The sequence below is a fragment of the Notamacropus eugenii genome, chromosome 3, assembly GCF_028372415.1.
Source record: "Notamacropus eugenii isolate mMacEug1 chromosome 3, mMacEug1.pri_v2, whole genome shotgun sequence".
Lineage (NCBI taxonomy): Eukaryota > Metazoa > Chordata > Mammalia > Diprotodontia > Macropodidae > Notamacropus > Notamacropus eugenii.
The window spans coordinates 105,149,817-105,293,995 of record NC_092874.1 but is presented as its reverse complement, the minus strand read 5'-3'; the positions used below and the strand labels follow the sequence as shown (position 1 = coordinate 105,293,995).

The following is a 144,179-nucleotide window of genomic DNA, read 5'->3' as shown; positions in this document are numbered from 1 at the left end:
TTGGGGGCAGAACATCGATCCCATGCATACAACAAAGTAGACTGAGAAAGAATGATCAAGCAAAGAGGGAAAAAATGAGACAGCAGTGTCAAAGAAGTCACGAGAAGACAGGGTCCAAAAGGAAGATGTGATTAACAGTGTCAAAACCTGCAGAGAAGTCAAGGTGAGTTAGTTTATTATCTATAAAAGGAAGAAGATCAGATGCTAGCTGGAGGGAATGGGAAGGTCAGCTGAAGGTTTTAATGATGAGAATGACCTGGGTGGCCCACGCAGTATGGAAGAAGTCTGTAGAAAAGGCGAGGTTAAAAATGAGAGTGGGGGAGAGACTGATCAAAGGGGCAAGATATCCTGGGGCAGACAAAAAGGGATGGGGTCAAGGGCACAGGTAGAAAGGTTGACCTTGGCAAAGTGAAAGGTCACTTCTTCCAGAAACTAACGCAGAGGAAGGAAATGGCAGATGACTGTGAATGAGGTATATAATGAAAAAAAAAGAAGAGCTCCCAGTAAATGGCTTCTCAGTAAAGTAGGAGGCAAGCACCTCTGCTGATGGGACATGAGAAGTATGGTTGGTGTCTAAAGCTCAAGCAGAAAATAGGATTGGAACTGCTAAGTCTGGGAGAATGAAAAATATTCAATTGGGAGAAGAGGATGGCTGTGCAGCAGTGAGCCCCCAGTTGAGATTAACTTATCTTTTAATGGACCCAATATGATTTCCAACTGTGGTAAGGGTGTAGGGGTAAAAAACTGAATAGAGAGCATAACCTGAGAGTTGGGATAAAGCATAAGCAGAAACAGCACAAAGGGACAAGGGAGTCACAGACTAGTCCATACATCCATTGCAGGAATCTCTAAAATCTGCTTTTATCTTTTCTAAGACAGAATCAGAGCTCATAACTATTTCAGGATCAGGAAATCCTCAAATTTCAAGAGATGAAAGTAGTTTAAAGCAATGTCAGGACTGGAAGAGATATTAGAATAATTTGATGGTAACAATAATAGCATTGACATAGAGCATTCAGGGTTTGAAGAGTACTTTACCTGTTATCTCATTTGGTCCTCACAACAAACTTTTGCTTTTATTGCCCCCATTTTATAAATGGGGAAACTGAGGGCTAGAAAGGTTAAATGCCTTAGCCAGAGTCAAACAGTAAGCGTCCAAGACAAGATTTTCACTCAGGTCTTCCAAGACTCCACTTCCAGCACTTCCCCAATCAATCAGTTGTGTCATAACTAGCATTTACATAACATTTTCATGTTTGCAAAGCACTTTAAATGTCATCTCTCATTTGATCCTTACAACAACCCTGTGAAGGAATTATTAAGGAAATTGGGGAAAAGGTTAACTTGTCCAGACTCACACATCTAATAAGTGTCTGATTTAGTATTTGGATTCAGGTTTTTCTAACTTCAAATCCAGCCAGTTGATAAGAGTATTGGACCTGGAGTCAGGAAGATTCCTCTTTCTGAGTTCAAATCTAGCCTCAGACACTAGCTATGTGAGCCTGGGTAAGTCACTTAAGCCTGTTTGCCTCAGTTTACTCATCTATAAAATGAACTGGAGAAGGAAATTGCAAATCACTCCAGTATCTTTGCTAAGAAAACTCCAAGTGGGTTTTGTGACCAAATGGTGTCACAAAGAGTTGGACAGGAATGAAAAACAACACAATATCCACTCTAGTACCTAGCTGCTTTAGAAAACATATCAAGCTAAGTGTGGTGGATCTCTTGAGCCTGGCAACCCTGAGATGCAGTAGGCTATGTCAATAAATTTGGCATCAATATAGTGAACTCCAGGGAGTGTGGGGGCCAACAGGATGCCTAAGAAGGAGTAAATTAGCCTAGATCAAAAATAGAACAGGTCAAAGATCCTGTGCAAATCCTTTGAGTGCCAATCCTGTGAGTAGCCCCAGTATTTCCAGCTTGAGAAAATCTTGACGATCTCAGAGGTGACAGAATCACCGAATCGTAGACTGAGAGTTGTAAGAGACCTTAGAATGCATCTAATCCAAACCGTCTTTCAAATGAGGTTTCTCCTTATCCTCATCCACCAGTTGCTAATGCCCTCTCAAACCACCTTGTCTTCAACTACCTTGCATTTATTCTCTTTATAGTTATTTTGTTTCTACTTCTTTATGTAACTTGTCTTCACAATTAGAATAGAAATTTCTTGCACAAAAAAAAAAATAAAATAAACAGGTACATCAATTCTTGAGGAAAGGCTTATGATCATAATGATGGAAGAAAAGAGCCAGAAGAAGGGAGAGAGGTACAGTGAATGATCAAAAGTCAGCCTTCCAAAGTCATCAACCTCAGAGAATTCAAAGACCTGCTTGCCCAGTTTCCTCATTACAACAAACTAGAACAGGAAGACAAAGTTTAAGGGTGAGCAGAGGATAATCTCCCTGCCTCTTACTGTGTAAGTCTTTTCCCCATATTTCTGGATGATAAGATACTAATAGAACATGTTCCTACAGAAGAAGAGCAGATTGTCCATCACTATCTTCCTGTTATTTCCCAAGGGATAACAGGTTTTCAGGTTCTCTACAATATCCTTTAGCTCAGCCCTTATTCTCACTCTGAATTCCCCCCTGAAATGACCAAGCAGTTTTGCCTTTACTTATGGTACATCACAGCGTAATGAAAATGAGAAAAGTTCACTTGGAATAGTATCAGGAAAATGTATCATCAGCAAATGCTTCTAAGTAAGCCATTCTCCAAGTTTCCAAACAAGATCTCCTACATCCTCCTAACTTCATCAGGAATGAAAGGTTATGAGTCCAGAACAGTCCTGAACTCATACTCTGATCTTGGCCCCAGGATAAATCTAGGAAAGCCATTGGGATTACATCTTGCCTATCACCATAGAACATTTTGTTTTCACAACTGGGAAATCACCACTGTTTAACACAGGAATGTGCTAACTTGCAAAAGGTGAAGTCATTCTAAGTGAAGATTGTATCAGATCTAAAAATCAAACCACAAAAAGACCGATGACACCACCTGGTTCTGTATCAGTATAGTTACCTCATTTCCCGGTATCATGCATTGAAAGGCCAGAGGAGACATTTCAAAGACACTAAACCCCCTGGCAAGACTAACCTGATCCTTCCTTTTCTCTCTCTGTTTCACAACATGCTTTTTAAAACTGTGATGTGTCCATTCCAAGACTTATGTTTGTGCTATCAGGAGTCGCATAAGTTCTATATCAACAATTTGTATTATCCTTATATTGAGGACTATAATTTTTATAAAACACAGTTCCTCTCTCTTCCTTGAAACCCTCTCTCATCTCTATGGAAAGACCTTGTTCTTACTGGCTGTGTAGTTGCCTTTGCTTTCCAAGTTACTTTCAGCCTAGCAGATACGTAGTTAATTTTCTATACAAAAGTTTTATGTCCTGACTTTTCCCCAAAACTACCAATTAGAATGAGGCTCTGTCATAAATAATTTGCTACAATTTTTCCCTGTCACCATCCCTTAGTCAGATGTTTTCTCTGTACCTGAGTCATCCTAGTCAATATTCTCAAATGTGACAGGGCAATGGACTAAACTCAGAAATGCATCCTGAGTATAAGGCTCTCATGTACTCTAAACAGAGGGACACACATGTTTATGAGTACTACTATGAGGAACATGCTCAGGCAATATGGCAAGGAGATACAGGATCGCAATAGGACAAGATGAATACATTAAAGGAATAAGCATAGACAAAGAAGAAACAAATTTATTGCTATTTTTAGATGATATGATTTAGAAAGCCTTAGAGGTTCAACTAAAGATGAAACAATAACTTTGTTAAAATAGTGAGATAGAGAATAAAGCCACAAAATTATCAGCCTTTCTGTATGTTGCTAACAAAACATGGCAGGAAAATACAGAAAAAGAAATTCCATTCAGAGAGACGCTAACATGGGAATAGCACAGCCACATAGATGTGTAGCATGTTAGGCCAATACAAACATACATGTATGCACAAATCTATCCCCCCTTATCTCTCCAACTCCCCCAGAACCTTGTTCTATATACCAATATTCATAAAAGGATGGATGTATAGATTCATGTACATATAACCTAAAAGACTTTGGAGCTCTATGAAGGAGAACTCGGGAATACAAGTATTATATCTATCCCCAAGCCTTACCCTTTGTACACTGAGTCAGGTAAGGAAATTTATTTCCATTATCTCATGTCATTTTCATCTCTGTTGTCTATCCCTATATGCGAAAGGTTCTGAGAGATATCACTCAAATCAATTTAATCATTTCATTTTTCTTTTAGCCACTAGTCCATAGCCTGGCAAAAGAGATACATTTTTTTACAATTTTTTTTTAATTCAACTTAAAGTTAAATACAAAATAAGAAAAGAAAAAAGCACATTTCCATGCTCACAACAGAACACAGAGGATTCAGTATAAAACAATAAGTTGCCATTTCAAATTATTTCCTTTTTTTAAAAAACCTATGTAATTGATTTCAAAGCTATACAACTTGTCTGTGTTTCCTTCTAAGTTTTCTTCTCTGCTGTGCACTTTTTATTTCATTTTTTTCTCCCTTCCTCTTCATTTCACCCTCACACACACACAACCATATATATAAACACATATACATATATATGTATATACATAGTGTGTGCTTTAGAAAGCAGTAGCAGGGCTCTTCTTCAATGGTCTTTCATTCTTCTTCATGCTCTGTGTGGAAGATCCTTTGGGAGGGTGGTCTCATGTAGCAGGCCAGTGTTGCATCTGATCACAGGTTAATGGGTACATCAATGACTTTTTGAAGCCTGGGCACAAAAGAGGTAAAAGAGATGATCAGAAAAAGTATGATGTGTCTCCCATTCAACCTAGAGTGGCCTATTTAATCCTTAGTGATCAAGTTTGAGAAGGTGCCTAAGAGTGCGTGGGAAAACATTATACCCATTTAACTTCAAGACTGGAGATTAAATTTATTCCATATGCTTAGAGAAGATTGAGATGGAAAGTGCTGTTGAGAGATTTATCAGCCAAGTTCCTTGAAAACCCAAGCAGAATCTCACCCACCAGAGATTTCATAATACTAGAGGTCAAATAATGTCAGTAGACATACTGAAAGGAAAAGAAATTTATTAGAGCACTAAGAAAGACTGTGCTGGTACCAGCTTCATTTTCCTAGGATACATGTTTGGCTTACATAGCTTTCTCCCATCTGGGCAGTGTATCAACCAATCAACATCCTTCTGTAGGTTTTGAATAGAGAAATGAGAGAGAGAGAGAGAGAGAGACAGGGAGGGAGGGAGAGGGAGGGAGGGAGGGGCAGGGGGAGGGAGAGTCTCTTCTTATAGGAAAGTCAGCCTGGAAAGTTCCTAGTGCCCTACTGGGTGTAACTTTTTTTAGGGGGGGGCCTCAAGTGCAGCTAAAGAATGATATGTGCAGTAGGAATTGTGTCTTCAGTATAAGCAGGACTCAGCTATCTTTGTTCAGTTTGCAGAAGAATTGTTGGGGAGTGGGGGTAGTAGAGTGTCATTCAGTCAAACAGAACATTTTGATAAAAAAGATTGCTTTTCTTCTATAGTACCCCCATTCCATTCCCACAGAAGACGTAACTCATGGAAAAGGGCTACAAAAAGACTTCAAAATCACCTGTTAGCTGGTGGGTTCATTCTGTTCCCAGCATGCCAATTCTGTCAATTCAATTTCAAGCAATTCTTTTTTTTTTTTTTTAACATGAAGCCTTAAGCTTTCATTTTTACCATTGCTTTTCCAAGACTTTTCAAACTCCTTTCAAATGAGTTCCACCCCAGGGCATAGCCTCTTATCCTGGTGGCAGGTGGCTGGAGCAGCCTTCATGAGATAGTGGGTCACACTTAAGGCCAAACAATAAATGCTTGTTGAAATGATGAACAGAGCTGGGTAGTGTCAGCTTCCTATTTCTTTGCTTAATCTTCTACCTCCATAACAAGACTTAGAGCACATGATCCAAAAGGAGGAGGAAGACCTTTGGTCACAATTACCTTGGGGTTTGTCAGAGATAGTGTGGAACACTGTTTAACTGCTTACACCCCAAGCTAATGCCTCAGAAGTTTTGGGGGCCATCCGCATCAGTTGGGTGTGGAGCATAGGAACACACCTGGGGCCATGCACATGTCTGTACCACAGATAAGTTCTGACTAATCTACCTGCCCGGGGTTAGAAAGGAGAGTGATTTTATTTGCACTTAGCCGAGATAACATTGCTAGTATTCACATCTCAGACTGCCCAGTCTTCAGTGATATACACACAGTGAATTACATAGAAAAATATGAGAACAAAGTATCTGAATTGAGTTTGATCAGTGTAACAGTTCAGCTGCAAAGGTCTGAGGCTTCTGTATGCTCCTTTGTGTTTGTTCTGTGTGACTGAATATCTGTGACAGACAGTCAATAAGTCATATAGCATGTCTGCGTTCCCGGATGTCTGTAAATGAGTTCATGACTAGTTCCAAGACCAGACAAAGAATACAGCAAAAAAAGAAATCTGAACACAGATACCTACCCACCCCTCCAAAAAAAACGTGGTACAGACACATAAGATTAGTTCTTGTTTGGACAAAGGCCAGATAAGCAGAAAGTTGCAGCATATTAAAGAAATAAAAAATATTTTTTAAAGAAGCATTTGTAACATGAATATAAATAAGGAAAAAGGATAAAGTCAGTGGCTATGGCCACAGTAAATTGGCCATTAGAGCTGGAGTCAGAAACTCATGTTAAAAGTCACAGCTGATGCAATGACTAGCTACCTGGACAAGTCACTTAGGCTGTCTGTGCCTCAATTTTCTCACATGAAAAAATAAAGGAGCTAGATATGATGGTCTCTAGGTTCACTTCTAATTCTGAATCTAGGATCTTATGACATCATGCTACATGCTGAGCTTGGAGGCAAGAGGACTCATCTTTCTGAGTTCAAATGTGGCCTCAGACACTTGCTGGATATGTGACCCTGTGAAAATCACTTAACCCAGTTTATCTTAGTTTCCTCATCTCTAAAATGAGCTGCAGAAGGAAATAGCAAACCACTCCAACATCTTTGCCAAGAAGACCCCAAATGGGGTCAGGAAGAGTCAAACATGACTGAAAAGACTCATCAGCAACAAACAATTAATACTCAGTTTCAATATTTATTCTCTCATCTCTATCAAGGACAATCTCCAAATTGGGAAATGTAGAACTAGCAGAGTAGTTTAATCAATAAGCATGTATTAAGTCGGCCTCAAGGGAAACAAAGAAAGGGGAAAAAGCAACCCCTGCCCTCAAGGAGCTCATATTCTAATGTAGCAGAAAGAGTTATAAATTTGAAGGCAGTGAAGCCTGGATTTAGATCTTGGTTCTCTCCAGCCTGTAAGTTCCAGATTCTATTATCTTACTTTCCTTTTTGAGGCAACATTTGTCCTTCAACATTGGATGGTATCTCTTTTGTTCTCCACAGTCTTTCAAATATCGTAGAAATGACATGTCAGAATTCCTTCATTAATCTAAGAATGTAATTCTTCTGGATCACGTGATGAGTTCATTAGACAACTGGGTGCTTTCTTAATATCTAATTATTTATTAGCTGCCTCTTCACCAGTTTTGTATTATTCTATTTAGTCCAAAGATAATTTTCCTTGGTAGATTTATCATAATTCTCATGGTGACATCATAACTCCGTCCTTTTTTTTCCAAATAGAGTGTTGAAAACCTTCTCCCATCCCCAGTATCCCTTGCCAACCACAGCTCATTCTGAGCATGGTAAGAGTTATACTAGTTTTGTGTGGATTGTGAGTTGAGCATTCACGGACACCTTTCACTGAAGATGCCTGGTGGGACCATCTGCCTATGCACCACTGAGGGGGGGGAGTTGTGTTTGCTGCCCTGAATGGCAGAGGGCAGGAGTCCCTTCTCCCTCTGTCCCATCACTCTTTCTTTTTTTAATGTGTATCACCCTCCCTAAAATTCTGTATTCTGAACAGTACCTCCAGCAGCAGGTGAGCTGAAGCAAAAGAAGTCCAAGCTGGGGAGAAATTGTGTCAGAGACCACACAAACATCTACAGGGGTGCTTTCCTGACTTCCCAATCTGGTGATTATTAAGGGATTGGTTTTACATCCTTTTAACTTTAAAGTTAACTCTTTCAATCCCTTGTTAACAGCAATTGTTTTATTTGCATTTTATGATTCCCAAGTGCCTTATTATATTTTGACCCTGAATCCTGAATTATTAGACTTATTAAAATTATTGGACTAGATTAGACCTTACCCAGAATACTGAGCTTTCCCAAATCTTGCACTATTCTTATAATCCAAGTGTTTCTGGGTTAATAATACTCCATTCTCTGTTGAAGAATATAGAATTCTACACATTTCTTTTTTTGTATTTTTGTATTATTTTATTTATTTTCAGTGTTCTACAATCATTTCCATGTAACTTAGATTCACATTTCTTTTTAAAGTGTAAGCTGGTTGGCAACTTCTCAGTTCATCAACATCATAGGATCGTAGATTTGGAGATGGAAGGGACCTAAGAGATCAGCTAGTTCAAACCCTCATTTTACAAATGAGAAAACTGAGGCCCAGTAAGATTAAGTGACGTGCCCAGGGGCACACAGCCAATAAGTGCAGAGGTAGGATTTAAACTCAGACCTCCATGACTTCAAGTACAACTTTCTATCCATTGTGCCACACTACCTTTCTCTTTCTTTCCTTTCTTTCTTTTCTTTCCTTCCTTTCTTCTCTCCTTCCTTTCTTTTCTTTCTTCTTCCCTTCTTTCCTTCCTTACTTTTTATTTCTTTCCTTTTTTTCTCTCTTTCTCCCTGTCTTCTCTTTTTTCTTCCTTCCTTCATTCCTTCCTTCCTTCCTTTCTTTTTTCCTTCCTTCTTTACTTTCTCCCTTCTTCCCTTCCTCCTTCTCTTCCTTCTTCCCTCTCCTCCTTCCTTTCTTTTCATATGTCCAGTACTTAGTAAAATACTGCCATGTGGTAGGTGCTTAATCAGTACTTGGCTGACTACCATACTGTTACTTATCACTATTTTCAATCCTCATCACAACCTTCAGGAACCATATCCATCTGTGCTTTACCTGAAAATCAACCTTGCTTTGACTTCAACTTCCTCGCCTCAAAATCTTGATCCTTCAGTTAACCACTTCAACTTTACCATGGTCTCTGCACTTGAATCTCTCGTCACATTGTCCTTTCACTTCCCATCCCTTTCCATATCTCAGCTTCAGTCTATGGCCACCCTTTGCCTTTCAGAGGTAGTGTGGCACAGTATTTACGGTGCTGAGTCAGCAAGACTTTGGTTTGATTCCTACCCCAGACACTTGAATATCTGTGTTACCACAGCTTAAACCGACTTCATCTCTTTCAGCCTTGGTTCTCTCAGCTGTAAAATAGGAATATCAGCACTTTCCTTACTTACAGAGCTGGTATTTTGTAAATGTTAAAGCTATATAAATAGGAACTGTTACTATTTCATTCTTCTTATCTTTTTTAAGCAATGATGAAATAAGCTCAGTTATCCCCCAGTTCCCCCCAGCTATTTCCCAGTACCCACCTCCTCGGTTTCCAATTCTTTGACACCATGAAAAGAGATAATATGAGTATTTTGGTAACTGAGGGTCCTTACTCTCTTTCTTTGATCTCTTTGGGGTTTAGGCCTAGTAATAATTTAGCTGAGACAAAGGGCATGCAGCGTAGTGATGTTTGGGCATGATGCCAAATTGCTTTCCAGAATGGCTAGAACAATTCGTGGCTCCAATAGTGCATCAACATGCCTATTTTCCCTCCAACATTTGTCACTTTGTTTTTTTAATTAGTTTTGCCAATCTGATCAATGTGAAAGGGAAGATTCGAGCTGCTTTAATTAAAATTTCTCTAATTATTAGTGATTTGGAACATTTTTCCATGTGACTATAAATAATTTGAGATTCTTTCTTTGGGAACTACCTGTTCATATCCTTTGACCAATTAACAATTGGGGGATGGCGCACATTGTTATAAATTTTAACCAATTCCTTGCATATGGAATAGAAATAAAAAAAACAGAAATGAGATTTTATCAGTGAAAGTTACTACAAAGTTTTGTTTTACTAGCTAACAATTTCCTTTATAATTTTAGCTATATTGAGTAATTTTTTTTATTTTATATAATAAAAATCATCCATTTTATCTTTTACAATCTTGTTTATCCCTTGTTTGGTCACAAACTCCTCTCTTTTTCATGTTCCTTGTTTCTCTAATTTGTCAATGATATGACCTTTCACATTTGGGCCTCACATACATTTGAAGCTTAAATGTTACAAAGAATCTATATTTCTTTTACTTTCTTTCTTTTTTCCCAGTGGGCAAGGGGAAATGGAAGGAAAAATTTCTTGATAATTGGAAAAAACGTTTTTAAAAATTATCTTCTTAGAAAAATAATAAGATTACACTTATGATCCTTTAAAATAAAGGATCCCTGCCTTTTTAGTGGACTATGATAAAATAGTTTGGGACTGAGTAGTCAGTTTTCATAACAAGGTTAGAAATCGAAGTATCAAAGTAATGTAGAATCTACTCTTCCCCACTCTACCAATATGTCCTACCTAGGAAGGTGAGGAGGGAAGGGATAGTGGAGAGGATGGACGACAAGCAGGAAGACACTTGGTTGGGAATATGATTAGCTGTGATTTTGAGAAATGAAAAGTAATGAAAGAAGCTCTTCCATGATGTGGAGGTAACTCCCAGTCATAGCTGGAACTAAGGGAAAAAAGAACTTTTGTCTTGGTTTTAGCTCCTTATCTGGTGCAAAGGATCACTCAGTGCACGAAGGTTCAAAGAAGCAAGCCTTTTACTAAAAACATATTCCCACACTCTCATGGAAAAGTATTGGCCAAAGCAGTTCAGGAAGATGAAACAGGTAAAACAAGTACCGGGTTCCCTAGGGTCATGGAGCTCCCTGCTGAAGGCCTAAAAGCTTTCATATTCTTCTTGCTCAAAGGGCCCAAAGCAGATCAATCCACCTTGGGGCAAAGGTAATTCCTACTGCCTGAGGTTTGCACTACAATTACCTAGCTCACAAGAGTCCAGCCTGGTGTTATGAGAGAACGAAGGGTTAACTCGCATCTATCAAGTTGCACTAATATCCTGGCCCACAATGGCAGTAATCCTACATGGAGGCAAGGAGATAGGTAAATGGAATTTTCTTGGCTTTCATGGTCCCATCTAGCTCAAGAACTCCTTTATTCTGAGAAATAAGGAAGAACAATGTCTCTTCTCTCTGTGGTTTTGTCACATGCACTATTTTTGCTGCCTTATTGACTTTTCCTGCAGAAGCACAAAGCTAGTGGCAGGTCCCAAATTGTCAGATGAGCTTCAGGGAAACCTAACTTTGCCATCTTTTCTTGTACTTGTCAGAAGTCCTTACCTACTGCTAAAGAATATGCTATTACTGACTTCTTCAGTCTCCCTAAAACCAGACAAATAGGTAGAAGAGGTGCTGGGGACACTATTAACTATCCCCCCAGAGATCTAAATAAACTTCAAGATTTGGTTTAGCTTAGGGAATCTCTCCCCATTCATGTACATTTGTGCATTTGTGTTTGTGAACAGGTTTGTGTTGTGGTCAGGTATACTCCAAAGGACTCATTGAGCTGGGCCCTAAAGATGAGGGAAGAAAGTCACTTGGACATCCTTCCTACATACTTATGCCATGATCCAAACCACCCCCTCTTTATATTTACACTGATCTGGGGAAAACAAAAAGAGACAGAGGAAAAATTCATCTTCCACTCCAGCAAACATTCCTGAACTTGACTCCCATTTCTGATCTACAGAAGAATATGCACTTTCATAAGGAGAGAAGGAGGGAGCTCAATATAGGCTATTCTGAGCTCCTCTGTACAAGGTTCCTGAGTCCACAGCCTAAGAAGCAACAGCCAGTTGATTCACATTCCCTCCTGACCTAACTTTTTTGTCTTTGGATTCTTTTTACCCAAAAACTCCTCAACAAGGTCAATCCTCCTGGGATTCAAGACCCTCTGGAGAAAGTTAGTCCAAAGTTTAAACTTCCCTACTCTCTTCCTGCTTCTCTCCCATCTCCTCACTCTGTCCTATTCACAAATATCTCTTTATACTTACATGCCCCCTTAATGAGCAAGAAAGAGTCAGCCCAAGATCTAGTTACTGCCCAAGTTTATGAGTCCATAATAGAAAGGGGTAGGATGAAGGCATTCTTGGGATTGAGAGTGTAGTATTAGCACATGTGCCCCTTTGAAAAACTGCATCTGGAAGTATAAGTTATCATTATACCCATTATGATACCCATTACCATAAATCCTTCTCGTGGCACAAGAGAAGAAATCAAAGGACAAACTCTGAATTACCTGGACAAAAAAGTGAACCTTGGGACTGGAACTTCCACATTCTCTTGAAGTTGTGACTTCTTATTAGGAAGGATCATGAACTGAAAGTTAGGGTTAAAGTTGCTTCATGAGGCAGTAGTTCAAAGACCCAGATTTGCTTCTCTGATTTCTTAAGAAGAATGAAATCTTTACAGGGGGCTGGAGAATAGAGAGTCCATAGACATCTGTCAAAATTAGAAAATTGGGTCTCAAATAATATGCTGCTGCAGTGAATTGATAGAGAGGAAAGAGTTAAAAATCCTTTCTAATTCTATGCAATAACTTGGTCTGAAAGCCAAAAAACACTTCCCCCAGATAAATCACAGTTGATACTGGCACAAAAAAGATGTAAAGGGCATTTCAAAGTGACTCAGAGTAGTTTTATGTGAATGAGGAACACCATTTTATTTAAAACTTACCTTCATGAAGGGGTGGTCCTGAAAACCATAAGGAAGAAGGCAGAGAATATGTTGTTTGGGCAGCTATGGGTGGATATGTTAGTCTGTCAAAGGCCCTAAGCACTAAATACAGCACTTTGGGGATGTGGGACCAGAATGGCAGGGCACTAATGCATATCTGCCCCCAGAATTAAGGGGTCAACCATAAGCTATACAGTATCATAGATTTAGAGCCAGGACAGAATGTAGAAGTCATTTAATCTAACATCTTCATTTTACAGAGAAGGAAAGCTCTGTGACTGCGTCCTCTTTTTGCCAAAGTCCACGTAAGGTCATCATGACCATCTGAACCACACTTACTCATATCCCTCAAAGCCTGGAAAGACAGGGTTTAGAAACAAACAAAACAAAACAAAATGAAGAATGAAACAGATAGATATCCTATAATGATTCTGTCCTCAAGGAAAGACAGTGCTCTCTCTCTCTTGCTCTCTCTCTCTCCCTCTCTCTCTCTCTCTCTCACACACACACACACACACAAACACACACACACACACACACACACACACACACCCTACAGTATAAAACCTAACATGACAAGGACTTTAAAATAGCAGAGAATATATTTAAGTAAAGGGAGTTATCAACATCATTCAATTTTGTTCAGCGGTCAAGGAAAACAAAATCTAAGAAAAAGCTATGGGATCATGAAGTTAGAAAGTCATTGGTGGCCTTTGAAAAGGCAACTATGCTAGAACTGTAATGGCAATTTACAAGGGGTTGCAGAGTGGAGAAGTAAATATATTTTATTTCCTCCAGAACTCATTGATCAGAAAATGCCTAAACAGTGGGAAATTGCCTTGTGGAACTCTAAATATGAATTCAGAATAGCATGGCAAAATATATTAACTGATATACAGTGAAGTAGGCAAAACCTGAGATAACTATATGTGCAATGACTAAAACAATGTTAGCAGAAAGTACAAAAAAATGAAGCTAAATGCTTTGTAATTATAATTGCCCACCCCCCAGGAAAAGATGAGAACATTCATCCTATTCCTTCGCAAAGGTAGGGGAATAAAGATCCAGTGGCACTGGATTTGGAGCCAGAAAAGTTGACTTGGAATCCAATCTCTTACACTTACTAGCTAAGTAACCCTGGAAAAGTCATTTAATCTCTCTGTGACCCAGTTTGTTCAACTGTCATATTTGGTCTTTTTTCTTTAATTTCACAGAACTGCTTTGTTTCCCTCTTTTGTGGAGGGTAGAAAAGAAAGAAAATATTTTGGAAGTAAAGGTGATATAAAAAGAGAGAACAACAATAGTAATTAAACACAATAACAATTAAAACAAAGAATAAAGATTTTTTTAAAGAGGTAAGGGATGAATGGATGAATGTATTGAATCTCTTGACTCTTATGTAAAAAGGCTTACTTGAATAGATTTCAGTTTGGACTGTGGGTATAAACGAGAGGCACAAAGAAGAAAGCTAATTTCCCTTCCTATCTAAAGAATATGATAAATTTGAGTTCCAGAATACCAAGTGAAATATTGCCACCCCCCAGCCTAAAACCTGTCTTTTTTACCTAGCTCCCATGTTCTGAATCATTGCTTCATTCTATCCTTACAGCTGGTCCACTATCCAATCATTATTCAGTCTATTACAAGAGATGGAGGACATTCAGAACAGAAAACAGGGCAGGAAAACTGCTCAGGTTATCCAGCTGATGAATGAAAACAGGCTCTTCAATGAATCTGTGAGTTCATCAATGAAGATTACAACCCATTCATGCCTTCTCCTTTATGATTTTTGTCCATGTTCTTTAGCTCTTTCACAGAAGTTCCAACTTCATCTTGGCCTTTTTACATTTCCTGGGTACAAGTGCAGATGCTATCTATCTGTTTGTAAACATTCTTCTCATGTGACTGACCCACTTCCTTCTCCAATCACATAGTTTCCTATCACATAACTCACATCACCCCTTGCTCATTGCTTGTTGTTTGTCCTTCATCTTTGAAGAAGACCAATGGCATCACAGGCAATGTTTTGACTTGAGGCAGAGTTGCACAAGTTGTCAGTCCCATTCTCTCTCCCAGAGTCATTGAAGTCCAGTCACAAGACAAAAGTCAAGATGATCATGATGGCTCAAGATGCAGTGAATGCCCTTGGCATCTTCAGTGTCTGATCAAGCTCTAAGCATTCACAGTGCCTGTTTCAGACACTTTCACGGCCATCGGAAAAAAAATCATTCTTATCTGCCCATTCTACTGGGGAAGTTGTCTCATGCTTGACTTGCTTGTAGGTCACCATTGGATATATTTTGTAGCTTCTTGGGCTTGCCATATGTCCCTATATGGCTCTTTAGGTCCCCTGAAATTTTGATTCCTCAAATGTTGAAGTATTCCAAAATATTCATACAACATTGCTTGGAGAGCTTTTGTGTTCAAAAGATGTCAATAGCTAAACATAGTAATTTAAGAAGAAACTCTTCCTACATCCTTGCAGCATTGCAAACTTTGTGTTTCCATCATTTAGGGATAATGAGTAAGAGTGTACCAAGAAAAATTTGAGGCAGATGCAATGACATCTTTTAGCTTTCTGGCAGAGTAAGTAAACAATTAATCAAAATATTTCATATCTTTGCCAAAGGGCTGCATCCATGATTGATTGCTGCAGTTCCTTCTGACTTTACTATAAAACTTCAGTTAGGGAGACACTGTTGAGTAGTGAACAGGACACAGGACTTAGAGCCATGAAAATCTGGGTTCAAATAACTCTCATGCATTTATTAACTGTGTAACCCTGAGAAAGTCACAACTTCAGAGTGACTCAGTTTCTTCATCTACAAATTGAGAAGATTGAACTCAATAGCTTCTAAGATCTCTGCCATTCCTAAATCTATGATGTCCTAATGATTGATTTTTCTTCAGTAAAATCTTTTTTTTACTTTATATTGATGCTTTTTTGTTTTTATACCAATCATATCTCAATATTACCCCTCTTATTCCTGTACCGTATACATCAATTGAATACTCCCCTGTAACAAAGAAATACAGTTAAGCAAAATCAACTATGATGGCAGAGTATGCCACATTTGAATCCCATAATCCCCTATCTCTCTGCTAAGAGAAGAGAGTTATATCTTATCAGTATCCTGTTGCCTCCAAAGTCTGGGCATTCTCCCATATTCTTTATATCTCTCCTTTATAGGACTATAGAACTGGAATTGGAAAGGAATTTGGGAATCATCTTGTCGAACCCTATCATTGTATAACCGAGGAAACAAAAGCCCAGACAAGCAGCATCACATAGGTACTAAGTGTCGGAGGCAAGGTTTCAGTTCAGGTCCTCTGACTCCAAAGCCAGTTCTCTTTCCACTATACCACACTTCCTTTCTAGGACCACAATTGATAGTTACAATTAAGCAAATTTCAGCTACTTCTGGTTCCCGATGAGTCATCTTCTCCAGGCTACTCTTCCTGGCTGACCTTATCTCATCTCTCCCCACCTTCTTGCATACTCCATCTCTCCACATAGCTTCTTTTCTTCTTGCCTATGTGTTTTCTCTATTGAAGGAAGTTCTTCCCCCAGGACAAAAAACTTGAGGAACACTGGGTAAAATGTGTAAATAGACACTCCTACTGAACTATCTGGATGGCAACATTCATATGGGAAGAGTTACAGTAAGAATGATGTATATATTTTAATGGATAGCTAAATGTTGCAGTGAAAAGAGTGCTGGGGCTGAAGTCAAGAAGACTCATCTTCCTGAGTTCAGATCTGGCTTCAGATACTAGCTGTGTGACCCTGGGCAAGTCACTTAACCCTGTTTGCCTCAGTTTCCTCATCTATGAAATGAGCTAGAAAAGGAAATGGCAAACCACTCCAGTATCTTTGCCAAATGAGGTCACAAAGAATCAGACATGACTAAAATGGCTAAACAACAATACTTCACCTTATTTTGATTTTGTATGTCTTTAATTTTTAGACATACTTCTTATCTACCAAAAATTATTGTACTTTGTTTTCTTACTCATTCTAAATTCTTTTATTTATTGGAGACTTTCACATTTAAGGTTATCATTATTAGATTTTTGTTTTCCTCTATCCAATTCTTTTGTATTATTTCTCCCCATCCCTCCTCTTTAAAAAAAGAGAACATTTGATTCATTTGATTAGCTGTGTTTATACCAATTTAACGCCATTCTTCTCCCACAGGCACTTTCTGTGCTGGAAAGCAGGAAATCCCTGCCAGAGTCAGAGAGTAGGGAATCCCTACTGCTTTTTATAAGCCTAAGTATATATAGTGAATTTTGCTGAGGTGCATGGGATGGGTGATAGAAGGGGAATCTCCTCTCTAAAGCCCTAAACTGAGGAGCCTGAGAAACCATCCACTATTATGATAGGGTGCTAATTGACAGCAGTAGGAATTTTACTTGACTTTGTTCAGTGTCTAAAGTGGGTGTTGAGCTAAGTTGGGTGTTGCTTGGAGTACTGGTTACATCTGGGGCTGGGAAGATGACTCACTTCCTCTTAGATAAAAAATTTATGAGGTGCTCTCCAGGCTATAATCAGCATAGAATTGATTGAATGGCTCTGCAGGATCTGCACCATGAGTGGGATGTAACAGTAAATCTAGTTTTAGTCACTCTATGCCTGATAAGCCTAAGCCAATGTGAGAGATGGTAAAACAAGAATACAGTGAAAAGAGCCCTAACACTGGAGCCAAAGTACTTGTCTTCAGATCTCACCTCTGACACCTACTACCTGTGTGACCTTAAGCTGTAGTTTCCTCATCTAAAAATGGGGAGGAAGAGGGGAAAAGGGTTGGGTCTGAAACCCTTTGCAGCTCTAGATCAACGATCTACAAATGATCATGAGAGACAATGATCAAGAGAAAGCCTTGGCATGGACCCCCAACCCTAGATAGGCAGAAAGATAGGAAGTGAGAGAAGGTCTTAGCTGGGTTGCCAAAGTGGGGTAACACATTACGACAATTGGTGGGAGGGTCATAGAAACTCAAGGATGCTAGCATAGCATGAGTGTGTCTCTATTTGCAATGCTACAGACAGCATAACTTTCCTTTCTCAATTGAATTCTCCATTTATTTTCACTTTTCTGGTGAAAGAAGGGAGAATGGGAGGACAAAGAAGGGAACATTTATTTCGATTTTGTTGAGAGTATTTGAATGGAGTTAGCTCTCCTATCTTCTTTCTACTCTGCTGTCTTAAAGGTAATGCTCACTTTACAGGTGAAGAAACTGAGGCCAATAGAGTTGAAGCAACAGCTAGTATATGACAGAGCCAAGGCTAGTACTCAGACTTCCTAACTTGCAATCTAGAACCCACTCTCCTGTCCCACATTATTCTAGACTTTGATGTCAACAAGGAGAGATCCCTACTTATGTAGGCTAATTGAGGAAACATCCTGTTTTTTATCTTTATTGTATTTTATTTTATTCTTTAATTGCTATTGGCTTGAACACTCTCCAGTGTTGCAAAATAAGGAAGAATTACTCAACTTCTCCCCTCCAGAGCAGTGCCACTTCACCTGTGCTAAATGCTGGCATTTTTGTACACAAAAACAAATCTTGTGGAGACAAGTATAGATAAGCAGGAGGCACTGATTGGCTACTTGTCTGCCAACAGTTGTTCTATCATCCTTTTCTAGGTATAAATAGAGGGTACTAGGTGAGCAGTCTAATGTTCTTAGATATCATTTTCTGTGTCCTTCAGGATGTACTGTCTCCAGACCTTGGGTTCTAGCATCGCTGTCATCTTCCTGGGACTCTGCCTACAACTACTGACCACTGGTGAAGCTGCAGACATGTAAGCCACCCTTTCCCTAGTTATTGTCCTTTTAGTCTGCCAGAAAGGATTTATTGTGACACCCAGAGATCCCCATTCCCTCTCAAGATATTATTCTCCATCCATGTTCCCATCCTCCGATAACAAGATGCCATACATTCTACCTAGAAATCTCTCTTCCCTTCTGACAGGGGAAGACTTCCCCTTCCCTAACAACTCTCCTCCAATCCCTGGAGACCAGAATTGATCTTTAGAGAGAGAAATTAGAATCCAGAATTGGTCCCTGATCCTACCCTGAATCTCCATCTTTTTCTGTGCTGCAATTTTCCTCTTTGTAAATCTCTACTGGAGGGAGATAATAGCCAAACTATGGGCTGAAGAGATGACTCTGAAACTGTGGCCAGAAAGGTATTCAAGACACCAATTATTATACTGGGAGGTGTGACCTAATTTTTCCAATAACATACTGACATAAGTCCTAAAATTGGGAGAAAACTGTACTTTTGGCCAACCTGTATTGCTTTTATGTGCACTAAGCCAAGAGACCTCATGTAGATCTCTAATTCGGGCAAGTATTTGAGACAGGTAGAAACAAGGAAAAAAGAATCTTGTGCTGTACCTCGCTACCTTCATCCTAGATCCTAGCCTTCCTCCTGGGGAGATAGATAGATGATAGATAGATAGATAGATAGATAGATAGATAGATAGATAGATAGATAGATAGATAGATGGATAGATAGATATTTTTAGTGGGAGAATACTCCTTGGGTCTCTGCACTACATGAGCTTGAGCTGGGGAAGAGATTCAAATAAAGGCATAGAATCCATGAGCCCTGTTCCTCAATCAAATGATTAGACCTTATCCAGTCTCATTCTAGGGAAAAGGCAGTGGAAAACATTCAAGTTCAGGTTCTTGGGAAGAATAAAGCCTTTGTTCTTGAAATATCTCAGAAATGAGTTAAGCTCTGGTTTCCAAGAGGAAGACAAGTCATGTGAGTGGAAGAGTGGGAAGGTAATGTGTTGGAGATTAGAGGCAACACCTATGGAAGTGCAGGTGGGGCCTATTCAGAGAAATAGAGAAAGGAAGAACTTTAAAAAAATGTACTAATGTCCCAGGCCACAAGGTGGGAGTTAAGAATACAGGACTTCTGAGTTGTGTTTTTGTCTTGGTCTTATAAAAAAATGAAATATCTTATTTTCATGGGTATACTCTTGGTTTTATGAAGCTATAGTTAATGGACTGATGCCTTAGGAAATCCTAGATAGAGCAGACTCTATCCTTGCTTGCCTTGCAAAGTGACTAATTTTGCAGACAGCTATACCCATTACATTCAGCTTGAAATATACTGTGAACTCCTTCCCCTGAATACACACACACACACACACACTCACACTCACAAACCTCTTCTAGCACATTGTTTCCAAGTTGCTTTGTATCAGGAAAATGGGCATTTAAGGGAATTTCAGGTCCAAGAAGGTCGCTTGGACCCATAGGTCACTGAATTTCCTTGGGTCTTCATTTCCTACTACATAAAATAAAGAAGTTTGACTAGATAATACCTAAAGCCCCTTCCAGATCTAACATCTGGTGCTTTTCTTACTAGTCATGGTGCTTTGACTTAGGGCTATGAAAAATAAGGAGCTAATCCCTAACCTGGACCTTTGGTAGACAGTCAGAATTGTGACCACTTCAGACTGACAGCATCTCATACCTTGCCAACTCAGTCTCAGTTACCCTTTCATTTCTGGGGGTGGGGAAAGTGGGACTTAAATATAGAAAGTCTTTGGAAATGAAACACATGGAAGAAGTGGATATCTAGACCACATGATTACATTTCTCCTAAGTACCTCACTCCTGCTCCTCTTTATTTCACTCATATTCTCAACCCACAACCTACTTGTTTCTTGATCCATCCCTAATGAAGAATAGCGGAATTCTTTATTTCTCTATTTCCCTTACCAGACAAAAGCTGCTTGATGTGAATGTGACCCCAATGCTGCCTGCAAAACCAGGACAGAAAATCGAATTGGCATGTTCTGTTCAATCATACTGGACAAATTGCGCTCCGGTAAGTGAGAGATAGACATTGATAAAAGGCTAGGGACAAGGGAGTATAAGGGTTTATCAGGACAGTTAGGTCATTAATTTGATTGGGGACCTCCTTTAAACAACCCCTTATAGAAGAAAGAAAAGAAGGGAGGAGAATAATGAGAGGAAAGGAAACAGGGCAGTCACAAGAGACAAGAGGGAGGATGGGAATTCCCATTCCCATCCCTTACAGTCATTACTAAGAGTAGGGGAGGACAGGATATGAAGAAAAGGCTTATCCCCTTTTTCACAGAATCAGTAAGCAGAGATTGATGAGTGGAGAAAAGTATAAATTGGGAGGAAGAAAGTGTTCAGATTTTCATCATTCCTCATGGATAAACAATGTGACCAATTGGAGGAGTTTATCTCCCACTCCATATCATTAAGTCTCTTTCTTCCCAGGGTTAGGTAACCCACCAACAATCAGCAAACACAGTGGCACCCAGGATGAAGTCTAAGGGGAAAAAAGCTGAAGTTGACCAAGTTTGTAATTTCGAATCAACAATTTTTTGTGAATTTTCCTTTTCAACTATAATGCATTTCATCTATTATGAAAATTAACTCATCTCTGTAAGTTTGTCCTCACTGGTTTGGGGACTTTGTTTTGCTATTTTCACTACTCTTCAGGAATCCCAGTAGAATGATCAACCTAAAGTTGTCATGCCTGGGTGCCTCATGGCCAATCTCTCCTCTCCCAAAGTTTACTACTATCATGCACTCAGTACCCTTCACTTATAATTACCTGCCCCAGTATTCCATTCCCTCATGTATCTTTTTTCTGTGTTTTCATATTTAGCATCTGAAATAATGCCTTTTCCATGTGGGCACCATGAAAAACTATCCAAGATAGAGTAGATCAAAACCAAATCTCACAAGCCCAACAGAGGTGCTTATTTTTACCACTTGTTCAAGAAGAAACTTTTGTTTAACTAAAAAGCATTTAGTCAGGCAACATAGCAAAGAAAGTTACAAGACAGGATGTGTGTTCCCTGTACAGGAAGATTTCTTAGCAATACTCAGTCCCTTTATGGGAGAACTTCTAACGTCAAACAGACATGAAACACTTGTTTCAGCTAGTTGGAATAGTTGATAGAGTGTAAGACTTGGAGTCAAGAGGACACCAATTAGCTGTGTGACCCTGGGCAAGTTATTTCACCTCTCTTGCCTCAGTTTCCTCATCTATAAAATGGGGATAATAATAGCATCTACCTCCCAGGGTTGTTGTGAGATTAAAATGGATTAACATATGTAAAGTTGTTTGCAAACCTGAAAATGCTATATAAATACTAGTGATGATGATAACATCAACTTTTCTGAGATGAAGTCACAGTTCAACTGAAGGCCTCTTTCAGATGATCTATCAGAGAAGAGATACACTGGCTATTCATTTCTTTTCTTTTCCTTTTTTTGGTGTGTCTCTTCCATCTCTTTAGTCTCCAAAGAACAATGCCTCAAAAGAACAACTCCACTGAGACTTTTGCTCAGATTAGAACCACAGCATGATTAAGAGTTTGTGTCTGAAACAATCAAGTTGAGCGCAGTATTGTGATGGTGGTTTAGGGGCCTGGATTCCTGCCTAGGCCAGCACCTATTTAAGGAATTTTGCTGTCAAAGTCTCAACTCTGGTCAGAATAGATCCTGGTGGAAAAATCATATACAGAGAAAACCTTTGCCCACATCTTAGAAACAGTAAAAATTTTATTATTGACCAGATATGCCTATGCATGCCACATGGAATATTGCATCCCACAATTATGTTATTTATTCTTTTGTCATTTCATCCCAAAGATATTGTCTATATGCACCAACTTCAAACGCTTTCCAGTATTGATAGTCTCTAAATATGCACCTGATATAATAACACTTTTCTTTGAATACATCAAGCCCAGATCTCACTTAGGGAAGCATAAAAATATTTCTTACTAACTTAAGTGTTCTCTTCTGATGCAAGTATCTAAAGTTAATATCTACTGCTGTATGTTCCATAGAGGTAAAAGTCTTGGGTGGCACCAGATGTTTCTTAGTACCATGTGAGGGGCATCAGTTACTGTCTCTCATAGAATCTAGTGCTTAACTCCCATTTCTGCTTCTCCACAGTATGATGTTTTTGATGAGCAAAACTTCTGTCCCAAAGTGCCACTCTTTCACTTCTTGACTTCTATCACTTTTCATGGTTCTTCATCCCAACATTCTTCTCTACTCCAGTACTACAAGGACAAACAAGGCAAAAAGGATTGGTTCAAAGCAATAAACTGCTATAGATTTAGTGTCCATCACATGACCCACAGAAGTAACATCTAATCCTATATGTTTCCCACAGTTAATGACACACTCAACTTGTAGTTAATTAGTGACCCTACTCACCTCTTTCAAGTAGTATCCCACTTAATGATGGTAAAAAATGTCAGTGGATTGTGAATCTGAACTCCATACACGTACTCTCACAACTTTCCATTGACAGTCTCCTTCAGCACCAGGAGTTCCAGCCTTTACTGTCAATAAGAACTGTGCTAGAAAATACAATAACTTTCTGGTAACTCAATCTTTTGGCACAAGGCTGGTGCTAAGCCTCTAATGTTTTCCCAGCTCAAAGGGTTTGCTTGGTCTGCATAAATCAACACTAGTATTTATGTGAGACAAAAGGCCATATTTTTTAATATATTGTCACAATCGTCAATACATGACCTCCAAACAATGTTGAGCAAACAGTCACTCAAAAAAACATTTATTAAGTGTCTACTATGTGCCAAACACTGTGCTAAGTTCTAAGGATACATAGAAAGGTAAAAAAAAAATAGTTCCTGCTGTCTAAGAGATCAGAGTCTAATGGAATAAATGCCATGAAAGCAACTATGTACAAACAAGATATAGAGAAGTTAAATCAGAAATAATCAACAGAGGAAAAGCACTAGCATTAAGGGAGACCAGAAAAGATTTCTTGTAGAAGATGAGATTTCAGCTGGGTCTTGAAAGAAGTCAGGGAACCAAGGAGGGGAAGATAAAGAGGGCAGAGTATTCCAGACATAGGATAGTCAGACCAGGCTAAGCTTTATTGTCCTTCTGCTTCTATCTCTTCTCAATCACGTCATCATGAATGAGATCACTACTAACAATGTTAATATTAATTACTCACATGTTTTTAATAGTAGCCACCAAATCATAGAAAAATATTTCTCAAGAATCTTTTGGGTATTGCTGGCTTATAGGTACTTCTATCTTCTTTGAATCCATACTTAATCCTTGGTCAGGACCTAGTGACTAAAGTGTTAGGCTAGCTGGAAGATACCAATCTGAAGTTGTCCACTAATAGAGGCTTTGAAGAACTGGCACATGTCAGTGGACAGTTGCCGGCCCAGCACATTCCTGTCAACCTAACAGTTCAACCACTCTTTTCTGGTGTTTTTATAATTTCTGAAAGACAATGAGATTATCAAGATACACCACACCTCCATGGATGTTATATCTCCAGTGGCCTTCTCCATAAAACATTGTAATGTGGTAAGAACCCTGAAGATACCCTGGGACTTGAGTTCATATTCTTATAACATTTCTGGGAAGATGGAAGCTGTCTTCTTTTGTCTTCACCTACCACAATATATGAAGCACTGGCTACCTAGCAGGACATCTTAAAGTTATGACACTGTAAACTGTTCTGATTTAGACCTCCAATTTAAACTCTAGTTTATATATTCTTAGTCTTGATCTTGAGTTAAGGGGGTGTCTACCCCAAGCATGTGAGGACTTCCCCCAGTGAAATGGACAGATGACAACAGTTTGTTCCAAAGGCCATGAAGATAGCTGAAGCAGGTACCGTGGGGCACTTAAAACTTGGTCAAGTATCAAAGATGTCAAGGCCATCCACTTCATCGCGGGCCATCATCAGCGATCTCGACTTTTAACTTGCCACTGGACTTTGATCACTCTGGAAGAGAAAGTAAGACTTTATGCAACTCCACCTCACTGAAATCCAATTCCATACATCAAGACATCACTAAGACATCTAATGTCATTGGCTCTCTTTGAAAACGACAAAGAAGAAGAATCTCTAATATGGTCATTACATATGGACTGGTAGACAATTTGGTGATGAAAGAACTGACAGTTCTTTCAGAGAGTTTCTGAGATCTTCTCTGTCAGACAGGGGAAACATCGCTTGAAATGACCAGGAATCATTGAGACAGACTGAGTGCACAACCTCATAGGCATACTCCACTTTTCATCCATTTAATAGGGGAAAAAAATTGATTATTTGTATTGAATTTCTTCCTCATTTGATCCTTCCATGCTATAGAGACCATGAAGTCACAAAAAGTGGGACTTCTCTAACTCCATTCTCAAAGTAGAGGATTCAGTATTTCTTTGATGCCTTCTGTCACCACTGTTTTCTGTCTTCCTGTAATTTTCTTCAACTATGCATAGACTGTCAAAGTATTCAGGTAGAAAGCCTTAGTTCAGTGTCTGTGATATCCTGCCTAGACTTTGTACAGACTGGAGTTGGTGCCAAACAAGGGTGACTCAACAAAGCTGTTTCCCAGGTGTAGACACACCACAGTCACTGTTCACTTTCTCACACACATCTGCTACTCTTTAAGAGAACATAAAACTCACATTAATACATTTAAATATGTCTTTTCATTCTCACCCACCCTGCAAAGGGTGGATGATATTAGTACACCTTATGCCTATACCCCTTGTGGAGATCTAAGTACATCATTTCCCACCAGTGCTCTAGTGTGTAAATAGACATGCAATTTATAGCTTTAAAAGTAGACAGAGGACCTGGGCTTTGAGTCAGGAAGACTTACATTCAAATCTTGACTCAGATACTTAGTTGTTGAGTGGTGCTGAACAAGTCACTTAACCAATATGCATCTCAATCTCCTCATTCATAAAATGAAGACTTAATGGCATCTAAAGTCCCTTCTAACTTAAATTTATGATCCTATAAATGCACCATTGCCATAAACAGTTTACATAACACAAGAGTACCTTATTTGGCCCTTTCTATACTATGGAAAGTACCTCACATTGCCAAAGTTGTTTATAGCTGCATAGCTCACACTTTCAATATCCTTATTTCACCATGGCCTAAAAGGCTAAGGCCTCCCATTACATCCTGGGCCATCTCCAGTCATCCTGATGAATATCTCGTCACTAGATCCAGATGGCTCAGGAGAAGAAAGTGAGGTTGGTTACCTTGCACAGCCCTCCCTCACTCAAAACAAAGTCAAGTGCAAGTCATATCATCATTTCTCTGATGTCATGATCCTCTTCAAAAACGAAGGACGAACGCAACAACCTGTTTAAAGTATGAAAAAGCTACTTGGCCTCAGGAAATGGGTACTTTTTTAAAATTCGGGAACTCTCCTTAGCATAACCTGCTCTTGTTGTATAGCATACTAGTACTATCACCAACAGTAAACATTTACTAAGGGCCTATTATATGTATGGGGGGCAGCATGAAGCAGTGGATGGAGAGCTGACTTTGATGCCAGGAACACCTAAGTTCAAATCCTGTCTCTAATACCTACTGACTGTATGACCTTAAACAAGTCACTTCAATGCAAAAGGCAACTCTCTGAAACTATGAGTTACAAAGATGCTAACCTATCCTGGAGAAGGGGAGTTTCTTCCTCTCAAAGTTCCCTATACCATGAAATCACAGGACCAGTCCTTCTCCCTACAACAATCCTGGGAGGTAGGTACTATTATTATCCCCTTTTTAACGATGAGGAAACTGAGGGAGATAGAGGTTAAGTGACTTGGCCAGGGTCACAGAGCTAGAAAATATCTGAGGCCACAGCTGAACTTGTATCTTTCCAATACTAGGTCTAGGAACTGTGCTAGATGTTGGGGATACAAGGACAACCTCAAAGACTTTACTTTTTATTTTGAAGGATATATGTGCAGAAAACAAATGTACAATAAAAGATAAAAAGGTCCTAAGAACTGAGAGGATCAGGGAAGGCTTCGTGGAGGAGGCATAACTTGAGTTGAGCCTCAAAGGAAGATACTGTTTCTGACTGTTGGAGTTGGGAGGTAGGGGTGAGAAGTGCTTTTATAAGTATAGGAATGGCTTGTGGGAATATGTAGTTGTAGGAGAAGAGTGCAAGATCAGAGACAGAAGACATGGGTTCGAATCCTAAATCTGCTACTCACTATTTGATTTACCCTTCCTTCCTTAAGTTTCAATTTCCTCATCTAGAAAATGAGGGGATTGAATTAGATTTTGTCTAAAATCCCTTCCCACCTTCCCCAGCTCTAAATCCTATGAATTTTTCAAACAAGTAAATAGGGAAATCACTTTCATGCTCTGGTAAACCAGAATGGAAGCTTTGTTTGTTGTATGTTTTTTAATAGCTCCTCAAATTATGCCATTGTATATGTGTTCATCCTTTGTTGCCAAAGAAGACCATGCCATCAGAGAAATAATAACATGACTTGCACTTGACTTTTTTTTGAGTGAGGGAGGATTGTGCAGGTCACCAGCCTCACTTCTCCTCCAGAGCCAACTGAATCCAGTGACCAGATACTCATCAGGATGACTAGAGATGACCTAGGATGAGGCAGTTGGGGTAAGTGACTTGCCAAAGGTCACACAGCTAGTGAGTGTCAAGTGTCTGAGGTGAGATTTGAACACAGGTCCTCCTGACTCCTGCACTGGTGCTCTATCCATTGTACCACCTAGCTACCCCCATGCCATTATCCACTCAATACAACAATAAGGACTTAATAAATGCTTCTTGTACATGCATCTATCTCCTAACTCATATATTTGTGCTAGTCTAATTGCTCTGGCATATGGGACACTTTCTTGATGTCTTCCCTATTCTCTAACCTTACATCATTTCCTTCATTATTTACCAGTCTGTGATATTTCTTTATTGTTTCTCTACCTCCTCCTTTCTTCTCCCCTACCTCTCATATTTCTCCCACAAAATACTAAATGTTCACCCTAGTATATTATTCCTACCTCCTTCATCCTAGGTAAAAGTCTACACCCTGAGCAACCCACCCATTGTCTTCCCTTTTGGGAATTTGAATTATACTTATTGTGCATGTCCTGGGGAAACTAAGACCCTCTACTGGACCATCCAAAGCAGTAGTAAGTGAGGGGCCACCAGGGCTGGGTCAGGGTGGGATGGAGAGAGGGCATCTATGGCAACAGGGTTGAATGGAAATGGGGAGATCAAAGGCAACAGATGACCTAAATGAAAGGGAAATTGGGCATGGTGTGAGGTCATATGAGATGAAAGAAGGGGAAAGCAGGGGGCTGAGGCTGAGTCTGAAGGATAGAAGCAGTGTCATGGACTGAGTTGGAGGAGTCTCTCCACTAGGGCTGAGAGGTTACTGAAGGACATTGAACTACCCCTCTCTCTCCAGAGACTATGAATGTAGGATGTGGAGCTGCTTTCTATCCGGATGATGTTTGCCGTGAGGGCCAAAATTCAATTCCTCCCCAGAACAAAAGAAGATATGGTACTGATATGAAGACCTTGAAAATAATCAGCTGAGCTATAAGCCCTAGGCTCTCTTTGTTCCCCACCAGTTAGTCACCTTGTTATTTCTGGCCCCAAAATTAACTCTGAGCATCTGAGACTAGTTTCAAATGTAGAATAAACCTATTGCATTTCTCTACCTGCCTGCATCTGATTTATTTTTTAATTTCTCTAACACCTATACTTTCTAGACTCTTCTTTAAAAGCACTTTTACACAAGAGGTCTTGAGGAGGAATGTTAGTAGAGATCATTCGTACGTTTGGCAAATGGAGAAACGAAACACAAAAGAAATCAAATTATTTACCCCAAGTCATGTAACAAGCCAGTAGAACCAAGATGAGAATCTTATGTCTTCATTCTTCACTGAGATTCCCTTAAACTGAATCCCTCTCCACAAAAACAGACATAAGACAGAATGGCTCCACAATGAAACACAGGTTCCTCCAGAGAATTGATGACGATATATACATGCCATTCCTCTCTTCAGAGATCTGGGGAAGTATGGGTATGGAAAGGGGGATACATTGTGGGAGATGCTCAACGTGTCAGATTGTTTTTCTTGACTGTCCTTTTTGTTACAAAGAAGAGTTCTATTTGCAAGGAGGGAAGGCTATTGTAATGAAGCAATGATGAGGGGTTTTTTTTTAATTTCCCCAAAGTATTAACAACAATAATAGCTGACATTTACATAGCACTTTAAAGTTTATAAAACAATTTACAAATATTTCACTTGATCATCACAACAATCCTGGAAGGTAGGTATTATCCTGACTTTACAAAAGAGGAAACTGAGGGAGAAAGAAGTAAAATGACTTTCCCCGGGTCACACAGCTAGTGTCTGAGGTCAGATTTGAATTGATTTTCCCAAATCCATATCCAACTAGTGCTCTATAAATTTAGCCAATAAAATAAATAAATGACATGAGAGAAAAAATTAAAAGAATCTAGAACATTATTTTCCAGCATCATATAGTCTCAGTGGAAGGATTCTTCTCTGAATTGCTTCCAGAAAGACTGCTCTCACAAGATGTTTTCCTGAAGTCCATTCCACTGTAGTAGTCCTCCAAGGTCTACTGTAAAACTACTGCTTTCTGCTGACCTCTAGGAGATGCAGTGTATAGAGCACTGGACCTGAAGTCAATAAGATATGAGTTCAAATCTGATTCAGACATTGAGTAGTTGTTCAACCCTAGAAAAATCAGAACTGTTGTCTGCCTCAGATTCCTCATCTATAAAGTAGGGATAATAATAACATCTCCCTCCCAGGACTGTTGTGGTGATCAAATGAAATATTTGTAAAGCACCTTGCAAGTCTTTCAATGCCGTATAAAGTTATATGTGAAGTTAGCTGTTGTTTTTATTATTACTTTCTCCTTTTTCTCTTAACACTATCCTTAGTGGTCTTCTTTTCTCTACCCAAATGCACAAAGTGCTGAAATTAGAAAAAAAATCCTAAATATTCCTCTCCTAATTCAGCCAAAAGCTACAACTTTCTTCCTAGACTTTTATCTCTGGGGATAAGGTTGCAGAACAGGGACTTTCTTTTACAGAGGCCTCTCTCTTTTGACTTGGAATTTGACTGGTTTTGCGTAGCGACAAGAAGGCTTACCAAGGAGAAAGACTTTAGTAACAAACACTCCTTTCATTGACACTCAGTCCAAGTTGCTCCTCCCACCCTACTTCTTCTACATGAAAACCAAGTAGCACTAACTCTCTTTGCAGAGAGGGTGATTAAAGACCTCAACTCAATCCCAATAAGGATGTTCTTAGTTCTCAATGTTAATTTTCAAAATTCCTCCCAGAAAATACCCCAATTTGACCCCTAAATTGTTTTCTTTGGGTGTGGAATGGAATTATCCTATTTTAAATAAGCACTTATTAAACACCTACTAATGTAAACCATTGGGCTAGATTCTGGGGAGACACAAAGGCAAAAATGAAAGAATCCCTATCCTTAAGGATTGTTTGTTCTCTTCATGTTCACACTCCAAACCAGATTGGCATCATTATGCATAAAAGGAGCCCAGGAAAGAGGTATGACCTTTCCGAGAGCCATACAGAAATCATTTTTGTCCTAGAGTGCCTTCCATGACTGGGTGGAGAACATGACTTCTGAAGTCAACAAGTGACGGATAGCATTTGGCTCTTCTTATTTCAGTAGGGTCTTGGTCAATGATGACCTGGTGGTTAACAGAAAAATGCATTTTGATAGACTCCAACTTCTTTATTTCTCCTCCTTTCATCCTCACTGCTACTTTCTACCTTATCCTCCAACTTGAAACAAACTATTCCTCAGGTTCTCCTTTCTTCAGAAGAATCTTTTTTCTACCAAGTGCAAGAAACCTTTCTTTTGACATGAAAAGCCATTGACACCAAGATAAACTGTCAACTGATGCCCTCATATAGAAAAGACTTCTAGGGGATGTAAGAGTTGTCACAAAATGTTTGAAGTGTTATTATAGATGGGAGAGGTGAATAAGATATATTTTATGTGGTTCCATGTGGTAACACTCTGATCAATGAGTAAAAATTGAAATGACATAGATTTTGCCTCAATATAAGGAAGATCTACACTCAGAGTCGATCAAAAATGGAATGTGTTGTCTCTTTAGATAGTGTTACTGAAATTGTCCTAGCTATAGCTGGATTAGTATTGTTAGGGATATTTTGTTTATGTTTTTCTTTCTACTGTTCTTACATCATAGAATCATATCTTTTGTCAGCTGGTATTCCAGATGAAATACTGGGACAAAATTTAATAACAGCGAGGTTGGATTTTCTCTGTAACATTTTTGATTGCCACTAGAGGGTGATAAACGCACAGACATCTCTAGTCCTTTTTCCTCCACTATTACGATAGTCTGGATCAGTTAGGCAATACAGTGGATAAAGCTCTGGGTCTAGAGTCAGTTAGACTCATCTTCCTGAGTTCAAATCTGATCTCAGAGGAAGGCTAGCTGTGTGGTCCTGGGAAAGTCACTTTACCCTGTTTGCCTCTGTTTTCTCATCTGTAAAATGAACTGGAGAAGGAAATGGCAAATCACTCCAGAATCTTTGCCATGAAAACCTCAAATGGATTCATGAAAAGTTGGGCATGACTGAACAGTAACAAATAGCAGTAACCTTCTGATTAGATTCACTCACTTCTCAGATCTCTCCTAATGTCAATTTATCCTCCATTCTGATGCCAAAGGGATTTTCCTAAGGCTCGTATGTTCCCTCTGCAAGCTTAAATAACTCCCAGCTACCTCTTGGAACAATATAAATTCCTTTGTTTATCTTTTAAAGTTCTTCACTTTGAGGCACCTTCCTGTCTCTTTCCAGTCTTCTAACACAACACCCCCTTCCACACAGGAGTCAGTACGGTCACACTCACCAACCTACTGTTTCTCCCACAGGCCACTTCAGCTCATCTCCAAATCTTTGCATTAGTTCTCCTTTATCCTCCCAACAATCTCCCTCTTCATCTCCATATCTTTGAATTCCAGGTTTTCTTTATGATTCAGTTTAAGGGCCACTCTCCTGCAGGAGTCTTTTCCTAATCCCAGCAGCTGAGTGAATCTTTCCTTCTAAGGCCATGGTTCTTTCCTCTTTATTTAACTGTATGTATTTGTGTATCTGTGGTCCCCCCATTAGAATAAAAGTCCCTTGAAAACAGGGACTGTTTTTGCTTTTTCTTTATCTCCCTAGTGGTTAGCAAAGTACCTGTCATATAGTAGGTGCCTGTAAGTGATCTCTCAGCTGTTTACTTTTCTCCCTTTTTTTGTTAAAAAAAAAATTAAATATCCTCTTTTGAACTTTCTTCAATTATCTAGTGTTAACATGACCAACTCTTTGTAATGCCATTTGGGGTTTTACTGGCAAGGATACTGTAGTGCATTTTCTTTTCCAGTTCATTTTACAGAGGAGGAACCAAGGCAAACAGTGTTGTGACTTGCCCAGGGTCACACAGCTAATAAGTGTCTGAGGCTAGATTCAAACTTAAGAAGATGACTCTTCCTGACTCCAGGCCCAGCTCTCTTATCATCTATGCCACCTACCTGCCCCTTGGTGGGAGTTAGTTAGCAGCAAATTGGTGCTACAAGGTGAATAAGGTACCATAAGAGTTAATGTGGTCTTAGGTTACCTAGAGCAATAAAATCAGTAAATGTCAGATATGGAGGGTATCTAGTCCTGCACAAAAATAAGAATCCTCTCTACAACATACATGGTCATCAATCTTTACTTGAAGACCTTTGGTGATAGGAAATTCAACTTATATTTGAAAGCACCCAATTCCTCTTTTAGTATCTCTAATAATTTAGAAATCTCGCTTTTTGTTTAGCCAAAATGATGACTTCCACATACTGCTTCTAGTTTTGTTCTTTGGAGTCAAACAAAAACAAATATAATTTCTCTTCCATGTGACAACCCTTCAGTTAATATAAGACATCTCTCATGTCTAACAATCTCTTCCCTCCTTCTGCTCCTCCCCCAAAAAACCAAACAATTTTCCTTAATGACTTCAGCTGATCATTACACATCATGGCTGGGGCAGCTAGGTGGTGCAGTGGATAGAGAGCACCAGTGCAGGAGTCAGGAGGACCTGAGTTCAAATCTCACCTCAGACACTTGACACTCACTAGCTGTGTGATCTTGGTCAAGTCACTTAACCCCAACTGCCTCATTCTGGGTCACCTTCAGTCATCCTGATGAATATCTGGTCACTGGATTAAGATGGTACTGGAGGAGAAGTGAAGCTGGTGACCTGCACAGCCCTCCCTCACTCAAAACAAAGTCAAGTGCAAATCATGTCATTATTTCTCAGATGGCATGGTCTTCTTCGGCAACGAAGGACGAACACACACATACATATCATGGTATTAAATCACATCACCATCAGGGACGCCACCCTCTTCATACATTCCAACTTAGAATTGAAACTTTAAATTGTGATATGCAAAAGTGAACACAAACTCTGAATATAACCTATTCTGATCAAAGATATTGAAATGAAGAGATATTGTGTATTAAACAACACAGAATGGATATATCATATTCTATATTATCCACAAGCATCTGGGTTAATGGATTATTGAAACAACAGTTAAGGAAGTTAAGCTCTAATAATTCTTATCAACATTGGAAAGATAATTTGTTCATTGCTTTATGTAATTTGAATAAGAGACCATTGGAAGGCAATACACTTCTAGCCACAATGATGACCCCAAATCTGGAAATTAGAAAACCACAAACACATAAAATCCCAAATATTGAGTATTGGACTGTGGGGCCAGATGTTCCAGCACCATGTCCAGGGACACCTCATTTGACAAGATATGTTACATTGTTTAGAGGACTTTTGGTTGGATAGGAAAGAAATCAGAGCAATCTCTACTGGAATATGTATGATAATCCCAAAGCCTTATTTTGGACAGATATTACCTAATCAGGATTAGCAGCTCAAGGAATACATGTATTGGCTAGAGTGACAGATTCTAACTATCAAGGAGAAATAATTGTAACATTCCAAAATTTAGGTGATGGACCCATACAGTTTTGTAAAAATGATAGAATAGTTCAAGTGATTATTATTCCTTGTGAAACAAGACCAGTTGTGAAAACTTATCCTCCTTCTGAAATAACTGGTAGAGGAACTGAAGGATTGGGTTCTACTGACAGAATAAAATTGAGAGCTAAAGTATGGGTGAAATGGGAGCCAGACCACATTCCAAAGGCTGCACAAATTATAGCAAATGGGAAAGATGATACCATAAGTCTTGTTTGTTCAGGAGAGGATGATTATCAGATTGTGTTCTTAACTCATATATTCTACCATGAATGAGGCTGTGACAGTGGGTTTATGGACTCCAGAACCACAGCTGAGCCTATATCTACCCTGCTTCTGATTACAGTTTCCTTGTTTTGTTTGTCTGTTTTTTGTCTTTTCATCTGTTAAACTTGTTTGCTAGATTTGTTTCCTGTAGGCTTAGTACCCTCCACCTGCAGATGCCTGATCACTTAAGCCAGATGTCACCTATCCATGACAGTGATGTGTCATCTCTGGACCTGAAGTCAACCAAATTCCAGATGCCAGCTAAAGAACTGATCTCTCACATGGGACCTCTTGGGGCAGGGGCAGGGGCAGCTCTATGTCCAATCTTAGCAGGAAGTAGTTGTGGAAGAAGAGACCTTTGCCCCTTACCCAAAACTTTTGGGCCCTATTTTTTTGAGGGAGAATGGTGGGGTGCTTGCAATACCAGTTGACCCACTGACCTGTGTAATGAATATTAAAGATCTTGGGGCCGAATGTAATAGTAATTTAAATGGAAAAAAACTTTCTTATTAATTAATAGGCCCATATGATCTGCTTAAATTGCCTGGAAGCCTGGGTCACATGTGGTAGGAGGAGCTTGCTGAAGAAGTGGAGCAGGAAGGGTAGAGTGGCACGTGGAGGAAGTGAATGATAGGGATCAGGTCAGAGGGAAAAGAACACAGGCCAACCGATGCAGGTCAACTGGCACAGGACAACTGACATATTGTGACAGTTGATGGTGAGAAGGTCCTGGCAGGGGAGGGGAGGTTTGAGAATGGCTTTGCCCTCTGCTGCGATCATGGTTATTAACTTCTTTGATACAATGACAGATTTTGCTTTTTGGTTCTTGGATTTCGCCTTCTGGTGTTTAAATAAATGTTTTTCTTTTGCCTTCTATATGGAGAGTCTTTTATATTTTACTATTGAAAACTATGCTGGCATATTCATAGTCACCACCAGTGCTGTGAATATTACCTTGGTGATACACTTTGCCAGACAAATATACTGTTTTTGTCATCTGTTTGAGTAAAAGTTTTCCTCTGCTCCACTATCCCAGTCACACACATGCACCCTCTCTTCATTAATATCTTAGTTGGACATTACAAAAAAGATAATTTACATAAAAATGTTTTCATAGCAACCACTCCAGTTTCATCTATTCTCTTTCCAAGATGGCTGCCTTTTAAAAACACCTAGCCTCTTTCCAGCGACAATTTTAAAAGGCATTTTATTGTATTTAATGAGCTATCTAATTTATTTTCAAGAGTAATTTTGACAATTTATTTTGCTGGCTGACTTTAGAACCTAATCTCACCATAAAATGAAACTTCATTGGGCATCATTTCTCAATTATGCCTGCTCTCTACCTCCTATTCAACTCAGCACGCAGCTTATGGGTCATTTGCAGAGAAACATGAATAAATAATTATAATAAAATAAAACATGATAAGTATATAGTAGGTATGAAATGAAAGATTTTATAGTTTGTAAAGAGAGAAAGTAATCATGAACTTGATGAATGAGGAAGAAGAGGCATAGTTAGAAAGCTAGAAGGAGAACCAGGAAAAAGTTGGTATCAGGAAAGAGTTGGTATCTATAAAACTAAGCGAGAATAGTGTCTAATATGAAGATATGCTCAGTGGTGTCAAATGCTGCAAAGAGGTCCAGAAAGATGAGAATGGAAAAGGGCTATTAGATTTGGAAATTAAGATATCTTTGGTGACTTTTTGGATAGTTTGGGTAGAGTACTGAGGACAGAGGATAGATAGATTGTAAGAGGTTAAGAAGGGGGTAGATGAAGAGATGGCAGCAAGTATAGATAACTTGTCAAGAAGTCTAGCCATTAAGGTCAAGAAAGAGATGAGTCTATTCTAGCCAATTAACCCTCCAAGTCTTTTTCTATGACAGTTGTTAACAACTCTTGAGAAGTTACTAAAGTAATAAATTCTCTGAGATTGAGCCATTCAGGGAATCCCCCCCTAGTTAAAATCCTGGGGTTCCATTCTCATTTTCCCCCAGGAGGGATAGGGGTGGGTAGATAGTGAGTAGGAAAGATGGGTTTATTTAAAAAGTAATGTACACATATTCTGCTCCAGGCACAAGTGAAAAAGTATGGCCCAAAAATTTGAGGGCTAAAATGTATCCTGAGGCTTTTCCATTTAGCTTAATGGAAAGTGAAAGATGAGCCATCTTGTCCTATCTATGGTACACGTATATAAATACATATTATAGTTAAGTAGGTTTGTAGAAACGTATACTTATCCCCTGATCCATCAACCTCTGCTCAACATTACACATCTACCTAGTGGGGGTGGGGAAGGAGAAGGGAAAAAGCAGCTCCAGAGCTCTCTCTAGTAAGTCTGATTAAGAATAGAGCCCCAGTGGGGTCCTTCTCTAGCACTCCTAAAGAAGCAGGCAATGCTGAAACCTAGAGCTGGCTGCAGCCTTGATATTTTTTACACTAGATACTCCTCATTTCTTCCTAGCTCCCAAACTGATCTCTTAGACATTTGACCTTTCTGTTGGGATTTAGGTGGTAGGTGTCTTTCTCCAAGCCCCAAGGGAGCCCCTAGTTTCTAACTTCAGCCCCACAGAGAATTTATATAATTCTATCCAACTCTGTGCTAATGAGTGGTAAGTAATCAGGAATTTCCAAACACAAGTGGGAAGATAGAGAACTAGACACAAAACATCCAGGATAAAAAAGGGGTAGCTGTGGCCAGAAGTGGAAATAGAATCTGCACTCAACGAGAAGATGCATCTCTCTCAGGAGGAGTCATTCACATCTGGTCTTCTATAGGACTGTACTTTCTCTTCCAGTAGCCCATGAATGCTACCTGGAGATGGAAGGGAGAGGAAATGACCCTTTCTTCATGGCATCCACTGTTAGGATTTGAGATATTTTAACTGGGAATCAGGGTAGGAAGCCAGATCCTTAGCTGTATGGAGTTCTGGTCCCTCACATTTGCCCAGCTTTTGGAGAAGCAGATTCACTTTCTAATCTCTGCCCTGCTGAAGACTTCAGGCTTAGGGCAATGAACCTCTCAACTCAGAGATGGTAACCACAGTGAACCACCCCAGTAGCATCAAAGGTAAGTCTCCTGATAAAAGCATATCATAAAGAAGAGAGTAATCTGAGGGACAGAAAGAGATCTAGCCAATGAGGTGGATATTTGGGGTCTACACTTTGAGGGAATCAGTATACTTAAATGCCCTAATCTATTTCTCCATGAAGCCAAGACTATGTTCTGTAGGGTCTTCATGTAGGAATGAAGGGCAAGGTCAAGGGTCTACTTCTCTAGAATGTTAAATGAAAGTTCAATTCAATTTTCAATACATTTTTAATATTTTCAAAAAATATCTTAAATATTTCATTGAACCTTAGGACTTCAATTGTCTTCAAGTTGGTGTGTTTTCTCCCAGAACTTTGGAGTCTCTTTTCCCCATACCACAAATTCTCTCATCCATGATTTATAATTCTATTTGTATAGCACTTTATGTTATAGTTTACAAGGTGAAGCATCTTCATATACATTATCTAACCTGAACCTCACAATAATGCTATGAACCAGGAAAGACTGGTATTATCCCCATTTTACAGATGAGGAAATTGAGCTTCAGGTTCACAGAATTCTAAGACCAGAAGGAACTTTGGAGACCTTTCATCCAGATCTTGTGGCTGTGGTTCTAAAGTGCTATTCTCAAAATCAGAAAGATTGAGATTCAAGTCCTGCTTCTGCCCAGTGACAGCCAAGTTACTAACCCTTTCTAAACCTCTGTTTCCTTATCTCAAGAATGGAAAATGATACTGTTAGTATGTACTTAACTGGACTATTGTGAAGATCAGAGAGGTAGTACACAAGGCACTTAGCTATCATTAAGGCACTAGATTAACATTATTAATGAGTAGCTAGTATTTCTCTAACACTTTAAGGTTTGCAAAATGCTTTATATGTTATCATCTGATTCTAATAACAACCCTACAAGGTAGACATCACTATAATCTCAATTTTCAGATAAGAAAACAGCCTAGGAGAAGAAGGAAGGAAGGAAACAAGCATTTATTAAGTGTCTACTGTGTGTGAAGAACTGTGCTTAACCACTTTGCAAATATTACCTCATTTAATCCTCACAACAATCCTGGGAGCTAGATGCTATTATTATTTCCTTCATTTTATAGTCGAGGAAACTAAGGCATCCAGAAGCTAAATGATTTGTTCAGGATCATACATGTAGTAAGTGACTGGGGAAGGATTCAAGCTCAAGTTTTTCTGTCTCCAAGATCAGTGTGCTATGAATTGTGCCTCTAATTTTCATCACTCTTTCCACTATACACTGTTGTCTCTCTAAAGCATCTTTGCGTGTCTTTGAGTCTGGCATAGAGTCTTTCACTGGTAGTCTCTCATTAATCAAATGCATTCTTGCTGGCTCACTTGCTTCTCTGTTCAACTCCTACAGTCAGCAAGTAAAGCCTCTACGTTATCAAGAACGTAGATGATTTTCTAAGCAGAATCCACATTCTCTTGTCAATATCACAAGCACATACAAAATTGTTCTAAATACCAAGGAGGTCAGACTGAGGTTTTCCCAGATGATATTAGCACAATTCAATTGAGTTCCATTTAACAAGCAGCTTACTGTTACTCCTATTTTCATATGAGACAAAGCAAGAAATTACTGAGACCAGTAGGGACCTCAATCTCCCAGAATTCAATTCAAGTCAACACTATTAGCATGTCCCTTCTGTCAAGGCAGCCTAGTGTATTGACAGTAGGCGTACTGTTGATTAGAAGTACCTAAGTGTTGGGTAATAATATGCATCTCAGGAGGTCTTTGAAGCAAGGCCATCCACCATCTGGACTGTGCTGAAAAGTGTCCTCCCTACAGTTCAGGGAAAGGCTAGACTAAGTAACCATTGAATATTCTTTCTACCCTCAGCCTCTAAAAACAGATAGCAGAGGGTCCAGGTACCCCTAACTCAGAAATTGCAGTGAATTTAGGAGTTAACTGATAAGATGCAGGAATAAATTTCCCAACACAAAAACAAAGGCATATCAAGGACCACCGCAGGTTGACAATAATCCCTAAGCTTAATTCAAACACACAGGATACTTGAAAAACCTCTCTCTGTCCCCTGTGCTATCCTTTTTACTCTTCTCTTTACCTACATGTTTCTCTTTTTTCTTCTCATCACTCTATTTTGCTTTCTCTATTTCTGTGCTTATTTTTCTTTCTATATATCTCTGTCGCTCTTTTACTGTCTATAAGTTTCTCTGGCTCTATCTCTCTCTGTCTCTCTGCCTCTCTCCCCTCTCCCCATCTCTTCTCTCTCTCTCTGTCTCTCTGTCTCTGTCTCTCTGTCTCTGTCTGTCTCTCTCTCTCATTTCTCTCTTTCACTTTCTGTGTCTCTCTTTTTTAATGGATCTCTTTCACTTTCTGTTTCTGCCTCCTCATATATTTCTCTCATTTTCTCTCTCTCTCCTCTCTCTGTCTCTCACCCCTTCCTCTCTCCTTCCCTCCCACTCCCTCCCCCATTTCTCTGTGTCTCTGTCTCTGTCTCTTTCTCTGTGTGTGTCTCTGTCTCCGTCTATCTCTGTCTCTCTGTCCCTCTCTCTCTCTCTCTCTCTCATCTTTCATCTTTCTCTTTCCTTGCAGGTGACCCTGGCATAAGAATATGGCCAATCTGAGCCACCCATCTGAATTTATCCTTTTGGGTTTCTCAGCCTTTGGGGAGATGCAGCTAGCACTGTATTGGGCCCTTCCTGGTACTTTATCTTCTGGCTTTCATAGGAAATATAATCATCATTGCCATGGTCTTGGCCAGCACACAGTTACACACACCCATGTACTTCTTCATGGAAAACTATGTCCTGCTAGAGATTTTGGTCACCATGACTGTAGTGCCCAAGATACTTTCAGATCTCCATGCCTCCACCAAGACAATTTCCTTTGCTGGCTGCATGGTCTAATTCTATTTCTACTTTTCTTTTGGTTCTACCACCTTTCTGATCTTGGCAGACATGGCCCTGGACCGCTTCATGGCTATTTGCCACCCACTACGCTATGGCATCCTTATGAGGTCAGTAGTATGTACCCATCTGGCAGGGGCAGCCTGGGCAGCACCCTTTCTGGCTATGGTACCCACTGTCCTCTCCCGGATGCAGCTCTCCTATTGCCATAGTAACATCATTAATCATTTTTCATTGATAATGCCCCACTGCCGCAGCTAGCCTGCTCAAATACATCTCTGCTAGAGTTCTGGGACTTTATGCTGTCCTTGGCTTTTGTCCTCAGCTCCTTCCTGATAACTCTTGTCTCCTATGGTTACATCATGACCACTGTGTTGCAAATCCCCTCTGCCAGCGGCTGCCAAAAGGCCTTCTCCACATGTGGCTCCCATCTAACTCTGGTCTTTATCGGCTATAGCAGCACAATCTTTGTCTATGTTCAACTTGGTAAAGCATATTACATAGAACTCAACAAGTTTGTCATCTTATTCACTTCTATCTTGACCCCTCTCCTCAATCACTTTATTTTTATCCTTCACAATGAGACGGTAAAGACCATTATCCAAGGGCAGGTACAAAGACTAAAAGACCTAAAGAATTCAGCATGAGTTAGACGGAAGGAGACAAAGTGAATTGGATTGAGGCAAAAGATAAAGCATTATGAGGCATAAAACATTAGGAAGCCACTGTAAACGGATGAGACATTCTACAACATTTAATGGGAGAGCAAGGTACCTGCCTGGATGGCAGGACCACTAAGTGGTCCTCTTTTCCTCTTTCAGTGCTTTCCATGACCCCTCTACTACTGTAGTCCATACTTCTCACCTGTCATTGAGGCCACCTAGAGGACCAAAAGTCTGAGCATACACTATAAATGGATGGGATGGAGCAGGCAGCAAAAAGAAATACAATGTGGTAAAGTGGAAAGAGGATTTAATTTGGAAGTTGGATGACCTGAATACGTGTACAGGGCATGACTAAATATCTTTGTACACACAGTAGGCAAGCATTTGTAGCAGAGTTACTGTGTATACATGTATTGTGTATGTCTACATGTCTTATATGTGTTTGCATACCTAGGTGTGTTAATCAATAAGCATTTACTAAATGTTAGCTATGAGCTAGGCATTGTGCTAAGTGTTGGAGATATAAAAGCAGGCAAAAACCAGTCCCTGTCATTGAGAAGCTCACATTAAATGTGTGTTTGTGTTAGTTGACCAAGGGCTCCAAGAAAGGATTGGGGGAGATAATGAAAAATGATTTCTAGAAACACTCTCTTCTCAGCAATTGAGTTCTCTTTTCTATATTCATTTAATAGTCATATATTTAATATATATATATGAGCAGATATATCAGCATTTTCATACTAATCCATTAATCTACCATGAATGACAATGCAATCACATATAAACACCGATGTTCTATATGAGAACAAAGAAGAAAACATGGAGACTACCAGGCCAAGTATACATAGAAAAAAATCTGTGTTGGAAGGAACATAATTTTTAAAGCATTCAGATCATTTCTCAAAATATCTAAAAGAAGGAAAGATACCAAGAAATTGAACAAAAAATCAGAGGTCAAATTAAGGATGTTAAGAGACATTAAATAACAACCCAGATGCCTTCTTTCTGTTTTCTATAAAATCCTTGTGAGAAAAAAAATAGCATATTAAGGTCATATTTGATGGAAATTTGAGAAGAGAAGGGTTTTTACAGATTATTTTCTACAGCAAAAATCTTCACAATCAAGTTAATTAAAATGTGTAGAAAATACAAGATCTTACTTTCTATTATTTAGGTTAAGCACTTCATATGGAAGAAGAAAATGCAGCCCTAAATGCTTTCTTCCAAGATATTATCTTATATGCTTATGTCAAGATTGCACACGATTTTTGATAAATGCACTGGTTAAGATAACTGTTCAATGTTTCTCTGGTTATCAATGCAACCTGCAGCTCAAAGTCGATTTGCATGAGGCTCTCCTTACTCAATGGTGGAGATCCATTACTCAACGATGCTTACTTCTTTGAGGGATTGATTTGGTAAGAGCTTTCGAAACAGAGATCTTTTGAAGCTGGAAATAAAAGACCAGGATCTTGGACAAATGGATTTATTTGATAGTCATTACATGTGTGTTCATTGGAAAACTGGCATTTCATGGGAAGAGGGTCAAGCCACGTATATATACTCTAAGGCACTCATTGACTGCTAAGCTATAGGAATCAGGAAGGAGCTTAGCTTGAGACTGAAAAGTATCTCCCCAGACCAAAACATTTAGTTGTTAGATAACTAGATAATAATTATTATCTAGTTATCCAACTGCCCTTGTCATAACATGTTCTAGAATCTCAACAGATATAAAAACCAAGGTCACTGGTTTATATCTTCACTTTTTTTGAAAATCAGGGAAATATTGACTGCTTTCTACTCCTGTCCAACCTCACTTAAACTCTGTGAGTATAAAAAGACAACTGATAGCAATTTCACTGACCACACCTGCCCAGGCTTTCTGTAGTCTGCAATGCATCATGGTTCCCTTACGTCTGAGTGCAATAGTGCCCCATTCTATTTCCAGGCAAATCAAGGAGAATTGAAAAAGTCTCAGGAGGTGCCATCAAAGATGCAGCCTCTACTGAGGTGTGACATAGCACCATCACTACCTGACCCTATGGTTTATGCTGTGCCCACAATCACACATCTAATAGATGAAATGAAATTCAAATATAGATTTGATTCTGAATCAGCATTCTATCCATTATGAAATTACTATCTCAAATAAAACAAACAAAAAGATTACCATTATATGTAAAAAATTCATTCATTGTGATTCACTTAGATTTATAAGAGTAACATCAGAACACCAAAAAAATAGGTAATTCAATAAGATATAAAAAGTCTTTGATAAACTTTAGCATTATTATATATTAAAGACATCAAAAGTCATCAGCTTGAAAAGACATTTCTATAACGTTTTTTCAAAATCTATTGAAGACAAAGAATAAGTATCATTTCCAACAGAAAAGCACTAGAAGATTCTCCAATAATATCAAAGTAAAATAATGATGCCTATTTTCACCACTTTTATTTAACCTAATATCAGAAATAGTAGTTAAGACAATAAAATAAAGATAAGAAATTATGGGAATGCATGCTGCTAAAGAGGAAGCAAATATATACAATAATGATTTGTTTAGAAAACCATAGTGAATCAATGACAAGTAATTAATACTTCAGCAAAATAGTGAGAGAAAACAAATACTGAGTGCTAACTGATTCTCTATCCCAATTTTCACAGTAGTTACTACAAATATTCTCTTCTCTCCAAAAAATACTCATACAACCACTTCCCTTTCCCCTCACAGCTAAAGACTTTAATTCATACTTTAAGAGAAAGTATAGTTCACTTGCTTTGAACTCCCTCTACTTCCCTAATCTTTCTCTCACAATCTCTTAATATAATTTCCTATTTGCTTCTTTACTACAGTCTCTAATGTTGAGGTAGTCCTTCTTCTTGCCAAGGTCAACCCTCTGTATGTACCCTTGACATTCTCCCTTCTTCAACAAATTGTGCCAACTGCAATCCTCTTTCCCCATCACGTTTCTTCTCTCTGTCTACTGATTTCTTCCTTATTGCTGGCAAATACACCAAAATCTCCCCCAACTTTAAAAAAAAATCCTATAGGCTACCATTCCCTCAACCTAGCTTGTGATATCTCTCCTCTATTCCTCAAACAAACTCTGTGAAAAGACTACCTATATTTGTCGCTTTCAATTCTTTTCTTCTTATTTTCTTCTAATCCATCTACAATATGGCTTCCAACCTCATGACTCCACTGAAAGCATTCTTTCCAAAGTCAACAATAATCTCTTGACTGGTATATCTTATTTTTTTTTTCTTGATTCTTATTCTTCTTGATCTCTCTGAAACATTTGACACTTGTTTTGTTTTTTTTAATCTCTTTGGGATACAGACCTAGTAGTACTATCAGTGCTATCAAAGGGTTTACACAGATTTATAGCCCTCTGAGCACAGTTCCAAATTGCTCTCCAAAATGGTTAGATCACTTCACAATTCCACTAGTGCATTAGTGTCCCAATTTTTCCACAACCTCTCCAACATTTACCATTTTCTTTTTCTGTCACATTAGTCAATCTGATAGGTACGAGGTGGTATCTCAGAATTGTTTTAATTTGCTTTTCTCTAATCAATAGATTTAGAGTATTTTTATGACTATAGATAGTTTTAATTTCTTCATCAGAAAACTGCCTGTTTATATCCTTCGACCATTTATCAATTGGGAAATGACTCATAGTCTCATAAATTTGATTCAGTTCTCTATATATTTAAGAAATGAGGAATTTATCAGACATTTAATACAAAAACTTTCCCAGATTTCTGTTTTCCTTCTAATCTTGTCTGCATTGGTTTTGTTTGTGAAGAAATTTTTAATTTAATATAGTTAAAATAATTCATTTTATATCTCATAATGCTATCTCTTGTTTGGTCATAAATTCGTCCCTTTTATGGCCATTCTTCGAGTTACCAGTTGTGCAACCTCAAATCCCCAATCTTCCCTGTCTTTCAATGTAGTGGCCAGATTTTGTTATTCCTACTTCCACAATACCTCTTCAATCTGTCCCCTTCTGTTCCCTTACATGGTAATCACCAAATTTCAGTTCCTTATGACATCTTGCCTGGCCTTTTGCAATATCCTCCTGCCTCAAGTGTCTCACATCTCCAAATCTTCTTTCCCCATAGCTGCCAAAAGAATTTTCCTAAAGCACAAATCTAACTACTGTTTGTTAATCCTCTGGCAACTTTTACATAGCACACACCCTACCTATGGATGTACAAGGCTCTATCCTTATCTTTTCTGTCAACACACTCACTGGGATTTAATTCTCTTCTCTATGCAAAAGACCTCAAGCCTCAGTCAATAAATCCTTAGTCTACTTTCCTAGTCAACCAAATACAATGGCTTTCTATTACATCAAGTAGCTATATAAATTTCCTTTTGGCATCTAAAGCCCTTTACAATCTGCCTCCAATTTTTCTTTCCAGTCTACATACACTATGGTCCAGCAAAACTTGACTTCTTACTGTTCTTCCTACATGGCATTCCATTTTCCACCTCCATCCCTTCATGTATGTGGCTATCTCCCACATGCCTAGAATGCAACCACTGCTCACCTACATCTTTCAAAATATCATTTTTTCTTAAAAGCTCAGCTCAAAAACTACCATCTACATAAGGTATTTCCTTACTACTTAGACATGAGTTTCTTCCTTCCCAAATAATTTTATATACACTTTGTCTATTCTTACAATTGCCTGTGTTGTCTCCTTTAGCTATACTATAAGTTCCATGACAGCAGAGTTTTAGCTATTATCTTTCTATCCTCAGTTTTTACAGCAATATCTAGCACATAGTAGGGACTTAATAAATACTTGCTCAATGACTTATTGACTAAAAATCAAAACATTAGCATGTCTGTATATTTAAAAATAGAAAAAATGGATAAAAGAAAAAATACCTCACAAAATAACAACAAAATTCATTCTATATCTGGGGATCCCCCTATCAGAGACAAGTCAAGAGACGTGTCATTTGTTGTTAAGAAACCATAAAATGTTACATAAATAAAAGTACTAAATATTTTTTTATAAAAGTAAGAGATTGTAGAACTAAAAAAGGAATTTAGAGACCTACTAATCTAACCCTTTCATTTTAGCAAAGAAGAAAACAAAGGGTAGATAAGTTTGACTTACCTAAGAGCCAGGTTTTAAACTGATGCACTGATTTTGAATCTGTGCATCTGAATTGGTTCCATGCTGCCAATATCAATAGGATATGCCATGCTAATATAATAAAGATGAAACTATAAGCCAAATTAACCTAAGATTTAATGGGGTACTAAATCAAATTGTCAAGAGAAGACTTATAGAATAAAAGAAAAAAATTAAAATTTCTTACAGAAGAGCAAAGGGTCTAGAAAGTCAACAGAAACAATGGAGAAAATAACTCAACAAGGATTTATTAATGTGTGCTACATGCCACGAACTGTGTTAAATATTATTAAGGAGGACAGGTGAATAATATTGAAAGATCTTAATACACATCATATAACAGTAATCATCAAAACTCTCTGGAGTTGTATTAATAAAAGGTGGAAAAGTACATCACTGAAATAGATTAGTCAATCAATAATTAGACACAAACACACACAACAGTTTAGTGTTTGATAAATTCAAGATCACAAAATCCTCAGGAAAGAATTCATTCTTCAACAAAATTTTCTGGGGAAATAAGATTATAGTTTGCTAACCTGCCTCCAGAGGATTTACTTAACCATCTTAAGATATAATAAATTAATTGCAAATTAATAAATTGTCTGGATATAAATGCCTCATAATAAAAAAAAATTTGAGGACAATAGGTTACAGATTTCATGATGGTGGATGAGAGAAAATTCTCAATAAGGAATCTGTAAATTATAAAATGCATTTCAATTATCTACAAACAAATAAAAGTTACAGCATAAATAAAAGCAATGTAATCAAAATAAAAAGTATAGGAACAAATTGGGAAAAATTTCTCATTAAATATTTCTGATAACAATATCACATCCAAAACCTAAGGGAAATGGCATAAATCTATAAGTTCAAGGGGCATTTTCTAGTAAATAAATGCAAAAAATAGATGAACTGATAGTTTTTTTTCCAAGACAAAACACAAACTATCAACAGCTATTTGAAAAGAGTTCAAATTTAAAAGAGAAGTATAAACTAAAATAAATCTTAGGCATTATTTTGGCAATTTTGCAATTACATTGGCAAAGATGGCAGATGGAAAAATGTGACGTTTATGTGATCTGTGGAAAAACAGATGTACTTATTCACTGCTGATGGGTTGGGTTGTGATTAAGCCCAAGTATTTTAAAAAGTATTGTGTTTTATTATGCAATTAAAGTTCCAAGGTTGCTCATACTATGAATTCAGTGAAAGAAAAAAGTGTATATGTGTTGGGACTGGAAGCTCAATTCCGTGTGGACAGTCTCGGGCAGGTAAAAGTGGGACTTCTAAATCTTAGAGTCTTACGAGGTCCTCCATGAACAGCGGGGGTTCGAGAAGGTCAGACTGAGCTAGCTCGGCTAGCTCGGGTATTTCCGCCTCTCCCCCGGACATACCTGATGGGTGGAGTCTCCCTGCCCTCGAGGTCGTCCCGGATTGGAGCACACCTAGTTACCTAACAGCACGGTATTGAGATGCAAACTGTGTGGCTGAAGGTTAAGTAGGATTGAGGAAGCCTGAAAGCTCTCTCTTAGCACGTGTGGAGCCAAAGAGAAAAGTAGGGCTCCGCTTCTTTTCTTTCCTCTCTATTTTAGAGGATCGCCAAGGGACCGTATGGCCGTTGGTGATTCCAGGACTTAGTTTTAACATCTGGGGCAGGGACATTATGAGCCGCCTCGGGATGAGGTTATCAAATTTTTAGTAAGGGCCATTGCTGTTGCTCTGGAGTCCCCACCCTTGAATTGGAAGTCAGACACCCCGATTTGGGTGGAGCAATGGCCTCTGACTCCAGAAAAACTCCAGGCACTACAAATACTGACCAATGGAGCAGGTTATAAGGAGGCGCGGAGGGAAGGCACGGCGTATTCTCCCCTGCCTCGCCTTTTCCATCCGCTAGATGGAGCTCCGGGTCTATTTTTTCTTTACACTCCTTAACTTTCCGCTTAACTTTCTGCTTGCCTGGACTCTCCATCCCTCCCGTGTTCTCCCCTCCCCTCTCTCCGCTTCCACTCTCATTCCAATCCCGCCCTGGCCTCTCCGGCCCTTCCAGCAGGCTTTTAATTACACCGAATATCAGGAAATCTAAATCCTCCAGCTCCCCAGGGTATTGATGCTCGTAAGCAGTCATTTGCTCTCCGACCGCTCCCCATTTTTCTCTTGATATTCCTGCCTGCTTGAGCCAAGGAGAAACTTTCCAAATCCTTTTACAAAATTCTCGGAGGTCATCTAACTCTATTGTGACCCCCACCTCCCTGCATTCCCTGTAAAGTATCTCAGCCCAGACCTCCTGTTCCTCTGGCTTTATTACTGGCAATAGATTCCTCATCTCCGCCCTTTTCCCAGGGGTTTGGGAAGCTTCTCTCCCCTTTCTCTCCTTCCGAATCTAGGATTCGGGACTCGCTTCTTTCACAGCCCCTTCCGGGTGTACCCCAAAAGCACCCAGGATTATCTACGCTCCCAATCCCTGTTGGGGCGACAACTGCCAAGCCTAGAGGCCTGTATTGGGCTACCCGAGTCTTTCCTACCTGTCCCAGGTCTTCGGCTGGCCACGCCGGATGCACATATGAGAGAAAGGACGTTCCAGAGTCAAACAGGGGTTGAGCTTTATTCCAGGGAATCGGTTACAAGTGCAGGGGGGGTCTTCCTTAGGAGGAAGAGGGGGACATTTCCTAAGGAGGCTAAGCTTAAGGGATTGGAAGTAGAAGTACAAGCGGGGAGAGAGGGGGAGGGGAGAGAGGAAAGAAAAGAAGCGGAGCCTTACTGTCCTCTTGGCTCCACACGTGCTAAGAGAGAGCTTTCTGGCTTCCTCATTCCTACTTAATCTTCAGCCACACAGTTTGCATCTCAATACCATGCTGTTAGGTAACTAGGTGTGCTCCAATCCGGGACGACCTCGAGGGCAGGGAGACTCCACCCATCAGGTATGTCCGGGGGAGAGGCGGAAATACCCGAGCTAGCCGAGCTAGCTCAGTCTGACCTTCTCGAACCCCCGCTGTTCATGGAGGACCTCGTAAGACTCTAAGATTTAGAAGTCCCACTTTTACCTGCCCGAGACTGTCCACACGGAATTGAGCTTCCAGTCCCAACATATATGTACAAAAATATTCATAGTATTATTGTTTGTAATAGCAAAAAGTTACAAGCTATGTTTGTGACATTTGGGAAATGGCTAAATAATGTGGGTTTTTTGGTTGCTGTCTTTCAGTCTCAAAGAGGATCAAACTGATGTTACAATAATGAAGTCTAGGTACAGGGTTTGTCTAAATGTGATTGATCAGACCAGTAAGAGCTCAGAAGGCTCTACTACTGGTCAGGGACAAGTAGTCTACATGAATATTTGGAATGGAGACATTTCTAAATTTGTGTATCTCACATTTCCTTTGAGCTACTGCAGTTCTGCTTTGCTCATAGAACACAGCAACTCTTATCCTATGTAATAGCACATTATTCTGTTTAAGAAGTAACAAATATGAAAGAAATATGGAAAGACTCATGAACTTCATCAAAGTAAAGAAAGCACATTCAAAAGAACAGCAGCATACTATCCACATCGATATAAACAAAAATATTAAATAGAAACAAAACAAAAGCTAATTAGAATGGAAGATGTATAATTTTTGTTAAAAGGACAGCACACAGATTTCATTCTTTTGGAAATGATAAATTACAAAAATATATGGTTACATATTCTACAATTTTATATTGTTTTCCTTTAAGGGAGAAAGACATTTTGTTTTTGTTCTACTTGTTTACATTTATTACCCATGTTAAAATAAAATTTAACATTTTAAAAGGAAAAATTCCAACCTTATCTTGGCTGAATATCTGTCATTGCCTTGGATGAAGGAATTTATGCCTTGTTTGCCAAATTTTAACAGAGGATGAACCTTTAAGGGACAGGTAACATATTGGTTGACAGAGAGTGATAAGACCTGCAAAGATCTCAGCAACCTAGGGGCGGTTAAGTGGTGTACAATGGATACAGCATTGGGTCGGTACACACGGATTGGGTAGGGGGAAGGAAGAAGAGTAGATGAAGAGTTTAAGGAACAAGTTTGGGTGTTATTCCTTACTGTCTGGAGTAATTTCTATTATCATAGTAATAATCATACTAATGACATTGACACCCCCATCCCAACTCACCCCCAACACCAGAGGGCACTTATGAGTATCAGCCAGACTATTTATTCTTTGTAAGAATCAGAAGTCAGCTAGTTCTAAATCACCCCAAAGTTTTGCTCCCCAACTGGACTTGCCAAAGTCTGATTAGGCAAATGTCTGCATCCACCAATCAAATCACTTCATGTTCTAACCACTCCCATTCTGTCTCTGTGTGTCCTTAAATTGTCTTTACCAGTCTCATAACTTTAAGAAAATGATTTATCAATGAGGTAAAATAAACATAGATGTTCTAACATCAAAGATTAGATGCAAATATTACAAACAATCAGTATTTCATTCAAACTTCACTCTGACAGCTCCAGTGGGGAAAGTCTTTGTTTAGCATGGCATCCCTTTCCCTACTTCTAGCCATATCCCCCTATGGCAAGATCTAGGTCAAAGGACAGTAAGGAATCAGTATCTGGTCATAAAGACCTTGGCTTCCAGGAAATTAAGATAGATAGCTCATGCATGGTTATTATAGAATATCAAGTGCTTCTCATGTGTGTAAGAAACACATGTAAATAGCAGAGCAGAACGCCATTTCACAAACTCAGGAATATTGCTCCCATTGACCTAGAAACCTCAATGGACATTGGTTTGGCCTTGCAATGCTGCCATTGAAACAGAGTGCTGATAAAATGCTCCAGAGGCTGTACCCACACAGTGCAGCTGAATTGTCACCTCTGAAGTGTCAGGGTTCTGGCCTCCATTAAGTCCTCCTTAGTTCTCAAATCTCCTGACTCTCTGTCCCCACCTCGGCTTGGGTGTGCCCACTAGGGGGTGATGCACTCACTATATTGATACAGAAGATGAGAGATGAGAAAAAGATGGTAAATAGTAGAATGAGGGCTTGAGATTAAATATAAGGAAGATTAGTGAAAGTGGTGAAACATCTGCACATGCATTTTTGCCCTACAGGCAAGAGGATAAACTAAATAATCTTGGGGAGAAAAATCAATCACTTTCCCAAGGGGCATGATGACTTGGTATATGTTCATCCTGACTAGAATTAAGGAAGAAAATTAAATGCAATTGGATCCAAGGAATTTCTTTAACACGCTAATCATGTTGCAACCTCCATGGTAGATCAGGAAGCCTAGTAGAATGTTGCTGTTGTTGCTGTTGAGTCATTTTCAGTCGTGTTCAACTCTTCATGACCCCATTTTGGGGTTTTCTTGGCAAAAATACTAGAATGGTTTACCATTTCCTTCCCTAACTCATTTTACAAATGAAGAACTGAGGCAAACAGGGTTGAGTGACTTGCCCAGGGGCACACAGCTACTAAGTGTCTGAGACCAGATTTAAACTCAAGTCTTCCTGAGGAAGCTTCAAGACTTCCTCAAGTCTTCTTCAAGGCCTTGTGCTCTATCCACTGTATCATCTAGCTGCCTTGTAGGATGAGATTATGAATAAAGAAGAGATTTATCCTAGTTTTCTTTCTCTTAGAGGGTTCAGAGAAGAGCAAGACAAATGAAACTCAAGACGTTTTCCTAAACTCCTGAATCAAGAAGTTGAAACCCAAGATGAACTGAACAAGAGTAAAAGGCATATAGTCATCAGTCTTTTGGAAAAATATTAGAGGGCAGGTGAAGAAGAATGACAGGTGGGGAGCTGAGCTGGAGAATATCAGAACTTTACAGCAAGCTGCCCAACCAATACACAGGATGACACACATGCACATTGCTTGATGCGGCCAATACAGGAATTTGTATTGTTTGACTATGATTATTTGTCACAAGGATTTTGTTTTGTTTTATTTTGTTTTTCATAGTGGGGAGAAAGAAAGAAAGAGAAAATGAAGGTTTGATAATTTAAAAATATGAATTATTAAAATAAAAAAATTAAGAAGACTGAATGCCTACAACCAAACAAAGTAAGTCAAAAGATTCCTCTGAGATCAAATGAAATAATGTTTATAAAGTACTAAGCCCAGTGCTTGGCATATTGGAAGTGTTGAATAAATGAGTGTTCCCTTCTCCCCTTTCCTAAGGGACAGCTGCTGACATGGCAGATGATGTGGCTCTGAGGAGATTACTATTATCATAGTTATGATATCATATCATGTGACATAGCGTGGTGGAGAGGTCATAACTTTCTCAAAGTTGTGCAAGTAATAAGAAACAGCAAGAATTTGAACCCAGGTCTTTGGACTCCAAATCAAATGTTCTTTTCACTCTACTGCAGTTTCCAGACAAAAGTTTAAGGGGATATGCTTGGGTCCTGAATGAAAAAAGACTCATGGTCTCCAAAAATTGAGGAAGTTGAGAGCAAAACTGTCCAGATTGGACACGGATAGAAACAAAGTTGTTTAGCTGTTTTTCGGTCATGTCTGACTCCTCGTGACTCCAGTTGGGGTTTTCTTGACAAACATACTGGAGTGGTTTACTATTTCGTTTTCCAACTCATTTTACAGGTAAGAAAACTGAGGCAAACAGTGTTAAGCGCCTTACCCAGGATCACACAGCTAGTAAGTGTCTGAGGCCAAATTTAAACCCACAAAGGTGAGTCTTCCTGATTCTAGGTCTAGGGCTTTATCCACCACTCTACCAAGCTGGACAAGGAAATGGCAACCACTCCAGTATCTTTGCCAAAAAAAAACCCAAATGGGGTTTCAAAGAGTTGAACATGACTGAAATGACTGGACAACAACAACCAAGAGTACTGTAAACTAGGGAGAAAAACGCTCCAGTGTTAGAGCAAGAGGAGGGACCTGTTGTTTGAAAGAGAGTGACAAGAAGGAAGACTTGAAAAAGACTGTTTAAGCCCCTAACGTTTATTCAAACTCTATACTTGTGACTGTGTATTGGATAGCATTTAAATAATGCTTTAAAGTTTACAAAGTGTTTTACCAATATGATTTGACTTGATCCTCACTACAGCTCTGGGAGGAAGGTGTTATTATCATCTCCATTTTACAGATGAAGAAACTGAGACACAGAAGTTAAGTAACTTGCACTCAGCAAATTACATTCCTTTACTCTATAGAACAAATTAGCTTTTTATTGGTTTGTTTTGTTTATATGTGGACATATTTTGAGAATGTTATAAAACTGTGGGCATATTGACATAAGGAACTCACCAGATATCTTTTTTAATGAAAGGAAAGCCATGAACTTGGGGGAACAATCTTTGGAATTAAAAACACATCATTTTATATTCCACTAAGCAACAGCAACAGGAAGATGCCCAAAGTAAGGAGTCCAAGGAATTTAAGCATTAGGAGTTGTGCTGGGTCAGGATATCCTGCTAAGAGCCACACAACTGGGGAGTAGAATAATTCTGACCCATGAGAGATCAAGGATGCTAGTGATCATGGAAGTACAAGAGACAGACTCCACAGTTTCCTTAGACTATGCATAGTTTTTCTCCTGACCTCTGTGGGCTTAATTATTCTTCGTAATCCTTCTGAAATAGAAATAAGATAGTAAATACAACTTTACTTAGCTCTTCCTCCTAAAATAAACATTCTTTATTCCCCTCACGTATTCTTACCTACTTATCCCTCACCTCTATCCCTGGGTACCAGGATCTTTGCTTCATAGATTGGTCATAGACCAACACTGGTACCTTAGAATAGGGTTCCATCTCTCACCCCTAATATACCATCCATTATAAAACAACAACAAACTTAGAACTTTGTTAACTCACATGAAGTGTAAATTTTTACATTGAAGAACCTACAGCAATGATCCCTACCTCCCTTTCTACTTGCCATTCCCTTGATACTCTAACCTCATTTCATATTTTCCACCATGTTTCTCTTCAGCCATTTATTAAGCACTTACTGTAGCCAGGCACTATTCTAAATGCATGTCATGCTAATATAAATCAATAAACATTTATTAAGCACCCACCATATGTCAGACACTATGCTAAGTTCTGAGGATACAAAAATAGGTCAAAGACAGCCCCTACCCTCAAGGAGGATTACATATATTATGAACCCCAGAATGACATTCAGTCTGCCTCCATGCATTTGCTCATGACATTCCTCCCAAAGCTTTAGCTCTCCATTGCCTATCCTATCCCTCATCTTCAAAATCTGCCCCAAAACTTACTTTCTAACATTGTGTTTGTGATCATCCCCTCATTGCCTACAGACTCAATTTACACAACAGTTGATCTCTTTTACAGGAACTGTGGGAAAATATTGCAAAAAAACCCCCCGGGAAAACATCAATTATAGGAAAATCAATTGTAGGAAAAACATTAGTTAGGGTTTTTAATTCCTTAATAATAGTGATTTTAAAATCTTATTTTGATTATTGTATAAAATCACCATTATAGACTCTTTTTATTTCAGGAAACAAGAGAAGAAGAGGAAAACTATCACAGCTTCCTTATCAACTTAGCTAAAGTATCACTTAGCACTAACTTCTAAAGGGTTTAAACAAACATCATCACTATTAGTAAGCAGCTTTATAGTATTGCTATAGGGGAGCTATATAACTCCAAGTATACACACATATTTAACATTCAAGAACAGATTAGCTTGGAACCTTTAGCAATGTCTCTGTTTTGCAACCTAAATACCAGCATATAGATCAAAGCATATAAATGGTTTTCTAAAGAAAAAATGTCAACTATCCATGTGCTCATGAAAGAATATTCCAAATCACTAAAAATAAGAGAAATGAATATTCAAACAACTATGAGATATTTCAGCTTTAAATTAGCAAACATGAGTTTTTAAAAGGATGAGAATCGTCAATGCAAAAAGAGTTGTAGGCAGATTTGCATACTGACTTAACCATTGTGTAAAACAATTTTTAATACTTGATAATTATTTGAAGTCAACTTTTCATTCCTTTTGATTCAATGATCTCACTATTTGGCATATACACCAAAGAAGTCAATAATAGAGAGATTCCATATTTACCAAAATTTTCAGAACAGTATTTTTGTAATAGCAAAAAAAAGTAGAAATAAAGTAGATATTCATCAGTTAAGGAATGGCTAAACAATCTGTACTACATGAATATGATGGAATATTTCACTATAGGAAATGACAACTTGGAGAATTCAGAGCAAATGAGATGGCATGGGAACTTATGCAGAGTGAAGAAGGGAGAATGATACTTGCAATGACTACAAAAACATCCTTGCAAAGAATACTCAGATAACATAATTCAGTTAACTTCAATGACCAATATTGATTTCAGAAGATTCATATTGGAATGGATTTTCTTCTTGGTAGGGAGGTGGTAGACTATGGTAACAGGATGGTGCATGCTTTTGTCAGTTGTAAACATATTATCAGATGCTTTTTGAGGAAGCTAGGGGACAAGGTGAATAGAGTTCTGAGTCTAGAGTTAGAAGACCTGAGTTCAAATACGGCCTCAGACGCTTACTACAATTATCCCTTCCACATGGTGACTTTCTCCAATGAAGTTTCAACCTGTCTCCTATCACAAGGAGTGTGGCTCTGCACATTCACCTCCTCCTCCAGGGCACTTTTAATTTTCAAATTTATTTCATGCTTTTAAATTTCTTTTTCATTTGGTATTTTTCCTTAACATTGACCTACATATAACCTATGACCAAATACTCAACCTAAATTTTACAATAAGGTACTATAAACACCTCATAAAAGAAAAAGAAAAATTCAGACTTCTTCTCTGGCATGAAGGGAGGGCCAAAAAATTTTACACGGATTTTCCAGATTGTGGGGCACCATACCTTAACACTGTGATGTGGAAGGGATAACTTCTTGTGTGACTCTGGGCAATTTATTTAACCTTTGTCTGCCTTCAGTCATAAAATGGGGATGATAACAGCACCTACCTCTTAGGGCTGTTGTGAAAATCAAATGAGATAATAATTATAAAGCACTTAGCATAGCACCTGCCATATAGCAGGTGCTTAATAAATACATGTTCCTTTATTCCTTTTGTTTAACTATATGCTTCTCTGGTCCTTTACTCAATATAGGAATAAAAATTGCTCCTAAGCCCAGATTAGATAAAATTAAGCAAAGAAAACCAAGGAGTTAGCAAAATAAAAAGAGGGAAAAGTGAAAAGCCTGAAGTCATTGAAAAATCTTTACTTAACAAAAACTATAGAAATTTGTTGGAAAATAATTCTGTTGTAAAAACAAGATCCACCAATAAGACATTTTTAAACTATTTGGAAGGACCCCTCAAGTGAGTTCCAGTGGGCCACTGGAATCATCTCTGGTCTGCTGTTGTGGCGGATCACATGTGCTATTCAAATATAACCCTCTCACTGAGCCAATCAATAAAATTTCAGTAAGAAGATCTCCTAATATATTTTGCTTTTGTTATAATGACCCTGTCTCTCCCCACTCCTTTACTAGATTACTTCCCATTCACTCAGTGGTAGCCAGCAGCACTTGTAGGCTGCTTTGGACATACCCCTGGATTTGCCCCGATCCTTCCCCAGGCTCTAAATTCTCAGACTGGGATGCTGTACAGCCTCAGATTAAACAAAAATAGAAGAAATTGCTGCTCTTGTCATTGACAATGACTCTGGCATAAGCAAAGCTGGCTTTGCTGGGGGTGATGCTCCTCGGGCTGTATTCTGCTCCATTGTTGGACACCCAAGACACCAGGGTGTCATGGTGGTAATGGGGCAGAAGGACAGTTATGTTGGTAATGAGGCTGAGAGCAAGAGAGGTATCCTGACTCTGAAATACTCCATTGAACATGGCATTGTTATCAACTGGGATGATATGGAGTGAGCTTCATGTAGCTCCTGAGGAATACCCTGTTCTTCTTATAGAAACTCCCTTAAACCCTAAGGCCAAGAGAGAGAAGATAACACAGATCATATTTGAGACCTTCAACACCCTAGTCATGTATGTTGCTGTTCAGGCTGTGTTGTCTCTGTATGCCTCTGGTCATACCACTGGTATTGTTATGGACTCTGGTGATGGTGTCATCCACACTGTGCCCATCTACGAGGGTTATGCCCTTCCCCATGCCATCCTTCATCTGGATTTGACTGGCCATGACCTGCCAGACTACCTCATGAAGATACTGACAGAAAGAGGATACAGCTTCACTACCACAGCTGAAAGGGAAATTGTTCATGACATCAAAGAGAAGCTGTACTACGTTGCCCTGGATTTTGAGCAGGAGATGGCCACTGCTGCTTCCTCCTCTTCAATGAAGAAGAGCTATGAGCTTCCTGATGGCCAGGTGATCACCATTGGCAATGAGAGGTTCAGGTGTCCAGAGGCCCTCTTTCAGCCATCTTTCCTGGGTATGCAGTCCTGTGGCATTCATGAGACCACTTTCAATTCTATCATGAAGTGTGATGTTGATAACCAAAAGGATCTATATGCTAACACAGTATTGTCTGGTGGTACTACCATGTACCCTGGTACTGATGACAGAATACAGAAAGAAATCACAGCCCTGGCACCTAGCACAATGAAAATTAAGATCATTGCTCCCCTTGATTCTATTCTGGCATCTCTGTCCACCTTCCAGCAGATGTGGATCAGCAAGCAGGAATATGATGAATCTGGCCCATCCATTGTCCATCACAAATGCTTCTAAATGGCCTGCTAGCAGATGCATTTTTACTTTGTGAATACTAAGTAAAAATACACCTCATGTTAGCCTCATGAAACTGGAATGAGCCTTCTTTGAAAAGAAACTTGTCCTTGGGGAAGTTTGCATCTGATATTAGAAAAATATCAGCACTTTTTAGATTGTTGAACTGTTACTGATTTGACCTCGTATTCAAGTTAAGTTGTTCCATTGGTATACATTTTAGCATACCTTGTACATATCTTTGATCTAAACCCTAATACAGGTCACTTCATTTTGACAGGTAAGTCTAAGAGTTAAGTTCAATAGAGAATTGACCTGATAATATGGCAATATAGTAGCTGGCTGGTTGACACTTGTCAGCTGTACAGTTCAGTTTTATAAAGCATCAGATCTGTACATGGTATCTAAAGGTCAGATTTCCAGCATCTAAAACAGTTGATTTGCAGAATTTCTCTCCTAAGGCTGACAAGAGTTTATTAAATGTGTGTTGCATCTTGCCACCATTCTAGCAGGAATACATATTGAATCCAAGGCTTAGGAACCAGTTTTTTTTTCTTAACCCACTGCTTTCCCCCAATGTCATGGGGCTAAGTTACTCAACCTTGAGTTGCAAAAACGTTTGCATTTACAACCTGTAAATTTGTGCATCTAGTTAATTTATGTAAGATTTTTGTACGTTGCCCTAATGTTCTCACATTGCAGTAGAATACCAAATTTGTAAGACATCCTAAGAGCTGAGAATTGTAATGCCCAACACGTCATTGTGTAAGGAAAAATAAAAGTGCTGCAAGTAAACTGAAAAAAAAAATAGATTACTTTCCATTACAGTTGCACTAATGGACCCTACTCTATTTCATCTCCATGTGGGAACTGTGTATCCTTCTCTGGACTTGGAGCTTAGACCTCTAGTACTAGACAGAGTCGCCTTATCTGCCGAATGCTTCTGAGAAATGAAAGAAAAACAGTCATGTTGGGAACAGCATTTGCCTTGCACCACTGTCATTGTATTTACTTGCTTTTCTTGCAGTGGTCCTGCTGGAGTCCATGCTGCAGAAGCTTCTGCCCTCCAAAGTGAAGCCTCTCCCTCCTCCATTTCCATTTCAATTCTTTCTTCCTTTCTACTGTCCTTTCTCCCTTCTCCTTGGAGAAACCTCTAAGTGTGTTGCATGCTGGGCAACAACTCCAGTGTTTTGTGCTGGACTGGTACTTTAAAGGGTCAAGCACACGGTGTGGCAGTCTTTCTACCTAAAGTTTAAAAAAGACTATTAGTCAAATGATAATTGGCATCAGAAACTGAAGTGCATTAATTTCTCCTCCACCGCAACCCCTAATCTTTATAGAAATAAATAAATGGCAAAAACAATGCGAGTATCTCAGATTATTTTCAAAAAAAGGGAGACGTACTTGGATAAGAATTTTGAAAAGTACTTTTTTAGTTTTGTGGCATAAATTTGACTAGCAGACCAACTATACCAAAACAGAGTAATTTTTTAAGCTGATTTTTCAATAACAATCATAAACAACTTCATCTTGCCACAATATTTGACAGAAAGTATAAAAAGCATTTCAGGAGCTGAACAGAAGTTTGAAGGCTTCAAGCTTAAATATAGAGCTCAAATTGAAAAAAATGGAGACTAAAATACCTTTTTCTTATATAGGCTAGACAGATTGAGCATGAAACTGTCAAGAAGAAAGCTATAAATGAATATTTTATTTTATTTTTTTTATTTAACTTTTAACATTCATTTTAACAAAATTTTGGGTTCCAAATTTTCTCCCCTTTTGTCCCCTCCCCCCCCAAAACATTGAGCATTCTGATTGCCCCTATCACCAATCTGCTCTCTCTTCTATCATCCCTCTCTGCCCTTGTCTCCATCTTCTCTTTTGTCCTGTAGGGCCAGATAACTTTCTATATCCCTTTACCTGTATTTCTTATTTCCTAGTAGCAAGAACATTACTCGACAGTTGTTCCTAACACTTTGAGTTCCAACATCTTTACCTCCCTCCCTCCCCACCGCCTCCCTTTGGAAGGCAGGCAATTCAATATAGGCCAAATCTGTGTAGTTTTGCAAATGACTTCCATAATAGTAGTGTTGTATAAGACTAACTATATTTCCCTCCATCCTATCCTGTCCCCCATTACTTCTATTCTCTCTTTTGATCCTGTCCCTCCCCTTGAGTGTCGACCTCAAATTGCTCTGTCCTCCCCATGCCCTCCCTTCCATCATCCCCCCCACCCTGCTTATCCCCTTATCCCCCACTTTCCTGTATTGTAAGATAGGTTTTCATACCAAAATGAGTGTGCATTTTATTCCTTCCTTTAGTGGAATGTGATGAGAGTAAACTTCATGTTTTTCTCTCACCTCCCCTCTTTTTCCCTCCACTAATAAGTCTTTTGCTTGCCTCTTTTATGAGAGATAATTTGCCCCATTCCATTTCTCCCTTTCTCCTCCCAATATATTTCTCTCTCACTGCTTGATTTCATTTTTTTAAGATATGATCCCACCCTCTTCAATTTACTCTGTGCACTCTGTCTCTATGTGTGTGTGCGTGTGCATGTGTGTGTGTGTAATCCCACCCACTACCCAGATACTGAAAAGTTTCAAGAGTTACAAATATTGTCTTTCCATGTAGGAATGTAAACAGTTCAACTTTAGTAAGTCCCTTATGACTTCTCTTTGCTGTTTACCTTTTCCTGCTTCTCTTCATTCTTGTGTTTGAAAGTCAAATTTTCTTTTCAGCTCTGGTCTTTTCATCAAGAATGCTTGAAAGTTCTCTATTTCATTGAAAGACCAATTTTTCCCCTGAAGTATTATACTCAGTTTTGCTGGGTAGGTGATTCTTGGTTTTAGTCCTACTTCCTTTGACTTCTGGAATATCCTATTCCACGCCCTTCAATTCCTTAATGTAGAAGCTGTTAGATCTTGTGTTATCCTGATTGTATTTCCACAATACTTGAATTGTTTCTTTCTAGCTGCTTGAAATATTTTCTCCTTGACCAGGGAGCTCTGGAATTTGGCCACAATGTTCCTAGGAGTGTCTCTTTTTGGATCCCTTTCAGGAGATGATCAGTGGATTCTTTCAATATTTATTTTGCCCCCTGGTTCTAGAATCTCAGGGCAGTTTTCCTTGATAATTTCATGAAAGATGATGTCTAAGCTCTTTTTTTGATCAAGGCTTTCAGGAAGTCCCATAATTTTTAAATTGTCTCTCCTGGATCTATTTTCCAGGTCAGTTGTTTTTCCAATGAGATATTTCACATTATCTTCCATTTTTTCATTCTTTTGGTTTTGTTTTGTGATTTCTTGGTTTCTTATAAAGTCATTAGCCTCCATCTGTTCCATTCTAATTTTGAAAGAACTATTTTCTTCAGTGAGCTTTTGAACCTCCTTTTCCATTTGGCTAATTCTGCTTTTGAAAGCATTCTTCTCCTCATTGGCTTTTTGAACCTCTTTTGCCAATTGAGTTAGCCTATTTTTCAGGGTGTTATTTTCTTCAGCATTTTTTTGGGTCTCCTTTAGCAGGGTGCTGACCTGCTGTTCATGCTTTGACTGCATGTCTCTCATTTCTCTTCCCAGCTTTTCCTCCACCTTTCTAACTTGATTTTCAAAATCCTTTTTGAGCTCTTCCATGGCCTGAGCCCATTGAGTGGGCTGGGATACAGAAGCCTTGACTTCTGTGTCTTTCCCTGATGGTAAGCATTGTTCTTCCTCATAAGAAAGGAAGGGAGGAAATGCCTGTTCACCAAGAAAGTAACCTTCTATAGTCTTATTTCTTTTCCCTTTTCTGGGCATTTTCCCAGCCAGTGACTTGACTTCTGAATATTCTCTCCACACCCACCTCACCTCCTGATCTTCCCAGCCAGTGCTTGGGGTCTGAGATTCAAATGCTGCTCCCCAGCCTCAGGGCTTTGGGTGGGGGCAGGGCTGCTAGTCAGTGTGAGATTAAGTCCAGGTGCTCAGGTTGGGGCAGGGCTGCCTCACAGGCTCAGTTCCCTCAGGGGGTTTATGAAGAGACCTTCAAGAATGGATCTGGGCTCCTGCCTGCTTGGGGAGCCCTGGTCTGCTCCCCCCTCCGCTGTTGCCTCCTGAGGGGGCCTGAGTTATGGGGGCACCCCACTCCCCTCTCGACCCTCCAAAAAGACCCTCTCACCAACCCCCGTCACCTGTGGGTGGAGGGACCCGCGCGGCTGGAGATTCCATCCCCGAAGCCTGCTCGGATCCACTCCTCTCGGCGCCACTGGCCGAGGCAGGGCTGGGCTGGGCTCGACTCCGGGTCTGCAGAGCAATGGACCTTTTGTGAGATGTTTGCAGGCTCTCTGGAACAGAAATCTCCTCCGCTCCACCATTCTGTGGCCTCTGCTGCTCCAGAATTCGCCGGGAGTTCTTTTTTTACAGATGTTCTATGGGCTGTGGGTTCGGAGCTATGTGTATGTGCATCTTTCTACTCCCTGAACGAATATTTTAAAAAGCTATATTGCCAACCTGAAATCAAAAGCTTGTTAGAAAATATATATTCAAAACAACTAATACCTATATTATGAACATAATAGGATATATGGCAGAAGGTATTACAGAAGGACCCATGAAAGGATTACTCCTAGGGATAGGCATCAAATACCATCCAAGCAGAAGTGACTTAGGAGCCCTATTTAAGATTGTGGAAAGATTCCATAAGACTACATTAATATCTGGGTGGTATATGTGGTAGAAAATATGAATGACATCACTCAATCAGAAACAGATAAAAAAGAAACTTTTAGCATAATCCAGAAAATAAAAGTATATAAGAAGTCCTAGATTCCCTTAATTAGTAATTAAAAGCAAAAGTTAAAAGGCTAAAATCTAAGGAGTCAAAGCAGTCTGAAGAACAAAATATTTCAAACACTACAAAAAACTTTAGTATAAAAGTTTACAAAGCAAAGAAATAAGGAAAGAAGGATATAAGAAATTTCTGTACATCTATACAATTGAAGCCCAGCACAATGAAAATGCAAGTTAGACCAAAGAAGAGACAGAAAGCTTACACTTCATTCACATAATGAATGATAGGATAGGCGAGTCAAAGGAGGTGAATCAAACTTTACCTGTTTGCACAACTGAAAAGCAATGAAACCAGAATAGGATTTAGAATAATTGAATTAAATGCTTCACAGTAGCATATGAATTAAAAGCAAATCAATTTGCTACCTTCCCCTCAGAAATAAGTCTGATCTCAACTTTCTAAACAGTAGGTACATATAGCGCATACCAAAAGATGAAAACACCAGTGACCTCTGCAAATATAGTCTAATGATGATTTTATATACTCAACATAAAGCATTCGCAGAGTATTTTACTTTAAAATTCTATGCACATTTTTTAAATAGTGTCTGAGGAGTAAAAATGGTATGCCAAAAAGTCTCAGGGGTACAGACAGAAATTTATTATTGAATCAGTAACATTTCAACAAACTGTCCTAGAACAAACTAACCATCACAGTGGCTTTATTGATCATTTCTAAAACCTTTTACTTAGTTCTGCACGCATTAGCTTTCTTAAGTTCTTCTCCACTCCCACCTCTCTCTGTCTTTCTCTTTTCCCTTTATCTCTGTCTCTGTTCTCTCCTTCATTCCCTTCCTCCATCTCTCTCTGTTTCTTTCTCTCTCTCTTCTCTCTCTTTCCGTATTGTAATATGGTATAATGAATAATATATGATATACTTGTTATACTATGATATATATTATATGTACATATGTTAACATATTATAAGCATATATAATAGCCCCAAGTATCATGAGAATCTTTTTATGTCTATACTGAAAACTGTTCTTTAAAATATACTACTGACAATGACATCAAGAACAATTAATATAAAACAAGGCATGTTTAGAGAGACAGTTTGATCCCCATGGTCTTTCTTAGTTTTGAATATGTGATTAGGCTCTTAAAGAGAACTAAGTATGTCTCCCAAAGTAAGGAAGGAATTGAACCAGAATATCTTAATTGCTTGACATATATAAATGAAATCAAACAATATGACTCCACTTAAATCATGCTAATTAACTGTTATCTCAGAAGTTCTTCAAATGATATAAAATATAATTTAAATTCAAGAAATACAAAATTCTTAATGTATGCCAAGCACAGACAGAGGTTGAAGTCTTCAAGCATGAATCCAGACTTCAAATTAGAAAAAAAAAATGGAGGCAATATTTAAAATATCTTTTTCTTAACACAGGCTAGGCTCGTTAAATATAAAACAATCGAAGAAATTTATGAGAGAGACTTTATTGCTATCCTGAAATCAAAATCTCAATGGAAAACACATGTTTAAAACAACAAATATTTCTGCAATCCCAGTCTTCATGTACACTTTTGGAAGTATACAACAAAGTATAAAAGACTTGGAAAGTATTCTAACAAAAATCCACACAATTTTAACGAAAAACCTCAAGGGAGCAATAGAAAATTTAACTCTTCCTGATCAAAAAGGAGAAAGAGAATTTATAGATATTCTCAGCATGCATTATAGTCAAAAACCTGTACACACTTTTGAAATAAGCTACTGAAATACTGCTACTCCAAGCAGTAGCAAAGGCTAACAACAGGTAAACACCATTAGATATAACAAATGAAGTTAGCACATCTAGAAGAGCTTTCTGAATTGGGAAAGATTCAAGAGAAGAATCAAGAGTGGAATCAAAAGCTCCTCTGTGGTGATGTCCTCATGAACTTAGTGAATGGCTGTTGACAAATAAATATTGAACAAATGACCAAGTCACATGGATTTGTTTCTGGAAATGCGGCTTCATGATTAAATGCCATGGAAAGAGTATCCTTAGGGGAATCCATACTTGATTGAGGGTGATGATGTAAGGAAACAAATAGAAGCTGTGCAAGTCATCACTGCAGCCTATAAAAATTGAGTACATACCAAATACCTAGCATAACATAACGTAGCAGCTAGAATTATATATCAGAAGCTAGCTATTTTTCATGTACATACAGGTGAGAAATTCCCCTACAGGCATCAAAATATCCTTGAGAACTCAACCACTAAACTCTACTCAAGCTAGACCATTTTCATGGATTGAACTGTGGTTCACAATTTCCTAAATATCAAATTTTTCCATAAAAACCTAGAAATAGTATTTTGATAGATACTGACCTATCAAGGGCTCATAACCTCTCAGATGACAAAAATGAAAATTTTTCAACATTTGGAGTTCTAGTACAAGAAATCAAAATCATGTAGGAATGAGAGAGAGAGAGAGAGAGAGAAAATGAGAAAGAGGGAGAGAGAATGAAAAAGAGAGAATGAGAGAGTGAGAGAGAATGAGAGAGAGAGAATAAGTATAAGTTTGAGAGCACTTATTTTGTAATGCTACAGAAGAAATATCTTTTCTCCAAATAGACCATGCTTTTGTTTTACTATACTGTAATAATATCTGTATTGATAATGTCTCAGTATTACAGAATATATACTTGCTTTACTGTAGCCTTTTTATGAAGTTTATCAGAACTATCTAACCATTATGGTTGTTATTTTCATGCCTGCCTCTAGAGATCTACCTATCTGAACATCTATATCTATATATGTGGTCCAGACCTAGGACTTCATTAAGATGGGGAGCTCCCAAGGTGGAAACTCCCTCCACCAATACAGATCAGTAACTTTCCAAATATTATCTTATTTTATCCTCACAACAACCCTAGAAGGTAGGTCCCTTTATTATCACTTCATAGATGAGGAAACTGAGACCGACAGAAATTAAGTGACTTGACCAGGTCACACAGTTAATAAGTGTCTGAGGCCAGATTTAAGCAGATGAGTCTTCCTGACTCCAGGTCCAGCATTCCATGCACTGTGCCACCTAGCTGACTCACTAGTCTTAGAGAGTTACCAGGGGCACTGAGACATTATGTGACATGGTCACCCACCTAATAAATGTCAGAGGAAGAACTTGAACCCACTTCAGATCTGACTCGAAGGTCAGTCTTCTGTCCATTGTACCACACTGCCTGTCATAATTTTATTTTTTATTTTTATATCTACATATATATGTACACAAGCATATATATGTAGATATTTTCATATACACATATATACATATTTAGAGACTTGAATCAATCGGTTTTATCAATATTTAGCACCTGCTATGGGCCAAGCAGTGTGCTAGATTCTGGAGATACATGGCAAAAAAAAAAAAAATGAGCCATCCTTGCCCTTAAAAAGCTTACATTCCAGCAGATTTAAACATAAATTCATTTGTTTCTTCAAATCATAAACCTAAGTAAGTGCTAATGAACCAAAACACCAAACAAGATAAACAAACAAAATACCAAATCAGCTTTTTCAAAACCCTTTGTTTCAGGAATAATGAAGTAGACAGTCTGCTCACATTACTGGTTCCCAGGATCCCTCTCACACACAACCAGAACAAGAGGGACAAAATACAGGAAAATTCAGAGGAGAATTTTCCTCACCTTCTCTTTATGAGTCTTTGTCTGTGTTTTGCTGTTGGCAGAATATTAAGGATTGAAACTTTGACAGCATTTCCTTCCCTGGACCCTTGAGTCTAAGGGAATGATCCTTCTCTTAATAAAACTGTGACTATCTCTATCCTGTCAAGGCTACCCAGCCAAGAAGACACAAGGTTAATTTTTTTATCTAGATATCTCATACCTTTATTCTCTTCCAAAACCAACAGTCTTGAGGTTGAGACCTGTCACAGATTGTTTACTGGAAAGAATCTGTATCCTCCCCTAGCCGGATGTCACTTCTATGGGCAAGGCAGCCAAAGGCACCATCCTCAAATATGACAGGACAATGAATTAAATAGACAGGTGCATGCAAGTCACGGAATCCACTTGAACTGAGGACATGAAGAAACAGATGTATTAAAACATACAAAGAAGGAAGGAATAAGCATTTATTAAGCACCAACTATATGCCAGATACCATGTTGAGTGCTTTATTTCATTTGATAAAATGAAACAATGAGGAACACAGACATATAGATAATGACAGACACTGGCACATGGGAACAGTGCAACTACACAGACATATTCCCAGCTATGATCATGGGTATACTCTTAGTGTATTAGATTATGCCTAAATCAATCAGCAATCAATAGGTCTTTATTTTAAGGGCCTATGTGTCAGACATTCTGCCAGGTTTTAGGGGTACAAACAAAATTTCTCTGCCCTCAACATGGTACCTGAATTTAACAGGGTAAATAATATATATGCATATCAATAAATGCAAAATATATAAAATGCAAATGCAGAAAAGTATACAAACATATTCTCACCTTTTCTCTCCTTGCTTCCCTAATCTTATAGCACCTTGCTAAACACACATACATATATGTGTATATATAGATTTATATCTATATGTGGTATGCAGATATATTTCCCAGATTCACTTCACCCTCTGTAGGTAGTATAGTAGAATAAGCACTGGATTTGAAGTCAAAGACACCTGGATTCAAATTCCAGTCCTGATACTTACTACCTATGCTACTTGCTACCTATGCAAATCACTTAACCTCTCTGGGCCTCAGTTGCCTAATATAGAAAATGAAAGGCTTAGACTCAATGGCCTATAAATCCCTTTCCAGCTCTAAATTTAAGATCCAATTACTTCCTTAATTCATTCACACTCATACGGAAAGATTGAATAGATAGGAGGAAGGACTCAGGAATACGAATGGATATCAACCACCACTGTCCCTAGACTTGGCTCTTTGTTCATTGGACCAGGTTTGGAGGCTCATGTCCAGTGTTCCATGTCACCTTTATCTTTCCTATCTATCACTCCTGGGTCAAGACACTGAGTCTGTCCCTTCCTTCTTCTCTTTGCTTCTATGAAGTTTCTCTTAGGCACATGTCCAGAACCTGTCATGTCCAGGGGTCCCTGAGTACTTTTACCCACAAATAAGGTGTTCGAATCTCCTCTGGGATCCTAGCTGTCTCTGTATTTACTCTTTGAATAGTGGAGATTACCCTCATTCTCCACTGATGCAGTTAGAAATAATCTTTGGATACGCCTGTAGAGTTGAGGTATGAAATTCTGTGACAAAAAGTTACCTCTTTCCTCCAGCAGTGATTGTTGAGATCACAGGTGAATGAAAATAAGTCATTGACTCTTTTTTGCTTTTGGCTCCCCTCCTTGTGTTGCCTTGGTTTTCCAAAGTTCATTATATCGATTCCCTCAGCCTCATAATAAATGGTAGGACATATTCTCGATCTCCAAGTTTTAGTTCCTTTCCTGCAATATCTCTTCTAAGTTGCCTAGGAGCTAAGAAAATGAAACAATAATGAGAGAAACTCTCCTGGATTTGATACTGACGTTTGGCATGGCAATGCCAAGAACTAAAATCAGGTCCGAATCAAAATGACTCCACTGTGAGAGTTTTGATGCCAAAGGTTTAGGGCACTAATAATAGCTAAGAACAACAACAATAATAGCTAGCATTTATATAGCTCCTACTGTATGCCAGACACTGTATCCAGTGCTTTACATATATTATCTCATTTGATCCTTACAACAACCCTGGAAGGTAGGTGCTATTATTATCCCCATTAACAGATGAGGAAGATGAGGCAGATAGTAAGTTACTTGTCCAAGGCACTTAGTGTCTGAGGCTGAATTTGAACTCAGACCTACTGAATCCAGGCCCAGTGCCATCTAGCTGCATTGTAATAGACCAAGCCAATTGCTGTCCTTGGGCTGAGATGGATAGACATCTAGGACTGAGAGATTTTGTTTTGTTTTGTTTTGTTTTCTGTATTATCTTCAAGTTCACAATTCTACCTTCTCCTCACAAAGGCTACTATCTACATGCTCCTCTGGTACCTTCCCTGCTGCTGCCTATAAACAAGTCTTTAAAAACCCTGATTAGAACCAATCCCCAATTAATATGATCCTCTATATCTCTTTTTCTCAAACTCATTTTAAAAAAAGTCTCTACTTGATGCTTTCATTTATTCTCTTCTGTTTCTCCTTAACACCCTGCAATCTGCCTTCAGACCTTATCACTCAACTCTTCATCTCTATTTATTGGAATCTAAATGTCCTTCAAGACTCAGATGAAGACCCAACTTTCACATGAAGCTTCTTCTGACATCCCCAGCTACTGGTGACCTCCTTCCTAGGACCACTTTGTATGTACTTTTAAATGCTGCCTGAGGTTGAAATGATGAAGAACTGAATTCTATAAGCAAAGGTTAGGTACTCTCCTCTTTTCCATGGAGAATTTGGGACAAGAGAAGCTGGAAAGAAAAGGAAGCATAGGATCAGAAATATAGAACTGAATGAGATCTTAGGGGTTCACTGAGTAACAGAGGGGGAGGAAAACATTCAGAACTTTAGGTGATATAAAATCAAAGGGTATCAATAAAATAAGATACAATGTTTTGGGGGGCTAGGGTTAAATGACTTCCACATGGTCACACAGCTAGTAAGTATCCACCTAGCTGCCCCTAGACACATTTTTTACAAGTGTTCATGAGAGAGTCAGAGTCAGAGGGAGGAAGAGGCAGATCAGTGATGGATGAAAAAGAAACTTGAGGCTTGAGGGATGGGAAATATTTGCATAAGTCAAATGGAGATGAGAGGAAATGTCATTCAAGGTCAACACAAGCAAGGACATGGAGCTAGAAATGAGCATGTCGTGCTTATATGGCAATGAGTAGACTAGAGTGAGCATAGAAGAGGTTTCATGATATAGCAGAGTGGGAAATATTGTTACATAAGTAAGATGAGGCCTTGCAAACCTAGCAAAGGAAATAATTTTACAGTAGAAATAGGGATTCTTGAGAAATGGAATAATATTAAAAGTCACAGCTAAAGACACTAATCAAACAATAGTATGCAGTATAGTTTAGAAGGAGAGAGAATGGAGTCTGGGAAACAATCTAGGAAACTACTCTAATATTAAAATGGACCATTCTAAAGCTACAGATTAGACCAATGAAAGTGAGAATGGAAAGAAAGAGGTGGATGATAGAAATCTCTTGAAGGAAAAATTAACAGAATTTGACTTCCTGAATATGGAAGATTGAGAAGTGAGTCAAAAACGTCTCTAAAATTCAGAGCCTGCTGGAGGGAGGGAAAGAATTTGGAACTGTATTTTTTTAAATGAATAAAAAAATTAATAAGAAAATAAAATTATAATTCTGAGCTATTGAAAAATCCTACAGCCACTAATTCAGACAGGTAAATTAGAAAGGGAGCTGGTTTAAGGAGAATGATGATGAATATGCCTTTGGACCTACTGAGTTTAGGATAATAGAAAGATTGTCAGATGGTTATATTCAGTAGGCAGTTGAAGGTACAGGATTAGAGTCTGGGCGATCAAAGATAGATCTATATACAGAATTGTGAGTTAGACAAAACAGAGATGATGGCCAAAACTGAAAAGAAATAACCCCTCTAAGGTAAAGAGTATAGAGAGGAACTTTCTTATCAGTCCCAATTGTTTTAAGTGGCATTGGTAGGTACTATAAGACTCTTCTAGGTCTTCTTTTTTTCTCTACAGTCTCTTACTTGGTGACCTCATTAGCTCCCAAACCTTTAATTATCATCTCTATGAAGATCACTTCCAGAGTCCCAAAAAGCAGTTGTCTAAATTTTACATAGCTGCTCAGAACAACAGTTGGGGACCTTTCACAGCAAAATGTCCTGTGCCTTTTTCAGGAAGACCTGCATTCAAATCTGGCTTCAGACACTTATTAATTGTGTGACCTTGGATAAGTCATTTATCCTCTGGCTGTGTCAGTTTCTTTCTCTGTAAAAAATGGGCATTTTTAAATTTATCTACCACCCCATGATAACTGTGAGGATCAAATGAGATAATATTTGTAAACAGTACTTAAAACAGTGTTTGGTACATAATAGGTGCTATATAAATGCTTATTTCCTTGCCCTCCTTCCCCCTCTTTTAAAATAGCTAAAATCATTTTACCTCCAATTTTTGTTGCTTTGACTACTTAACAAAAATGGAGACAAAACACTGGCACTTAGAAGAAACCAGAGATTTTATATCAAGTATAATCAGACTATACTTTCTTCATCCTATATCTGTGCAGCTAATTTAAAAAAAAACCTCAAGTATAAGACTTCTATTTATCTCTATTAATTTTTTCTGATCAGATTCAACTCATCATTCTAGTGTGTCAAGATTTTGGGAGTCCCAATTCTGACAACTAATATATTAGCTATTCCTCCCAGTTCAAGATCATCTGTAAATTTGGTTAACATGCCATCTATGTCTTTATTTATGGCCAGATAAGAAGGTTGAACAGAAAAGGGAAAGGAATAGATGGCTATGGTATGTCTCTAGAGCTCTTCTTCCAGATGGGTATTGATCATCACTCTTTGGATCCTGTCATTAAGCCACTTCTCAATCCAGTGAGTTATGCTATCATCAACTTCATATCTCCTTATCCTTTTCAGGAGGACATCAATGCCTTGCTGAAATTCAAATGTGCTTTCCTCAATATATTCCATTCAATAAATATCTATTAATCACCTACTATGTACTGCGGATACTTTTATCCCCAGTTGAGGGGGACACAAGGGAATACAAATAAAAAAATGAGTATTCGTCCAATTGTTCCTTATAAGGAGTTATTTTCTCCTGTTAATTTTTGTACTTCCTTTTCCATTAGTCCAATTTTCCTTTCAAATTCTTTCATGATTTCTTTTTTCATATTTTAAAAATCATTGGCCAGTTTTTCTTCTACTTCCCTAATTTGGCTTTTAAAATCCTTCTTGATCTCTTCCAAGAATGCTCTCTGATCTTGAGACCAGTTCATACTTCCTTCTGAAGTTTCAGATGGAAGGAGAGTCTCAATGCTGCCCTCTTTGATATTCGTGTTTTGGTCCTTATCCTTGTAGAAAGATTCCATGGACTTATCTCTTCTGGTTTGCTTCTTGCTCATGATGATTGCCCTTTTTCCTGGCTTTTAAAGTGGATCTCTGTTTCTGGGGCACAGGGGGCTCTGTCCCACTCTTCTTGTGATTAGAACTTGAGGCTTTGTGTATTGAGGCCTCTGGTTCTTTCAGCTAGAAGCTAGAATGCTGTAGGTTATCTGGTGATGAGCTGGCTGATGTGCCAAAGGAGGGGCCAGATGAAGTCTTTCTGAGTTTCCCTGGAGTTACCCTGGAGCTTGCTGTATTAAGTGTGGGGGAGGGGAGGTCTGGCCACAGGAGGTCTATTCTCCTGAGCACAGGCAGACTCAATGTTTAGTGAACCCTGTTTGCACTAATATTTCCCTATTCCCCTGGCTCTTCTGAGGCCTGCCTGAAGTCCTGGTTTTAAGGACTGCTGGCTCCAACTCCCTGGAGCTCAGGATCTCCTCCCAGTTCACTGAGGTGGGGCTATCTGGGACAGTTCCAGTCCTGCCCTGGTCCCCTTAGCCTACAGAAAGAGGGACCACCTTTTGCGATGTTCCCAGCCTCACAGGCTAAGAGACTGTTTACCCCTTCAGTTGATCACACTCTTGCAGGATTTTTCCTGGAGAAATATTATATGGGTTTTTCAAGGTCAGGAAGGGGAGAAGTAGAGCATTTACCGATCACTCCACTACTTTGGCACCTGGAAGTTCAAATAGGTGACATGCAGAAATTGAATCTGCTGGCTGATAGTCTCAGGGGTGACTGCTACAGTTACCTGAGGTTCTACTCTTCTCTTTGGCTCAGTTCCACTGGATTCCTGGGGCTGATATGTTTGAGATTCCACAGTGGGCTTACTGCTTCAGATCACCCAGAGTTTCCTGCTCAGATTTGCTATGGTGGGGTCTGAGCTGATACAGTCTGTGAGCTATGTGCTATGTGCTCCTCCAGCCCCTGCAATAGGTCCTTCCCATCTACCTTCCAGTCTGTCCTGGGTTGGAAATTTGCCACAATCTGTCTCGTATTGGATTCTGTCTCTCTATTCTATTGTTAGAGGTATCTGAAAGAGTTTGTCTTTGAGCTTATGTTAGTAGCTGCTCTCACTCCGCCATCTTGGCTCCACTTCCAAAAAGACCTTCTAAAGAGAACACTCAGAGATACATCCATCAGAACACTAGAAAGGAGATATTCTCCCTCACATTAGTCCAAAGTACTTGTAGCTAAGGAAAAAGTAGTTAAAATTCTTTAGCAGAAAATGGTTGAAAAACAGTTGAAATTTATACAGTCCCTTAGATTCTTATTCATGTACCTCATGTGCATAATCTCATGAGTCTCACAATAACACTGTGAAATTCATGCTACATTTCTCATTATCCCTATTTTATAGATGCTGAACTGAGACTCAAAGAGTTAAAGTTACTTACCATAGTCACATAGCTAAGAAGTACTAGAAATGACAATTGAAATTGAAATTGAAGTCAGGTTTTCCTAACTGCAATTCCAACATTTTGCATGCCAATCTGTCTTGGTGAATTGTTTATTGTTGGAGGTAATAAAATAAGAGGCTTTGATCATATATTTGTGATATAAAAGTCTTACTGAGGGATAAAGAAAGAGGTTCTTGGGGAGGATTTCTTATAAAAGTTGTATTCAAAAACCAAAAGGTATCCATGAGTTAAGAGAATGGTTGTATGCTACACAATTCCAATGTTGGCAAAAATGAAAGGATCATAGGAATCAGTAACCAAAAGCTGGAAGGAACTCAGTGGCAGCAATAGAAGAATGGACTACCTCAGGAGATAATGGATTCCTCTTCAGTAATGTTTTTAAGCAGAGGATGGATGACCACTTTTCAGATGTGCTATGGAATGAATTTTACATTATGCACTCACTGAATGAATTAAGATAATATGAGGAGGGGGTAACACTAACATCGAGGAAAATCAGGGAAGGCTTCTTGTAACAGGAGGCACATGAGCTCACCCCTGACATATCAGTTAAGATCCCATCTTCACCAGGACGCCTTTCACAACTCTTCTTTAATTCTAGTGCTTCCCATCTCTTAATAATTTCCTATTTTTCCTGCATATTGCTTGTTTGGACACATGTTTATTTGTCATCTCTTCTTTCGGAGTGTGAGCTTCTTGAGAGAAGAGATGATCTATGGCTTTATTTTGTCCCCCCAATGCTTAGCACAGTGCCAGAAACATGGTAGACACTTAAGAAATGTTCATTGATTGACTGACTGAAAGAAGCTAAGTATTTTAGGAGAGAAAATGAAGGAGAGAAAACATTACAGGGAAGGGGGACAGCCTAAGCAAAGCCATAGAGATGAAAGATGGAATTTCACTTACTAGGAACAGCAAGAAAGCTAGTTTAGGTAGAACAGAGTGGAAAAGATGAATCATTTGAAATAGGTCTGGGAAGGTAAAAAAAGCATTCATTCTAAAGAATTTAAAATTTCATCTTATTTTCAATTTAGCATCAGTAGGAAACCATTGGAGATTCTTGCACAGGGGGAGTGACAGGGCTGCATCTGTGCATTTGGAACATTGTTTTGGCACATAGGTAGAATAAAAGAAGGAAAATAGAGACCAGAAACAGGGAAGCTCTTTATGTAGTTCTCTCACTAGGCTAGGCAAGAATGATGAGGGTCTAAACCATAGGAGTAAACTACAGAGGGAAAGGAATAGATGGAAGAGGTACTGTGGGGGTAAAATCAACAAGACATCAACTGACTGGATAGGGGAATATTGGAAGATAAAAAGAAAGATTAAGAAGGGGAAAGCATAAGTTTAGAAGAAGAAGGCCTGAGGAGGAAAATAAGATGTTCTGTTTTATATAGCTGGAGTATGAAATGCCTATGGGAAATCAAAATATAGTCCAAGAGAAATATGAGCACTGGACATATAGATTTGAGAGTAGATGATAATTTCACAAATGTGAGCTGACAAGATTACCAAGACAGGATGTAAACTGAAAGAACAAGAGGACAGATACTTTGGTATACCCATGATTAAGGATCAGAACATAGATAAAAAGACAGCAAAGGACATCAATAAGGAGCCAATAAACAGTCAGCAAGCAAGTATTTGAGGCCAGATTTCAAACTGGGCTTTCCTGACTCCAGCCTCAGCCCTCTTTCTACTGAGCCAGCCTTCCTTTAAGATGCGACTGTATGGTGACTGAGAAGAAAAGACAAAGAATGAAGAAGTCATAGAACTAGAAGACTGCTGTCCAATGAAAAGAGGATGCAGAGACAATATCCATAAGAGGCAAGTGGCAAGCAATGCCAAAACTAGCTTAAGGTCAAGAAGGATGTGTTCTTAGAAAAGTCATATGGATTTTGTTAAAAGAACTTTATTAAAAGTAAAGACAGGGGCAGAGCCAAGATGGAGGAGTGAGAGCAACTACTCACCTAAGCTCTTAGATAAACTCCTTCAGATACCTCTAAAAAGAGAATCTGACCAGATTTCAGAGGGGTAGAATCCAAAAGCAGACAGACTGTGTCAGATGCATCACCCAGGACAGACTGGAAGGTCGACAGGAAGAATCTGTTCTGCGGGGTGGGAGGAGGACACAGTGCATAGCCACAGCAGGGCTGAGCAGGAACCCCCGGGTGGCCTGAGGCAGCAACTGCACTGCGGAATCTTGGGCATATTAGGCCAGGATGGGAGTCCAGTGGAACCCAGCGAGTGAGAGCCACAGAACGCCAGATATCTGCAGCAGCTGCCCCTCAGACTATCAGCTCGCAGATTAAATGTCTGTAAGTCACCTACTTGAACTTTCAGGAGCAAAAATGGTGGTGAGATTCGTAAATGCTCTCTCCCTCTTCCCTTGTTGACCTTGAAAGAACCATAAAATATTTCCCCAGAAAAATCCTGAAACAGTGGGATCAGCAGAAGGGGCAAACACTTTCTTAGCACATGAGGCTAGGAAAATCACTAAGGAGGGCACCTTTTGTTGTGCCTGAGGGGGACCAGCACAGGATCAGAACTGTCCCAGATAGCCCCACTTCAGCAAACCAGGAGGAGTTCAGAGACACATGGGGGTGGAGCCCTGCAACCACCAACACCAGGGCCCCAGGCATGCCTCAGGGCCCCAGGCATGCCTCAGCACCCCAGAGGAAATGGGAAGACAATAGGGCAGCTAGGATCACCAATCATTGAGCTTGCCTATTCTCTAGCTCAGCAGAGGAGGCCTCCTATGGCCAGACTACCCTTCCTCCACACTTAACAAGCTAGCTCCAGGATGAATCTGGAGAAACAAAAAAAGAATTCACCTGGCTTCTGCTTTCTCACACTGGCCAATTCAGCACCAGGTAGGCTGCAGTACTTTACCTTCTGAATGACAGAACCAGAGGCCACAACACACAAAGTCTGAAGTTCAAGGCACAAGAACTGTGAGACAGAGCCACTCGTGCCCTGGAGGCAAGGATCTATTTTAAAAGTCAGGAAAAGAGTGATTATCATCATCATGAATAAGAAAGAAAGCAGGAAAAAAATAACATAGAATCTTTCTGTGGGGACAAGGATCAAAACATGAATACTAATGAGGTCAGCATTGAGACAGTACTCCCACTGGAAACTTCAGAAGGGACTATGACCTGATCACAAGCACAAAGAGCACTCTTGGAAGAGCTGAAGAAGAATTTTAAAAGGCAAATTAGAGAAATAGAAGAAAAACTGACCAATGACTTTAAAAGTATGAAAAAAGAATTCACTGAAGAAAACAGCTCCTTAAAAAGGAAAATAGAACAAATGGAAAAGGAAGCACAAAACCTAACTGGGAAAATTGGAAAATGGAAAAGGAAGTATAAAAACTAATTGGAGAAAATAACTCCTTAAAAGGAATAATTGGACAGATGAAAAAGGAGATTCAAAAGTTAACTGAAGAAAACAATTTGATAAAAATTAGAATTGGGCAAGTAGAAGCTAACGACTCTATGAGACATCAAGAATCAGTCAAATGAAAACTAAAGAATGAAAAGATAGAAGAAAATGCAATATTTCTAATTGGAAAACAATTGACTTGGAAATCCAGGAGAAGAAATCTAAGAATTATTGACCTACCAGAAAGCAATGATAAAAAAAAGAGCCTGGACAATATCTTCCAAGAAATCATCAAGGAAAACTGCCCAGAAGTCCAAGATCCAGAGGGCGAAATAGTCATCTAAAGAAGCCACTGTTCACCTCACGAAAGGTATCTCAAACTAAAAACACCAAGGAATATCCTTGCCAATTTCCAGAACTATCAAGTGAAGGAGAAAATACTACAGGCAACCAGAAAGAAACCATTCAAATAATGAGGAGCTACAGTCAGGATCACACAGGACCTTGCAGCTTCTACATTAAAAGATAGAAGGAATTGGAATATGATATTCTGCAAGGCAAAGAAGCTGGAACTACAACCAAGGACCAATTATCCACCAAAGTTGAACATAATATTTCAGGCAAGGAGATGGACATTCAGTGAAATAAGATATTTCCAGACCTTCCTGATGAAAAGGCCAGAACTCAACAGAAAAATTGATCTTCAAATGCAGATCTCAAAAGAGGCATAAAAAGGTAAACGAGGCGAAAAAACTTGTTACTCAATATAAGCAAACTGTTTACATCTCTATAAGGGAAGATGATACTGTTAATCTTGAGAATAGTACATTTACTATGAAATATAAAAGGGATATACATAGAGAGAGGGAGTGGGTATAAAGTAAATGATGTCATGATAAAAATGTGATTTAAGGGTGTCAAGAGATTGTAAGAGGAAAGGTGAAAAGGAGGAGAGAGAAAATGGTAATTGCATCACAGGAAGAGGCACAAAATTATATTACAGTAGAGGGAAAGAGGGGAAGGAGATGAGCATTGTTTGATACTCTCATCTCATTTGCTTCAAAGAGGGAACAAGAAACTTAATTAAGTATATAAATCTAAATAGCTCTATAGGCAGTAGGAGGGGCAGGGGGAAACAAAAGGGAGGGGAGGTTAAAAGTGAAGAAAGAAGTAGTAAAGGTAAAGGGGGTAAAAGAGAGGAGGGCTGGAAAAAGGAAGGGGAGACTGTAGGAGGAAGTGGTCAAAAATGAAATATCATTTGTGGAGGGGAGGGGAGAAGGGAGAACTAACAGCACAAAGGAGAGGAAAGAGGATGGAGGGAAAGACACAGAAGGTAATCAAAACTGTGAATATGAATGGGATGAACTCTCCCATAAAATGGAGATGGATAGCAGAATGGATTAAAAACCATAATCCAACAATATGTTGTTTATAAGAAACACATTTGAAATGGGGGCATACACACAGGGTAAAGGTAAAAGGTTGGAGCAGAATATATTGTGCTTCAGCTGATGTAAAAAAAAAAAAAGCAGGGGTAGAAATCCTAATGTCAGACAAAGTAAAAGCAGAAAGAGATCTAATCAAAAGAGATAAGGAAGGAACGTATATACCGCTAAAAGACACCATAGACAACAAGGCAATATCATTATTAAATATATATGCTCCAAGTTTGGCTCACTAATTCATATATAGAGAAAACAATAGGTGAATGAAAACACCTGCTGTACAGGCAAGGATAAAAAATTAGATGGAAAGCCAATTGAGTTGATCTACCAGTGCCTATAACTCAAACAGAAACCACAGATGAAAAATTAGCTAAAGCCAGAGATTGAATAGAAGGAAGGCAGCAAGATAGGTTCCATTGAACTATTTAATACTTTACATAGTCGCAAGCTACCCCTACAAAGAAACAAAAATGAGCCTTTTAACAATTATAGTCCTTCATTGAAGTCACAAGGCCATAAATCATGGGATACCACAAGCAATAAGCAATATATTATACAAAGAGCATGAGAGATATATTATGAATGTGAATGGTCTACAGTCTATTCTTAATGACATGTGCATAAAGTGGCATAAAAGACACGGTATTTGATCAGAAAAGGGGATGATCCACTCAGATACTGAGAATGAAGAATATCAAATGAATAGCATGAAGGTTACATTGTTGTACACAACAAAACCTTGGAAAAGGCATTAAGAGTGAGCATTCTTGGCAAGACAAGCACACGGTATTTACAGCAAGGTAAGCATTTGCACTGAACAAGAAAATATGGATGAATTTTGACATAATGAATTTAATATAAATGAGATTATACATCTGCCAAAGTAGAGAACTCAGTACAAGGGTGAGATACTGGTGCCCTTTCTTGTACCTCTGAACACATAATCTGGGACTACAATTCTGATATCCCAGTATTCCCTGAACTAGAAAAGAACACCCCTCTTGGGAGACTGAAGTGAGAGCTTGAGGGTGAGCCAAATAAACAGAAAAAAGATAGTAAAAGTCATTACATTTAGTAGGATTTAGAGTGACTCCATGAGGATAATGGTGAATGCCAGGATATCTTCCAAACTTGTCTCTGCCTAGGATTGGAAGTTCTTGGGAAAAAAGCAGAGATTGTATCTACACAGAGACTCACAATATGAATATATTACATATGGAAAAGAGAGTAGGCACTGGTCACTGTAAGCAGCTCCTCATAACTTAAGAACAGGATAGGAAAGGAATAGTATGCATTATGAGAGCACAGCTTCCTAAAGATTAACGCATTATGGGAATAAATAAAAAGAAAATGTTGTAACACAGAACATCTTCAGAGCTTCCCTGTGTGAAACTCAGGAATAGATGACTTAAAGAAGACAGAAAAATCTCTCCCTGGAAGAAAAATTGTAGTGTATAACAAATGAAAGAAATCTTAGAATTTATGTAGTCCAACTTCCTCATTTTACAGGTAAGGAAAATGAGGCTCAGAGAGTTCAAGACATACAATGAGTAAATGGCCAAGTATGAACAAAAACCCAGATCTTCGATTTCCCAGTCAACTGATTTTTCTACTATTCCATTTCTACTCTCCCATAATTGGCAAAAGGAGAAAAGCTCTCCTTATATGAAGTAGTAGTTGTCTTCTTTCTCAAGGTCTCTTATAGCCTGAGGACTCTCTGATACTGAGAAACAAGGAAGGACAGTGCTAATCCTTACCAGAATGGTACCATTCCAACTACAGTGTATGGTGACTTTTTTTCCTAAAGAAAAACAAACCTTATGGCAACAAGGGCAGAACAGGAGGAGTCAAGGTAGAAAGAAGGGTAAGCCTGATTTGCTCTTTATCCTTCCCAATTGCTCTTCTACCTTCCTACTCTGACTATAAGGAGTGGCCTCATCTGGCAACCCAGTTAAGTTGGACGTCACTCTTTTGATACTACAAGATGTCTCTTCTCCAGGCACTAGTGAGATGTAGCATTACTGCCTTTTTCCTGGGTCTCTGCCTACAACTAGTCATTGGGCAAGATGATGAATATGATAATTAAGTTACTCCTTACACTGATACCTTTTCCTTGTCTGTCAGGAAGAACCCACCTCCCAACTTGGGGAGTCCACATAATCTTCTCTGGGGAATCATTTCATCCACAGGATACCTATTTTCCAATGCCCAGATTCCATACATCCCCACTGGGAACCTTTTCTCCCCATAGATGGGTGAATCATTGCCCAAACCCCAGAAATTCTTTGCCTAGTCTCTGATGGCCTCAATAGTCTCACACAGAAACAGGATTCCCTGGATAAAATCTGAAGTTGGCTACAAGTCTGTTCTTCATTCTCAGACTTCTTATTTCTACCCTGTGCCTTAAATTCCATCCTACCTGGGACCCCTTCAGGTCTCCTTTCTTGTCTCCAGGACAGGAGAGGCAGAAGGGCTATGGAAAGAGAAATTCATTGCTTTCCTTACTCACTAAAGCTAACATCTGGGGTGAGTTTAAATGGACCCTGCAATTGAGAGAAAAGAAGGCACTCTCATTTCCTAAGTATCTATACAGTGTACCAGACCCTGGCATAGAAAGACAGAAATAATGGAGTCAGTGCTCTCAAGACATTTGCATTTTGTCAGAGGAAATAAGCATAGAGAAGTATGTATAAAATCAATATATGGAGAAAATATGAAACAAATAAACAAGAAGTTAAAGCTTCCAGACCTACGATCTTATGATGAACAGCCATGGAGCTAGCTAAGATTCCAGTGGACTCACAGTCCTTCCTGTCTCAACTCTGTCAGTTTTGGATTCTTTGTCAAAGAACATGAGTCATACCTTTATTAGAATCAGTCTTCCTCTGATGTAGGATATACAACTCATTAATAAATGGGGTCTAGATCTCTCTTCTTTACTCCCTGCTATCTCATTCCCTATCTTCTCCAGTCTCCAAATTCTCTCCATATTCACTACTCCCAACCCTGGAAACAAGAAAGTACAAGACCAAGGTCTAGTTGCTTTCTAAGCTTGTGGAACCATGACAGCAATTGGAAGGATCTCAGTAATATAAACAAATAATATTTGAAAGGGCCTCGCTGGAAAATTATATGTTTATATAACTGAGATGAAAATCTTCCCAATAGAACAGGAGAGGAAACTGAGACATAAGATGAAAAAATCTTAGTTGTTTTTGTGGTTGTTCAGTTGTTCCAGGCACATTCAACTCCTCGTGACCCCATCTGGGGCTTACTTGGCAAAGATACTAGAGTGATTGCACTCCTTCTCCAGTCCATTTTACAGATAAGGGAACTGAGGCAAAAAAGGTCAAACAAACCATCTAGGGAAACACATCTAGTAACCGTCTGAGGCGAGATTTGATTTGAGAAGATGAGTCTTTCTAACACCAGGCCTGGCACTCTATTCCCTATGCCACCTAGCTGCCCTGGACAAAAGGGGTATAAGGGTGTTCAGGGAAAACTAGTACGTCTGGGATGAGGGCTGCCTAGTCCTTTTTAGGACTACTTTCCACCTTCGGTGTCCATCTGCCACTCAACTCTCACCTGTGGCTGCAAGAAGCTACAGCATTCACAGTGGCCACTTCCTAGTAAACTGTTTCAGCAGATGGGTGAAACCAGTTTGAGGATGATCAAAAGTCTCAAACCCACTGGTGATTTAACATGTAAAGACTTCCCCTGAAAGAATGGGTGGATATGAACAATTTGTTCCAATGGCCACGAAGGTAGTAGAAGCTGGTGCTGTGGAGCACTTAGACCTTGGATAGACATCAAAGATGCCAAAGTCATCCACTGCATCCCGAAATATCAACATACAATTTGACTTCTGTCTTACCATGGGACTCTGATGGCCCTGGAAGAGAGAGTGAGGCCAACAACTTCACTCAACTGTGTCACTTAAATCCAATTTACATGTGAGCCAAAAGACATCATGGATACCTACCCCAAAGTCCTGTGGCAAGGGGCAAGTGACAAAGCAGCAGGTGCAGATACATTGGGAGTTGTAATCACAATCCTACTCACAGACAGCCCATGGCAAGAGTGGGGAACCTGAGGCCCTGAGGCCACATGTGACCCTCTAAGTCCTTAGGTGCAGCCCTTTGACTGAATCCAAACTTCACAGAATAAATCCTTTCATTAAGGGGAAAGATACCTTTATTAAAGGGATTTATTCTGTAAAGTATGGATTCAGTCAAAGGGGGGTACTTGAGGAACTAGAGAATCACCCACAGGTTCTCTCTCCTGCCATAGGGTTATGTTCTCACAGGACTGAAGAAGCAGTGGAACTAGGTAGCCCCCTGGATGTCTGAGTAGCTTTTTGTAGGTACTCTAAAAATTGTCTAAAAAGAAGCCTGACCTGCTTACCATTTCAGGCATGGATTATATCCTATGGTTGAAACAAAAACAAATGTACAAAAACTTTTGCAAAGATGATTCCACTGACCATCAGTCCATGGAATATGTGCATACTTATGGACAACATGAAATCCAGTAGTAGACCTGAAAGATGAACATCTCTTGGTAAAGGAGAACTCCGAAGGTCTTTATAACCAAAAAGCATCCCTGAGTGAATTAAGGCTGACCAATGCAGGTCAGCTTACTGAAGTCAGAGCTTGACACACATTTTTCTGGAGGGGCCACAGTGATATGGAGAGTCATGAAGCTCTCATCAAATCTAGTCAAAAAGCTTTTATGCCTCCTAAAAGCTGTGAATGACAGGAACATGACAAGTTGATGGGCCTTGCAGGAAAATGCCACACCACTATCAGCAGTACATACGCTCCCACCATGATGAACCCTGATAAAGTGAAAGAAAAATTTTATGAAGACCTGGAAACGCTCACCATCAATGTGATAGAAGGGGACAAGTTTGTAATAATAGGTGATTTTAATGCCAGAATAGGCACAGGCTACTGAATGTGACAGGGAATCATTGGGAAGAATAAAGTCAGAAACAGTAACGGTCCACTTACTACTGAAGACTTGTGTGTCTCATGATCCTCCCATCACCATCACTCTTCTTTTTGTCTAAAAACAGTACAACTTCATGGATGCACCCTTGCAGAAAATATTGACACTTAATAGACTACATCATTGAAATGAGAAGAGACAAGCAGTATGTGAGAGTGACAATGTATGATGCAGAGTACAGACTGATCATAGACTTATCTTTTCCAAGCTACACTTTCACTTTCAAGAAAAGCAATGGCCTCAAGAGAAAATGACTACTAGAAGACTTAATGTCTCAACATTTGTGGAGAAACATATTAGAATGCAGTAACAGTTTATTGATAACTTGGAGGGAAAGGAGAACCAAGATATGGTTGGCAACAGAAGAACAGAAAAGGAATGAGCAGCTTTCAGACATTTAATGTAAAGCATCACATTTACTCATCTGGGCCAGAACATTTGCAAACATCAACATTGGTTTGACAAAAATGATAGGGGAATTCAGAAGCAGCTAAATGAAAAACGAGAACTCCACAGTGTTTAGCAGCAGGATAGCTGATCTGTCTCTAAGAAGGTAGTATTTCACTCCATTGAAAGTAAAATACAAGCAAAGCTTAGAGAGATGTAAGATTCTTGGCTCAGTAAGAAGGCAGATGAAATTCAGTTTTACACTGATAGCAACAATCCAAAGTGCTTTTATAATGCCCTGAAGGCTATTTATAGGCCAAAGACCAATGGTTCATCTTAACTACTCAGTGCTGATGGAGCCACATTGAATAATGTGAATAATCAGGACATGATCTTGAAGACATGAGTTCAACATTTCCATAGTTTCCTCAGCAGACCATCAACCAAGGCTGAAGTCATTAACCATATCCTCCAGATTGAAATCAATCCCTCTCTAACTGAACTTCCAAATGAAGAAGAGGTTTTGAGTTATTTTCTTTTCATGTGGCAAAGCACCAGGTATTGATTCTATGCCAGCTGAGGTTCACAAGGTGGGGGAAAACTGCTCATTCAAAAGTGACTGAAATTTCCAGGTTATATGTCAAGAAAAAGTATGTTCCAGGAGTTAAACAATGCCTCCATTATCCATCTCTATAAAAGAAAAAGAAATAGGTTGTCCTGTGACAATGACAGGGCAGGTGGTGGGCTCCTGTCTCTTAGTTATTGTTGCCAAGATTCTTGCCAGAGTTCTCCTAAATAGGTTGATCCTTCATTTGGATAATGTTCATCTGCCTCAGAGCCAGTGGCTTCAGAAAGGACCAACTAGTTGTTGATATAGTGTTTGCTGCCTGACAATTACAAAAAAAATGCCAAGAGCAGAACTGAATCTGTACACAACATTGGTTGATCTGCCCAAGGCCTTTGATACTGTCAATTCTGACAGTTTGTGGAAGATCTTGGCAAAGTTGTCTGGAGAAGTTCATCAGTATTATCTATTAGTTTCATAATGGCATGCTGGCTAGAGATTTGGATGATGGACAAAGGTCTCATGCTTTCCTGCTTACCACTGGAGTGGACTAGGGCTGTGTGCTTCCTTCCATGCTTTTTAGCATGATGTATTCAGCAATGTTATCAGACATACTCAACAAGGAAAAAATGGCATCAAGGTCAGCTACTGCAGTGAGAGTCATTTAACTTGAAAAGGCCATAAGCCAAGGCTAAAGTGGAAGGAAATCTGTTGCATCACTTATTGACTGTAGATGATTATGCACTCACTACAACCTTTGAGACTGAGATGCAACAAACTATGGATCAATTCTCTGCTACTTCTGCTAATTTTGGCCCAACAACACCAAGAAAAGAGGAGTTCTTCCCCAACTATCACCACACCATCCATACATGGAACCATGGGTTATAGCAAATGGAGAAATTTTGAATGCTGTAGATAAGTTCACTTGCCTTGGCAGAATAATTTCTAGGGATGTACACATAGATATTGAGGTTGATACACACATTGCTAGAGTTTGCTCAGTGTCTGGGAGGCTCTAAGGGAAAGTGTGGGAAATGAGGTATTACTGCCTACCAAAATGACGGTCTACAGAGCCAACGTACTGACTTCATTGTTGTATGCCAGTGAAATCTGGACAGTATGCAAATGCCAGGCTAGGAAAGGGAATTGTTTCCATTTGAGTTGTCTTAGAAAGATTCTGAATATCACCTGGCAAGGTAAAATCATAGACACCGAGGTTGTTTCTCGAGCTGAACTGCCAAGCATTCAAACTCTACTGCAGAAAGTATAACACCAATAGGCTGGCCATGTTGTTTGATTGCCAAAAATTTGTTCGCCTAAAAGACTATTTCACAAAGAACTTGTAAAAGGCAAGTGCTCACACAGAGGTCAGAAGAATAAATACAACAGCATTCTCAAAACCTCTCTGAAGAACTCTGGAATTGATTTGAGACAAGGGAGACATTGGCATAATGTCTCACAAAAGATTGCTGAGCAGGAGAGTAATGATATCTAGTCTCTGCTTCAGGAGTATCAATCAAGCAGATGTGTAGAAGATGGACTGGAGAGGACAAGATTAATTAGAAGGCAGTTGTTCAGTGAGAGGTGCTGAGGACTTGAAATATGAGTTGAGAGAAATGGAGAGAAGAAAGGGGAAGAACTGAAGATGACTCTAAAACTACACGTTTGAATAAGGAAGACTGGATAGCATCCTCAAAGGAAATCAGCAAGAAAGGGAAAGGTATGGGCCAAGATATTACATTATTTTTGGACATGTTGAACTTGAGAAAAGAAGAAGACCTTCAGGTTAAAATGATTAGATGATGAGCTAATCCAGCATGGCAGACCCATATCAAAGGAGGCTCTGTTCTCTGTAGCAAAGCAGAATTGCAGAAGCTCAAAAGAAACACAAGGTATGCAAATCTGGAGAAACTTCCATCCAAAATTTTCATATGGACTATTTGTGCTCAACATGTGTTAAAGTTTTCCACACCTATATTGGTGTGGTCGGCCAAGTCATGCATGCTGTACTTGATCCCAACAGAGTGATGCATTTTGATCTTTTTTGAGAATGAAGGATAACAACAAACCAGCCCAGGAAAAAATCCTAGACTTACAAAATAATTAATTCAGGCATGGTAGTATATGCCTATAATGTCCTGCCTCTGGATAGGCTGAGACTAGTGAGCTTGAGTCTAAGCATCCTGAACTATAGTACGGATAAAGCCAATTGGGTGTGTCCACATACAGTTCAGCATAGTGAGGCCCCCTTCCCGAGAGAGGAAGGTCACAACAAGCTGCCAAAGAAGGGGTGAACATATACACATTGGAAAAAAAATTAAAGCTTCCATGACAATAACATTAGGATCAGTCCATAAGTACCTGCTGCACTTCCTGACCAAAAGAGATAGGGGGAAGGGGAAGCATAACTAATAATAATATTAATAACAATAACAATACATTTATTAAGACTTTAGAACTGGAACCTAACAGTTCCATCCTCAAACATCAATGTATGCAAACTTGGAAGGCATCTAAGTGGAGACAGTGGATGGAGAATCGGATTTGGAATCAGGAAACCCAGAGTTTGAATCTTGTCTCAGATCCTGACAAGTTGTGTGACTGTAGGCAAGTCACTTGGACTAGACTCAGTTTCTTCATCTGAAAAAAGAGGATGATAATAGGACTTACCTCACAACATTGTTTTGAAAATCAAATGAAATCACATCTGCAAAGCATTTTGTGAAAAAAAAAATTTGAACAAAAAGAAGAAGAGGAAAAACAAGGAGGAGGATGAGATTTTTTTACACCTTACTACTCAACATGTACTTTTTGATCCAGTGACACATATAAGACCCTCCACTTTTCAGGTCTGGGCATTCTCTCTGGCTGTTTCCCACTCCTAGAACAACCACCCTACTCATCTCTGCCTACAGAATTCCTTGGCTTCCTTTAAATCTCAACTACAATAACTCTTCTACAGAAAACCTTTCCCAACTTTTTAATTCTAAGACATCCCCTCTTTTAACTATTTCCTATTTGTCAAGACTGTAGATTATTTGCAGGTATTTGTTTGTTTAATGTCTCCCCAATTAGATTTTTGAGCTTCTTGACAGCAGGCATTATATTGACTTTTTTTAGCATCCTCAACACTTAGCATACTGCTTAGCATACAGCTGGTGCTGAAGGATGTTTCTTGATTGACTAATAAATGCTTCTTGACTAAATGACTGGTTCATGGGGTAGATATCAAGTATAAACCCCTGTGATGGTGGAAGATGTTGGAAAGAGATAACAAATGACTTCTCTGATTTCTTAAGAAGAATAAAGCTGTTCTCTGTTCGTAGGGAGGATTCTAGAGACATAGCAAGAGCCAGATTACAGCATGAAGTCAACTGGGGCATCTATCAAAGTTAAGCAGTTATTCTCCTAAAACAAAGAAAAGAAGGAAGGACAAGCCTGAGAATAAATCACTACTTTGGGTTGGGAGGGGCATTGGAAAAACAGCCTATCTAGACTGTCATGACTCTAACCTGTAACTTCTTCTCTCTCAGCTTTTCAATTTATTTTGGTCTGCCACTGTTCTTTCTCTACCCCTTTGTCACCACCACCCAGAGTACCACCAATACTTAGCAATTTAGTAACTAGGGAATAAACTTTCTTTTAATTATTTGAAGTTAGTGTCTCCAGTTTCTCCAAATCCCAACTCATGGTTCATCTTCCCTTGCTGTATTCCTCAACCACATTTCAACATGGGGTCTTGAATCTAAGGGTCAGATAGTAATGCCAAGGCATAGACATAGCATGTACTTCCTCTCCAGAGCTGGGAGATCAGCTCTCCAGGACTATCCTAGCTACCCAGAGGATGTGAGCATGCCAACTGACTAGCATGAAGCTCAGGAACCAGTATAATCCAATGACATCTGAGACCAATGGATCCTGAAGTCTAAGGCCATTGTTAGGGGAAAACTGAGGAAAAAAGGAAAATAGGTCTCATAAAGATGAAGGAAGGAAACATATTAATCAATCTTTCCTGTATATTGTGCTAAGTGCTGTACAAATATTACCTATCACATTTGATCCTGCCAACAACCGTAAAAACTAGTTGCCATTATTATGCCCTATTTTACCATTGAGGAAACTGAGGCAAAAGGTTAAGTGACTTGCTCAGTGTCACACAGCTAGCAAGTGCCTCAGGTCAGATTTGAAAATAGTTCTTTCTAACTCTACACCCACCACTGTCTCCACTGTACCTGTAAGATTCAATAGTATGGTAACAGAGCAGAAAAGAATAAGAACGTATGTATGTATTTCTGTCCAACAACCTGATCTCAGAACCAACATCTCCATCTCTTCAGATGTCACAGTTACAAGACAAAGTTTTGGGGTTTTTTTTAAGCAATCCTAGGAAGTCCTATAAGCATATCATCAAAACTAAAGACTACTCCCCATTAGATTCCTATTCTCCTGAAGGAAAGATTCTGGAAACCTTAGGCAACATATGAAGAATATGTTAAAGCATGAAGTTATGGCATTATGGGGCAGCAAATGCTTATTGCACTGTTATACTAGTCTACCTCAGGCCCTGGACACTGAAATGTTCAAAGGGTCACATGGATCAAAGTACAGCAAAATGAGAGAATGCACTTTCCTTCAGAGTTCATGTATAAGGAAAGACCTTCCAAAGAGAACACTTAGAGCCACATTCATCAGAACCCAAGAAATGAGATGTTCTCCCCCATATTAGTTCAAAATACTAGCAACTAAGGAAAATGTAGCTAAAAATCTTTAGCAGAAAATCATTAAAAAACAGCTGAAATCTATACAGTCTCTTGGATTCACAATTATGTACCTTATGTGCATAATCTCATGAGCCCCACAACAACCTTGAGAAATTCATGCGACATTTATCATTATCCCTATTTTACAGATGCTGAAGCTGAGAACCAACGGGTTAAAGTGATTTGCCACGGTCATATAGCTAGGAAGTAGCAGAAATGACAATTGATATTGAAGTCAGGATTTCTTAACTCCAAGACCAACATTTTTCTTGCCAAACCACTCTGTCTTAGTGAAATGTTTATTGATGGAAGTAATAAAATGAGATCTGTTCGTATATTTGGGGTATAAAAGTCCTATTGAGGGATACAGAAAGAGGTTCTCAAGGTATATTATTGGGGAGGGATCTTATAAAAGTTGCATTCAAAAACCAAAAGGAGACCTTGAGTGAGGAGAATGGCTACACAATTCCAATGTGTAAAAATGAAAGGATCTTAGGAATCAGCTACTCAAAGCTGGAAGACCTTAGTGGCAGGAATAGAAGAATGGACTACTTCAGGAGATAATGGATTCCTCCTCTTCAAGCAGAGAATGGATGACCACTTTTCAGATGTGTTATACAAAGAATTTTGTTTAGATATAACAAAGATCTTCAATGTCCCTTACAGCTCTTAGATTCTAAGATTCCATTCCTTTGAACGGTGAGGATTCCATAAAAATAACGTCTTACATGATCATAGGGAGGCATCTCCAGTTGTCCTGATCAATGTCTTGCCACTGCGCCCAGAGGGCTCTGGAAGAGAAAGTGAGGCTGGTGATTTTGCACAGACCCCCTCCCCCACTTAAAAGCAATTCATTCACTAATCATGGCATCATCTTCCTGATGCCATGGAACTCTTCAAGAAGGGACAAATAAAAACAACTAAACAACACAATCATAGGTTTTGAGCTGTAAGGGACTTTAGAGGTCATCATGTCCATCTTTACAGATAATACAACACAGGCATAGAGATGTTAAGTATCTTGGCCGTGGTTACATGATAAGTGTTTTTACATCCTCAAGTTTTCTTGACTTCAAATATAGTTCTCTATCAACAATTTCATCCTGTCTCCAAGGTAGTCTTGCATGTGTCCCTAATCCCAAAGACTTACCTCTGGTGACAGTGGTCTACAATCAACCTTAGCTTCAGGTACTTATTTATAAAGGTTATACTAAAAGTCAATTATCAGAAAAACAATTCATATAAGAACAACATTGTAAAGACAAATAATTTGGATAGATTTAAGAACTTTGACCAATCATGATTCTAGATTCCTGATGATAAACTGCTCTCCTCTCAACAGAGAAGTGAGGGACATAAGAACCAGAATCAAGGTACTATTTTAGATGCAGTCAATACAGTAATATGTTTTGCTTGATTATGCATATTTAATGATGACTTTTTTCTTAATGGGCTGAGAAGTGGGAGAGGAAGAAAATGCATGCTTGTTCATTGAAAAAATAAAAATTAGTTTTAAAAAAAGAAAGTCAATGGTTCCACATAGTTGGTGAAGCCCAGTCTTCAAGCACAGTGTCCAACACATAAAAAGTGCCTAATCGATGCTTGTGTTCTTCTTGTTGTTGATGAAATTTGAGGATAAAAATGACACTATCTCAAAGTCATATATCTAACCTACCATTTCATTGGACACCCTTTCAGAAATGTGGGAATAGAGTTATTATAAGTAAGGGTTAGGTCACCAATTCAAATGTGATTCAGTACACTCCCCCTGACATTTTCACAGATTAGATCAGGTTGCTAAATATTATCATTAAAGCTAGGGAAGAAAAAATTCCACAAGGGGCCACAAAACCCTAGGACTATTTGTACAAGGATTTACTTGGCTTTTTCATGATCACTTGAGAGAGTGATTTTTCTGCTCTGAAAATTGCCTCTCAAAGTCAATGTCTGGCCAAACAATCCCCTCTATAAAACAGGGATCTCAAAGTAGAAGGCATTGGAAGGCCAGTCTTGTAAGAAACTTCTTCTGGGCATTTGCCATTAAGATTGTGCAAAGGAGGCTAGCAACTGAAGTTAGCTTGAGGCTAAAGCTAAATTAAGATGTATGAGTCCAGTTTATCTTGGGTAACTGTCTTTTCCTTTGAGACTGAAATATTCCTGCCATCATTCTAAAAGATGATTCATAAGCTCATTTACTCTACAAATATTTATTGAGGACATACTAAGTAAAAAGCATTCTTCTAGGGTACACAGAAAGGAATAAAGCAAACTCTTTTCTCTCAAAAATCTGACAGTGCTAAGGGAAATGAGAACTACACAGAAATAGCTATAATAAAAAGGCTCAACATTCTCAGAACTATATGTGAGATATAGAAAAAAATACTATAGTGATTCAAGAGAGGGATAAATCACTACTGGCTGAAATAATCAGAGAAGAATCTGGAGGTTATTAAACAGATTACATAAAGATAATCCAGGTAAAAAGGTGATACAGACTAATAACTGGGTGAAAACATTGGGAATAGTAAGAAAGAGATATCTGCATGAGGCATTTCAAAGAAAGAATAGAAAGATATTGGGGTAGGAGGGAGGAAAAGGAATCACAATTGCCTAGGGTTTTAAACGTTGGTGACTGGGAGAAAAATGAAATACACACGAAAAACTCAGAAAGAGAAATGATTTTTAGTGAAGGTGATGAATTCAGTTTGAGACATTTTGAAATCTGAATTCTAGCAAAACCTTGAGGTAGAAGTACATGCAATAACTTGGATATTTCAGACAAATGACCACACTACAAAAAGAGGCAATATAAAGGGGAGATTGCTGTTCCTGGAGTCAGGAAGACCTGAGTTCAAATCCAGCCTCCAACACTTAGTTGATGGTTCTAGGCAAGTCACTTAACGCACTGTACCACAGTTTCCTCATCTGTATAATGGGGATCATGATAGTACTTTTTTCTCACAGAAGTTGTAAGGTTAAAATGAAATCATACGTGTAAAACACTTTACAAGCATTAAAGCATTATATAAAAAGGGGGGAAAACCCTCATAAGATATGCATAAATATCAATAAATACCACTACCAAATCATCAAATGGATTTTTTCTTATTTATTTAAAAAATGGAGGCATGTGCAAAAGGGAAATAGCAATATTATTGCCACATGCAAACAGAAAGAATGAAGGCAAAATTGTTGTATCATTTAAAAGAAAAGACACAAGATAGAACAGATGGAAATATAGACAAGCAGTACAAGTTTGAAAGTAACAGTGAATTTGTTATACACCTTATAAAAATGTAAACTACATAACATATTTACTGATTCAAATATAATCATCTTTTCTTTTTTACTGCATATCAAAAAATTTATTTTTTTCTTTTGATGTTTAAGTGCATCATAAAAATAAAATTATAAAAATTTAATCACTGTAAAACAAAAGCCTAAGCATGAAAAGATAGAAATAGAAATTCAAAATAACTGTAGAAAGTATAAAATATTTGAGAGTATACTCATATATGATACTACATTCATTTAGTACTCATAAGAACTATATGAATACAACTATAATGTACTCCTTATGAGAATGAAGAAAATATAAATAAATGGATAAATACAAATTATTCATGATTAGACTGTCAATACAAAAAATATAATAACATTATCTAAATTAATTAATTTGTTTATTGACATACTCACTGGACTACCAAGAGTATAGTTTTTAGAACTAGAAAAAAATAACAAAATTTATCTGGAGGAACCAAAGGCCAAGAATCTCAAGGAAATTAATAAAAATAAGAAGGAAAAAAGCTTATAGTTTTGTATTTAAGAATACACAACAATAAACATCAAAACTATTTAATACTTGGTATCAAATTGATATTTGATGCTGCTTTAAAAATAGAAAAGTCACTCATTAGAATAATCCAGGTACACAATATGCAAAAATTAACACACATAATAGAATAATATTTTATAAACTCCCCAAACAACCAATTCCTGACATAAGGACTCACTATTGAACAAAAATTTTGGAATAACTGAAAAGGATCTGGACCAATAGATAATTCATACCAAGTCCTAGGGTAAGCTCCAAACTGACATATTACTTAGATATAAAAAGTCATATCATAATCAAATTAGAGAAATAAAGAAGTAAATATCTTTTACAGATACCCACAAAAGAATTCACCATCAAACAAAGACTAGAGAGGATCACAAAAAGTAAAATGGACTATTTTGATTACATAAATTTAAAAAGTTGTTGAACAAAAAGAAATACAGTTAAAATGACAAGGGAAGCAGTAACCTAGGGAAATTGTCTTCCAACAACGTTCTCTGATGTGGAGTTTGGCATCCAAGCCTTATGAAGAACTGATTCAAATATGCAAGAATAAGTATGCTTCTTTAGAAGATAAATGTTCAAAGGATACAATAGGGGGTTCTCCAAGGAAGAAATCCAAGATATCAGCAACCATATAAAAATGATCCAAGTGGGTAATAATCAGAGAAATAAAAATTTTTAAAATGCTAAGTTTCTGCCTCACACTCATCAGACTGACAAAGATGACCAAAAAAAGAAAATGATAATTTTGGGAGTGAGAAGGTGATGTAGAGGGGGAAGAAGCTCACTGAAGGGAGCTTGCTCTGGGTTGTTGAAGAAACTTATTGTCATCATCACCTTCTCCCACTATGTCCTACCATGGACAAGGCACTTTTCACAACATCCTGCACCAAATAAGACTTCTACTACATACTCTAGTGAGAGGTGTTGGTTCAGAATTCTCATGTACTTCACAGCCTGCTAGTTTATAAAATTCTACTGTATGAGACATCAATGTAAATCATATAAGTATTAGAATACATATACATTTGCTCTATCATTTTAAATTTAACATCTCTCAAGATTCACTAGAAAATACTAATAGCAATGACACATCAACATATGATAATAGAAAGACCTATCAAGGAGATTCAAGTTCTACTGGGCATACTACACTTAGGTTCAAAATTTACTAGACAATATCTACTGGATTACTATAACAAATAGTCACCTTTTTCAACTAGTCCCTGTGATATGTGTGTGTATGTGTGTGTTCCATAGAGAGATCCTAGCCAAATACTACAAATTGATTACTTATCTAGAGTTCTTAGCCATTTTTTGTTTCATAAACTCCTTTAGAATTCCCATGAAATCTGTGGATCTCTTCTCTGACTTTAAAAGAATTTTTAAAAATTTTTAAATTTAAATTATTTACTATTTAATTAAAATTAAATTTAAATTTTAAATTTTAATATATATGTTTATGAAGAAAACCAATTACATTAAAATACAATTTAAAAAAAAAACAATTCATAAACCAAATCTCACCCCAGGATAAGAACTTCTGATTTAGATTAGAAACATCAGTTTCATTATGAGATTTTGTGAAATCTCCATTAACTGGGGAAACAGTCTCAAATTGCTATTGAAGAACCTTATTGGGTGAACTTCTGAAAGCTGCAGTCATCTATTTTCTATACACAAGTGCCATCTTTAAGGGAAAACTGCATGAATTCTTGATTTGCTATCTTGATGTGTATATTCTATGTAATCAGGGAGTGTCTAGACAAGACCATTTCCCCTAACATGGAGGAGCCTTTGAGGGGCCTTTGTAAACATGTCCAATTGCTCAGCTAAAATTGTTTACACATCAGTTTACTAAAACATGAGGGTCACAGAGGAAGAAAAGTACTTTCCCTCTCATCAGTTCAGTTCATGATATCCTTGATGTGAGAGAACTGAGATCTTCACCCTTTGGACACAGCAGGAAAGAGCAGATGATAGGCTCAGTTCCTCCATTTTTAAAGACAAAGTAGTCAAATGAGGCAACTCCCATCTGCATGATTAGCAATACATTATTCCATGATAGACAATCTGAACATGCCTATATTCAGATCCACATTAGGGAAAGGAAGTAACCAGAAGATGAAGTTAAGAACTCAATAAAAATGTGATACTTGCAATCAAAAAGCTCATGGGAAATGTTAAAAATAGTTCATGATTTTTTAAAGTAAATTTATAAGTAACTTCCCAAAATGACAATGCTATGGGAGTTCAGAGAAAAAAATACTTTGGGAAGGTCTTGAGTAAGAAAAAATGACTAAGCTGAGCCCTAAAAGTTCAGTAGGATATAGACAAATGGAGAAAAGAACATTATAAGCAGGAAGAATACATGGAGGTAGGAAGAGGTGTACATGCTCATGGGAGAGAGAGAACAGCTTAGCTAGAAAGAAGGGCTCAAAGGGAGCAGAAGTAGGAAATATTTGACTTGGAAGATTAAGCCCAAATATGTAACCAGTGTGCAAACATTATTCTGAAGGTAACAATGAACCATTGAAGATTATTTAACATAGCACACACAATGAAAACCACATTGTTGAAAGGATAATCTGAATCAGAGTAGGGAGAGACTCGAGTCAAGGATACTTCTTAGTAATATAGTGCATTAATCCATGTAAGTTCAAAATAGCTTAGTGACAATTAGTATTAAAAGCAGAAAAGGAGGTGCTATTCCAATTGTACCATTTGTCTGCTCAAATAGAATTCCTAGGTTATCTCAAGGCCAAAGGCAGATTCCTATGATACTTCTCTGGAATGATATAAGGAAGAGGAGATGACTTAAGAGTTGAATGTGGTAGTGGGCAAGGAATGTTTCTGATAGACTTAGCCCTTCACAGCAATGCAAGAACCTAAAACATTCCCAAACGACTCTTGAAGCAAAATGTCATCCACATCCAGAGAAAGAACTGGGAAAACAGAACACAGAATGAAACAGATCATTTTTCTCTTGTGATATGTTTTGTTTTGGTTTGGTTTTTCTTATGATTTCTCCCATATGTTTTAATTCTTTTACCCAGCATGGCTAATGTGAAAATGTGTTTAATAAGAATTTAAATGTAGAGTCCATATAAGATTGCAAGCCTTCTCATGGAGGGAGGAGAGAGGAAGGGGGAGAAAATATAAAACTTATGGACATGATTGTTGAAAACTGACAACAAATAAATTAATTACATTTTTAAAAACAGTTGAATGTGGACATGATGAGGGAGAATCAAGAAAGATTACTAGGGGAGAAAAGACTTTTGAGTTGAGTCTTGAAAAGGGGTTTCAACGAGTAAAGATTTAAGCTTCTTGATAACAGTACCTATAGTATATCTAACCTTATACCGTATCCCCATTACCATGTGGTTCACACAGTAATCTCACAACTGTGAGTGGAACAGCATAGAAACTAGAGGAAATCAAACATTTGAATGTGATAGAATGCCCTCTATCACAGCATCAAAGTCCATCTTCATAGCTTTCAGATTCTAGGCTTATGTGCCTACTCTATATCTATAGTTGAGGAGTAGGTACAACTATTTGGTCAATCCAAAGATGCGTATAAGACAGGCTGGCAGACATTCATAACATGAAGGGAATTTTAGGAATTCAATTCAATTTCAGCAAGCATTTATTATATTCCTTGTATGTGAAAGATGCTGGGATAGGAGTTGCACACAGTAAAACAAAAATCAAAAGAGTCCCTTTCCTCAGGAAGCTTACATAATCCAGGAGGTACCACATATGACTCACTAAATAAATCAGGACAATATGAGGAGGGGGTAGCACTAAAAGCGAGGGAGATCATGGAAGGCTTCTTCTAGAAGGCGACACACAAGCTCAGCAATAACATATCAACTAAAATTCCATCTTCCTTGTGAGGTCTTTCACTACTCTTCTTTAATTCTAGTGCTTCCTATCTCTTAATAATTGCCTATTTTTTCCTGCATATGGATTGTTTGGACACTCATGTTTACTTGTCACCTCCTCCTTTGGATTGTGAGCTTCTTGAGGGCAGAGACTATCTATGGCTTCTCTGCATAGCACAGTGCCAGATACATGGTAGACACTTAAGAAATGTTTATTGACTGACTAAAAGATGCTAATTATTCTTACACACCAAGTTCAGGCAAGAAAATATTCCAGGGAAGGGGGATAGCCTAAGCAAAGCCATAGAGATGGAAGATGGAATTTCACTTATGAGGAACAGCAAGAAAGCTAGAATGATAAAAGATGACTCATTTGAAATAAGTGGGAAGGCAAAAAGGCATACATTGTAAAGAATTTAAAATTACATCTTCTTTGCATTTTAGCGACAATAGGAAACCACTGAAGTTTCTTGCACAGGGGGAGTGACAGGGCTGAATCTGTGCATTAGGAACATTATTTTGGTAAAATAGGTAGAATAAAAGAAGGAAAAGAGATACCAGAAACAGGGCTAAGTTGGTAGCTCTCTCACTAGGCTAGGCAAGAGTGATGAGGGTCTAAACTATGGATGTAAACTACAGAGGAAAAGGAATAGATGGAAGAGGTACTGTGGGGATAAAATCAACAAGATATCAACTGATTACATAGGGGAACATTGGAAGGTAAAGAGAAAGATTGAGAAGGGGCAAGCATAAGTTTAGAAGAAGAAGAGGAAAGCCTGAGGAGGAAGATAAGATGTTCTGTTTTGTATAGTTGCAGTATGAAATACCTATGAGACACTTAAATGTAGTTCAAGAAGAATATGGGGGCTGGACATATAGATTTGAGAGTGGATGATAATTTCACAAATGTGAAGTGACAAGATCACCAAGACAGAAAAAAACAGAAAGAACAAGAAGACAGATACTTTGTTACACCATGAGTAAGGACCAGAACATAGATAATAAGTCAGCAAAGGACACCAACAATGAGCAGTTAAACAGTCACCAAGCAAGTATTTGAGGCCAGATTTCAAACTGGGCCTTCCTGACTCCAGTCTCAACCCTCTTTCCACTGGGCCATCTAGCTGTATTCATTTAAGATGAGACAGTATGGTGACAGAGAAGAAAAGATTAAGAGTAAAGAAGGAATACAACCAAAAGAATGCTGCCCAATGAAAGCAGGGGGAAAAGAAGATATCCATGAGAGGCAAGTGGTCAGCAATGACAAAACCTGCCTAAAGGTCAAGAAGGATGTGAGCTGAGAAAAGTCCTTTGGATTTTGTAATTGAAAGATCTTTATTAAAAGTAAAGACAGAAGATTCAATTAAGGTGTGAGGATTGGAAGTAAGATCACAAGGTTGAAACATTGCGCAGAAAATGAAGTCATTGAGGAAATATTAGAGATGACTTTTTTTTAATTGTCTGGAAGGAGATATATAGAGGTGATACTGTGAGGGAAACGGTAGGGTTCACTGACGATTGTTCATGGATATGAAACACACGAGGTGTTTGGAGGCAGAAAGGAGGCAGAAAATAAGAGATTTGGAAGATGAAATGGAAGGGCTGAGTGGGGTAGGAATAATCCAAGGAGGAAGCTCCCATAGTGAAGAAGATGATTAAAGACACAAGGGATTTCTACTCAAAAAAGTTTGGTAATGTAATTCATATAGAGAGAAAACAATAAGTGGATGAAAACTCCTGTTGTATAGGCAAGGATAAAAAGTTGGATGAATAACCAATTCAGCTGATCTATCAGTGACCCTAACTCAAACAAAAACCACAGATGAAAAATTAGATAAATCAGAGATTGAATAAGAGGAAGACAGCAGGATAGGTTCCATTTGGTAAACTATTTGGCACTTCCCAAAGTCCCATGCTGCCCCTTGAAACAAACAAAAATGATACTTTTAAAAATTATATTTTTTCGGAGAAGTCACATGGCCATAAGTCATAGGATACCACAAGTAGCAAACAATATATTGTAGATGACAGAAATGTCAACAGAGATGTATTATGAATGTAAATGGACTATAGTCTATTCTTAATGACATGCATGAAGTAGCATAAATGATATGGTATATGATTAGAAAATGACATAATCCACTCAAATAGTGAGAATGAGGAATATCAAATGAATAGCATGAAGGTTGCACTGTTATTCACACAAAACCTTGGTAAAGGCAATTAGAGTGAATATTCAACAAAGAACTCTTGGCAAGACAACCACATGGCATTTTTATGGCATGGCAAGCATTTTTATTGACCAAGAACATATGGATGAATTTTGACATAATGAATTTAACATAAATGAGATTATACATCTGTCAAAGTACAGAATTCAGTCCAAAGAGTAAGGTATTGGTGTATAACCTGGGGCTATAATTCTGAGCTGCCAGTGTCCCCTAAACTAGAAAAGAACATACCTCTTGGAAGACTGGAGTGACAGTTTGAGGGTGGGCAAAATAAATGGATATAATATATTAAAAGTCATAATGATCAGTAGGATTTAAAGTGATTCCATGAAAATAATGGTCAAGGTGAAGTTATCTTCCAAGCTTGGCACTGCCTAGGATAGGAAGATCTCAGGTAAAAAGCAGAGATTGTATCCACACAGAGGCTCACAACATGGAACCTACTACACATGGAAAAGAGAGTGGGCACTGGTCACTGGAAGCAGCCTTTCATAACTCAAGAGCAGGATAGGAAAGGGAAAGTATGTGTTATGATAACACAGCTCTCTAAAGATTAGCCCATTATGGGAACAAATAAAGAGAAAATGTTCTAACACACAGCATCTGGAGAGCTTTCTTGTGTGAAACTTAAGAATGAATGACTTAAAGAAGGCACAAAAGTCTCTCCCTGGATTAAAAATTGTAGGATATAAGAAATAAAAGAAATCTTAGAATTTATATAGTTCAACTTCCTCATTTTACTGGCAAGGAAATTGAGGTCCAGAGAGTTCAACATCACACAACAGGCAAATGGCAGAGTATAAACAAAAATCCAGATCTTCAAATTCCCAGTCCAGTGATTTTTCTACTACTCCATTTCTATTCTCCCATAATTGACAAAAGGAGAAAAGCTCTACTTATATGAAGTAGTTGAGTAGTTGTCCTCTTTCTCAAGGTCTCTTACAGCCTGAGGACTCTCTGATACTGAGAAACAAGGAAGGACAGTGCTAATCCTTACCAGGATGGTACCATTCCAATTGCAGTGTATGTTGACTTTTCTTTTTCCTATTGAAAACAAACCTGAGGGCAACAAGGGCAGAACAAAAGGAGTCAGGGTAGAAAGGCAAGCTTGACTGACTCTTTATCCTTTCCAACTGCTCTTCTGCCTTCCTCCTCTGACTATAAGTAGGGGCTCCATCTAGGACCCCAGCTGGTTTGGACATCAAATTTTTATACTACAAGATGCCTCTTCTCCAGGCACCAATGAGATACAGCATTACTGCTTTGTTCCTGGGTCTCTGCCTACAACCAGTCACTGGGCAAGGTGGTGCTTACAATGGTACCTTTTCCTTGTCTGTCAGGAAGAACCCACCTCCCAACCTGGGAACTTCACATCCTCTCCTGTCTAGACTCATTTCATTCACTGGATACCTATTTTCCAATGCCCGGATTCTATACATCCCCACTGGGAACATTTTCTCCCCATAGATGGGTGAATCTTTGCCCAAACTTCAGAAATTCTTTGCCTAGTCTTTGATGGCTTCAATAGTCCGTCATTGAAACAGGATTTCCTACATAAAGTTTGAAGTGGGTTACAGGCCTATTCTTCATTCTCATACTTCTTATTCCTATCCTGTGCCTTAAATCCTAGCTGAGACCTTTTCAAGTCTCCTTTCTTGTCTCCAGGAAAGGAGAGGCAGAAGGGATGTGGAAAGAAAAATTCATTGCTGTCTTTACCTGCAGCCTGAAATAGGGAGAAAAGAGGGCACTCTCATTCAGTATTTGGTTTGTTTGGTTTTGTTCATACATAATGACCTGGGCACCATCTCAGGCCCTTGGCCTGAGGACAGCTACTTACAACACTACTCTTTTATTGTGGGAATTCACCTCAGGATTCAGAGTTGCACTGAGTAGGGCTAAAGAAGAAGGTTAGATATCAGAAAAAGACTGAGGAGTCTTGAACTTTAGTCAGCAACTATCTTTTGGGTAGTATAGCCACAGAGAAGGGTTATAGAAAACATGAAAGTATAGTTCCTTCGAAGTAAGGAAATGATCAGATATGAAGTACCTACTATGAGACAGGCACTGTGAGAAGCATTTTAAAAATACTATCTCATTTAATCCTCACAACAATCTTGAGAGGTAAGTGCTATTATTATTCCCATTTTATAATTGAGGAACCTGAGGCAGACAGACATTAAGTGACTTGCTCAGGGTCACATGGCTAGTCAGTGTCTGAGGCTGGATTTGAACTCAAAATCTTTTTGACTTCATCCTCAGCACTCTATCCACTGTGACAATTACTGCCTCTGATGAGAATCAGGTCTTTGTTTCTGACAGATGGCCCTGGAATAGGGATGCCTTCGTGGGAGGCAAATGAAGAGAGAGGGGTGGAGTAAGTAAGTTTGGAATGGAATGAGAGTTAGAGATGATAACTACTAAGAAATAAGGTCCTATAGAATGGGAGAGACAATGATAGAATGTAAAGATTCAAGCTGTCCCACTGTCAAAACTGAACACTAAGAATTTTGAATTCTTAGGTTATATTTGGGAATTTCCTTCATGTAGGAGAAACAAATTCATTTCAGAGTCTTTGTGTGTGTTTTCTATTTGTTTTGTTTTCTTTTAAATAAGTTTCACCAACCATGTAGACTCAAGTGTCAGAAAAGCCTGGGCTTAGAAGGCTCTGTTAAAGATCACTGTGGAAAGTGAAGTGAGTAGTTTTGTGAATTTGCATATCAAAGCTCAGCTGAAGTTACCTGTCCACCTTAGAGTGATAAATGAAGACTGGCGGTTGGGAGATTGAATCCAATGAATATGACTTTATTTCTTTCTGTATGAAACACATGCCCCAAATCAGTTGCCCAGTGCAGTGTATAGGAAAGGAAGTAGGTGTGAGAACTGCCTTTTCTTCTCAATTTCTAACTCTTAAGGCCAAGTTAGTACAGTTGTCCATTGCCAGAAGCTCTCAAAGCCTTTCAGAAATTTTTAAGTTCCTCAAAAGGTTCAATTATTAGACCCTATTCCTAAACCTTTAAGCTGATACAGGGAAAAATAAAACCATCCTTCAGAGGCACAGTTTCTAACTTGATTTCTATTAGGAAAATGGATATTCAAGGAATATGGAAGGCTTAAGATGTACTTCTTCTGAGCTCCTGTTGCCTCATCTGTAAAAATGAGAGCATGGGAAGGTAATCTAATCTTCCATCCACCTCTCAAATTCTAAGGCGCCATTGTTATTTTGTATCTTTCCAAGGATACTATGGGCCCAGGTGGGGGGATATAGAGAAAAGAATTACTCCATGGCCAAGGTATTCGATATCTGTACAGCAACTGAACAATCATGTTGGTCCAACAGTGACCTTTCATTCTGATTCTAGTGCCTGGGTTTAAGGAGTGCTACAGTGACAGGCCAAAAGAGGAAAGGACTCATACCCTTGAGAACACTCTATTCTTTGAACTTTCACCCTCTCCCCACTTCATTCATCAGATTTATCTACCCCTTGACCATTTTCTGAGGCCATAAATTATCAGAGGTTATAAGGATTATTAGAGAGATGATCTGTTTCTCTATTTCTCCATTACTACCCAGGAACTGCTTATTGTGCAGATGTCTACACTACAGACAGCTAAAGAAAATTAAACGAATGGAGTCATGTGTAATGATCCAACTCAACTGAGAAAATGCATGGTGGTCAGTATGGAATAGACTTCATACAGCTTCAAGGAGGGGGATGAAAGAAGAATGAAGGAAAGGGAGAAAAAAGGAGAATGGGAAGGAAGAATGAAGATCTGTATGGAGAGAAAAAAGAGAAGGGAGAGGGAAATCTCAAAAGTCAAAGGAGTAAGAATGAAGAGTCCAGACATCCATGCCAGAGAGATGGTGTGAGCCTCACGGTCACTGATGAAGGGAGTACCCTAAGAAGAAAGTCATCACATTTTGTCACACCATGAAGATGGAAGCAGATGAAATAAAAGGTGGAGGGGTATGAATTGGAGGGGGAGGGAAAGACATAAAATGTATGTTTGAGTAGAAGAACTTTCTTTTCAGAGAAATGTTTCTCCCACCCAGTGACACTAGCACACAAGTCTTCCTCTTTCCTGCTTCCTAGGCATAGGGACAAAGGAACAATAACCAAACACACTGATGCCTAAAGTAGAAACAGAAAAACTAAATGGGGCCAAATTTTTCTGTGGAAACCTTGCCCTGTGTAAGACATTTCCCATGTCCTTGATGTCTTGACAGATACTTCATCACTGTGCGGCATTAGCATATACTGCCCATCTCTCAGTGATAATTACTTCTTTTCTGTATTCTTTCACCTCAGGGATTTTTCTCTCTGTTATTCAATTGTTTCAGTCATGTTTGACCCAATGTGGGGTTTTCTTGACAAAGATACTGGAGTGGTTTGACATTTCCTTCACCAGCTTGCTTTATAGAAGAGGAAAACGAGACAAATAGGGTTAAGTGACTTGCCCAGGATCACACACCTAGTGAGTGTCTGAGTCCAGATTTGAATTTAGAAGGATGAGTCTCTCAAACTCCAGGTCCAGCACTCAATCCACTGTGCCACCTAGCTATTCCAATAAAAGATAGTTTAGAGTACTCACCAGATATCATGGACAATTTAACAGTGGACTTCCAGAGATTGCTTCTAGTAACTTCAGGTCTATTGCAAATAAGTGAAGAGCACTGGATTTGGAATCAATGGACACAGACAAAGGTTCAAAGCTTGGTTTTGATACTTAGCACCTTAATGGATGTACGTATGTGCATGTACATATGTATGTGCATGTACATATGTATGTGCATGTTTGTGTGTGCATGTGTATGTGAGATGTATGTATGTGGATGTGTGGATGTGCATGTACATATGTATGTGCATGTTTGTGTGTGCGTGTGTGTGTGTGAGAGAGAGAGAGAGAAATAGAATGAGGGAGAGGGGGAAGGGAGGGACAGAGAGAAAAAGAGAAACAGAGACAAAGACAAAGACACAAACAACTTTAGGAAGTTATTTAACCTCTCCAGTACTCATTTTCCTTTCCTGTAAAATGAGAAATTTGGATTAAATGATCTTTAATTTCTCATCTAAACCAACTTTGAAAGAGTTAGTAACTCTGATCAACAAGATGATCCAACACAATTCCAAAGGACTCATAATATTAAATACCATTCACCTCCAGATTGAGAGCTGATAGACTCAAAATGCAGACTAACTCATACTTTCATACTTCCTTTTTTTTTCTGGTCATGGCTAACTCAGAAATTTGACTTTCAAGACTTCATATTTGTAATGAGTTTGTATTTATTGCCTTCTTAATGTATGGGGGAGGAGTAGGGGGGTATTTGCCCCTGAAAAGAAAACTATAATTGAATTATAAAAAATAAATTCTCACCTAGCTTTAGTCCCATCAAAGCTTCCATTTAGAGGTAAAGAGATGATACAAAAGTGGCTAGGTCAACCAGCAGACAGAGCATTGGACTAGAGTCAAGAAGTCCCAAATTCTAATCTGGCTTCAGATACTTGCTACCTGTGAGACCCTGGGAAAGTCAGTTAACCTCTGAGCTTGTCCAAATGAAAACAGGGACCATAATAGCACATACTTCTCAGGGTTGTTGTGAGGATCAAATGAGATAATCTTTGGAAAAGTGCTTAGTTCCATTATCGGCATATAATAGATACTGTCTAATAGTTTATTCCCTTTCCTTCTCTAAACTATAAGGGTGTGATTCTAGTGGGAATTTAGGGCCTGGTAGGGTGGAAAAGAGGTTTCATTGATGATAAGTCAATTTCTACCCAATACATACCAGCAGAGTTCCTCTACTTATATGACTCCTTCATGGATGCTTGTTCATCCCCTTCCCTCCCTTCATGGGCTGCCAGCCTGCCAAGTTTCAGATCTATTCATTCTTCTTCTCATCTCTTCTTTCCTACTTGCCATGACATTTATGCATTTTTCCCCACTTCTTTATTGGCAGATAAATTTCACTTTGTTGACCAACCTACAAATTGATTGTTCTCAGTCTTTCACCCTGGAAACCTGTATATGTCCAGGGGACCTTCCAAGAAATTTCTTCTGGAACATGTGCAGCCAATGCAGGAGAAATTCACAGAGGCTTGGTCAGAGAGAGAAAGAGAGAGGGACAATCAAAGGGAGTCTAGGGCAGAGGGCTACCCAAAAGGCAGAGGAAAAAGGCAGGAGATGTCACAAGAAAGGAGGATGAACATTCATTGGTAATGGGGAAGAACAGTTGTGGCAACAGAATCTAAAGAAGAGGATATAAGCTGGGGGCTCAGTTATCAGTTTGCATATGAGGTTTTCAAGGGGTTTAAGGGGCGGGATTTGACAGACAGGAATAGAGTGAACCATTTTGGGGGAAGTGAGTTGGGGAATGGTGAAATGGAAGTAAGCACAGACTAACAGATTGTTTAATAAATGGATTTTGCATGCATGAATAATGATACTCTAAAAGGCACACAGTAAATTGGGTTTTGGATGACAGATGTTTCTAAAAGTTTTCAAACACCATCTCTACCTCACTTCTCCCAGGTACTGTAACTACAGCCTGCATGGCTGAAATTATTAAAGAACATGAAAGGTGTGATCCTAACATAAGTGTTGTGCCTATAATTAACTGCCTAGTTTATGTAATTGAAAGGTTCAAAGTAATGAAATAAATTGGAATCCTGTTCTCCCACTCTCTGACTGGTCGCTCTATGAAGAGATGCCTTGGGGATGAGCATATAAGGTCAATGTGGTTGTGAAATAAATATCCTACCAACGTCTCTGCCAGTCTTGTTTTCATCCCACAGTACCTACACTCATACCTTACAATAAAGATAATTTATTGCAAGAATGTTTTTCCTTCTCATACCACTGTGGATTTCTAAAATTTTGTCCTTTAAAAGTACTTTCATAACTGGGTGCAGTGGCCTCTTTCTGTATTCCCTGCTGCTAGGAAGACTGAGGCTGGTGGATCTTTTTGAGTTCCTCAGTTCCAAGCTTCAGCGGGCTAAGCAAAAGAAATTGGCCTAGGTCAGAAAAAAGGAGCAAATTAAAATGCCCAAGCCGATTGGTATTAGAATCAGGTCAATGTTCTTTAAGCCTGGGCAATATAAGGACAGGGAAAGGAAGTGAAGGGAAAGGATGAAAGGGAAGGGGCAGGGAAGGGAGGGAAGGAGAAAGGCTGAGGGAAAGGAGAAGGAGACAGGGCAAGGGAGAGGGAGAGGAACAAGGAGAAGGCAAGGGAAAGGGAGAATGAGAGGGAGAGGGGGAGGGAGAATAAGCCTGGGAGGGTACCTACCTTGTAGTGCTACATAAACAATATATTTTCTCCATATCATGTTGTAACAAGATTCCAAACCAAGTGACCCCATCCTTTGATCTATATGATACTTCATACCACATTAGCCCCTCCTATGAGTCATTTCTTGTAGTTGATATGAAGTCTGAGCATACCTTCCAGAACAAAAACAATACATCCCTGTGATAGGACCAATATCCATGAGCATCTTCTTCCTCCCACTCCCACCAATATAAGTGATGCTTGATTTTCCCTAAAAGGCAACAAATATGTGATTTCATTTACTCTGGGTGGGGCAAAGTTCAACTGTGTCTGCCTTGGCATAGCTTCTTGCTAACCTCTGACTATATTGATGTAACTTCCAGGTCACCTCATCCAAGTGAGCACCCTTCATGTTTGATGGATGCCTAAGACTACTAGGTTGATCATACCCTGCTCGACATATGCAGGTGACAGAGGCCACATCTATGAAAGCTAAGTGCTACTGCACCTTTGTTGAAAAATATTGCTGTAATAAGGCTAAGACAATCTCCTCTTGTCATCTGTTTCATGAACTCTGACTGAGTGCTTCATTTCTTCCCAATATCCAACCTGAACTAATAAACAGGTTGCTGGTTTGAGTCAGGTAGGACCCTAACATTGTATTTCCTTTCCTAAGCTATCCAATAACATGTGTTTTTAAAGATGTATTTTATTTTATTTTTCTGAAGATTCACCTTTTCTCTCTCCTGTGCCCCTCTGCCTCCCATGAGATCACAAAAAAAACAAAACCCCTCTTCAAATTTACATAGTCAAGGAAAACAAATTGTCCCACTGGCCATATCTAGGTTTATATGTCTCAGTCTGTACACTGAGCCTCTCTATCAGAAAGTGTGTAGCATGTTTCCTCATGAATTCTCTAGAACTGTAGTTGTTCACTGTGTTGATCATAGTTATTAAGTCTATCAAAGTTCTTTGTCTTTACAATATTATTGTTACAGGGGCAGAGCCAAGATGGCAAAGTAGAAAGAGAACCCTGCTACACCACTTCCCCAAAACTCCTATAAAAACCTGTAAAAAATAACTCAAATATTAGAGCAGCAGAAGGCACAAAATGACAGACTGAAACAAATTCCCCACCCCCACCCCCGCTCCAGATAATCTGGAAGGTCGAGAGGAGGGGTCTATTACACCAGGCTGGAAGCAGAGCACACTGGCTCAGACAGAGCAGGAACAGGCTTTAGGGGACTGAATTGCTGGCAGCTGCTGTGGATTCCAGTCTTCACAACACACAATGCAAAGACAACTTCAAAGGTCTGTGGAAAGAGTCTTTCATCTGGCTGAGAGAGGCACATGGTCCAAGTTCAGCCTCCAAAACAAAAAGTTAGTGACAAGCCTCAAAGGGCAAGGGGATGTTGTGCTGCATCATTGTCAATTGGCCTTCAGAGGTCCTACCAACTACTGATTTTCCCCATTGCTTTCAGAAACCAGCAGAGGACATGGTGTCTTGGCTTTCTTACTCCTTAGAGGCTTCTTAAACCAAACTATCTCATGCAAAATAAGACAAGAGAACCGTAGGAAATTGGGGCAACGCTTGGTAACAAGATAATCTTCAGGGGCTAACCCTGCATGGGAATTCTCTCCTGATGATGTAGATTCAGAAACAGCTCAGGTGACTCATTGGCCTTCAGCTGAGAGTTGAAAGAAGAAAAAGAAGATCCCTCATCTTCCTCATTTCCTCCCATCACCCCATAATCCTAGCCATCTCTTCTTATTTACACTGAACTGAAAGACTCAGAAAGAGAATGAAATCAAATTCTAACTTCCTACATCAGCTATAATCCTAAATCACATTCTTGTGACATTAATTTCATCCCGTTACATTATCTTAATTCTAGAGAAAAAAAGCACCTTACACAAAAGGAAAAGTCCTGGATATCAGGTCATTTTATAGATGAATACCTAGGTTGAAGTCCCCCCTCCTTTACTTACTACCTGTGTGAACTTCCATAAGCCACTTTTCTGTTCTCTACTTCCCCACACACAATAAGGGGATTGGAAGTGATGGATAACAATCAATCAATAACCATTTGCTAAGTATCTATACAGTGTGCCAGAACCTGGCATAAAAAGACAAAAATGATCTAATCTCTGCACTCAAGACATTTGCATTTTTATCAGGGGAAATAAGCATAGAGCAGTATGCATAAAATAATTATATACAGAAAATATGAAACAAATACACAAAAAGGTAAAGTTTCCAGGATAAGATCTATGATCTTACGATCTTAGAGCCATGTAGTTAGCTATAATTTCAGTGGACTCATAGTCCTTTCTGCCTCAGCTCTCCTAGTTTTAGATTTTTTGTCAAAGAACTTGAGCCATACCTTCAGTTGAATCAGTCTTCCTATGATTTAGAGTTTACACCCCATTAAGTAAAAGGGGTCCAGATCCCTCTTCATTACTTCCTGTCATCTAATTCCTTATCTTCTCTAGTCTCCAAATTCCCTCCATATTCACTGCTCCCAACCCTGGAAACAAGAAGTACAAGACGAAGGACTAGTTGTTTTCTAAGTTCACGGAACCACGACAGTAATTAGGAGGATTTCAGTAACATAAACATATAATATTTCAGAGGGCCTCTTTGGAAAAATTGTATGTTTATATAACTGAGAAAACTGGGAGAAAATCCTCCCAATAAAATAGGAGAGGAAACTGAGACATAAGTTGGGAAAAACTTTGTTGTTGTTGTTGTTCAGTTGTTCTGGTCATATCTAACTCCTCGTGACCCCATCTGGGATTTTACTGGCAAAGATCCTAGGGTGGTTTGCCATTTCCTTCTCCAGCCCATTTTACAGAAAAGGAAACTGAGGCAAACAGGGCTAAATGAATTGTCTAGGGACATGCATCTAGTAAGTGTCAGAGTACAGATTTGAATTTAAGATTAGCCTTTCTAACCCCAGGTCTGGCAATCTATTCACTATACCAACTGGCTGCTCAGGAAGAAAAAAGGCATGAGGATGTTCAAGTACTTCTAGGGTGAAGGCTGCCTAGTCCTTTTTAGGACTATTTTCCACCTTTGGTGTCCATCTGCCACTCAACTCTCACCAGTGGATCCAAGAAGCTACTGCATTCACAGTGGCCACATCCTAGTAAATTGTTTCAGTAGATGGGCTAAACCTGTTTGAGAGTAACCAAAGGTTCTCAAACACACTAGTGAATTAACATGTAAAGACTTCCCCTGAAAGAATGGGCAGATATGAACAATTTGTTCCAATGACCACGAAGGTAGTAGAAGCTGGTACGGTGGAGCACTTTGAGTTTGGTTAGACATCAAAGATGCCAAGGTCATCCACTGCATCCTGAACCAGTAACACTCATTTTGACATCTGTCTTACCATAGGACTCTGATGATCCTGGAAGAAAGAGTGAGTCCAACAACTCCACACAACTCTGCCTCATTTAAATCCAAATTATATGTGAGCTAATAGACATCATCCATACCATTTTATCATTTTTACTTACTTCAAAGTTCTGTGCAAGAGGTAAGTGACAAAGCAGCAGGTGCAGATACATTGGGAGTTATAGTCACAACCCTGCACACAGGCAGCCCAGGGCAAGAGTGGGGAACTTGAGGCCCTGAGGCCATATGTGGCCCTCTAAGTATTCAAGTGCAGCCCTTGAACTGAATCCAAACTTCACAGAATAAATACTTTTATTAAGGGGAAAAATCCTTTCATTAAATGAATTTACCCTATAAAGTTTGGATTCAAAGGACTGCACTTGAGAACCCAGAGGGCCAAGCACAGGTTCTCCACACAAGCCATAGGGTTACCTTCTCACAGGACTGAAGAAGCAGTGGAATTCAGCAGCCCCCTGGATGTCTGAGCAGCCTTCTTTAAGGTGCTCTAAAAATTCTCTAAAAAGAAGCCTGACCTGCTTATCATGGTGGGCATGGATTCCATCCTATGGTTGAAACAAAAAAAAATGTACAAAAACTTTGCAAAGATGATTCCACTGACTATCACTACATGGAATATGTGCATACATATGGACAACATGAAAACCAGTAGTAGACCTGAAAGATGAACATCTCTTAGTTAGAGACAACTCAGAAGGTCTTTACATCCCAATAGTATCCCTGAGTGAATTAAGGCTGACCAATAAAGGTCAACTTACCAAAGTTAGAGCTGAGCAAACATTTCTCTGGCATGGCCACAGTGATAGGGAGAGCCATGAAGCTCTCATCAAGTCTAGTCAACTAGCTTTTAGCTAGTGACAGGATCATGACAAGATGATTGCACTTGCAAGAAAATGCCACATCACCATTGGCAGTGCATACTCTCCCACCATGAGGAACCCTGATGAAGTCAAAGAAAAATTTTAGGAAGATCTGGAAACCCTCATCGTCAGTATGACAAAAGAGAACAAGCTTGTAATTCTTGGTGACTTTAATGCTATAGTAAGCACAGATTATTAGGATATGACAGGGAGTCGTTGGGAAGAATAGAGTCAGAAACAGTAATGGTCACTTTCTACTGAAGACTTGTGCATCTCATGGTTCGCCCATCACCAACACTCATCTCTTTGCCTAAAAACAATAAAACTTCATGGATGCACCCTTGTAGAAACTATTGACACTTAATAGACTACATCACTGAAATGAGAAGAGACAAGCAGTATGTGAGACTGACAATGTGCAGTGCAGAGTGCTGGACTGATCATAGACTAATCTTCTCCAAGCTAACCTTTTACATTCAACAAAAGCAGTGGCCACAAGGGAAAATGACTACCAGAAGACTTAATGCCTGAATAAATGTGGAGAAACACATCAGAGTGCATTAACAGTTTATTGCTAACTTGGAGGGAAAGCTGAATGAGCAGCTTTTAGACATTTAATAAATAGCATCACATTTGCTCGTCTGGGCCAGAACATTTGCAAACATCAACACTGGTTTGACAAAATTGATAGGGGAATTCAGAAGCAGCTAAATGAAAAACAAGAACATCACAGGGTTTAGCAGCAGGATAGCTGATCTGTCTCTTAGAAGATAGTATTTCACCTCATCGAAAGTAAAATACAAGCAAAGCTTAGAGAGATGCAAGATTCTTGGTTCACTAAGAAGGCAGATGAAATTCAGTTTTACACTGATAGCAACAATCCAAAGTGCTTTTATAATGCCCTGAAGGCTACTTATAGGCCAAAGACCAATGGTTCATCTTAACTACTCAGTGCTGATGGAGCCACATTGAATAATGTGAATAATCAGGACATGATCCTGAAGACATGAGTTCAACATTTCCATAGTTTCCTCAACAGACCATCAACCAAGGCTGAAGTCATTAACTATATCCTCCAGGTTGAAATCAATCTCTCTCTAACTGAACTTCCAAATGAAGAAGAGGTTTTGAGTTATGCTCTTTTCATGTGGCAAAGCACCTGGTGTTAATTCTATTCCAGCTGAGATTCACAAGGTGAGGGAAAACTGCTCATTCAAAAGTGACTGAAATTTCTAGGTTACATGGCAAGAAGAGGTATGTTCAGGAGTTAAACAATGCCTTCGTTATCCATCTCTATAAAGGAAAAAGAAACAGGTTGTCCTGTGACAGTGACAGGGCAGGTGGTGGGATCCTGTCTCTCAGTCATTGTTGGCAAGATTCTTACCAGAGTCTTTACTAATAGGCTTCATCTGGATAATGTTCATCTGCCTGAGAGCCAATGTGGCTTCAGAAAGGACCAACTAATTGTTGATAGGGTGTTTGCTGCCTGACTATTCCAAAAGAAATGCCAAGAGCAAAACTAAGTCTATACAAAACATTCATTGATCTGCCAAAGGCCTTTGATGCTGTCAATCGTGAGAACCTGTAGAAGATCTTGGCAAAATTGCCTGGAGAAGTTCATCAGTATTATAGATTAGTTTCATAACAGCATGCTTACATGGGATTTGGATAATGGACAATGCTCTCATGCTTTCCTAGTCACCAATGGAGTGAAGCAGGGCTTGCTTCCATGCTTTTTCGCATGATGATTTCAACAATGTTATCAGACATACTCAACAAGGAAAAAATGGCATTAAGATCAGCTACTTCAGTGATGGTCAATAAACTTGAGAAGGCCATAAGCCAAATCTAAAGTGGAGGGAGATTTGGGGTATCACTTTTTATTGGTAGATGATTGTGCATTCAGTGCAACTTCTGAGACTGAGATGCAACAAACTATGGATCAATTCTCTGCTGCTTCTGTTAATTTTGACCTCACAACACCAACAAAAGAGAGGTTTTTCACCAAGCAGAACCACACCCTCCATATATGGAACCATGGGTTATAGCAAATGGAGAAATTTTGAATACTGCAGATAAGTTCACTTGCCTTGACAAAATAATTTCTAGGGATGTACATATCGACAATGAGGTTGACACACATATTGCCAGAATTTGCTCAGTGTTTGGGAGGCCCCAAAGAAAAGTGTGGGAAACAAGAGGTATTACTGCCTACTAAACTCATGGTCTACAGAGCCATTGCACTGACTTCATTGTTGTACGCCAGTGAAATCTGGATAGTATATAAATGCCAGGTTAGGAAAGGGAGCTTCTTCCATTTAAATTGTCTTAGAAATATTCTAAAGCTCACCCAGCAAGATGAAGTCCTGGACACCGAGGTTTTTCTCGAGCTAAACTGTCAAGCATTCAAACTCTACTACAGAAAGTGTAACACCAATAGGCTGGCCATGTTGTTTGATTGCCAAAAATTTGTTCGCCTAAAAGACTATTTTACAAACAACTCGTAAAAGGCAAGTTCTCACACAGAGGTCAGCAGAAGAACTACAAGGACATTCTCAAAGTCTCTCTGAAGAATTCTGGAATTGATTTAAGACAAGGGGGACACTGGCATAGTATCTCACAGAAGATTCCTGAGCAGGACAGCAATGCAACCAAATCTGTGCTTTAGGACTATCAGTCTGGCAGATGTATAGAAGATGAACTGGAGAGGACTAGATTAATTAGAAGGCAGTTGTTTAGCAAAGAGTGCTGAGGACTCAAAATAAGGTGTATGAGTTCAGAGAAGTGGAGAGAAGAAAGTGGAAGAACTAAAGATGACTCTAAAACTACAAGTCTAAAGAATGAAGCCTGGATGGCATCCTCAAAAGAAATCAGCAAGAAAGGGAAAGATATGGGGCAAGATATTAAATAATTTTTGACACGTTGAACTTGAGAAAAGTATAGGACCTGCAGGTTAAGATGATTAGATCATGATCTAATCCATCATGGCAGGCCCATATCAAAGGAGGCACTGTTCTCTATAGCAAAGCAGAATTGTAGAAGCTGAAAAGAAACATAAGGTATGCAAATTTGGAGAAACTTCCATCCAAAATTTTCATATGGACTATTTGTGCCCAACCTGTGTTAGAGTCTTCCACACCTATATTGGTCTGATCAGCCAAGTCATGCATGCTGTACTTGATCCCAACACAGTGACGCATTTTGATCCTCTTTGAGAATGAAGGATAACAACAAACCAGCCCAGGAAAAAATCCTGGCTTACAAAATAATTAATCCAGCCATGGTAGGATATGCCTGTAACGTCCTCCTTCTGGGTAGGCTGAGACTAGTGGGTCTTGAGACTAAGCATCCTGAACTGTAGTATGGATAAAGCCAATTGGGTGTGTCCACACAGAGTCCATCATGGTGAGGCCCCCTCCCCAAGAGAGGAGGTCCACAGCAATCTGCCAAAGAAGGGGTAAACATATCAACACTGGGGGAAAAAAAAGAATAAAACTTCCATGACAATAATGTTAGGATCAGTCTATGAGTACATGCTGCACTTCCTGATCTAATGAGACAGTGAGGACCAGACTAAACAATAATAATATTAATAATAACAGTAACAATACATTTATTGGAACTTTAGAACTGGAACCTAACAGTTCTGTCATCAAAGATCAATGTATGCAAACTTGGAAGGCAACAAGTTGTGTGATTGTGTACAAGTCACTTGGACTAACCTCAGTTTCTTCATCTGAAAAAAGAGGATGATAATAGGACTTACCTCACAACATTGTTTTGAAAATCAAATGAAATCACACATACAAAGAATTTTGTCAATGAAAAATTGAAGAAAAAGAAGAAGGAGGAGGAGGAGGTTTTTGTTCACCTTACTCCTCAATGTGTACTCTTTGATCTAGTGACAGGCATAAGACCCTCCACTTTTCAGGTCCGGGCATTCTCTCTGGCTGTTCCCCACTCCCAGAACAATCTCCCTACTCATCTCTGCCTACAGAATTCCTTGGATTCCTTTAAATCTCAACAAGGTTTCTACAGAAAACCTTTCCCAACTTCTTAATTCCAAGACATCCCCTCTTTTAACTATTTCCTATTTGTCAAGGCTGTAGTTTATTTGCAGATATTTGTTGGTTTAATGTCTCCCCAATTAGATTTTTGAGCTTGATGAGAGCAGACATTATTTGAGAGCAGGGGCACTGGAAAAACAGCCTATCTAGGATGTTCTGACTCTAATCTGTAACTTCTTCTACCCTCTCAGCTTTTTAATTTCTTTTGGTCTGCCACTATCCTTTGTCTGCACTTTTCTCACCACCACCGAGAGTGCCACCAATACTTAGCAATATAGTAACTAGGGAATGTATTAGAATAAATTTTCTTTTAATTATTTGAAGTTAGTGTCTCCAATTTCTCCAAATACCAATTAATGGTCCATCTTCCCTTGCTGTATTCCTCAACCACATTTCAACATGAGGTCTTGAATCTAAAAGTCAGATAGTAATGCCAAGGCATAGACATAGCATGTACTCCCTCTCCAGAGCTCGGAGATCAGTTCTCCAGGCCTATCCAAGCTACCCAGAGAATATGAACATGCCAACTGTCTAGTATGAAGTTGAGGAACCAGTATAATCCAATGACATCTGAGACCAACAGATCCTGAAGTCTAAGAGGCCATTGTTAGGGGAAAACTGAGGAAATCCGGATAATTGATCTCATAAAGATGAAGGAAGGAAACAAACATTAATTAATCTTCCTTGTACATTGTGCTAAGTGCTGTACAAATATTACCTATCACATTTGATCCTGACAACAACCCTAAGAAGTAGTTGCCATTATTATGCCCTGTTTTACCACTGAGGACTGAGGCAAAAGGTTAAGTGACTTGCTTAGGGTCACACAACTAGCAAGTGCCTCAGGTCAGACTTGAAAATAGTTCTTCCTGGCTGCATATTCAGCACTGTCTCCACTGTACCTGTAAGATGCTACAGTATGGCAACACAGTGGAAAAGAATAAGAATGTATGTATCTATTCCTGCCCAACAAACTGATCTCAGAGCCAACATCTCCTGTCTTTAGATGGCACAGTTACAAGTCAAAGTTTTTGGGGTTTTTTAAAGAAATTCTAGGTAGTCCTATATACATCTCATCAAAACTAAAGAATACTCCCCATTACATTCCTATTCTCCTGAAGGAAAGAATCTGGAAAGCTTAAGAAACATATGAGGAATATGCTAAAGCATGAAATAATAGCCTTATGGGGCAGCAAATGCTTATTGTGCTATTATATTAGTCTACCTCAGGCCCTGGACATTGCAGTGTTCAAAGGGTCACATGGATCAAAGTACAGTAAAATAACACTATGCACTTTCCTTTACAGTTCATGTAAAAGGAAAGGCTTTCCAGAGAGAATACTCAGAGATATATCCATCAGAACATAAGAAATGAAATGTTCTCCCTCATATCAGTCCAAAGTACTTGCAACCAAAGAAAATTTAGCTAAAACTCTTTAGCAGAAAATGATTAAAAATGGGCTGAAATTTATACAGTCTCTTGGATTCACAATCATGTACTTTAGTGCATAATCTCATGAGCCCCACAACAACCCTGGGAAATTCATGCTACATTCATCATCATCCCTATTTTATAGATGCTGAAGCTGAGATCCAAAGAGTTAAAGTGACTTGTCATAGTCACACAGCTAAGAAGTATCAGAAGTGACAATTGAAATTGAAATTGAAGTCAGGATTTCCTAACTCCAAGACCAACATTTTGCTTGCCAAACCACCCTGTCTTAGTGCATTGTTTATTGATGGAGGTAATAAAATGAGAGGCTCTGTTCATATATTTAGGGTATAAAAGTCCTACTGAGGGATAAAGAAAAAGCTTCTGAAGGTATATTATTGGGGAGGGATCTTATAAAAGTTGCATTCAAAAACCAAAAGGAGACCTTGAGTGAGGAGAATGGCTACACAATTCCAATGTGTAAAAATGAAAGGATCATAGGAATCAGCTACTCAAAGCTGGAAGACCTTAGTGGCAGGAATAGAAGAATGGACTACTTCAGGAGATAATGGATTCCTCCTCTTCAAGCAGAGAATGGATGACCACTTTTCAGATGTGTTATACAAAGAATTTTGTTTAGATATAACAAAGATCTTCAATGTCCCTTACAGCTCTTAGATTCTAAGATTCCATTCCTTTGAACGGTGAGGATTCCATAAAAATAAACTCTTACATGATCATAGGGAGTCATCTGCAGTTGCCCTGATCAATATCTTGCCACTGGGCTCAGAGAGCTCTGGAAGAGAAAGTGAGGCTGGTGACTTTGCACAGACCCCCTCCCCACTTAAAAGCAATTCATTCACAAATCGTGGCATCATCTTCCTGCTGCCATGGAACTCTTCAAGAAGACACAGACAAAAAGAAGAAAACAACACAATCATAGATTTTGAGCTGTAAGGGACATTAGAGGTCATCATGTCCATCTTTACAGATAAGATAATATAGGAATAGAGATGTTAAGTATCTTGGCCATGGTTACATGAAAAGTGTTGTTACATCCCCAAGTTTTCTTGACTTCAACTCCAGTACTCTTGACAATTTCATCCTGTCTCCAAGGTAGTCTTGCATGTGTCCCTAATCCCAAAGACTTATGTCTGGTGACAGTGGTCTGCAATCAACCTTAGTTCCAGATACTTATTCATATATAAGTTTTGAAACTGAAAGTTGATGACCAGAAGAACAATTCATACAAGAACAACGTTGTAAAGACGAATAATTTGGATAGACTTAAGAACTTTGACCAATGCATGACCAATCATGATTCCAGACTCCTGATGAAAAACTGCTCTTCTCTCAATAGAGAAGTGAGGGACATAAGAACCAGAATCAAGGTACTGTTTTAGATGCAGTCAATACAATAATTTGTTTTGCTTGATTATGCATATTTAATGATAAGACTTTTTTCTTAATAGGCTGAGAAGTGGGAGAGGAAGAAAATGCATCCTTGTTCATTGAAAAAATAAAAATTAGTTTTAAAAAAAAGAAAGTCAATGGTTCCACATAGTTGTTGAAGCCCACTCATCGAGCACAGTGTCTAACACATAAAAGGATCCTAATCAATGCTTGTGTTCTGCTTGTTGTTGATGGAATTTGAGGATAAAAATGACAGTGTCTCAAAGTCATATATCTAACCTACCATTTCATTGGACACACTTTCAGAAATGTGGGAACAGAATTATTACAAGTAATGTTTAGGTCACTAATTCAAATGTGATTCAGTACACTCCCCCTGACATTTTCACAGATTAGATCAGGTTGTCAAATATTGTCATTAAAACTAGGGAAGAATAAGATTCCACAAGGGGCCATGAAGCCCCAGAACTGTTTGTGCAACGATTAACTTGACTTTTTCATGATCACTTGAGTGATCCTTCTGCTCTGAAAATTGCCTCTCAAAGTCAATGTCTGGCCAAACAATCCCCTCTATAAAACAGGGATCTCAAAGTAGAAGGCATTGGAAGGCCAGTCTTGTAAGAAACTTCTTCTGGGCATTTGCCATTAAAATTGTGTAAAGAAGGTTGGCAACTAAAGTTGGCTTGAGACTAAAGCTAAATTAAGGTATATGAGCCCAGTTTATCTTGGGTAACTGTCTTTTCCTTTGAGATTGTGAAATATACCTGCCATCATTTCAAAGGAAGATTAATTGCCTCATTTATTCTACAAATATTTATTGAGAACATACTAAGTACAGAGCATTCTTCTAGGGTGCAGAGAAAGGAATAAGGCAAGCTCTTTTCTCTCAAAAATCTGACAGAACTAAGGGAAATGAGAACTACACAGAAATAGCTATAATAAAAAGGCTCAACATTCTCAGAACTACATATGAGATATAGAAAAAATACTCAAGAGAGTGAGAAATCACTTCTGATTGCAATAATCAGGGAAAAATCTGGAGATTATTAAATAGATTTAATAAAGATAATCCAGGTAAAAAGGTGATAAAGACCAATAATTGGGTGAAAACACTGGGAATAGTAAAGAAGAAACATCTGTATGAGGCATTTCAAAGAAAGAATAGAAAGATATTGGGGTAGGAGGGAGGAAAAGGAATCACAATTGCCTAGGGTTTTAAACGTTGGTGACTGGGAGAAAAATGAAATACACATGAAAAACTCAGAAAGAGAAATGATTTTTAGTGAAGGTGATGAATTCAGTTTGAGACATTTTGAAATCTGAATTCTAGCAAAACCTTGAGGTAGAAGTACATGCAATAACTTGGATATTTCAGACAAATGACCACACTACAAAAAGAGGCAATATAAAGGGGAGATTGCTGTTCCTGGAGTCAGGAAGACCTGAGTTCAAATCCAGCCTCCAACACTTAGTTGATGGTTCTAGGCAAGTCACTTAACGCACTGTACCACAGTTTCCTCATCTGTATAATGGGCAAAACAATAATGCTTTTTTCCAAAAGTTGTAAGGTTAAAATGAAATCATATGTGTGAAACACTTTGCAAACTTTAAAGCACTATATAAAAGGAGAAACAAAACCCTCATTAAGACATGCATAAATACCATTACCAGACCTTCAAATGGATTTCTTCTTATTTATTTAAAAAATGGGGCCATATAGAAAAGGGAAATAGCAATATTATTGCCACACGCAAACAGAAAGAATGAAGGCAAAATTGTTGCATCATTTAAAAGAAAAGACACAAGATAGAAAAGATGGAAATACAGTACAAGTTTGAAAGCAACAGTGAATTTGTTACACACCTTATAAAAATGCCAGCTACATAACAGATATTTACTGATTCAGATATAATCATCTTTTTCTTTTCTACTGTATACTGAAAAATTCATTTTTTTCTTGTGTTGTTTAAGTACATCATAAAAATAAAATTATAAAAATGCAGTCAAAGTAAAACAAAAAACCAAACCATGAAGAGATAGAAATAGAAATTCAAAATAACTACAGAAAGTATAAAATATTTGAGAGCATACTTACATATGGTACTACATTCATTTAGTACTCATAAGAACTATATGAATACAACTATAACGCACTCCTTATGAGAATGAAGAAAACATAAATAAATGGATAAATACAAATTGTTCATGATTAGACTGTCAATACAAAAAACTTAATAATATTATTTAAATTAATTAATTTATATAATGTCATACTCATTGGACTACCAAGAGTATAGATTTTAGAACTAGAAAAAAAATAAAAACAAAATTTATCTGGAGGAACCAAAGGCCAAGAATCTCAAGGAAATTAATGAAAATAAGAAGGAAGAAAGCTTAGTAGTTTTGTATTTAAGAATAGACAACAATAAACATCAAAAGTATTCGATACTGGGTATCAAATTGATATGTGACACTGCTTAAAAAATCAATCATTAGAATAATCTAGGTACACAATATGCAAAAAAACCCAACATAATGGTATAATATTTAATAAACCCCCATACTCTAGTGAGAGCGGTTGGTTCAGAACTCTCATGTGCTTCACAACCTGTCAGTGTATCAAATTCTACAGTATGAGACATCAATGCATATCTTATAAGTATTAGAATAAATATGCTTTTTCTCTATTATTTTAAGCTTTAAATCTCTTAAGATTCACTAGAAAATACTAATAGTAGTGACACATCAACATATGATAATACATAGACCTATCAAAGAGATTCAGATTCTACTGGGCATGCCACACTTAGGTTCAAACATTACTAGACAATATTTACTGCATCACTATAACAAATAGTCACCTCTTTCAACTAGTCCCTGTGATATGTGTGTGTGTTTGTGTGTGTGTGTGTGTGTGTGTGTGTGTGTGTTCCACAGGGAGTTCCTAGCCAATTACTACAAATTGATTATTCAACTAGAGTTCTTAGCCTTTTTTTGTTTCATGAACTCCTTTAGTATTTCCATGAAAGCTGTGGGTCTCTGAATAAACACTTTAAAAGAATTTTTTTAAAAAAATATATACATTTATGAAGAAAACCAATTACATTAAAGTACAATTAAAAAAAAAAAACCAGTTCATAGACCTCCCCCCATCCCAGGTTAAAAACTCTTGATTTAGATCAGAAACATCAGCTTCATTATGAGATTTTGAGAAATCTCCATTTGCTGGGGAAATAGTCTCAAAATGCTATTGGAGGACCTTATTGGGTGAGTTTCTGGAACCTGTAGTCATCTATTTTCTGTACACAAGTGCCACCTTTAAGAAAAAACTGCATGAATTCATGTTTCAGTATCTTGATGTGTATATTCTATGTAATCAGGAAATGGCTAGACATAAACATTTCCCCAAACAGAGAGAAGCCCTTAAGAGGCCTTTGGAGCATGTCTGTTTACCCAGGTAATATTGTTTACACATTAGTTTACTGAAACATGAAGGTAGCAGGGGAAGAAAACTACTTTCCCTCTCATCAGTTCAGTTCATAATGTCCTTGATGTGAGTCAATTGAGATCTTCACCCTTTGGACACAGCAGGTAATAGCAGGTGATAGGTGCTGTCTCTCCATTTTTAAAGACATAGCAGCCAAATGAGGCTACTCCCACCTAGATGACTGGCAATACAGTACTCCATGACAGAAAATCTGAGCATGCCTATATTCAGGTTAGTGAAAGGAGGTACCCAGAAGATAAAGTTAAGAACTCATTCAAGATGTGATACTTTTAATCAAAAAGTTTTTGGGAAATGCACTATATATGTAAAAAACAGTTTATTATTTTTTAAAGTAAATTTATATGTAACTTCCCAAAATGACAATACTACGAAAGTTCAGAGAAAAAATACTTTGGGAAAGCCTTGAGAAGGAGAGACTGACTAAGCTGAGCCTTAAAGGTTGAGTAGGATATGAACAAATGGAGAAAAGAACATTATAAGCAGGAAGAAGACATACAGGTAGGAATAAGTGTACATGCTCACGGAACAGAAAGAAAAGCTTAGCAAAAAAGAAGGGCTCAAATTGAGCAGAAGTACAAAACAGTTGATTTGGAAGAATAGGCCAAAATCTGTAGCCAGTGTGCAAACATTATTCTGAATGCAACAATGAGCCATTGAAGATTATTTAACATTATCTAACCTAAAATATTCCCAAAGGACTCTTGAGGCTAAATGCCATCAACATCCAAAGAAAAAACTATGGAAACAATGAAGAATGAAGCAGACTATTTTTCTCTTTGATGTGTTTTCTTTGGGTTTAGTTTTCCTTATGATTTCTCCCACTTGTTTTAATTCTTCTGTGCAACATGACTAATGTGAAAATGTGTTTAATAAGAATGTAAGTGTAGAACCCATATAAGATTACATGACATCTCACAGAGGGAGGGGGAAGGAAGGGGGAGAAAATTCAAAACTTATGGACACAATGATTGAAAACTAAAAACAAATTAATTACATTTTTAAAAATAGTTAAATGTGGACATGATGAGGGAGAATCAGGAAAGATTATTTGGGGAGAAAAGACATTTGAGCTGAGTCTTGAAAAGGGGTTTCCACAGGTAAAGATTGAAGCTTCTTAATAACAAGCCTATGTTATTTCTATCCTTACACCCTATCCCCACTACCATGTGGTTCACACAGTAATCTCACAACTGTTAGTGCAACAGAATAGAAACTAGAGGAAATCAAACATTTGAATGTGAGAGAACGCCCTCTACCACTGCATCAAAGTCCATCTTCACAGCTTTCAGATTCTACTTCTATGTACCTATTCTATCTGTAGTTGAGGAGTAGGTACAACTATTTGGTCAATCCAAATATGCTTATAAGACAGGCTTGCAGACATTCATTGCATGCTTGGAATTTTAGGATTTCAATTCAGTTTCAGCAACCATTTATTAGATTCCTTATATGTGAAAGATACTGTGATAGGAGTTGGAGATAGTAAAACAAAAATCAAAAGAGTCCCTGTCCTCAGGAAGCTTACATAATACTAGGAGACACAACACCTGACTTGATAAACAAATCATGATAATATGAGGAGGGGGTAGCACTAATAGGGAGGGAGATCAAGGAAGGCTTCTTGGAGAAGGTGGCACATGAACTCAGCACCGACATATCAGTTAAGATCCCATCTTCCTTTGGAGGTTTTCACTACTCATCTTTAATTCTAGGGCTTCCCATCTCTCAATCATTTCCTATTTTTCCTGTATATGGCTTGTTTGAATACATATTTATTTGTCATGTCCTCCTTTGGATTGTGAGTTTCTTGAGGGCAGAACTTGTCTACAGCTTCTTTGTATACCCCCAATACATAGCATAGTGCCAGAAATATGGTAGACACTTAAGAAATGGTCATTGGTTAACTGACTAACTGAAGGAAGCTAATTATTCTTAGAGATCAAGTTAAGGATAGAAAACATTCCAGGGAAGGTGGACAGCCCAAGCAAAGTTATAGCAATGGAAGATGGAATTTCACTTACTAGGAACAGCAAGTAAGCTAGTTTGGATACAATAGAATGGTAAAAGACGAATCATTTGAAATAAATCTAGGAAGGTAAAAAGACATAGATTGCAAAGAATTTAAAATTACATCTCATTTACATTTTAGAGACAATAGGAAACCATTGAAGTTTCTTGCACAGGGCTGAATTTGTGCATTAGGAACATTGTTTTGGCAAATAGGTAAAATAAAAGAAGGAAAATAGATATCAGAAACAGGGCTAAGTAGGTAGCTCTCTCACTAGGCTAGGCAAGAGTGACGAGGGTCTAAACTATGAGAGTAAACTACAGAGGAAAAGATATAGATGGAAGAGGGGGTCAAATCAACAAGACGTCAACTTATTGGAAAGGGAAATATTGGAAGATAAAAAGAAAGATTGAGAAGGGGCAAGCATAAGTTTAGAAGAAGAAGAGGGAGGTCTGAGGAGGAAGAGAAGATGTTCTGTTTTGTATAGCTGCAGTATAAAATACCTAGGAGACATCTAAATGTAGTTCAAGCAAAAATATGGGCACTGGATAAATAGATTTGAGAGTGGACGATAATTTCAGAAATGTGAGGTGACAAGATCACCAAGACAGGATGTAAACAGAAAGAACAAGACGAGGGATACTTTGGTGCACCCATGATTAAGGATGACAACATAGATAATAAGCCAGCAAAGGACACTAACAAGGAGTAGTTAAAGTCACCAAGCAACTATTTGAGGCCAGATTGCAAATTGGGCCTTCCTGACTCCAGTCTCCATTCTCTTTCCACTGGGTCATCTAGTTGTCTTTCTTTAAGATGCAACACTATGGTGATGGAGAAGAAAAGATTAGGAACAAGGAAGGAATATAATCAGAGGGAAGAGAAGATATCCATGAGAGGCAAGTGATCAGCAATGCCAAAACTAGCCTAAAGGTCAAGAAGGATGTGACCTGACAAAAGTCTTAGGATTTTGTAATTAAAAGATCTTTATTAAAAATAAAGACAGAAGACTCAGTCAAGATATGAGGATGGGAAATGAGATTACAAGGTTGAAGGACTGAGCAGGAAATGAGGTTATTGGGGAAATGAATAGTCATGACTTCTTTAAGGAAGGAGATATGTAGAGGTGATACTTTGAGGGAAATGGTAGAGTTCATTGAACATTATTTATGGATATGAAACATGTGGCTTTGTTTGGAGGTACCAAGGAAGGAGGTGGCAAATAAGAGATTTGGAACATGAAATGGAAATGCTGAGTGGGGTAGGACTAATCTAAGGGGGAAGCTCCCAAATAAAATAAGGGAATTAAAGACACAAGGGATTTCCACTCAAAAAAGTTTGGCTTAATTCACATAGAGAGAAAACAATAGGCGAATGAAAACACCTGTCGTATAGGCAAGGATAAAAACTTGGATAGATAGACAGTTGAGTTAATCTATCAGTGCCCATAACTCAAACAGAAACCACAGATGAAAAATTAGCTAAGGCCGAGATTAAATAGGAGGAAGAAAGCTGGATGGCTTCCATTTGGTAAACTATTTAGGACTTCCCAAAGTCCCAAGGTGACCCTTGAAACAAACAAAAATGATTCTTTTAACAATTATAGTCCTTGAGTGAAGCTACATGGCCATAAATCATGGGATACCACAAGCAGCAAGCAATTTATTGTAGATGGCAGAAATAGCAAGAGAGTTATATTATGAATGTAAATGGATTACAGTCTATTCTGAATGACATATGCATGAAGTGGCATAAAAGACATGGCATTTGATCAGAAAAGATCATGATCCACTCAAATGGTGAGAATGAGGAATATCAAATGGATAGCATGAAGGTTACATTGTTATTCACACAAAACCTTGAGTGAACATTAAACAATGAACTCTTGGCAAGACAAGCACATTGTATTTATGGCAAGGCAAGCATTTGCATTGAACAAGAACGGATGAATTTTGACATAATGAATTTAACATATATGAGATTATACATCTGTCAAAGTAGAGAAGTCAGTCCAAAGAGCAAGGTATTGGTGCCCTTTCTTGGACCACTGAAGAGATAATCTAGGGCTATAATTCTCAACTGCCAGTGTCCCCTAACTAGAAAAGACCACACCTCTTGGGAGATTGGAGTGAGAGTTTGAGGGTGGACAAAATAAACAGACATAAGATATTAAAAGTCATTGTGATCAGTAGGACTTAGAATGATTTCATTAGAGTAATGGTCAAGGTCAAATTATCTTCCAAGCTTGGCACTGCCTGGGATTGGAAATTCTACAGAAAAAAAGCAGAGATTGTATCCACACAGAGGTTCACCACATGGAACCTACTACACATGGAAAACAGAGTAGGCACTGGTCACTGGAAGCAGCCCCTCATAACTCAAGAGCAGGATAAGAAAGGAAAAGTATGTGTTATGATAACAAAAATCCCTAAAGATTAGCCCATTATGGGAACAAATAAAGAGAAAATGTTCTAACATACAGCATCTGGAGAGCGTCTTTGTGTGAAACTTAAAAATGGATGACTTAAAGAAGACAGAAAAGACTCTCCCTGGATGAAAAACTGTAGGTTATAAGAAATGAGAGGAATCTTAGAATTTATATAGTCAAACTTCCTCATTTTACAGGTAAGGAAATTGAGACCCAGAGAGTTCAAGATCATACAACGAGTAAATGGCAGAATATGAACAAAAACCCAGATCTTCGATTTCCCAGTCCATTGACTTTTCTGTTATGACATTTCTACTCTCCCATGACTGACAAAAGGAGAAAAGTCCTACTTATAGGAAGTAGGTGAGTAGCTGTCCTTTTTCTCAAGGTCTCCTATAGCCTAAGGACTCTCTGACACTGAGAAACAAGGAAGGACAATGCTAATCCTTACCAGGATGGTATCATTCCAATGACAGTGTATGTTGACTTTTTTTTTTTCCTACAGAAAAACAAACCTGATGGCAACAAGGGCAGATCAGGAGGAGTCAGGGTAGGCAGGCAAACCTGATTGACTCTTTATCCTTCCCAACTGCTCTTCTACCTTCCTCCTCTGACTATAAGTAGTGGCCCCATCTAGGATCCCAGCTGGCTTGGACATCACCCTTTTGATCCTACAAGATGCCTCTTCTCCAGGCACTAGTGAGATGCAGCATTACTGCCTTGTTCCTGAGTCTCTGCCTACAACTAGTCACCGGACAAGATGATGAATATGATAAGTAAGCCACCCCTCACACTGATACCATTTCATTGTCTGTCAGGAAGAACTCACCTCCCAACCTGGGAATTTCACATCTTCTCCTGTGGGGACTTATTTATCCACTGGGTACCTATTTTCCAATGCCTCGATTCTATACATCCCCAGTGGAAACTTTTTCTAACCCATAGATAGGTGAATCTTTGTCCGAGCCCCAGAAATTCTTTACCTAGTCTCTGATGGTCTCAATAGCCCCACATAGAAACAGGATTTCCTGGATAAAGTGTGAAGTGAGCTACAGGCCTGTTCTTCATTCTCAGACTTCTTATTCCTATCCTGTGCCTTAATTTCCACCCGACCTGAGAACCCATCAAGTCTCCTGTCTTTTCATCAGGAAAGGAGAGGAAGAAGGGCTATGGAAAGAGAAAATCATTGCTCTCCTTACTCACTAAAACTCACATCTGGGGTGTTTACTTGGAGCCTGAAATTGGGAGAAAAGGGGGCATTTTCCTACTATCTCTGGTTTGTTTGGTTTTGTTTCTACATAATGAGTGTTTCTACATCTCAGATCCTTGGCCTGAGGACAGCTCCTAACAGCACTACTCTTTTAATGTGGGAATCCACCTCAGAATTCAGGGTAGCATTGAGTGGGCTGAAGAAGAGGATTACATATCCCAGGAGTCTTGACCCTTAGTCAGCAATTATCTTTTGGCTAGTATAGCCACAGAGAAGAGAAAACATGAAAGTACAGTTTTGTGGGAAGTAAGAAAATGATCAGGCACCATATTTATTTTGTATCTTTCCCAGGATAATATGGGGCTAGTTTGGGGGACATAGAGAAAAGAAAAGAATTACTCCATAGTCAAGGTATTTGCTATCTGGTCAGCAACTGAACAACCACTTTGATCGAACAGACCAACACAACTTTCTCTCTGGACCTCAGTTTCCTTATAGTGCCTGGGATTAAGGATTACTACAGTAAGAGTCCCAAAGAGGAAAGGGACTCATATCCTTGAGATTACTCTATTTATTCTTTGAACTTTCACCCTCTCCCTCCTCCATTCATCAGATTTATCTATTCCTTTACCATTTCCTGAGGCCATTGGTTAGCAGAGGTTATAAGGATTATCAGAGAGATGACTTGATTATCTATTTCTCCATTACTAGCCGGAAGCCACTTATTGTGCAGATGTCTCCATTACCAACAGCTAAAGTAAATGAAACGAGGGAACTAAGATGTAATGTTTCAACTCAACTGAAAGAATGTGTGGCGGTGAGTATGGGACAGACTTCACTCAGCTTCAAGGAGGGGGATGAAAGAAGAATGAAGGAAAGGGAGAAAAAAGGAGAATGGGAAGAAAGAATGAAGACATGTAGGGAGAAAAAAAAGAGAAGGGAGAGGGAAATCTCAAAAGTCAAAGGAGTAAGAATGAAGAGTCCAGACATCCATGCCAGAGAGATGGAGTGAGCGTCATGGTCACTGATGAAGGGAGTACCTTAAAAAGAACCATCACATTTTGTAACACACCATGAAAGTGGAAGTAGATGATGTGAAGGGTGGAGGGACATGAATTGGAGGGGGAGGGAAGGATATAAAATGTATTTTTGACTAGAAGGACTTTCTTTTCAGAGAAATGTTTCTCCCACCCAGTGATACTAGCAACCAAACTTTCCTTTTTCTGCCTACCTAGGCATAGGGACAGATAAACAGCAACCAACCACACTGATGCCTGAAGTAATATCAGGAAAAACTAAATGGGGCCAAATTTTTCTATGGAAATCTTGCCCTGTGTAAGACATTTCCCATGTCCTTGATGTCTCAAAAGACACCTCATAACTGTGTGGTATTAGAATACACTGCCCATGTCTCAATGATAATTACTTCTTTTCTGTATTCTTTCATCTCAGGGAGTTTTCTCTCTGTTGTTGTTCAATTGTTTCACTCATGCTTGACTCTTCATGTCCCAATTTGGGGTTTTCTTGACAAAGATACTGGAGTGGTTTGCCATTTCCTTCACCATCTCTCTTTATAGGAGAGGAAACTGAGACAAACAGGGTTAAGTGACTTGCCCAGGATCCCACAACTAGTGAATGTCTGAGTCCAAATTTGAATTTAGGAAAGTGAGTCTTCCTAACTCCAGGCCCAGTACTCTATCCACTATGTCACGTAGTTATCCCAATAAAAGATAGTCTAGAGCACTCTCCAGATATTATGGACAATTTAACAGTGGATTTCCAGAGATTGCTTCTAGTAACTTCAGGGCTAATGCAAATAAGTGAAGAGCACTGGATTTGGAGTCAGAGGCCATGGATGCTTAGCACTTCAATGGATGTGTGTATGTGCATGTATATATGTGTGTACATGTTTTGGTGTGGGGGTGGGGGCGTGAAGGACGGAGAGAGAGACAGAGAAAGACAAAGACAAAGACACAAGCAACTTTAGGAAGTTACTTAACCTCTCTATTCCCCATTTTCCTTACCTGTAAAATGAGAAATCTGAATTATATGATCTTTAGTTTATCATCAAAACCAACTTTGAAAGAGGTAGTGACTCTGATCAACAAGATGATCCAACACAATTCCAAAGGACTCATGATATTAAATACTATTCACCTCCAGATAGAGAGCTGATAAATTCAGAATGCAGACTAACTCATATTTTTCACTTGCTTTTCTTTTCTGGTCATGGTTAATGCAGAAATTTGTCTTTCATGACTTCATATTTGTAATGAGTTTGTATTTATTGCCTTCTTAATGGGTGGGGGAAGAGTTGGGAGTATTTGTAGCTGAAAATAAAATAAAATTGATTATAAAAAAAAATTTTCACCTAGTTCTAGTCCCATCAAAGCTTCCATCTAGAGGTAAAGAAATGACACAAAGGTAGCTAGGTAACCCAGCAGATAGAGCACTGGACCTAGAGTCAAGAAGTCCAAAATTCTAATCTGGCTTCAGATACTTGTTACCTGTGAGACCCTGGGCAAGTCAGTTAACCTCTCATTGACTCAGTTCCTCCAAATGAAAAATAGGGACTACAACAGTACCTACTTCTCAGAGTTGTTGTGAGGATCAAATGAGATAATCTTTGGAAAAGTGCTTAGCACCATGTCTGGAATATAATAGGTGCTATCTAATACTTTATTCCCTTTCCTTCTCCTAAACCATGATTCTAGTGGAATTTGGGGACTGGTAGGAAGGAAAATAGGTTTCATTAATAATGTCAATTTCTAACCAGTACGTGCCAGCAGAGTTCCTCTCCTTATATGACTCCTTTATGGATGGCTGATCATCCCCTTCCCTCCCTTCATGGACTGCCAGCCTGCAAGTTTTCAGATTCATTGATTCTTCTTCTCATCTCTTCCTTCCTACTTACCATGACTTTTATGTATTTTCTCCACCTCTTTATTCCCAGATAAAGTTCTCTATTTATACCAGTCCAGACACCAGTTGTTCTCAGTTTTTCCAACAGGAAGCCTGTATATGCCCAGGGGACCCTCCAAGGAATTTCTTCTGGAATATATGCAGCCAACGTAAGAAAAGATTCATAGACGCTGGATGAGAGAGAGAGAGAGAGAGAGAGAATCAAAAGGAGTCTGGGGCAGAGGGCTATGCAAAAAGGAGAGGAGAAAGGCAGGAGATGCCACAAGGAAGGAAGATGAGGATCTACTGGAAATGGGGAAGAACAGCCTTGGCAACAGAATCTAAAGAATAGAATCTAGACTGCAGGCTCAGTTACACAGTTTGCATATGAGGTTTCCAAGAGGAGAGGGAGGGGGGAATTTGAGAGACCAGAAAAATGTGAGGCATTTGGGGGGAACTGAGTTTAGGAATGGCTAAATGGAGGTAAGCACAGACTAACAAAGTGTTTAATACATGGATTTTGTATGAAGGAATAAATGATATCTCGAAAAGGCGTACAGTAAATTGGGTTTTGACTGAGAAATGTTTCTAAAAGTTTTCAAATACCATCTCTACCTCACTTCTCCTAGGTACTGTAGCTACAGCCTGCTTGGCTGAAATTATTGATGACCGTGAAAGATGTTATCCAAACCTAAGTGTTGTTCCTACAGCTAGCAAAAGAAGTTATGCAATGGGAAAGTTCATTGTAACGAAATAAATTAAAATCCTGTTCTCCCACTCTCTGGCTGGTCACTCTATGAAGAGATGCCTTGGATCCCCATGAGGCCAATGTGGTTGTGAAATAAACATCCTACAATCTTCTCTGCCAGCCTGGGTTATTCTAATTATGTTTGGTTTGTTTTCTCCCCACAATACCTTCACTTACGCTTATGCCTTATAATAAAGTTAATTGATCACAAGAATGTTTTCCTTTCTTACAACACTGTGGATTTCTAGAATCTTGTCCTTTAAAAATACTTTCATAACTGGGTGCAGTGCTCTCTTTCTGTATTAGCTGCTGCTATGAAGACTGAGGCTGGTGAATCTCTTTGAAGTCTCAGGAGAGAGAAAAATCAAGTAGTACCACTTGATAACAGTCTAATGGGGACTAGAACAGGGAGCTGAATTTTGAATGAAAAGCATCTTAGATGCTTTGGATGCAGGAACTTTGACTTTGTTGTCTTCTTCTGACTGTATGTTTTTATTTTCCTTGTTACCAACAACATAAGAAAATATCTCTTCAACAAAATAAGTAAAAATCTAGAGTCTGTTTCTTTCCTTCTGTTTGCTCATTTTCCCAGCCAATTACTTGACTTTTGAGCTTTGTTAGGTGGAGGGCTCCAAAAACATCCTCTGCTTCAGCAGTGGCTAGTCACCTTGGGGCTCAGTCTGGGGCCTGGATGGGGCTAGGCTGGGACCATGCTCCCCTCTCAGCCAGGTGAGGGACCCTTGCCACTGACCTGTGAAGCTGTCTTTAGCATTGTGGGTTGTGGGGTCTGGAATCCACAGGAGCTGCCAGCAATTCAGTCCCCTGAGTCCTCCTCCCACTCCGATGGAGCCAGTGTGGCCCATGCCAAACTGTGCTCCACTCCCAGCCTGGTGCAATAGACCCTTCCTGTCGACCTTTCAGATTGTCTGGGCCTGGAAATTTGCTTCAGTCTGTCATTTTCTGACTTTTACTGCTTTAGAATTTGTTTAGAGTCATTTTACAAGATTTTTGTAGGGGTTTGGGGGGAGAGCTATAGCTGGTCCCTGCTTCTACTCTGCCATCTTGGCTCTGCCTCTGCAACAATAACATTGCAAAGACAAAGAATTTTGATAGACTTAGTAACTCTGATGAACACAGTGACCAGCGACAATTCTAGAGGACTGGTGAGGAAGAGAATGCCTTAAAAAGCAGAATGAGCCAAATGGAAATAGATGTTCAGAGCTCACTGAAGAAAATAATTATTTAAAAATTATAATGGAGCAAATGGAAGCTAATGACTTTATGAAAAATCAAGAAATTACAAAACAAAACCAAAATAATAAAAAAAATAGAAAACAACGTGAAGTATCTCATTGGAAAAACAATTGACCTGGAAAATGGATCCAGGAGAGATAATTTTAAAATTATTGAACTACCTGAAAGTCATGATCAAAAAAAGAGCCTAGACATCATCTTTCAAGAAATTATCAAAGAAAACTGTCCTGATATTTCTGGACCAGTGAGTAAAACAGAAATGAAAAGCATCTACCACTCACCTCCTGAAAGACATCCCAAAAGGAAAACTAGGAATATTGTAGCCAAATTCCAGAATTCCCAGGTCAAGGAGAAATTATTGCAAGCAGCCAGAAAGAAAAAATTAAGTATTGTGGAAACACAATTAAGATAACACAGGACTTAGCAGCTTCTACACTAAGGGATCACAGGGCTTGGAATACGATATTCCAGAGGTCAAAGGAGAAAGGATTAAAACCAAGAATCACTTACCCAGAAAAACTGAGTATAATACTTCAGAGGAAAAAAATGGAACTTCAATGAAATAGAAGACTTTCAAGCATTCTTGTTGAAAAGACCAGAGGTGAATAGAAAATTTGACTTTCAAATACAAGAAATCAAGAGAAGTATGAAAAGGTAAACAGGAAAGAAACCATAAGGGACTTGCTAAAGTTGAGCTGTTTTTATATTCCTACATGAAAAGATGATATTTGTAACTCATGAGACCTTTCTCAGTATTAATATAGATGGAGGGAATATATGTGTGTGTGTGTGTGTGTGTGTGTATGTGTGTGTGTGTGTGTGTGTGTGTGGAGAGGGAGAGAGAGAGAGAGACAGACAGACTGAGGTCACAGGGTAAGCTGAATATGAAGGGATGTTATGTAAAAAAGAAAATTAGGGTTGAGAGTAATGTACTAGGAGAAAGAGAAAGGGAGGAGAATGTATTAAACCATCTCACATAAAAGAGGCAAGATAAAGCTTTTACAACAGAAGAGAAGAAAGGGAAGGTGAGAGGGAATAAGTAAGCCTTCCTTTCACCAGATTTGGTTTCAGGAGGGAATAACACACACACTCAATTGGGTATGAAAGTCTGTCTTACCCTACAGGAAAGCAGAGGGGAAGGGGATAAGAGAGAGGAGGAAATAGAAGGGATGGCAGATTGGGGAAAGGGGTAATGAGAAGCAAACACTTTGGTAGAGGGATAGGGTCAAAAGACATAATAGAATAAATGGAGGGTGAGACAGCATAGAGGGAAATACAGTCTTTCACAGCATGACTGGTATGGAAGTGTTTTGCATGACTACACTTGTATAACCTTTATCAAATTGCTTGTCTTCTCAGTGACAGTGGGTGGGGAGGGGGGAACGGAGAGAATGTGGAACTCAAAGTTTTAAAAATGAATGTTAGAGGTTATTTTTACATGCAACTAGGAGATAAGATATACAGGCAATGGGATATAGAAATCTATCTTACCCTACAGGAAAATAGAAGGGAAAGCAATGGGGAGTTGGGGGGGTGAGGAGTGGTAGAAGGGAGGACAGATTGGAGGAAAGGGCAATCAGTATACATGCTGTTCTGGGGTGGGAGTAGGGAGGAGATGGGAGAAAATCTGAAATTTAAAATTTTGTGGAAATGAACGTTGAAAACTGAAAATAAATTTATATATATATAAAAAAAACAATTTTATTGTTACTATGTACATTATTTCCCTGTTCTTTCTACATCAGTTAATGTGAGTTTATATATAAGTTTATATGAGTTCTCCCAGGATTCTTTGAAATGGTCCCCTTCATCATTTCTTACAGCACAATAGTGTTCACGCACAAACATATATACACATGCATACATATGTATATGTGCACATGTATGCATGTCTATGTAAACATACATATATGTATATGATTTGAATAGCTTGTTCTAACATTCCTAATTGATCAGCAACTGGATAGAATTATTCAAATCATATATAATGAAGCTATGATTCCATCAATCTTTAAATCATGAATTCTCCCATGGTCTAGAGTGCCATAGAGCTGACAAAAACTCACAGTCTTTTTTTTTTTTTAGACTGAGTCTTACAGCACAAATGGTAGAGTGAAATGGGGCTGTGATTATTGGAGAAAATAGCCAACAATAAGAAATTCATCTATGACTTCAATAAACCATAGGTATGAGTTACATAGAGGCTTACTAACTTTCCTAGGGTCACACCGCTAGTAAGGGTCATAAGTGCAATTTGAACTTATACCTTCCTTTCTCCAAGCCCCACACCTTATCTATATGCACTGGTACACTGCTTCTATGCTCTCCTTCTCACTTCATCCAAACTGAGTTCATTCTCTGTGCTGCCTACAAAATCTATTTCCTTCCAAGATCAAATCACCAAACATTTGTCTTTTCCTAATTGCTCTCCTCTTGTCCTCCTATCTAAACATTTGTCTCCTTTATTTTTTTTATTGGTATCTAAACTCAGCACCATTTTGCTCATAGGAGAGAGAGAGATCTCTCCATATATTAACATATCTAACACATGACACAAAATTTCACATTATAAAACAATTTGCAATATTTCAATTGATCCATGACACCAACGACATGGACATCTCAACTGATTTGTACCTTCTTACTGAGTGGTATAGGTTTAGTGAAGACTTCTCAGATTGTAATTCTTCTCCCAGGGGTGAGGTAAGGCCTAAAGGCTCAAGGTTACAATATTTTTGGAATAGAATAGTTCCATATAAGGATATAAAACTGTGTAGTGTATTAGGGTCTCAATGATTGGACAAAACTCACATAATTCCTCGATGTCTTCATTTCAAAAAGGATTGGTTAGATTTCGTGTCTAGAATGTAAGATCATATTCTCAGCTAATGAAGATAATGGTCAGTGGGGGGAGGAGGGACTTGCGTTAGGGTCTATATAAGGTCACTTCTTGAGAATCGAATAAATCACTTTTCTGTCATCACTTTGAGAGGCCTCTGAGTAACTGATTTATGTAGGGACCTGAGCCATCCCACACATTACCATATGGTAGTCTTATGTATGTGCTCCCAAAATCCTTCACAAAAGGTCTACCTACTTTTTTCTAGGTCACTTAACATCTCATGGATGCCAGTCTAGCTCTGGATTTTTGTGAGGATCAAATAAGATAACATATGCAAAGTATTTTGTAAACCTGCTATGTACATGATAGCTAGTATTATTTTCATTATCATTATCTATTCATGAATCAATATACTTCCAAAGAGGATCTCTGCCTAATTCTCATGGGTACATTCAATGAAATATAAATCTAGATAGATATAGGGTGTCTTACATATCTAGTAACATGAAAGTAGATGCCAACCAATCATCACAACTAAACTTAAATCCTGTGAAAACTGAAAACACCTGATCTACTTTTTTAACCTTACATTTTTAGCTTGCCATCATAAGTATTAACAGAAAATCATTAAGCACTTTCCCTGAAAAACTCTTAGGATGATCCACCCATAAAAAGCATTTCTGGGAAGGATGACAGCCTAGATGGATGTGGGGAGCTGCTGCTTGCCTTATTCACTTTGAATTCAAATGTTCTGGTCTTTAATAATCCTGACTTTTACCTTTGAAAGACCACATCTGACCAACTTCTAACTCAACAAGCTTCCACCAATGGTTGGATGGGGATGAGGGTTGGGGGGAGGCATTATTTTTATAGACTGAGAATTAACTGGACAAAATCATTATTCACCTCTTTTTATGTTGGAGCTTTAAGTTTCAGCAAATTCAGAACAAATGTCACTGAGTTTGGGATATTCTAGAGCCTATGACATGGTGTTTGGTTTATACATTTCTAGTATGATTTTTTTTTAAAGCTCCTCTCTACCAGTCTTGACCACCTGAATATCCCTATACACCCTGGGCCTATTCTCCTGAATGACAAGTCACTGGCTGGGATCACCATTTCATGAGGGTACCCAACTATGCTCCCTCACTCCTAGCTCCATTCACTCTCTGTATTGCTCCAGTTTCTCACCAACAGCTTTCCCCTCTTGAATAACACACTCATCCATCCATCTATCTATCTATCTATCTATCTATCTATCTGTCTATCTGATATAAGAACCACAGAGTCATTTTGAACTCATGGACCACATCTCTCTATACCAAGCGTACAGGTAAACACTTACACATAAACAGATAAAGATGTGCAAACATATATACGTACATACACATATGGATGCATATACAAAGAAGATCCCCTAAGAAGATGTCCAGTTTTTGCTACTCTGGGCCTGTCTTCTCTAGCAGTCATTCAAGACCCATTAGCAGTATCCAAGAACTTCTAAGCCCTGAGCAGATACTCCATAAATTTACAAGAACAACAAATCCTATGGCCTAAGATTGTTGTCACATCTATCATGGATCCCTTGTATTCACTCATGGTGTCTGTCTCTCCACTTTCACCTCCAAATTCTCCCACCTTTCTTCCATCTAGTACAGTAGATCTAGCCACTCTTTTCCCTAAATTAACACACATAAGAGAGAATTTCCTAAGCTTGGAAACTCCCAGAAACCAAGAGGAATAATCCAGTACTAGCAACCCAGAAAAAAAATTCTTGCCCCCAAAATCTTTAGCACCATTAAGTGATTCAACATTAAAAATGAATATGGTTTTATCAAGGGGGTATAACATTAAACAAGTTGCTTTATGAGCTGTTTCCCCCTATTTGAATGTGAGCTCCTTGAGAGCAGGGATGATCTTAATTTTCTATTTGTAACATGAGAACCCAGCATAGTGCTTTGCACAGAGTGAGAATAAATTTCTTCCCCATTCTATTATTATTGAATCATAGAACAACAGAACTAGAAGAAAACTTAGAATTCACTTGCTCAAATTCCCTCATTTTGCATATGAGAAAACTGGATCCTCCTAAGTGTAATTTATACAACTTCCCACATAAAGTGAGTGGCAAAACTAGAACGTTAACCCCATCTCCTGTTCTTCCAAGGAACGATCTGAATACTTCCCAATTCAGTAGTTCTGCCTACCACCCCTTAGGTAAATCAAATACATACTTAGCTGCCTCCATGACCTTGTGTTTTGGCAGGGCACTCACAGCCTTATACAAATAAACAAGATAAGCAGCTCTATTTTGGCAAAATATGTTAAACCACTCAAAAGTTATTCACCAGTCTTAGGGTTTGAGAGCCTTAATTAACACATGAAGAAGTACTGCAAACTCATATAAATTATATATGATTATCAATAAGTCCCTTTTCACTTTGAATTCTTTAACCAGTTTTATTATGTTAATATACTTTGCATGAGTCAAGAAGGAAAAAAGCCATTTTGAACACAGTCTGAGTGAGTCAGTTTAGTTACTTTGATAAACTGGAATTTCCTTCCAGATGCTAGTGTGTGGGGTACAGAGACCTTTATCACTAAATCAGAGACTCAGAGACATTAACAGAAAGAACAGTTTGTTTATTGACTTCCTCAAGAAAGGGCTCCCTTAGAGCACCCAAAAGATGGCGCCAACAGAAGGGAGTGGAGGCATGTTCAGCTCAGCAGATTATATAAGTCCTAACCGAAATCCCTTACTCCCTAGCCCCCTTCCTCAGGGCTCACTGGTGCAAGCCCTGGGGGTACAATCTATTCGCAGCAATCTACCCCAGCAACAGAGAACAAAGACAGTTCTCATGAGTTTTTGCAAGAATAAACAGTTTTAGACAAAAAAAGGAAAGAATAGGGGGAAGGTGTTATTCTTCCCCTACTACAAGCCTAAAAACAAGGTGGGGGGGATGGGGAAGTCTGGAGAAGTACAGAATATGTTGAAAATATTTTTCTACAAGGTCAACCTACTGCAAATGTTTCAACAGAACAAGAAACAATTAACTCTTTGAGGAAGCTTCACTCTTGAGAGATTCTTAGAGATCATCTCTCACAATCCCTCCTCTTATCTTTTACCCTTTGAAGACTCCTCACACCATTCCTGATATGCTTCTTCCATCAAATTATTTTCTCCACCCTCAGGCTCATCTCAACCTCGGGGTCCACCCCTGACTTTTTAAAATCATCAGTCGAACAGACCCCTCCACCTTTCCTTCTAATCTGATCATTTTAGACAGAGCATCTTGAACAGTTTGGGTAATTAGCTATATCAGGCAGAGGAGACACACAGGGAGTAATATTATGCCACAAATTGCAATTAACACAAACCATATAATTTGTTTCCACCAACTTCCCCCAAACCAAGACTACCATGACATACTAAGAGGGGAAGACCAAATCTGGATAGGTACATGGGCAATTTTCCTGATATTGTCTGCTATACTTTTCACAGTGTAGCCATTATCATCTATCTTCATACAACAGGTGGAGAGATTCAACTTCCCACAAACTCTACCTTCTTCAGCCAGCAAGTAATCTAATACTAGCATACATTGCATAATAGCCTCCCTACTTTGAGTTAATTGTCCTGCCAACAATGGAGAGCTTTGGCAGTCTAGTTAGTTATTAATTCAGCCACAGCTTGGAGGTGTATAATCCTGTTCAGCACATAGAAAGGTGTTCTATACCCCCAACTCTGATCCTGTGCCCACGTTGCTGGTCCATACTCTTTAATGATCCTTTCAGGTGGCCAAGTATCACCCCTTCCATTAGCATTCCCTGTGCTAGCAATAGATGTGTCTATAGTTCTCCTTGATCTCTTTAGATCATCATACAACTTTATTCCTAAGTGGTCTCCCTCTTGACCTGGTAGGAGAAAGAATTTGGGTCTGCTTAGGCCTATGTAACAGATCCCTATCAAGTCTGCTGGGAGGTGGGTGCAAGCAATAAGCCCACAAATCCAATAACGTCCTTTCAATGCAGGATTCCTACATTGAACTAGCTTTTGCCCATAAGCAAGTGGATAATATTGCAAGCCCTCTGGACCCAGTGGTTTCCCTCTCTCATAAATGTTGAGTTACACCTCCACAATTGCTGTTTCTCTTTCCAAGTACAATTATATAGCTTCCCAATTTTGTTATCTGCATTCCAGAACTCATTAAACAACATTTTTGTCCCATTCCTTTCTCACCTCCATCTTAGTCTCTTAATTTCTGTATTATCCTTAGTAGTATTAGCCTCCATACAATGCCACATTTCTGGCTCTACACATGTTGATTTTGGTCTTCTAGTAGCAGCTCTGAATCTACAACTATTGTCTGTATGAGATTGGTACATGGTATAATGAGTACATTTTATTACAGTACCATTTATACAAGTTAGCCCAGTCAGGGTCCACCTTCCTTTATAATTAGTACAATCAAGAGTACAGGGCAACAGGCTCTCAAGTTGATACTCTGGCCTCCATGTAAATGTCCATTCACAGTTACTTTCCCCAAGTCATGTCTCTTCTCCCATTCGGTTCAAGCAATATTTGCCCTGGACTGATTCTACCAAAGCCCAGCAATGTTCCTCATGTTCAGCCCAGAAGCCAGTACCATTACGTACCTCACACCTGTTGCTGAGAAGCCACTCAGGTTTCAAAGGTACTGGGACCCAAGGCTAAGATTCTAATTGTGAGGCCCCCTACATATCCAACAATGGGTGAGGTTAAAACTACCTGCTATTGCCTCAATCAACTGTTCAAATTTATTCCCTTCCTCCTGCCAGGATTGGATTCGGGCAGGGATTCCATGAGAGAAGAGAGACACTACTAGGATCAATATTAAGGAAAGCCCCATGGTGTTACACTATTATTACAAGTAAAGCAGCTATGCAGAGGAACAGAGACACAAGCAAAAATACCCACTACTAGAACCAGCAACAACAAGGTTGGGATTAATAGACTTAATAATATAAAGAGTCTCATAGGTAGGGATAGATCAGGGTTCATGTGTCCAGCCTGTGGGTGGACCCTGCCTGAGGCATATCTTTAGTCCCTCCAGCCCCTCAGTGCCTGCAGAGTTAACTGTCCACTCTGCTGGAGGAGTTATTAGTTCTTTGACTAGGATACGATGAGTCTAACCATGATCCATGGTCAGGATTGCTGTGTCAGAAGTCAATAGGACTTGAAATGGTCCCTCCCAGGACAGAGCAAACTTCTCCTTCCAGGTTTGAATCAGTACCCAGTCACCAGGTTGGTATTGGTGAACAGGAAATCTCAGAGGTAGGGTCTGGACAATCAACCCTTTTCTGTAATGAAAGTAAAGTTCTGGCCAAAGATTGCATATATTCTCTCAGAAATCTGTCCTTATTGGGAATAGTGGGGACATCAGTCAAAGTAGTTGGGTAGGGGTGCCCATATAAAAGTTCATACGGGGACAGTCCAATATCCCTTTGGCATTTAGTTGTAATCATTAACAAGGCTAAGGGAAGACATTTTGTCCATGGAAGCTGAGTTTCTGAGGCTAATTTGGTCAGCTGCTTCTTAATTTCTTGATTCATCCTTTCTACCCTGCCTGAGGACAGGGGATGCCAAGGAGTATGGAAGTCCCAAGTTATCTCAAGGGCTATCATAATAGACTGGAGGATCTTTGAAGTAAAGTGCGTTCACTGATCCAAATCTATCCTCTCTGTCAGGCCATATCAGTAATGATTTGTTTTAAAATAATCTTACTTAACACTGAAGCAGTGGCCTGTGCCAAGGAGTAGGCTTCTACCCAAGAGATTAGGTGATATAGTACCACAAGGAGGTATTTGTCTTCTCACAGGGCTTAGCTTGGTGAAGTCCACCTGGATGCTTTGAAATGGCCAGATACTCAGAGGTCTCCCTCCTCCCGCTGCCTGGCGTAGAGCAGTCTTATTCATCCTTCAACAAATAATGCAGCCATCCACCATCTGATGGGCCAGGGTATAAATCCCAGGAGACACAAATCAAGTCAAAATTGCATCACACAGGTTTTGGACATCCCAGTGACTCCACTGATGTAGGTGTTGCAAAACCTGCTTCATATTGGCCTTATTGATCACCTCACTCCCATCTGGTAGGAGCCACTTCCCTTTGGCATTTTATATGACTCCTAAATTCTGCCACTTTATTTTCATCCCCCAATAGGGTAGGTGGGCCAAGATTTGAGGGAAAGTCAGGAATTAAAACTAATATCCGATCCTCCCTTGTTCCATACTCCCTTTCACCCACCTGCCAAAGCAAATCGATTCCCTCTGGCCTCAAATGAGTGCCCTGGCTGATGTTCATTTACATGGACCATGGCTATGTATGTCTTCAGGCAACTGTAAATTTTCAAGAACTTGAGAGAGGACAGTGACATGGGTCAATTCTTTCCCCTTACTGTTTATCATACCCCTTTCTTCCCAAATTTTTCCAAATATATGTACCACTCCCCAAGTGTACTTGGAGTCTGTATATATGTTTCCTCTTTGTCCTCTTAAAAGTTTTAAAGCTTGGTTCAAGGCATACCATTCACAGGTCTGGGCCAACCAAGTTTCTGGCAGCTTAGTTGCCTCTACCAAAGCTGTTCTATCACCTTCCACAACAGTATACCCATTCTGTCTCTGTCCCTCCACCACGCTAGAGGATCCATCAAGAAACAAATTAACTGCCTCAGGGATGGGAGACTCTTACAGGTCCTCTCTAATTTTGGTCCGATAATCTATTCTTTCCATACAACTATGTTCCACCTCTTCTTGTTCCTGATTAGGTAAGGTTGACAAGAAAGAGGCTGGATTCAGGTTAGGGTCTTGTGCTAATACCAAGTCATCCTTCTCATACTTAAGAATTCATGAGTCTGTCAACCACCTGCCTGCTCTCTGATTCAGGATAGACCTGACCTGGTGAGGATCACTCACTATCAACTACCCTCACAAATGTCAACTTTCTACTTTATTTCACCATAATTGCAGTGGAAGCAACTGCTTGAATACAAGTGGGCCACCCTCCCTACCCCACTCCCCGACTCCCACCCACCCCGCTGAGTTTCCATAGGAAGGCCACAGGTCTCCTTTGCCCTCCTCTTACTTGAGTTAAAACTCTGGGGGGCCACACCCTTTTCACTGTTTACAAATAAATGAAAAGGCTTATCTAATGAAGGTAGGGCAAGCACTGGGGAGGGACACCAAGATTGTCTTTAACTTCTGGAAATTCTCTTGTCCCTCAGAATCCCATTGGATAGGATCAGGTCCCTCTTTTAACAGATGACAATACAATGGTTTAGTCAATACTGCATATGAATCAATCCAATTTCTACAGTACCCAACCAGATCTAAAAATTTTCTAAACTCCCTTTTTGTTCAGGGCAAAGGAGTTTGTAGGATTCCCAAGATCCTATAGGGATCTAGCTTCTTGCTTCCCTTACTGATTTGATGCCCCAGGTATTTTACTTCCTTTTCAACAAACTGCAATTTACTCTTAGAAACTTGCAAGCCCATGCTTCCGAGATAATTCAAAAGCTCAATAGTAGCATTACTGACTGTGCTTCTCCTTTCCCCTGCAATTAACAAGTCATCTACATATTGGAGAACAGTGGTGAAGGGTGGAATCCTAAATTTTTCCAGGATATTCTTCAAAATTTGACCAAATAGGTTTGGTAATTCAGTGTACCCTTGCAGAAAGATGCTCAACTGGAGTTGTTATTTTCTCCCTGTTTCTGGATCCTCCTACTCAAAAGCAAAGAGATCTTGGCTTTGTGGGTCAAGAGGACAGGCCCAAAAGGCGTCTTTAAGATCCACTACACTGAACCATTCACTATCATAAGGGATTTTTCCTAGGAGGGTATAGAGATCTGGTACCACAGGGTATGAAGGGAGGACAATCTTATTAATTTTTCTCAAGTCCTAAACCAACATATAAGAGCCATCTCCTTTCCTCACAGGTAATATCAGAGTATTATAAAGAGAACAACAAGGCTCCAGCATCCAGTCCTTTATCAGTCCCTGTATTACCAGTTTAAATCCCTTCCTCCCCTCCAGTGTTATGCGATATTGTTTGACTCAGACAACCATATTCAAGTCTTTGAGTCTAATCTTTGTGGGAGTAAACCCACCCTGATTCCAGGGTTGAGCCTAGACTTGGGATTCAATCTTATTTTCCTCCTCTTCTTTTAATACTAATATTCTCTTGGGAATAACTTTTGTCCCTTGATGGAATGGCTGAATAGATAGCTTAGTTATAAGGCCTCTCCCTAGCAAAGTAACTCCTGCCTCAGGGAATCAACAGAAGCTTTCCCAGTACCTTTGTTTTATCATATTCAAGTTGTAAGACTTCACTAACAGGTACAGAAAAGTATTCTCCCTTTACTGCCAAGATCAGTAATGTCTCTCCCCTCAGTTTTGTTCCTACTGGCATTACTGTTATTGAAGATCTTATAGCTCCTGTATCAATTAAAAACACAACCTTCTCTCCTAATGGCCACACCCTCAAATTTATCAAGGGTTCAGGGTGGGTTTGATCTATGAATCTCTGACACCCCTAATCTTCCATTTCCATAAGGGAGGAGACTTTCTGATCCTTACTCATTTGGGGGCAGTCTTGTTTTATATAACCCTCCTGGCCACATGCCCTACAACTAAGTGGGGTCCTCAGACCAGCCAGTCTCCCTTGTCCCATTCACGGGTGGGGCCTGGGGTACCATCCACAAGATTGTCCCCACCCCCTTCCTCTTTCCTGAAACCCTAAACCTTGATTTCCTGGGTTCTTCTTTACTGTTCCTGCCACAGCCTAAACTATCTGTAGCATAAGTTTAGTCTGTTCCTTCTGTTGTTTCGTTTGTAACATAATAAGGGAATGCCTGTCCTGCCCTTCTTCTCTTCCTCTCCTCTTTCTACATACATTTTCTGGGCCACTGCCAAAAGTTCTTCCATGGGCTTATTCTGCCATCTTTCCATCTTTTGTAGCTTTTTGTTAATATCGGGCTATGAATTAGACACAAAATAAACCTGGAGGAGGCTTTGAGCCATAGGATCCTCCAGATTAAGGTCGGAGAATTTTCTCATTCTATCTTTCAGTCGGTCTAAGAGAGCTGAAGGGGCCTCCTTTCTCTCCTGATGCACTTCCTGTACCTTGTTTAGGTTCTGGCTCTTTGGTACTGTGTTTCTAATTCCTTGAACAATGATCTCCACGAGTTCTCTCATATTTCCCCTGTGAGTTGCATTATTATGATCCCAGTTAGGATCCTGGAGAGGAAAATTCTCCTCACCTCAGGGACTCCCTTGGGCTATCAGGTGTGCATCTTCCCAAGTTTTCATTGAAGCCTTCCTCCTCTGTCCTTGTTCTTCCCCTGTGAACAGGATATCTAATATTGCCATCATCTCTCTCCAAGCATACACATTTGTTCCTAAAACCTGATTAATCTGATCAGAGTCCCCAGAGGGGTCCTCAATTAATTTTTTCATATCCTTTTAGACATCCCTAATTTCTCTAATACTTAGGGGAGCATTCACATAACCAATACCACCCTGGATTAATGGGACTTCCCTCAATGGGAACACCTTAGTACACTCGGGGAGAGGAAAGTTTTCTTGGTTTTTGAGCAATTGCTTCAATTCCCTCCCGAGAGGTGTGTAAGGAGTGTCTCTTGGCCCTAATCAATCAGATCCACTCCATCACTTCCTCCTGCAGGGGCAGAGGAGGGCAAGGGAGAGGGTATTGGGGCCTGTACCCAGGCAGGGGCCGGTGGAGGAAGGTAAGGGAGAGGAAGAGCAAGAAGCAAGTTCCACTGGTGGGATTTCTGTTTTTCCTCATCCTCATCCTTAGGTTTCTCCTGCACAATGAATTGACCCATCAAAGGCAGCCAAAGGGCTGCATAAGAGCGTTCTTCCTCATTAAAAAGCTCCTTAGAATTAACATAGGGGTTCAGTTTTTGGCAAACCCAGTCCTCGGGGGATCTATTTTGGCCAGCAGACATTTCCTCCGAGTTGGGCGCCTGTCCAAACAAAACAACAATATTCAATCATTTTTTTTCTTATCCTTGCCCCTATAATTTGGAAGTTCATCCCAATTACTAAGTCTAGATTCCAAGGGACTATTAACCAGCACATATGGTAGCATTTCCTTGTCTCCACCCAATTTTGAATTTGATTTCCCCATCCTCTCTGAAGGTTGCTTTACCAACTCAAAACAGTCTAGGTGGGCTCATAGGACTTCCCCTCAGAAGACTTCAGTTCCATCAGATGTCTTACAGACCTCTCTACTTAGACTCTGGGGAACCCAGTCACCCAGAGGATTACCTTTCCAGGCTTGCCACACCTTATGGGTTTGTCCCGCTTAGGTCCCAAACCCTCCTGGTTCACTTACCTAGGTCTGTGCGCACAAACTTACGTGACTGACAATTTCTTTCACTTCACGCAGGTGGCCACAGTGGTCTTCTGCTACTGGTGCTGTAGAACTTTCATTCTGCTACTCTGCGATCTCCCTTCAGGTTTTTCCTTCC

General features: G+C 38.9%; 2 protein-coding genes, 2 long non-coding RNA genes and 2 pseudogenes across 4 annotated transcripts; 4 read left to right on the top strand and 2 right to left on the bottom strand.

The window, feature by feature from the left end:
- The first annotated feature begins 18,451 nt into the window (after positions 1-18,451).
- On the top strand, positions 18,452-28,301 carry LOC140533128 (prolactin-inducible protein homolog). Its single transcript, XM_072652494.1, has 4 exons — positions 18,452-18,595; positions 20,538-20,643; positions 27,651-27,768; positions 28,047-28,301. Exons 1-4 carry the CDS (start codon positions 18,504-18,506, stop codon positions 28,175-28,177), a joined length of 447 nt encoding a protein of 148 aa, XP_072508595.1. The 5' UTR covers positions 18,452-18,503; the 3' UTR covers positions 28,178-28,301.
- On the bottom strand, positions 22,316-34,649 carry LOC140533129 (uncharacterized). Its single transcript, XR_011976809.1, has 3 exons — positions 34,419-34,649; positions 23,797-24,585; positions 22,316-22,870 (listed from the first exon to the last, which is right to left on the bottom strand). It is a non-coding gene; the product is annotated as an uncharacterized lncRNA (long non-coding RNA).
- Positions 34,650-39,631: 4,982 nt separating this feature from the next.
- Positions 39,632-40,573, top strand: LOC140531863 (olfactory receptor 6V1-like; annotated as a pseudogene).
- An 11,203-nt stretch (positions 40,574-51,776) lies between these two features.
- LOC140531862 (actin, cytoplasmic 2-like) lies at positions 51,777-57,634 on the top strand (annotated as a pseudogene).
- An 8,481-nt stretch (positions 57,635-66,115) lies between these two features.
- LOC140533127 (uncharacterized) lies at positions 66,116-128,898 on the bottom strand. The gene is made up of 3 exons (XR_011976808.1): positions 128,817-128,898; positions 67,517-67,727; positions 66,116-66,299 (listed from the first exon to the last, which is right to left on the bottom strand). It is a non-coding gene; the product is annotated as an uncharacterized lncRNA (long non-coding RNA).
- PIP (prolactin induced protein) lies at positions 125,304-129,664 on the top strand. Its single transcript, XM_072652493.1, has 4 exons — positions 125,304-125,468; positions 126,614-126,719; positions 128,856-128,973; positions 129,433-129,664. Exons 1-4 carry the CDS (start codon positions 125,371-125,373, stop codon positions 129,558-129,560), a joined length of 450 nt encoding a protein of 149 aa, XP_072508594.1. The 5' UTR covers positions 125,304-125,370; the 3' UTR covers positions 129,561-129,664.
- The last annotated feature ends 14,515 nt before the right edge of the window (positions 129,665-144,179 follow it).

What these genes read in the sequence shown, in the direction of transcription:
- LOC140533128 (XM_072652494.1), top strand. Translation starts at nt 18,504, where the DNA reads ATGTACTGTCTCCAGACCTTGGGTTCTAGCATCGCTGTCATCTTCCTG. An exon ending in ACTGGTGAAGCTGCAGACAT is followed by an intron (nt 18,596 to 20,537) that starts GTAAGCCACCCT and finishes TTCCCTTACCAG; the next exon opens with ACAAAAGCTGCTTGATGTGA. An exon ending in ACTGGACAAATTGCGCTCCG is followed by an intron (nt 20,644 to 27,650) that starts GTAAGTGAGAGA and finishes CCTTCATCCTAG; the next exon opens with GTAAAAGTCTACACCCTGAG.
- PIP (XM_072652493.1), top strand. Translation starts at nt 125,371, where the DNA reads ATGCCTCTTCTCCAGGCACTAGTGAGATGCAGCATTACTGCCTTGTTC. An exon ending in CAAGATGATGAATATGATAA is followed by an intron (nt 125,469 to 126,613) that starts GTAAGCCACCCC and finishes CTCCATTACTAG; the next exon opens with CCGGAAGCCACTTATTGTGC. An exon ending in CTGGAATATATGCAGCCAAC is followed by an intron (nt 128,974 to 129,432) that starts GTAAGAAAAGAT and finishes CACTTCTCCTAG; the next exon opens with GTACTGTAGCTACAGCCTGC.